This window comes from Triturus cristatus, chromosome 6, assembly GCF_964204655.1.
Source record: "Triturus cristatus chromosome 6, aTriCri1.1, whole genome shotgun sequence".
Taxonomy (NCBI): domain Eukaryota; kingdom Metazoa; phylum Chordata; class Amphibia; order Caudata; family Salamandridae; genus Triturus; species Triturus cristatus.
The window spans coordinates 854,266,226-854,410,404 of record NC_140589.1 but is presented as its reverse complement, the minus strand read 5'-3'; the positions used below and the strand labels follow the sequence as shown (position 1 = coordinate 854,410,404).

General features: G+C 44.1%; 1 protein-coding gene across 1 annotated transcript; it reads left to right on the top strand.

Annotated features, from left to right (window-relative positions):
- The first annotated feature begins 45,849 nt into the window (after window positions 1-45,849).
- Window positions 45,850-143,487, top strand: LOC146817961 (uncharacterized). Its single transcript, XM_085609722.1, has 5 exons — window positions 45,850-45,919; window positions 47,885-48,011; window positions 48,524-50,967; window positions 125,861-126,137; window positions 143,297-143,487. The coding sequence occupies exons 1-5, from the start codon at window positions 45,851-45,853 to the stop codon at window positions 143,485-143,487; spliced, it is 3,108 nt and encodes a 1,035-aa protein (XP_085465848.1). The 5' UTR covers window position 45,850.
- Window positions 143,488-144,179: the final 692 nt, after the last annotated feature.

The following is a 144,179-nucleotide window of genomic DNA, read 5'->3' as shown; positions in this document are numbered from 1 at the left end:
CCAGAGGCACACACCACTCTGTTCAGATAGGATGGGGTAGGCTACCTAGAAAAGCATGGTCCCGTAAAAAACAAAAGTGGGCTAATAGCGCTAAACAGCGCAGGCTTTTAATAAGTAAACTAAAGAAAGCCAGAATATGCGCTACACGGCGGCTTAAAAGACCCCCAGAGCCCTTGCTAAACCAGAATCCCCAAAATGATACAGCAGCAAACTCCCAATCAAGTCAAACTCCTCAAGATGAGGATTCAGAGGCCATGTTTTTAGAGAATTGTTAGAAGCTACAGTCATACTTTAGAGAGATTTAAAGCTACAGAATACTATGAGGAGTTCAGATTTATTAACCTTCACCAGATGAGGTCCTCCGATCATGGGATTTTAGCCATACATCAGGCGGTGCAAACACCCATAGAAAGGTTGTTACGCGATGTGGGTCCTAATGATTTTTTCCAACTACGCTTCCAGGGGCAGGGTTTTGACAGTTATTTGTTCATTAAACGAAGGTCCTGCGGTATGTTTGACGCCGTGGAATTTTTAGAAAACCTCTGAGTCTTTTACAGAGTAAGGTTGAACTAGTCACCTATGGCACATTCAGAGTCATAGCCCTCATTGTACGGGGTGTTTCCAGGCCTTTAAAGAGCGTCCTATACAGCAAGATAATTGGTAAGAAGCAACACTGGCTGATCAACTTTAACAACGGAGCAGCCAACACCTGTCTGGCGGCCAGCACCGTGGGGTTGCTGATGGGGCGCAACACCACCGACGCTGTCATCATGCCTAGAGTGGCTGAAGCCCATGAGGTTCTTGAAATACCTCCAGACCGCATGGTCGGCTTTGGCGACATAGGTCTTTTTGAGAACTATTTCGCCGTTACGGTGAAAGTTCTTTATCACAACGGTTCTTGGAAGAACTTTACAACCGCAGAATGTGTGAAAAACAAGACCGTATATGTCCTTCACCACAAAAATCAATTTTACGGTATCTTGAACCTTAAATGTTTTCTGGGAGTCAAGTACGTGTGCACACATTACGACCACATATACAACACTAAGGCACAACATCCGTGTGAAATGCACTGTAAGATGTGTCAGAGGGATGGTTGTGTCGTAGATGTCCCACGGAAGGTGAGGTGCAACAACTGTAAGAGGTTTTGTCGCTCGCAAGACTGCTTGAGCATACACAATAAAGCTGATAAATGCATCCCTAAAATGGATTGCCGAGAGTGCAGCCGGTATGTGGCGACAGATCACAAATGCAAAGGCATGAAATGCCCAAGGTGTCAGACTCCGTGTAGGGTAGGAATTGTACACCGGTGTTACATGGTTAAAAGCAGACCCCAGACCAAAACCGAAGACTACATAGTGTTTGATATAGAATGCACACAAGAGACGCGGGTACACCAACCTAACTATATTTACGCACACCATCTAACTTCCGATGACAGCTGGGAGTTTGAGGGGCGATCTTGCGTTGGTGATTTCCCTAATACATTCATTCAATCCAAATTCAAAGGGTATACCATGATGGCCCATAACTCAAAAGAATACGACTCATTTTTTATTTTACAAAATATGATTCATAAAAAGGTACAAGTAGAACTCATCACTCAAGGTTCCAAGCAGATATTGTTCATGGCTGGCCAGTTAAAAATAAGGTTCATAGACATCCTGAATTTCCTACCCATGAAAATGAGAAAGCTGCCAAAAGCCTTTGGTTTCCCCAAGTGTAAAGGTTATTTTCCACACTTTTTTAACACCTGGGCGAACTAGTATTATGTGGGGTCCATGCCTCCTCCGGACAGCTACAGGGTTGAATATATGATGCCTGCTGAGAAAGAGAGCTTTCTACAATGGTACTCTGAAAATCGTGAAAAGGAGTTTCATTTTCAAACCGAGTTGAAAGCTTATTTTCAGGCTGATGTAATGATCCTACGACAAGCATGCAACCTCTTCAGAGATGTTGTGGTGTCTATGACAAAGAAAGTCAGGGTCTTGAAACCCAAGACACCTCAAATGACAAAGATGGTTGAATACATAGACCCTTTTCAAAACGTGGCCTCCATGTGTATGTCCATCTACAAACACATGTTTTTAAGACAAAAAGTATCACTCTAGTGCCGCCAGACCTCTATAATGGTAAACAGAAACGTTATTCAACCCCGTCTATGCAATGGTTCATGTACGTCTCTGAGAAGGAAGACATACATATTCAACATGCCTTACAGGGTGGTGAATACCGCATGGGTCCCTATTTCCTGGATGGGTACGCTGTAATTAAGGGAGTGCCGACGGCCTTTGAATACAACAGCTGTTATTAGCACGGCTGCCCTTAGTGTTACAAACCCCATGAGTTTAACAGACTGGTGGGTGCCAAATTTGAGCACTTACACAGACGTACTCCGATGAGGGCCCAGTATGTTGAAACATGTGGCTTTGCTATGAGGGTCCTATGGGAGCATGAGTGGTTAGATATGCTAACAACCGACACAGAGCTCCGCTCTTTCCTTCAGAGGCAGGATTTACCAGAGCCTATAGAACCCTGCGATGCCTTATTTGGAGGTCGTAAAAATGCCATACAACTGTACAGGGCCATTGGTGAGGGAGAGAAAATACACAACTATGATTTCACCAGTCTGTACCCATTTGTGAACAAATGAAGTTATACCCCTTAGGACACCCCACCATCATATATAGAGATTTTAATCCCATATCTGAATACTCTGGGCTAATCAAATGTGAAATCTATCCTCCAAAGCAGCTTTACTTTCCAGTGTTACCATACAGAGTCGATGGTAATCTGACGTTCCCCCTCTGTCGAACATGCACCGTGTTTAAAGAGGTTGGTGGTTGTAGTCACACCGAAGAACAAAGGATGGTCACAGGGACCTGGTGTACCATCGAGGTTCAAGCTGCCTTAGAGAAAGACCATAGACTAGGGAGAGTACACGAGGTGTGGCATTTTAAGAGGACCACGACACATCTGTTTTCACGCTACATTAATTTGTTTCTCAGAGACAAACAGGAGGCCTCAGAATATCCAGAATGGTGTACTAGTCAGGATGCACAGCAGAAATACATCGATGACTACTACGTTCACGAGGGTATACGTTTATGGCCCCATTTGATAGAGGTCAACCCAGCCTGCTGCCAGTTAGCCAAACTCTGCCTCAACTCATTGTGGGGAAAATTCGCACAGCGTACAAACGGATGTATGACGTTACAACGCATACTTTTACAACGCATGCACTTACAACGCAATTTTTACAACGCAACATCCACTACAACGCATTCCATTACATCGCATGACACTACAACGCATTTTTAAAAACTACCTTTACAACGCATTCCATTACAACGCATACTACCTTTACAACGCATACCATTACAACGCATAATGTTACATTGCATTTAAGGTAAGTATTGGATAGTATAGGGGTAACAATTACTATTCTTACTCCAGGGGGTGCAACAGTAGGGTAAGTGTTGGATAGTATAGGGGTAAAAATTACTATTCTTACTCCAGGGGGTGCAACAGTAGGGTAAGTGTTGGATAGTATAGGGGTAAAAATTACTATTCTAACTCCAGGGGGTGCAACAGTAGGGTAAGAGTTGGATAGTATAGGGGTAAAAATTACTATTCTAACTCCAGGGGGTGCAACAGTAGGGTAAGTGTTGGATAGTATAGGGGTAAAAATTACTATTCTAACTCCAGGGGGTGCAACAGTAGGGTAAGTGTTGGATAGTATAGGGGTAAAAATTACTATTCTAACTCCAGGGGGTGCAACAGTAGGGTAAGTGTTGGATAGTATAGGGGTAAAAATTACTATTCTAACTCCAGGGGGTGCAACAGTAGGGTAAGTGTTGGATAGTGTAGGGGTTAAAAATTAATATTCTAACTCCAATGGTATGCATTGTAATGGTATGCATTGTAATGGTATGCGGTGTAATGCCTGCGTTGTAGTGAAATGCGATGTAGTGCCTGCATTGTAATGGTATGCGTTGTAGTGTCATGCGGTGTAAAGGATGTTGCGTTGTAATGCCTGCGTTGTAAGTGTAGTGCGTCATAAAAGTTGCGTTGTAAAGGTTGTTCCCCCGTACAAACATGTCAAATAGGACCTTAAAAACAGATCCTGATGAACTATTTAAGTACCTGTTTGCCCCTTGTTATGAGGTGTCCAGCTGCGAGTTTATCGATGACGAGACCGTGCCTGTGTGTTGGAAATACACAAAAGAATACCCCACAACGTGTAACAACATAAACATCTTCATAGCGTGCTTCACGACCACACACGCCCGTCTAGAGCTTTACGGGGTATGGATAAACTCCAGGACCGCTGCCTGTATCATGATACCGACTCTGTGATTTTTCTGAGTAAACTGGGGGATGAAGATCCTCCTCTTGGGGATTATCTAGGTAATTTGACCAGCGAACTCAATAAGGATGAACATATAATAGAATTTACCACATCCGGACCTAAGACCTACTCCCACAAAACAAACACCAACAAAGTGTGCATGAAGGTCAAAGGTATAACATTAAACGTCAGCAACACCCTAAAAAACAATTTTGACAGTCTGAAGGATCTGGTGCACGAATACTCTGCATCGGACGCCCGTGAAAATGATAAAACCATAGTTGTTAATCAACCATGCATAGTTAGATCCAAAAAGAAGTGGGAAATTACAAACCAGCCCTTACATAAAATCTTACGCGTTGTTTTTGACAAAAGGGTCCTGACTACGGACTATAAAACACTGCTGTACGGTTATTAGACACATTAGAGAGGTCGCCACCGCAATATGGACACCAGATTACAGCATCCGTTCTCTTGCGTGTTAGCAGGGCCCTCAAACTGCGGTAAAAGCTACTTTATAAAAAAGCTCTTAGAAAATGCTGCTGGTGTTTTATCCCAAACCCCTAATAACATTGTATGGGTTTATTCATGCTGGCAAGATCTTTATACCGAACTGTCCCGCAGTTTCCCCAATATCAGATTTATAGAAGGTATACCTGATAATCTCAATGATGATGAGCTGCTGCCCCCGACCCTTGTAAACATGGTAATTGTCGATGTCCTTATGCATGAAGGTGGTGACCATCCTGAGTTAGAGAGAGCTTTTACTCAATATGCACACCATCGCAATCTAAGCATATGCTACATTGTGCAGAACTTGTTTGACAAGGGTAAGAACAGTCGCTCTATAGCTCTCATCGCCTCATACCTTTTTTTATTTTAAAACCCCCGTGACAGAAAACAAATATCCATCATAGCTAAACAGATGTACCCGGGAAACACTCACTTCTTCATGGAGGCCTTTAACAACACTACAGCAAAACCCCACGGCTACATGCTGGTCGACTTTAAAAATAATACTCTAGAAGACTACAGACTGAGGGCTGATATTTTTCCCCATGATCTCCCAGTCGCTTACACCCCAAAGACTAAGTCCGGAGCCTATAAAAAGCCGTCCTGAAGACCTTTAGATACATTTGTAGTCTGGCCCTTATAACCCAGGTGTTGACCATGTCTGACTGCCTACTCCGCATTTTGGCCCTCCTGAAAATGCTGGTTACAGCCAGTCCCCAGCACAGAAAGGCCCTCCTCTGAGCTGCTTCTGACGATTTAGTGGAGGCCATTTCAGAAATAGCCCTAAACACCCTAAAAGGTAATGTCCCTATATCAAAGAGCCAGTTACAGGAGTTGAAGAAGAAGCGATATCTTATCAAGAAGCTCAGTAATAAAATGGCCTCGCTCATTACCAAGAAGAAACTGGTGAAACAGTCTGTGGGTTTTATAGGCTCATTGCTGGGCATAGCTATACCCTTAATTACAAGCCTCCTCTCGGGACGGTGATGGAGCATGCCACAAAGATGTATTTGGTTCCTAGACAACAGTTGGAGCAGCTGGGCTCTTCTGCGGAAAAGGCCTAGGATATACGGCAAAATGAGACTCTACGACTGGATGCTGAAATTAAAGACATTTTGAATCGGACGGATCTAAACCCGTACGACAAAGCTACCCTTTACACCAGCACCCTTAAAAAATTTCTAAGCTACTACAAACAGTGGGATACCGAACAGAATAAGCTAACTCTATATGCCTCAGACTCTGAACAGCCAGCAACGCCAGCGCCTGCTCCGCAACCCCAACAGACGCATCTGGCCCAGGCACTGCCCTTGGATATCTTTGTTGACGACCTCCTAAAAAATATAAGTCAGAGGCACAGGGGGGCAGCGCAAATGTTTGATGAGTAAACTCGCCGCTTCTAAAGACCTAATAGGGTGGAATGAGCAAGGCGAATTTCTCTACAAGGGGCAGCGGGTTGTTGGTTCACACATGTACGATTTAGTCAAAGGTCTCACGTACCCCAAAACCCTAACGCATTAAAATGCTCCTAGAGGTTGGGATCAGTTTCTATGAGCTGCCGCTGAACTCAACATCCCTTCCACACTTGTGGGTAATAACGATCACCACTGTATGCTTGAAAATTTAAAGGTACCCCTCCCTCCATCGCCAGCCACCTCTGACATCCCACGACTATCCCCCTCTTGGAGTACCCCACCTGCACCGGCTATACAGAGAAAAAGGCCACTGTCCAAATCCCATACGTGGGTTAATCCTTAATGTTTCTACAGACTTTTTGAATAACTATGCCTATTACATGTATAATCGTGTCTGATTTTTCTTCATATATTTCTTTAGTAATGGATGTCATTGTAATGCGCAACCTAACTAACTGTTTGTAATAAACACTTTTATAACTTTTCAACCCGTCTCACTCGTCTTTTAAAACATTTAATTATGGTGTATGTGGCAGCATAGAAATACAGTCTGAATGCGTGTTTTAAAAATGCCTTTATTTTAAACGTTCATCATTAAACATACACACGTTACAGGCCCTTACGATTTTGACAAACGTTATGTTCTGTTTTCACAGGTCTGAACGAGGCCCTTGTGTTTTTTTTTACATATTTCACAACTAGACTGTCATTGTTAACAAGGTCACTCGAATATAGATTTAAGAAATTTCTAAACGCCACACCCTTCGTCATTTTACTGATAAAATAAATACAGTGTTCCCCGCATGTGATGGCTAACAAATCCTGGACCCTTTGCTCGGGGAACCCGGCTTTACTATCAAACACTGTAACCTTGTCACTATCTATAAACACGGCCGCCCAGTGTGTTAAACCCTTGTAATGAGGATCTGTGTTAAAGACTGTGGTGCGTGGTCTTTCTGGCGCTATTTCGACTGGTAGCCCATCGCTAGGGAAAACACCTAAAAAATATTTCCTAGTGTATTTATGCCTGCTTAAGAAGTCCCGTATCTGCACAGTGTCCATTTCACAAACGCTTTAAAGATAGTCAAACAAAATCTGTCTGGCGTGGTTGATCTGAATGATGCTGTAAAATACCAAGAATACGACCATGTTCACATTCGCAGGTAGCGGAATACTAAATCATATTTCAGCTTTTAGATTGCCGTTTTTAAGCAGGTTGTAGTGATCGCCATCTTCCATGTCGGGAGTCAGGTCGAATGCGAACAGCATGTATCTGGCCCCATAGCCTTCTGTTGACACGGCTACCCCGCAGTCCCGTAGATATCGAAACCAGCCCCTGATATTCCCTGATGTAGTTGGAGGTGATAAAACTGGGTGTGTAGGGTTTTGCTGGAATCACAGGGCCCTCGTAGACCAGCGCAGGGTAGTTGATGTTGTAGTGCTTAAAATTGAAGGGGTTTGAGGCGTAGGCACCGCTGAAAGCTGTATTGTCCACAATTCCGATGATGATAAGCTTGGGTAGTTGTCCCAGAAATAAAATCTGTTGCTGAGTTAACCGGGTACCGGCCGGGATGCTGAATTCCTTCAGAGCTACTCTTTCCACCGCATACTTGGCTTTTGATATTTGCAAAGCGTCTGCATGAGCTAGGCTGATGCTCGGGGACACTTTCACCCTCTTTCCAAACAGGCTCGCTGACAGTATGTCCAGCTTGTACTGGTCCGCATCCCCGCTGATGAGACAGAATGAGTCCTTGTTGCGAGTGAGCTTGATCTTAAAATCAATTCCGTTAATGAGCAGTTTATCTTGGAAGAAGAGGTCTGAATGTATGCAGCCCAGAAGGTCAAACTGCCGACTGCCCGTTGCAAAACTTGCTCTTTTTACAAAACCCTGATTGTCACCGTCCAGATCATTGTCTTCAAAGTGTCCGTCCAGAGTGATGTCCACCTGATTAAACACTGTTGCTAGGGGTAAGCGATCATCGCCACTTTAGCGTCTGCTGCTGTGTCGGAACCATCCGCCTTTACGATTTTACACATAAGATAGAGTAGAGTGTTGTTGAGATCCAAATACATATCCGTGGAGCCTGATACATAAAGCTCTATAGGGGCCAGAGGACTCAAAGCGGCTAAAGGTGATAACTCCATGAAGAAGCTGTTTTCGATGCTTGTCTGCGTGGGCTATACAGTAAACAATTCTAACTCGGATTTGGCGCACTCGCCCGATGCACAATAAAAAAATTTACTTTAGAGGCGGTTCTCTTCTTCTTCGAAGCTCTCTTCTGTTTTAGGGTTTTTCTTCCTGAGCGCGCTTTGAAGAACTCCTCCCTTTTTTATAGGGGCCGGTGGTCCTCTGCGTCTCGAAGCGCAGCGCTTCCTTTTAACGTTCGCGTGAGGTCTGTTTAGCAAACCAGCGCCTTCTTGCGGCTGTTTGTTCATAAGTCCGTCAACCGCCGAAGTAACAGACCCTACCACATCCTGGGCAATGTTCGTAGCCGCCGCTTTAACATGCGGTTTTACAATTTCATAGCCTCTTCTCAAGAAGGGCTTAGCTCTTCTAAACAGACTGCGAAATACACCTCCTAGACCAGCCCCGTACATAACCAGTGACCCTTGAAAGTACGGAGGGCCATGGTTTCGGTAATAGTCCCTGTACATAGACAGGTTCCCCTATGTAGGGGTGGGTGGAATTTGCGTAGTCGTGCTACGCAAACCTTCGCGAAATGGTAAAAAATCTCTGCAAACAGGCGGAATTGCTTGTTCACAAAGTGTTTTTCCTGCTCACGATCGCTGTTTGCGTGCTCGGGGGGATATATCTGCGAACATGCATTTTGAGAACACAAGCATGAAAAAATTATGCGAAGCCGCAGATCGCAGAATTTTGGGCAAATCAGCGATCTCCACAGAACGCGAAATTACCCAAATTCAGCAAATTCCGTGAGCGGAACGGAGTTTACCGCCCAGGCCTACCCATATGGTTTCACATAGGCTATTAAGCATGATGCCTGCTTAATAGCCTCTGTCGCGTCTCGGTCTTAAATAAAGCTTAACAATAACTTTCCCATATTTAAAGGACACCGGGACGGACTGATCATCGAAGATCATAATTGAAATAGTGTCAAAATGGTTTTTAGAAACTGCAACATTGTCGGGCTTGTTGATTTGAATATTGACCATCGTATTATTTTTGCCCTGTACATGGACTCATCTTAACAGCGGCGAGTAACTATCACCGATCCTCTGGGCCTCTCCAATATCGCTATAGACATAGAGCGTGTAGAACCCAATTTTAATTTCGGGGCATGTGTGATCCTGTTCGATCGGGCTTTTCGCATGCTGTACTGTGCCTAAAACTCTTCTTAATTTTCCGGAGCAGTTAAACGACGTGGTGCGATTAGGGGCTTTAAGAAACATCTTCCTTCTGACATCATCTAGCGCCAGAGCAATATTCGCATATGTTTCGATGCTGGCTATAGATTTGTTGATGGCGTCGACAACACTTGAAACGGTTGGGTAGTAGCCCTATGGTATGCTCTTGTGCATGCTCAGGGGTTCCTGCTCAGGCTTTATGTAAAATTTGGCCTCGCTCTGTGTAAATGTATTCCAGGTTCTAGGGTATTGGATTTCGGTTAGGGCTACCTCCCAATCCCCTTTCAGGTCCACAGGCTTAGCCAATTTCACGGTATAATTAGAAATCTGGTTGTCGGGGAACACGCCCTTAAAAGCGTTGGACGGCAGGGTGATATAAAAGGGTGTTGTCTAAATCTTATCAACATCTTTAGATGATCTTTAGCTCACACACCCTTCAGGGAGCTGGGCAACACCCAACTGTTAAATTTCTCCGGCCAACCCCTCCATTTGACATATGCCTGGCTATTAGCAATTAGCACCTCTATCTTTCCTTTTCAGAATCGTTTCAACCCTATACTCCCTGTGCGGATCATCGAGTATCCTTTGTAACTCTTCCTTGTAAAAGACCCCCGACACCGCTTCCCCATCGTACTCCTTTAACCTGTAAATATACAGCCCTTCTTTAAGCTCCACACTTTCCACTATAAATATTTTGTCGCTAAAAGTCTGTTGGTAGCCCTTCGTAAAGACCCCTTTCAATTTTGAAATCCTTACGTGATCACCTTTTTTATAAATAGGCTTTTTCACCTTTGTAGCGAAATTACACCCGTACACCGTTATCCAAACAGATAAAGAATTACTAGGAGTTACCTCTGGGCGTGCTGTTTTGATGGTCCAGTGATAACTGGCATTATATACAGCTAAAAAAGCCTGAAGAACATCAACGTATCTGTAGGTGTTGTGGGCCATAAAATACCTCCACATCTTAGACTTTAAAGTTCTGTTAAACCACTCTACAACCGCTACTTTTAACCTCCATGTGTGTTACAAAATGTTGAACCCCATGGTGCTTTAATAATTTCTGAAATACCTTGTTTAAGAATTCTTTACCGCCGTCTGTTTGTAGCTTTTGAGGAATTCGACCCTTCTCGAAGATGGCTTTAAAAGCGGCCGTGATTCTAGCCCCACTTTTATCGCATAGTACTTGAACAAGACGTCTATGGCGGTTAATATATAACGTGCGTCACTGTTATGTTTTGCTACATCTTGAAGGCTGATGATATCCGCCTGCCATTGATAATCTATTTGTGCATTAACCATTGTAGGGCGCCTCCTAAATCGTCTTCTGGCGGGTTTATGGAGTGAATACGCCTCCTCTCCTGATAACCAGGTCTTCACCAGGTCTCTGCTTACAGGTTTGTTTTCATCTACAGCCCTTCTATACAGAGCTTCGGCACTTCCCGAGCTGCCAACTCCCCTTGTATCATAATAAAGTTGTTTTAACTGCACCCCCGGCATATTATCATCCGCTACACCACATGCAATTAATGACACATGTTTTGCGTTAGGACATTTTATTAAAAATAAAGAATATTAACAAAACATAAACAGAAGGTACTTTACATTTTCATAGTAAGCGTCGTAAAGACGTATTAACACATAGCCACCTCGCGGTGTAACATTCTACTGGCTGGTTCTAAATACACGCTATCATGTACCGTTAAATAAGACCTTATTTAAAATAGTCTTCGGGGGGCCAAAGACCCTATTTTTCTATTTTTTTATACAGATTACACATACGCCTTTCTACGAGTCTTTCTATCATCTTTCTTTCAAAAGTCGTGCACATCCCCTGCATACATGGTAGATTTAAGCTCGGGTCCTGGGCGTACTGCATCTCATTGAGTGCCGCTGACAAGATCCTCACCACCTCAGCGTGGACATATTTCTTTTCAGTGTACATCCCGTACACCACCCTTATCGGTTTATACACATTGTATGGGTCTAACAAACTGCAAATATATCGTATTGTTCTTGTTCTGTATGATTCGTACAAACATTTGTGCGCCGCCTGCTGAGGATCATTCCTTTGATGTCCGTGACAAAGGCTGTAATAGTCACGCTTGACACCGTTTAGTACCACCGCCGCGGCGAAACCTTTAACACACTGCATGGCTTTGTAGGACACTCCTGGATCATCCTTTTCACTCACGTCGTTCTTAGAGTCGCATACACACTTGTCGCACCCATCACTGTTTTGGCATGTTGAAATTTCCACCTGCTTTGAACACCACAATCAATTGAAAATTAAGTTGCTCCGTTTTGCCGTCCGCCACTCTGCCGCAGGTCTTTTTGGGGTTGCTCTCTAATGTTCAAAAGAAGAAAGATTGACAGGCCGTTAGTTGAAGAAATAAAATACATCATTATGTATCGGCCAGCTCATAAATTTTTTATTAACCTTCGCATTTTCGCCGACCTCTGCGGCTGCTCTGAAATCTTGAGAGTCGCTAATGTCCTGGGATGCCCCATCATCTTCGACGCTTATACCCGGCTTTTGCACAACTACCTTCTCAGGAGCCGTATCCTCCTGAAAGCTCATGTCTTCATAGATGGGTGGGTTTGGACGTGCTACAGCTTCTTCACATTGGTGCATTATGAAGAAGGTGCATGCCGCTGAGGTCGCTCTCTAGGGTCAAAAGAAGAAATATTGACAGTCCCTTAGTTGAAGAAATAAAATACCTCATTAAGTAACTGACTGTTAATAACATGTTTACTAACCTCAGCATTTTCACCGCCCTCTGCGGCGGCTCTGAAATCTTGAGAGTCGCTAATGTCCTGCCATGCCCCATCATCTTCGACGCTTGTACTGGGCTGCTGCACAACTACCTTCTCAGGAGCCGTATTCTCCTGAAAGCCCATGTCTTCGTAGATGGGTGTGTAAGGTGGAACTATCGATTCTTCATCTTCCTCCATGTCCACGAAACTGAGGCCAGCATACACGCTGCCACTACACGAGTCCTCACTCTCGCTGCTGTCGCCCTTAATCGAGGACATCCGGCATATGTAATCCTTGAGACTGAGTTCTTCCATACACTGACAAAGGTGATTGCCAAAACCAGTAATGTTGCAGCCCATATCCTTAGGTGTTTCTTGTTGAGCATTCTCATCCATTACCAGGGGTGTTAAGCTGCGGTAATATCTATTGATAGTGGGCTGGACGGCACCCAACCCGGACCTTTTCATGAGCGGGTTATATCTCTTCATTTTGCTATGGGCACCTTTACGCATTCAGGCATCTGCTTGCTGTACAAGGCTCTTAAGGAGGCCTTATATGTATCCTAAACAGCCCCTAAAAGGGGGTGCACCTCTACACCACAACATGGCCAGCCTCCGTCATAGAGCTCTGATTCGCAGCTGTCTCCAAAAACAGCCCCTCCCTATGACAGGCTGCCCCTTGGGGCAAATGGTCACCTACATCCATCACGAGAGTTTGGGACCTGTCACTTTTAAGGACACATCAAGGGGGCGTGGCAGCTGTCACTTTTAAGGACACCTATGATGAGCAAAGGTATTCTGGCTTTCTACTCCTACACCTAAGGTTTTTGGACACAAGAAATTAATTTATATGGGAGCTGCTTTTGTGTTCCCTGGCAGAAGTCTATTGAAGGGTAAAAAGATTCATAGTTAGCCTTACAGCTATCACATAAAGGTTTCTATTTTTTTCATTTGAATATTACACACCCTATCCTGGGTCTGCATATTAGTAGTTGCTTGTACACAATATACACTCTGCTCAAGGATGCAGAAACTAAAGGCCTCATTTATGTATTTTTGCTGTGGGGCAGCGCAGCAGATATGGGGCATTCCTGTCCTTTTTCCATGCGCCGGCGCACTATGGGCTGCCGTGTGCCGACGCAGACACCTTTGCACCATGGTGCAAGGGCACCTACATTGCAGCCACGGTCACTGTAGGTAAGAGTGGTGGGGCGGTGTGGCCAGGTGAGAAAGGATTTCGAAAGACGACCACGAGAGAAAATTAATTATTTATTTAATTTTCCCTCGTCGTCGTCTCTCAAAATCCCCCCTTACCTGGCCCTACCGCCTCACCGCTATTACCTGCAGCATGTTTTTGTGCACGAAGGGAAATCTTCCTGCACAGAAACAGTCAGAAGAGACTTTTCCTCTTTCTGCATGGGCTACAGAATGCAACACACATAGAAAAAGGATAAAACGAGGAGAAATAAAGATATTACTCCCCGTTGTGCCTCCCTTACGTCACCCCTCAGGAGGCATACGTTTTTGGCGCTGCCTCAGATTTCCGATTTCTCGTAAATCTGGGGCAGTGTTAAAATGCCATGTATGTTGCTGGGAACGCCCCTACCAACACCCATTGCATGCCTCTTTGATGCAGAAAACTGCATTTAGCCAAAAAAGGTGGCTTTGTGCTGCCTCGTAAATATGGAGAAGACTCCTGCGCCACGGAACGTCACAAAAAGTGACATTCCGACGGCGTAAGGGGCCTCATAAATGACGCCCTAAGTTGGATTGAAGTCTCCTCCTACCACACAGAGGCATTTGGAGAGTGAGCACAGCATCTGAGTCATCTGTTAAAAGCCCATAACAGAGTTACCTCCCCGGCAATTTACGGTAGATGGAGAGGGATATGTATGAAAAGTTAAAATGCACATTTTGAGTATTTCGCGCCCCCATTCCTGAAATTAAATAAATTAGATACAATAAACATCAAACCATTCTTTAAGATCCCTTTAAGTGTCTGTAAAAGTAACAATAGGACCTAAATAATTGTAACAGCGACCAAAATATCATCCAAAGAAGAGGGACAGAAAGTGCTACGGAGATGTCCAAGGTAAAATACAGGGAGCATGTTTAAGAACACTTCTGAGGTTGTCAAAGCTGAAGGTTAGGTTTTAGGACCAGTTGAAAAAGGAACATCATCTGTACCTGTCTACAAATAAAACTCAATTCAAACTAAACTGAAATCTTTCGATTCAAGCTTTAGTTCAAATACCCCAAATGTGTTTTACATATCAAAAATGGACTCTAAAACTCTTTCCTCTAAAGATACAGATTATGAATTGGAGGAAGAAGCCGAATTTTGTATTATGGATGCACCACGCTTTAACAGGCACATATCTCACCAAAAATGTTTGAAAATTATTGAATGGCATGTTTAAAATCTCAAACAGTAGACCAATAAACAGTTTTTATCATGCAGTTGATGCATGTATGGACTAAAAATGAAAATGGACTCCAAAAGCCCACCATTTTCTATCACTATTTTCTCTCACAAATATGAAACTGACTATATCATGAGAATAAATTGTGACTGCACTGATCTTACATAGATGACACATTCACAATACGAAATGGAGACTCACTGAATGATGTGAACTAATTTCGCAGATTTTCTAACAACATTTTAAGATTACATTTTAATCCGAATTAAGAAAGACGTATAGAAAAAGAGTGGGATGTTAATGGACCACAACAATGGTTACCAAGAAAAGAGACAACAATTGTCTTGCAATTAAAATAAAAATTAAACAAGATGGGTGTATTTCATAGTGGTACTTTTAATTTTTTTTTGTTTAGTTCAGAAGATACTTTATTTCAGTCAATGAGTATAAGATAAAAAGTCACATTGAATTAATAGACAAACAGTTCAATAAATAGATTCAAAGATAACATTTTCCAAAGGGGTAAAACCATAATAAAAGATATTTCATTTTAGGTGTAAATAAAATGTAATAAAAACTTTCACATTTTAAAATAAAAGTTTGAGGATGATGCTATGGTACTTTCAAATTGATGTCAAACATTATATTCAGGAATTTGAATTCCGCTTCTTTTGCTAGCTTCTCAGCTCACAATTCCCCCCAAATAATTGGAATAGTGGGCATGCGGAAACAGGCCACAGAGAGGGCACTGTATAGTGTCTCTACTTTCTTTAGCCCATTTAGCAACCTGCTATAGGGGGGAATAGAACATGCAGATAGTTTTAAATTGGTGCAGCTTCAGCTTGACTGAAGCTCATAGTGCAGAGGAGATAATAAATGCCTGCACAAGCATTTTAGTGTTTAGCCTCTTGGCTAACTTACTGGTCCATATGTCTGCTAGTTCCGCCATCCTGCTCTCTAAAATCAGTAAAGCAGGCAGAAAGATGTCTAATAGGGATTCTAGTCCTCTCCTCAAATATAATATCCAGTAAGTTATTGATCTCAATAATATGGGGCGGATTCCAAATTAAATAGTTATATCTCTAGCTATTTAAAGAAGTTCTCGGAAGGGAGTGCAAATTCATCTTGTAGATCTGAAAAAGTATGAATCCGGCCAAGTCGAAAAAATTGACCCATAGTCTGTAACCCTCTGTTATGCTACATATTATTTGTAGCATCGTGAAAGATAAAGGATGAAAGAGAATTTCGATGTGCTTGCTTGAAAGAGTGAATATACATGATATTGCATTTTAACAGCATTCGAGTCAAATATTCAGCTCATCAAGGATCACCTTGAACCTCACTTGCTTCAAGTAATTAGGATCATTGCAAGAGAAGAAGCCCCAAGCTTGTCCACCCAAGGCTATTTCATGAAAATTTAACATTCTCTTATCACAATTCTCAGTCACTAGACACCGAATACATTCCCCAAATCCTGCCCAAAAATATTGTTCAAAGTCTGGCAGCACCCATCTGCCCTCATCTTGTCGCAATTTCAAGAGTTCAAAAGGTTTAATGGCACACCTTGCTCTCTGATAGCCCCAAAGAAAGCTGCTGATAGCTAAAGTGAGGTATGTAAAAAAATTACAAACAAGAGCGGGATGCACAAAACAGATACAGAAACTCTGTGAGCACATTCATTGTAATGATGTTATACCTCACGAATAATGATATAGGTAAGCGATGCCACAATTGCATAAGTGAGATATTTCTGGAGAGAAGAATGTCATAATTGAGCTTGAACATTTCAAACATGTTATTTGATATAACAATAAATATGTAGCATAGGTAGTAATCCTTGAATCCGGTATTAACGTTGGGTGATTTAATATGATTTACACTTTGTTTGTGTATAATTTAAGACAGATACCCTTCCGAATTCTAATGCTTCTTGCTCAATATGCGGTATGTCTGAGAGCATCACTAGACTATATAGCAATATCATCTCAATATGCAGCTAAATGGACTCTAGTCCCGTTGATTGATTTCTATGGGTGATAGGGAAAGGTCTCTAAGAAAGTGATTAGAAATGGTTCAAGATATATAATAAATAATAACAGCCACATTAGGTAGCCCTAACAAGCGCTCCACTTAATCATAAAAGCTTAAGATTCCTCCCCACCCTAAGTACAGGGGTATAAGGGTTTTGAAATAGATAATTCAAACAAGTCATATATTTAGTGCTGAATCCCGTTTTAGCCCTAGTGCCCTGTTGAAAGACTTTTTTGTATCGAGAAGTATCATACGATAATTCTCTATAGACTTTTTGCAGCACTGAAAAGAGGAATTGAAGTATTTTTGCGAATAGTGGTGTCTCTGCCTAAAATAGAGTCATGGTGACATGAATTGGCAATTGTATGAATTACCACACCAAGAATAGCACCTAGGATTTTGGCATAGATTTTTAAAGACTGTGATATTGACAGAGGTCTAAGATGCAGGAACTGCCTGTTTTTGATCAATTATTTGGATGCCCTTAAAAGGTTTATAGAATTCTGCACAGATTCCATCCTGGTCCACAGCTTTACCTGAAGAGAGTAATAAGATAGTTGCATTGACTTCCTTAATAAATATATCAGCCCAAGCATATTAATTTGATGTTTGCGGAAAATTGTAATTTCTATTGTTTCAAACTATGGAGCGATGGCATTTGAATCTATAGAATTTTTCCGAATTATAAAGAGAATGATAGAATATAACGAATTGTTGCAAAATCTCCTGAGGCTTGAGAGAAGGTTTGCCCTTTATCATCCTTAATTCACTTGAGTCTATTCCGCTTTTCTTTAGCTTTTATAGGCCAAAATGTTTCCAATGGACTCAACATATTCATAGTCACTCCTCTTGTGCACCATATAGGAAACAGCTACTTTCTCCATTGATGCCCAATTGACTCAGCTATAACACTCACCCATATGTAACAAGTAATCCCTTTCCAATTGGTCTTTTAGTGAATTTGCGGTTGCGTGTGGATTCTGTAATTGAGATAAATCCAAATAAAGCTGTGTTTCCTTATTGAAGAGTTTTTCAGTTTCATTCAACCAAGTATTTAAGCAGGATACCTTTGATATAGACAAGAGAGAGTCCAATATGACAGAAATAGAGGCAGAGGCTGTAATAATCCTTAAAAATGTCTTTAATGCTGCAAGCATTATGCATTTGTGTTCACTATCTACAAGGAGCTGACACTCAAAAGAGCACTGAGGCATATTCAAGCCAGGATGAGAGTGCTTTCTATACAAAATAAGAGAATTGTGCTCTAATACCATCCTAGGGTTTATCTCAATGTCACTGTCATGAAGTGCACAAAGCAGTGCCACAATAAAGTCAATTTAAGACTACTGATTATGGACATGCAAGTAGAAAGTAAAGAGAGGCAATCAAACATTGAGCAGTCAGTGCATACTTATCAATGCTTAGATTGCATTGAAAAATTGTAGGACTTGGCCCTCTACAGTGTCACCCCTAGACTCTTTTCCTTCAGCCCTCTTGTTTTCTGAATTTTGTATTTCTTGGCATTAGGACTTTGAGCATGTTACTGCTGCTAACCAGTGCTAAACTACTTGTCCTATCTCTATAAAACATGGTAAAAGTGGCCTACACCTGAGTGCCACATTTAATTTATTTGCAAGTCCCTAGGATAGTGATACCACAGTTACCCAGTACCTTAAAGAAAATGCTACTAGTAGGCCTGCAAAATTCATTGTACCACATCCTAAAGAAGCATATTAAAACATTTCTCAGTTCTGCCATGGCAGCCTGCAGTTCACTTTTAAACTGCCACTTCCACCCAGTATTCTAAACTTTTTTCAGGCCTAAACATTCATTTTAATACATATGTCACCCCTACGGTAGGCCCTAAACAGCCCAAAAGTCAGGGTGCATTGTATTTAAAAAAAATTGTTCTAAGTTTTACATGTCCTGGTAGTGAAAAACTCCAGAATGCATTTATCACTACTGTAAGTCCTCTCTCTCCCAATGGATAACATTGGGTCACCTTATTGTAGCTAATAATTACTCATTTCTGGTTGGGAGCATGTATTAATCTCATGTTTGGACTCAAATTAATTGAAATGTAAAATCATATTTAATGGTAAAGTCAGATTTTAGATTACAATTATGAAAAGACCACTTTTGGAAAGTTGGCATTTTGCTGCCCAAAAGCTTTTCATGCCTTACAGGAGTTTCCACCTGACTGGGCCTGTTAGTGGCTCCTCCATTAAAAATTTATTTTGGGCCCAGACAGTGAACATTAAGGGGATAAGTGAGGGCAGGATTGCCCACCCAGCCAAGATGGTTGGGAGTGGAGTGGTTCCCTGCTCCAATTACATTTCAAAGTTCTTTTTCCTCCAGCACACACAAAGGAACATGACACTAATCTTTTGTCACCCTAGACTTTTTGGTGTCTTGGTAGGGGGAAGGAATAAGGGAGTAGCATAAAAAATTCCCCCACTTCAAAGGATAGCCACAGGCATTAATATTGGACCTCCTGAGCCACTTTTCGGTACACTCTTGCACTTGCCGAAATTATAGAGGATTGGATGACTTGGGTTCCCGCATGTCATTTTATAGAAAGACACCAGTGCCCAAGATTGGTGATTGATGACCCTGCCCTGACGAAATTGCCTTGAAGTAATGTTGGCAATGAAATATGTCGGCTCAGTAATAAAGTGGTCTGCATAAAAACAGTCGGTTTTAAATTTTGAATAGGTGTAGAAGTGAAGAATAAAGTTGATAATTGTGCTACTTATTTCAATTTTAATCTTCACGGGGTCTTGTTTTTGTGGTAGTTGTGATATATACATCGCAGTGGCATTATAATTTTTTGGCACTAATGTTTGGGACACATCTTTATTTTTCAAGACACAATGGTTTCCAATGATGAGAAAAGTGAGCATAGCTAGTGAGTACGAATCAGCAAGCTCGACTGGTGTTGCGCACGTGAGGTGCCATCGTGTCTTTTCACACATTTTTTGAGAATGGGTAACACATAGATTGGTGTATCCTGTGTTTGATTTACTATTAAAGGTACACCCCTTTATATATAGGGGGTACGTTGGTATTGACTGTCATTTACAAGATATTTTGTTTTAGAAAAATTAGGCAGTAAAGTGGAAGGACACTACCTCTGATAAAAGTGAGGAGTGGTAGGGAAAAGAGTGATGGAATCCCCGCCTCCACTTATATGAATATCCTCAAGAAGAGGAGCCTTGGATGAACAGATCTTTGTATTTATATTATATGTTATATGTTGAGAGGAGGGCGACCTGTTTATTTCTTTCCCTCTATAGCTCCCTATTGATTGAGTACCTCAGGATGATGCCATAGACTTGCTCTGCCCATGTTAAAAAATCTGTCCCTAACATAGGCTAACTACAGTGGTTTCCCGGCACCGTGCAAGCCCAAGATCTACTGTAGCTCGTCCCTATACACAGCCAGTTCTGGGGTTACCTATAATCGATGCCAGAAGATTAGGGGTGCTAGAGCAATTTCATCTGCAATTGGCCCAACCCCCAGATCCAAGTGAAGCGGTGTAAGGGGAGAACTGAGGGGAAGACCAAAAAGCTGCCTATCAAAAGAGTTCTTGGTCTTGATGATGTTTCTCAGAGAACGATCCCCCCAGAGGTCAGCCCCTACATAGCCGAACCTCTTGTTTGCAGTTTATACATTTCCACTATTGGCCCAATAGGTTTAAAAGAAGAGTTCCTAAATAGCTTGGTCAATCCTCCTGTGTTCTGAGCTAACTTCAGACTGGTTTTATTAATTTGGTCCCCCCAGTCCAATTTTTTCAGTTAAGGTGACCCAGAGATATTCAAAAACAGATACCCTCTCCAGTGGTACACCGTACAGGCTGGGCTTGGGACGAGTAGAGCTATTTGGGTTAAAGACCATACATTTTGTCTTTGAACAATTGATCTTGAGACCCCTACTGTCATAGAAGGCCTTGAAATGGTTGAGGATCCTCTGTATACCCATCGGGGACTTTGAGAGCAACAGAGTATCACTGGCAAACATAATTGCTGGTACTTTCCTGCAGGATAGCTTAGGTGCATCATTATCCTTCCCCGCATTCGATGCATCTACAAGTGCATTTATAAATAGGCAAAAAAAGGTGGGTGCGAGCACACAGCCCTGTCTTACCCCTCTGTCTATAGCTATAGGTGAGGTGAGTTCACCACGTTTGCCGAACCTGATTTGGGCATAGTTGCCTTTGTGCAAACGCCTAAGCTTATGACAAAGATAAAATGGCAACCCCAGCTCACTAAGAACAGCCAACAGTTTGTCTCTTGATACTATATTTTAAATCCACGAAGATCAAATAGAGATTGCCACCCTCTATAGTCACCGTTTTCCAGTATATGAGTTGAAGCCTAAATATTTGGTCAATGGTGGATGTATTTTCCCTGAAGCCAGCTTGTAGAGGACTCAATATTTTAAATTCGTCCATCCAATTTTTAAGACGGACCAACAATACCCTGGCAAAGATTTACTGACTAACATTGATTAGGCTCATGGGCCTGTAGCTAGAAGGGAAAACCAGTGAACCCTTTTTATGGACTGGCAGAATTTCCACGCCAACCCAGGGTGCTGGTATAGCCATTCCCTGTAACATGGCTTTAACAGGATCCGCAGATATGGGGCCCAGATTGTTGGCTCAGTACGAAAGAGGTCCCCTGGGATCTTGTCAAGGCCTGGTGCTTTGGAAGGGGCAATTTTGCTTATGGCTCTAGTTATCTCTGTAAGAGTTATCTCCGTGGCCTCAAAACAAGTATTCTGCATTGGAGCGATATCTTTAGCAGTATTATTACCCTCTTCCTTAAACCTTAGGTACAGGACCTCAAAATGTTCAATCCATTTATCGGCTGCAATGTTTGGTTCAATAACCTGCTTCCCTTCCCTTCTGCCTGTATTAACTATACACAAAAAAGCCTTCATGTCATGAGCAGATAGGGCCTGCTTCAGCTCCCATGCCTTTTTGGCTTCCGTTATACAAGCTCAATATACAGCGCCCTTTTTTCACTAATTAGGGGTCTATCTTTGGATTTAATTGCCTCAATCAAGGATAACTTGGCCCTCCGGCAACTATCCTGAAACCAGGGAGGTTTAGCCTTGTTGAAACCAATAGGATGTGATGGAGGAAAACAAATACCAGCTAAAGTAGATGGTAACAGCTCGTGGGTCTCTGCGACTTGCACAAGGGAGGTGATAAAACCATCACTAGAAATGGACCGTTCCGCTGCCACCAAGCATGGGATGACTGAGTCATAAAGGGAAGCCATCATGGCACATGATTGCTGACGGGCTGATCACCGGACCTTTCTTCTGTCATTTGTCAGGACTAATCTATCATCTGGTGGTGTGTTAAAACCTGAAACATCTTCACTAATCGGTAGTTCAATCTCCATAATCAAAGCATTATGATCACTATCATGGCGGCTGAAGACAACAAAGTCCACCACCCGTTGCCACATCCTGATGTCGACAAAGATGTAGTCTATAACGGAGAAGTGTCTTGGGCGATTAAAAGTATGTTTCCCTGGCTTATCCGAATTGGTTCGGCCATTACAATTGCCCTTAGAGAGTGATTCAAGTTAAAGCATTTAATCTGGAGCACCAACAGTGTCCAGGCCCTAGTTGGCAGGATAGTTAACTTTGGAACAGCCCAGTGTAGATCTTCTTCACTGGGAATTTCTCCATTAAGATCATTCAGGGGCTAAAACTGGCAATTAAAATCTCCACCGATATTCGTCCAATGGTTATTGGGGATAGTAGATATGGAAGCGGCTAGTTGGTCAATTGTCGGTGATTCAAGGCTGTTGCTAGCAGGCCTGAAGTAGACATTGACCAGCGCAATTCTAACCTTAGATGTTAATGTGAGGAGAATGCGCTGGAAGTCATTAGAAAAAAAACTCCAGCTGTTTAACTAAACAGCCCGAATGGGATCCGACCCATATACAAAGACCGCCCGAGGGCCTGACCTTGCCACTGGTGTTTGCGGCTATACTAAAAGATGCAAAGTACACCTGCTGTGCCTCCTCCCAATCCCAGGTTCCCTGGAACACACTGATGTCGCATTGGTCCACAAAGACCCCCCAGTCAGGGTTTTCCAGTATATTTCTAAGGCCCGCAACATTCCAGGATAAAACCCTTAACTTTGTTGGGTCTGTGTGATTAACATACATGGGTAACCTAGGATTGGCTGTGAGAGGCCTAGTTTCACTTGATTGGTTGCTTGGTCTAATGTTCAGGGTTATGTTAGGGACCTTGATGCTATCAGCTATGAGCACTGGAGGGGTGGATTCTGGTGAGGGTGTAAGGGCTTTGGCCCTTGGCATGGTTTGTGACAAACCTAGAGTTGGGCTTAAAAAAGTGTAATTAAATGACTGCCCCACCACAGTTGGGCCTGCACAACTTGCCTACCTGGTAGGGTTATAACAGGGGACTCCTTTAAGCCACCTACCCCTAGCCCAGTCTTGATGCTTGGATGGTATAATACCCTATTTAAAATGACCCTCTTCTTATTTTCCTCCTGGCAATTGGTTGCCTGTTCAGGGTACTGTATTATTGTGAGCTAATCAACCTCTTCTAGAACCCCAAATTTGTTTGCTATGTAATAGGGGTCTGGGGAGTTGGTACCACTGTCTTGTATACTGGGGGTTCTGCTTTTACAACCCCTGTCCATGACTAGTGTGCAAGCTAGTTGCTGGTGCTTGGTGTGAAATATAGAAGTACCCTCGCGGTAGAGACCTAATTCCCTCACCTTGACTATAATAGCTTGAACATAAAAGGCTTTGGACAATCATTGGGTTTTTTAAATTAATCACTATGCAGTGCCCTTGCACATCTTTTGGTCTGTTTCCCACCCACCTGACCCTACAAGTCATAAGAATCTCTCCAGCGTTCGCATAGGAAAGTCCACCTTGCCAACCAAAACATACACTTATTCTTCAATTCAGAATACGTTTCCCACTGTCCTTGTTTGAGCTAAGGTACATCTACTAAAATAATAACATACAGAGATGACACTGGGGGTAGGTTGATGGACGGCAAGTAGCTACTCTCTTCCCTAGCCCCATTTCTGGGCTCCGTGCTGTCCCGCTCCCCTCTGTGCCGGGACCGGGCTGGTTTGCATAATTTTGCTTGGTTTCCGAATTGAGATGAACCCTGTCTCTGCTCCTGGACTCACATATAGCACTATTGGGGTCAGAGGTAGGAATTAGATTTTGGGCATGTGTGGGTTCTGACCTAGTTCCTGGTGCTTGGGCGGGTGCTTTGGCGTCACCATCAACCTGGCAGCTAATTTGTGTTTCTTTCCCTTTGACTGACCTTCGCACCAAGGATTTAAATGATTATGCCAGTTTATCTACCCGTATAGCTAGAAATTAAGCTCTTCCTTTACAATAGATCTAAATTGAACCTGTAGATCCATAAACAAGTTATTTACCCATAAAGGATAATACAGAGACACTTGTGAATTGTCTTTAATGCCCATGTTCATATCCAGGTTCCCTCCAATGTCGGGTGTCCCATCATTGAGCTTCTTTCTTTTTGCCCCGGTTCTACTTGGTTGTTTAAGTTTCCCTGTTTTGGCAGGTGCAGAATCAGTGGCCCCTTTACGTGGGTGGGCTATTGGTGATTCTCTCACCTTTACATTGTCATCGGACTGTGAGGCTTGAGGAATAATTTCTAGGGCAGGGATGGTTTGAGGTGAGACAAAACCAGGCACAGGGAAATGGAGGTCGTGGGTTAAAGACAGCTGTCTCTCAGTAAGTTAGATCTCTGTAACCACAACACCAATTGCCCTCTGTAACATCGTATTGGTTGAGGTCGGAGGCACTGAGGAAGCAAGCTGCTGGGGCAAGGTTGGCTGTTTAGGGAGACAATTCAGTTTCCACATTGTTGCAGGTATCAAAGGTAAAACAATAGCCTGAAGATTAGAGCATTACTAAATTGCGAGCAAAGTGCCCTCAACAATGCCTCCTCAAAGGTTAGGGCCCAACAGAAGCCTGATAGCTTATTGTTCCTCTTTACTTATTACATCAGATAATAACACAGTGCAAAAATGCTGTACCTTATGTATCCTGCTCCAGGCCCCATATTTTTTTTTTGTGGTTACAATTGGAGCTCTTTCACTCATTTTTGGGTACTCATGGTGGCAGAATCCTCCTTGTTTAATCTTTTTCCAGCATGCCCCATCTCTGGACTGTGAGGAGCAGCCAACTAATGTTCTTCCTCGATGGCAATAGGCTGAGATGATTTTCTCTAGAAGAGATCGAATGTGCTGGTGTGGGATAAGTTTAGAGAGAGGTTGAAAGCATGTGAAAAACTTAAGAGAATGCTACCAAAAATTGACCTAGAAGGTTGAATCATGATTTTTGATTGGGGTTTGAAAAATACAACCATAAATATAACCTTAGTCCAACAATTCGCATTGCTCAAGTTTTATATTGGATGGCAACTAAATGTATGTGTTGGAATGTCAGAGGACTTTGTAGCCCTGCTAAAAGACGATTTTATATAAGGATCATGCACTTTTTAAGCAACTTGATTGCAGATTGATGGTAGTAACTATGCAGCAAGTCTCTATTAGAGTGGTAGCCTTACTCACTGTTAAATCAAAGCCTTTTACTCTATTAATTTTTCAACCCAACAAAAAAAGAGAGAAAAAGGCAGAAAAGTGCGAATTATGGAGGAAGAAAAAAAAGAAAACACTGTTAAAGAGAGAAAGAACAAATGTAAAAGACCTCCAGGAGAGACAGAGACAGTAAACATAGATTAGTTGAAAAATAGGCATCAGGTGGCGTATGCTTTTCTTTTTTCAGAATGTATAGTTGTAGAGGAAGGTCAATGATCGGTGGCATACTTATTGCGGCATATTCACAAGGATGTATTGCTGAGGTAATGGCACTTTATCGCAGCCAACGTAGCGATAAACGTATCGCCCTAATCACAAGCTGGTAATCACATCCCACAGCACCAGTTTACCTGCAATAGCAGCCGCAAAAAACATCGCCACAGATGACCCCCGCAACTATCGCTAATGAGATGCAGAGTAGGCGTTCCCGTGTCAAAAGCCGCGACAACACCACTCCACAACATTCTCAATGACCAGCCAGATCTGCGATAAGAACACAAAACAGGCGATAAGGCGTGTTAGCACCAGGAAACTAACACAGGCCCTGACCTGGTGCAAAGTCGGATGACAGCCTGCACCACAAAAGGGAGCCCAGCCCAGAGCCACACCTGAAGACAACAGATGCACCCAGGCAACTGAACATGCAGCCCAGAGGGCCAAAAGGGCAACAACACCCGACGCCACCCCCCAGGATCCCCCTCCCCAGCACCCACGACCAAAGACATGCCACATCAGCTACACCTAAACATGTACCAAATAATCCGCATAATGTCGCACAATCACAACTGGTGACATGCATGTGTTGTCACAAAAATGAGCATCACACATCCACTATCGAAGAAACAAATGAAACTTTATTAAAATGAACACTGAACTGAAATGAAGATAAATGGCGGCTCCCCTGGAGACAATCCGTAGGTCACAGCCTGCAAGATAAAAATAATGTTGAGTAGGTGTGTCCTGCGTACATCAAAGGACAGAGAGAGAGCAAAGGAGAAAGAGAGGAAGAGAGGGAGAGAGAGAGAGAGAGAGAGAGGAAGAGAGAGAGAGAGAGATAAGAAGACAGGGGGAGATAGAGATAAGAAGAGGGGGGAGAGAGAAGAAGAGAGGGGGAGAGAGTGCCACCCCTGCGCACCCAGGCGACACTGCTCACCTGCTGCCACTGGTGTGTCTCCACCCACTTGCTGGTATGTATTGCAGATCACCAGGTCACACATCCGAGACAGACCCGTCTCATCTGAAACAGAGTCCAGATACATGATTGGCACAGAACACACAATTGCACAAGACAACATCGCCTGCCCGCCCATGCACACCCAGGCAGAGGCACCCCAGCCCTTCCCGCCGCCCATCGGAGCATGTCACCCATGCACACCCAGGCAGAGACACCCCAGCCCCTCCCGTCGCCCATCGGAGCATGCCCGCCCATGCACACCCAGGCCTCACTGCTCACCTTCTGCCACCAGCGTGCAGACAAGAGGCCCCACCACAAGCTGCTGCAAGCCACAAGCCCGGGGCCCGCGGACATGGCATCCTCCACATCATGCAGCCCCGCTCCGCAGTCAGCGCCACGTGGTGGTAGGCCTGTGATGGCCGCAAGGCCTCGGTTGCCACAAACCCTGTGCCCAACAACTCATTGATGGGCCCTTTATGATTGAGAACCGTGGAGCGTCCGTCATCCAGTCACCACCGGCAGAGGGGAATGTGACGTCGTCGGCCCCTTATGTTGGCGGAGTCACATGGCCTGTGACGCCTGTGCCGGATGGGTGTGGTGTGTGTGCAAACCTACCCTCAGGGAGTAGCTGTGACATGCTGACAACTAGACCAGAGACCTGCACACCACCTGCGAGTACGCCTGCGATGGGTAGCAATGAGGGCCCCCCCCTCAGAGCATAAGCGGAGTGGTCTGGCCTGCCGTACGCGTGGCCAGCGCTGGGCTTGCAACAATGACTCATGGGCTCTGGGTGTGGTTCAGTCCATGTCCGGACATGGAAGAGACTGATGCGTGTGTTCCTGTTGCAGTGTCTACGGCACCCTGAACACAATAGGCAATGTAGCACCCTCTGGCTGGCATCCCACAGGATGAGTATCATTGACGCAAGGGAAATCACTGTCCCTTCATTCATCCACACATTCATACATGAATGATGTAAGACATAACTCAGCAGTGCGTTACTGGATGTTTATTGCACATCCAGAGGAGTATTACAGCTGGAGCAGTACAGGGCCTTGCCAAGCACACCACACAATATGTGCCCATGGAGGGCCAGACACAGTCCATCCGAGGATGACAAGTACTGTGGGAGAGGAAGGATACAGTCCGCAGTCTGCTCGCCATGTCATTGGTCATCGAACAGGATATGGCAGTCCATGTCGCTGTCCAAGGTGAGTGGATCGGAGTGTATCGGGGTCAGTGGAAGGTCATGGTGGCGGAAATGAATGCTAGTGCCTCCTCCTGATCACAAACCCATCCACGTCCTCATCCCTGGTTGTGTGCTCTGCCCCACCTGTGGGTGTTGCAGTACCGGCTGAGGCACTGTGTGCCACTGACACATCAGGTGCCGGAGTGGATACGTCTGCCACACTGTGAGACAATGGCACACCAGGGGGCGGAGATGTGGATGGTGTGGGGGCAGCAGCCTTCATCATCGCCATGCCTTGTGGCAGCAATGCCATGATGAGGATCTGCAGGGCATGGTAAATCCCAGCTACATTTCGCTGGTGTGCAGCGGTGGCTGCCATCCTTTCTGCCTCCATCCGCACCATGTCCTCCATGAGCTTCCACATGTATGCCAGCTCACGGCTGGTATCGCTGGAGCCCCTCTGAGTGGACAGGTGTTCTTCTCTCTGCGTCATGACTCCAGCAATGTCAGTCAGGGCTCGTTGGAGACCATGGAGCGGGCCTTGATACACAAGGATGGTGTCCAGTTTGGTATACAGGAGGTCAAACCCCACCTGCACCTGCTCAGCCGTCTCCCTCTGGCCCTCAAGCACACTGCATTGGAAGATCGTGTGTAGTTCCTGGGGGTCTTGGGAGACTGCCAGAGCTATGGGTGCCTCCTGCTCTGTGGTTTGGGTGGTGGGTGGGGTCTCCTCGATGTAGCTGGGCAGCCCTGATCCTGGAGGTGAGTCACGGATGATGTCAATGATGTCTAGGAGGGCTTGTGCGTCGATGCTGGGGTTGTCCTCCTCATCATCAGTGAAGAGTGGCTGGGACTGCTCTGCATGGGGTGTTCACGGTGGCCCTGCAATGTGAAGGGGAGATGGTGTATTGCAATGTGTCCACATGTACGTAGCCACATGGTACATGTGGACATTCAGACAGCATCGCATTGTACATTGTGACAGTCTATGGATCTGGGCGATGACCCAGAGTCATTGAGGGTGTGCACTGTGCTCTGCTTGATTGTGCATGTGTGCCATTGTGGCCATCTCCACCCATCCCCCCAGTACCTGGTGGTCACTCACCTTGTTGTGGTTGTGTTGTGTCCTGTCGAGCAGTGTCTGTTCCCCCGACTCCGGCCACAGTATCCACACTGATGACTGTCGACACCAGCTCCTCCATGTCATGCAGCACAAGCTGTGGCGCTGGCCCCCACCTCCAGTCTGCATTGCTGCCTTCTGGTTGGCTGCGACCCTCACCAAAATGGAAGCTCTTCATTTAGTGTGATTTCAGTATTTACAGTGGTATTCATTTACTATTAAAATGTCGTATTCTTTTAGTATGCATGAAGACTAAGTAGTATGCCCACAAGCCGAAATATGCAAATGAGGGAATACTAGTTCTACTCAACTACCCTTCAAATACATGATGAACACTTCAATTGATTGCTAAAAGAAGACTAGTAGTATTCTAGAAGAATAGTATTTGAAGCTTAGTAGTATTCCGTTAGGGTTTATTTGCAGCTCTTCTGCTATTCCAAGAGCAAAATGAAGACTAGTCGCATTGATAGTGACCACTGTTTGAAGACTAGTGGTATTCTTTGTGAGCAATATCTGAAGACTATTGGTATTCTTTGTGAGCAGTATCTGAATACTAACGGCAATGATTGTGAAGACTCAAGTAAGACTAGCAGAATTTAAAGTGAATGTTAATTGAAGACTAGTTACATTCACTCCGATTATTTTATAGTAATGTGATTGATTTGATAGCTTGCACAGGGCTCTTAACGATGCCTTATGGGCCTTTCAAACTAAATTTTATTTGTTACATGTTTTGAGTCAATGATTATAAGTGGACTACAAACTCATCAGTTATACAATCAGCAAACATTTTATGATGTGTATGGAACATTTGTTTGTTTTCATATTATCCAAAAGAACAATTGTACAAAATTGAATTAGTCGCCAGATAAAAGCTTAACTGTTCTAACGCCTGTGTTTATTTTCCCCCATACTCTATTAATGGTATAATTTAGAAAAACAATTTGCTAAACACATTGTACAAGGCTTTTATGCCATTAACTTATGCTCTGAAGGAGATGCAGGTGACCTGTGAGATGACTTTTTATTGACAGAAGAAACTTGCAGATTGGTTGAACTTAATTTAACAATTATAAACCACATTATTAGTAAAAATGTCTACATCAGATGTTTGAATGGAGTTATAGTCTACCAAATTATCAGAACAGATTTTTAAAAAGTGACAAATATAACCGGTCCATCTCTTGGCATTTTCACTTTTAGATATATTGCTATGAATTAAAGTTTATAAGCACATCAGTGGTAAAAGTGTCTCCATCACATTTGAATAAAGTTATTGTCTATCAAATTATCAGTCTAGATTTAGAGAAACGTGACAAATATTACCAAAGCTTATAAAGTTTGATGTGGTGAAAATTTCCGTCTTGCATTAGTGCACTTGTTGTTAAAGATACGCTGGTCACTATTTGGGACTTTCCAGTGGTGCTCCTTGCAAAGCGCCCAAACAAATTCTGTAGAATAAATATAAAAGTGGATACATTAAAAATATACATTAATAGGTGGGAACAGTCAGGTCAATTGATTTCTGTCATGAGCATATCCTTCAGTCAGTTTCCTAACAGTCCTATTTACCACCTGCAACCCACTGACTCAAAATACTACCTTTGATTTCCCCTCAATCCCCCTCAGTGGTGGTGGTTCTTGTAGAGTACACACAGGACTTTGCTATTGGCAAGTATCCTTTAAACACTTTCAATGGATAAAAAAGAAGGAATACACTAAGGTTAACTAGTTCAATATATATATACACAATACATCCAAACATACCTCTGCAAGCAGAAACTTTCTCTTCATTCAAGCCTCTATCCTTCGAATGCTTTCTTTGACCAGTTCCTTTGCTGTTTGCCAATTCCTGATCGTTGAATACCATATATATGACGCGATTTAGCACAAATGCTCCAGGATCACTTGAAGTTGGTGCTCTTGCAATTAAATTATAAAGTTGGCCAGCATCTACCAAGATATCGTTGTATCGAAGAGGATTTTTGGGGTCCTTAATGAGTTGTATAAGTCGCCCTTGCCTGTATTCTAAAAATGCACTCCCCATCTCTGAAGCGGAGGTCGTTTCTTCCTGCATTGAAAGAATGGAGATGGATATTAGAGATACAAACACATGAAATTAGCCTTCATATGAAATTAACATTAACATGAGTCTTCTCAGTAGAGTGCAACAACTCTTGTTTAATGCCCCAAGTAACATTTCAAAAAACTCTCGTAAGAGCGAAAGAGAGAGCGCGCGAAAGAGAGATAGAGAACGCGAGAGAGAGAGCGCGCGCGCGAAAGAGAGAGAGAGCGCGAAAGAGAGCGCGAAAGAGAGAGAGAGCGCGCGAAAGAGAGAGTGAGCGCGAAAGAGAGAGAGAGAGCGCGAAAGAGAGTGAGCGCGAAAGAGAGAGAGAGAGCGCTAAAGAGAGTGAGCGCGAAAGAGAGTGAGCGCGAAAGAGAGAGCGCGAAAGAGAGAGAGAGAGCGAAAGAGAGAGAGAGCGAAAGAGAGAGAGAGCGAAAGAGAGAGAGAGCGAAAGAGAGAGAGAGCGCGAGAGAGAGAGAGAGCGCGAGAGAGAGAGAGAGAGCACGAAAGAGAGAGAGCGCGAAAGGGAGAGCGCGAGAGGGAGAGCGCGAAAGAGGGAGAGCGCGAGAGAGAGAGCGCGAGAGAGAGCGCGAAAGAGAGAGAGCGCGAAAGAGAGAGAGCGCGAAAGAGAGAGAGCGCGAAAGAGAGCGAGCGCGAAAGAGAGCGAGCGCGAAAGAGGGCCAGATGTACGACCCTATTTTGCATGCGCAAACTGGTTTGTGACCCGTTTGCACATGCAAAATGTAATAGGACAGTGTAACAATCCCAATTTAGCGAGTCGCATTTGTTTTGTGACTCGCTAAATAGGAATTGCGAGTTGCTATTAGAAAGAGACGTTCCAAGGGCGTCCCTTCCTAATAGCGAGTCAAAGGCCTATGTAAGAATGTTTTGCAACCACAATATGCGTTGATAACAGTTTGAGCATCATCCGAGCGCTGGTGCCACACCCATAGGAATCTCAACACTACCTCCCATTAAAAAAAATGTTAAAAAAAAGTTTCATTTTTTTATAATGCATCCCGGGCTGCATTTTTTTTTTTTTTAAACTACTTCATTTAAAAGCAGTCTCAGAAATGGAGGTTTGCGGAGCCCAGCAGGCCACCATAGCTGGGAGATCCAGTCATTCCCAATGGTGTCGCAAATTGCGAGTGCCTCTTGAATATTGATGAGGCATGCAATTTGCAAACCCATTGGGAATCACAAACAGTGTCTCCGACACTGTTATATATAGTATTTAGTGACTCGCAAAGTGCGACTCGCAATTGCGCGCAACTTGCGAGTCGCTAAATGCTATGGTCGTACATCTGTCCCTTAGAGAGGTAAAGATAGAGAGATATGCAACACCACCATGTACATATTAATGTTATGAAACTGATATCAAGTTTTTTGTATGGGTGAATATGAACTTATACATATATCAGGGGTGATAGAATGGCAATATAGGAACAATTTACACTGAGTTTCAGGTGACATCATACACCATGGGCTGAGTGGTTTAAAAATAGCTATAGTGTTTTTAGTCTGTTGCTGCTCCATGGTATTCTGATCTTCAATGGAGTGAACATGCCAATATAAAATAAAAATACTACACAGTTTGCTTCTGCATATAAATCTGCATAAGCTATCCAGGAGGATAAAAAATGTGGTAATGGGTGGTGGAATGAAATGGGGGTAAAATGTTATAAGTGCGCAGGGACAACAAAGTGGAGAATTCACTGCACGTGACTTTAAAAAATTGGCGTATATAATTTTAAATTCACAACAGCAACTGGAAGCATACAATACAAATAACTGAACAATTATCAAAGAACAAACTTACATTAGTTTCTGAAAAGATATTCAGGAGACCTCTAATAGCCTTTGTCACCACTGGGAGATCTTTTAGGTCAATCCCAAGTGCTGCAAAAAAGCAAATATATGTACATTTAAATGTATATTGGTTTTATTTCATGAATCATTTGATAGTTTAAGTTGGCATATACAAAAGAAGACTTTAAACTTACCAGCTATCACATTAGCACGATTTATATGTGTTTGCACATTTGTTCTATTGGTTTCTCTGTGATTTTTTTTATTGTACACGTTAGGTCTTGCCTCACTGTGGTCAGACAGTTCATTATCGTTGTCAAAATCATCTTCATTAGATTGACAATTGCCGAGATTCTCCCATATCTGATCTTCTTCACCATTGGCTATGTTAATGGATTTATTGATGGTTGCAATTAGCGATTCTTGCATTTGCTGTGGCCTGTATTCAGAATGTATTTGTTGTGCCAGCACAGAGGATTGAAGTTGGTTCTCTGGATGCACAGATGATTGATAGGATGTATTACTTTGTGATGGTTGGAGTGGATGTGAATTAACTTGGGACCAATCTTTTTGGCTATGAATCGTGGGTTCTGATCCACTATATTGTGTTGTTTCGTCATGGACTCTTGGCACATATCTTGAAGGGGAGACAGATGTCATAGCTTCTGAGGCATTCAATAAATAATTGTTGTGCGACGGTATTGTAGGCGACGACATGGTGCAATGTAATTCTGTCTGATTTAATTCTGCACATTGATTATCAATATTGAGTGAGTCCCTCGCAGAACCATGTATACTTCCTGACTGATGGACGGTTTGTTGAATGAAAGAAAGACTGTTAGACGCTAGAGCAGAAGTAGTTGTATCTTTGTGTTTCCCAACTCCCTGTCTACTGTAATCCGGTCTTTCTATAGTTGACTTTTGTAGGCCTGGGTTGCTCAAAACTTGATGTTGTTTGGGTTTTCCATTAGCGGTCAAATGGTTGAATGAAAGCGTATGGCCTGCTCGTGGAACAGAAGTAAAGCTATTGCACTCTGCTAGTTGCCTATGATTCAGATTTGTTGTTACAGGGCTACAGTGTAGTGTTCCTGAAGGTGCAGTGCTGGTTGATGGGGCAATAGTTTGCCCAGTGTTAATGCTTTCTGAGATAGAATTTCTAGTCTGGTTTGGAGTTTTTGGTGGCGGATCAGTGTAGTTCGTTGTCACAGAAGTATGTAAAACATCACTCTGTTGTAATTGAAAGTTATATCCAGAAAATTGCTCACACATTCTTTGCATTGTTGGATCTACACATTTTGAATTCGTTTTTTTGGTTGTATTTTTCTTTAATAATGTCACAACAACATTTTTCTTTTTAATGCCATCCTTCTGTTGCTGCTTAATGCTTCTGGCGAATTGCTGCTTTTTCATTTTGGTTGCAGGTTTTGAATTTTCGATTTCGCATTTATCCATCTTTGATTTATTCATTTGTAAAGCATTGAAATCATTTTTGCGTTTCTGACTTCCTACAACTGGCATATTTTCTTTAAGCTCTTTTAATGGACTGGCAGCTCGATCTTTTTTCTTAGAAGACAGTTTTTTTGTCTCAATGTTACCCATCTCTTTTAATGGACTAGCAGCTCGATCTTTTTTCTTTGAAGACAGTTTTTTGTCTCAATGTTACCCATATGTACCAATTCCTTGTCCAAATCCTGTGCTAAAGTCATACTGTTTTTTTTAATAAACACATCCATAGTCTTTTTTACAGCTGCACATTGTTTTTTGACTGTAACATAAAAAAAAAGAATTCATTTTCAAAATGTTCCTATTTGCAAACGACTTGCGATACAGTACTTATTTGTATGACCTATTGTGTAAATTTACTTGTCACTGAAACTGGTGAGATTAGAGTACCCAGTGTAAAATGAACAATTACTATGGACCCTCAATTAGTCAGTTGCTGCTCCATGGTATTCTGATCTTCAATGGAGTGAACATGCCAATGTACATGACAGATCCTCTCTACCTTATTGCAAGTGCATCACATCCCAATGCATTTGTAATAAGGTGGATGGGTAATTCATAATGTTTGGGATGGAGTACTCATCCACCAATGTGTAAATCAGGTCACATATTTGTAAGGTATTGCATTACATTATGTATTTAATTTGTAGTCATTTTCTATGGAGCTGTGGGCAGGCATGTAACACCTCAGAAAGAGGTTTTTGGACATAGGTGTAGGGTTGTGAGAACTGGCTACAGTAGTAGCCGCCAATGGGCTTACGAGAGATTGTGATCAGAGTAGAATATATGCCACTAGTATTTTGGGAGTCGGTGGAATAAGCCAAGGGAATAGAAATATAGGGATCGAAAGTGCAGCATGGAGGCCTGCATGATGGGACATGAGGAGAAAAGACTTCATTTGATGTACCTTTAATAGCAGATCTTCAATGCAAAGGAAAAGGTGATTTACCATAAGATGAGATGACTGTTTTAAACAACGTAGAGCCAAAGTGGAAAAGGGAGCATTGCATATGTGAAATTTATTCTCACTTGATACCGAAAAGAAAGGTACTGGATATCATCAGGGGCAGACTGGTGTTTCAATGTACAGATTGTGTAAAGGCCGAACCAGATAGCATTCTATGGCCATAACTGGTTCAGCAGTAACTGAGCCTAGGTATTAGTATTGATATGCATTTCAGCAATATTCAAAAGCAAACTTAACTGACAGGGGGACCGTGAAACATACATATTGAAGACACTTACGTTCACTGTAGAAGACTAGGATCCCTTTATAAATCATTTTCTTCTTGGTAGGTGTTCCTTCATCATCTAGGTCAAATGTTTCAAAGGCACTGTGACAGCGGGCTCCTAATAAAAGTTCTGAAGTCTTCTCCGTTGCATTAAATGTGACTTCCGCATGACTTTGCAGCACAACTGATCGGTCTACATAGTAAAATATACAGCAATAGCAGTCCTTATTCGATTTCCTCGTCATGTGCGCCATGGCTTCCAAATGTTCTGAATTAAAATAAAAAATCTAAGCTGCCTTATTCTTTTTAATCCCTGTAAATGAAAGAGTAAATATTTAACTGTGATGTAACCTGCAGTGAATGGGACAGTTTGTGCATGGTGCTTTCAACTCACTGTACCATCAAAATAATCCTCAGCTACTGACAAATGGAACCGGACACTTAGGCAGAATGGAGCTTCAGTGTACACCATGAAATTCTTGCACACATTGACAAGCCCATTCCACACTCAACAATGTAGTCCCCATTGCACAACAGACACCCACACTGACAGACACTCAAGCATATCACCAGACATACATAATCATACATCCACAAACACTATGATACTCCCAAATGCCATCACACACCTAAAACACCCAAACACATGCCATCAGGCATCAAATCACATTCACATACTCTAAACTATCTAGCCCCTTATCAAAACAGCTTCTCTTGCCTTCAGAAAGATATGATATCTCACCCAGTTTGATACTCCTATGTCATCTCAGAAACTCATGCTCCATATTAGACAGCAATATACACACCCTCACGCTGAAAATCTAAAAACATGCAGCAACTTATCAGGAATGCATCTACCCTGTTATTAACCCTCGAAAATTATCCATGCAGACATAGCTCAAACACCACACTCACAAAGCGGACACTGATAGACTAGGGTGGCGAAGTGAGCTAAAGAATGATGACGGATTCAACACAGATCTATGACTGGCGGTGAGTGTCTGAAAAGTTGCAGCACTCAGTCCATCATCTCCTCGTGGTTGCTTTGTTCACCCTAAGTTGGCAGGGTATGCCCAGACAAGGTCCCTTGCCACTGGATTCGAGCTAGCCTGGTTGATGAGGGGTGTTACCCCCAAAACCAGAGGGCGGGAATAACCCAAGGATTGGATCAGTGGGCAGAGCCAGAGGTGTGGGCAGAATGTGCAAACATCCAAATTTTTAGTATTAGTTTGGCATTTCACTGCCCAGTTTCATCAAACAATGGATACACATGATTATTTAAGGTTATAATGAGTTATTGACATTAAAACACATTCACAAAGTGGGATATGCTTCTAATCACAGAATGTCCTAAATACGATAAAATGTGGAAGCACAAGCCATTTGTCACCGAGCCATGGAGTTTGTCATCAGCAGTTCTCCCGTTTTCCACAACGGCAGTTCAAACATGAATGGCAAAATATCCTAGTTTGCAAAATGTTTTCTATATAATTATGCCTCTGCCATATTTGCCTCCTAATGGAAGATCTGCTGCATGATCTGACCATTTCAACTACTAAATGGTTTATAGCTCAAACGCATCAAAAGTTAAATAAAAATGTGACTTGTTTTGCTGCGGAGTGGATGGCTTAGTGCAAAGGTTGACTGATCACCTTTCTCACTGTTGCATTTGTATGTTACACTGATACTAATGAGGCAAAATCTTTCCAAAGACTGTTAGCATGTGTACACATGTCAAAATAATAAAATATCAGAAAACATACAGCATTACGCTGCAGTCTTTTTTTTAATGCATAATTTAGTCAACACAGCGGCATAATTTTGTCCTCCTTTGCTGCATATATAATTTCAGTGGCCCCACAGCAAGCAGCACATGTTAAAGGTGCTTGTGAATGAAGCAGAGAGATTGTGAAGTTTGCGAACTTAGTTTGGTGTGCGTGCAAATTCTGCATTGCCAATCCCTGGTGAGTTGCAGCTACTACTTCTGAAACAAGGCCAATGGAGGTACCTATGGGTGAGGCAGACTGGCCTCAAGGGCAGGGCCAGCCTTAGCACTGGCGGTACCCTGTGCATTAATGTTTGTTATTGCCCCCCAATGACCACCTCTGCCATGGATTCCCTCACTACCACCGTTTAACAGTGCCCCTCAAGTCTGCATAACCACACTCTCTCAGACGCATTTAATTTGATTTACAGCGCCACTCATACCAGTGTAGGGTGTCAGAGCACTTAACATCACACACATTACTAAGAGACAATCAATATGTGTGTAAATCACCGTATAGAAAATGTTACATAAGACTAAGGACTACAAGGTGTAGGAGTCACATGACAACCATACTAGTAGGCCGTATAGTTTAATAGTGATTGGTCTGGAGAAACATAAAAACAGATTTTAAAACGTAATACCAAGGTTTAGGGTTCTCTTTAATAATCAGAATTGATTTCTGACCAAAAGAACACTTTTTGCAACATTAGGATAATCAAAGACTGGAGGAAAAACATAACGCTCTAATTTATACCTTGCTGTTTGTATGCAGCTCGTAGATGAGAGTTAATAGCGCACTGTTCTATGTTAGGATTTTAACTTATAAACTGCAAGCAACAAAAGGATCTCTCTGACAAAAGCATTAGCCCACTGACCTATTTACATTATGTGCACTTTGTGATCTGCATTGTACATGTTCTTTGCAGTAGGGTCATTAACCCTTTGAGCTACCTTTCCATGAATCAAAACTCACACTGCCTTCAACTACAACCCAATTGCTGCCGGCTATAGGATGAGGCTCAATGTAAATGACGCATTAGCCTAGAGCAATATGCAGCCTACCAAAAAAAAGTAACATCATCATGGAAAAAGCAAACGCTCATAGGGAATGCAAAATTTAGCAAACCATGTGAAATGTAAGCAGGAACAACATGGTTACCTTAACGCTTTACACTCACCATTCAGGAATCAGTGAGTGCTGTCACCTGCAATCCGATCAGTGATCTCCATTCCCACCAGTGAGCCCTGCTTGGGCGTGCAGCCAGAACGCACGTGCACTGCCTTTAGTGACCATTAAGACCACGGTTAGCGTGAGTTGTAGCAGGAATACTAATGAGACTTTTACTCCTGGTAGTACCTAAATGACCACCATGAAGGTAGGGGTTTTACAGCAGTTTGTGACTCAAGAAAACAAGACGTGCAGAGCAGAACACTCCATTGTGTTGGATGGAATATACAAGCTATTTCTTTGGGTTTCTTCTCATTTTGTTGACACAGCCTTGCACCTGTGACTCTGCTTCTGTTGATTTAGAGCACCCGACTCTCGAAATGTGTGGAAATGATCTAATTTACATGCCTTGAGATGAGATTTCTTGAAATTGTTTAGTATATTATTTTTTGTTCAGCTACATATGCCTATTTCTTTCAGTGGTCGTTATGGTGTTCCTCTGCTACTTGATTGGCCTCGATTGCAATCGATAACAAGTTTAATTAGTTACGCAATACATTCAAGAAGGACACAGTGACTTTTGCCTATTAACGCTACCACGTCTGTCCAGTTCATGTTTGTTTAAATTGGCGCAGGAATAATTTGCCGATCACATTATAAAATCGTTAGAAAGCGATAGACCTCTCCAGTTGCGTAGCTGATTGTAAGTCAGTCTGAGAGACACTGGGGGAAGCTCTGCTTGCCTTGGACGTAAGGCATAAATAATACATCCTTGCAGATATTTAAATGAAAATACTCTGTGTGTTGGGAAATCATTGGTGCATCTTAACCTGATCCGAAAATCTGCTGTGCAAATGTGTATCAACTTCAAGCATTTTGCTTTAGCTCTTGAGGGAGAGATACTGGGGCATATTAACAAGCCAGGCGATAAAATTATCGCCGCTTTAGCGGCAGAAAACTGCCGCTAAAACTGCGATAATGGACTTGATAATATGCTCTATGGACTTCCAATTGAAACCCATGTTAGATGTGAAGGACGACTAACATGGGTTTCAATTGGAATTCCATAGAGCATATTATCAAGCCCATTATTGCCGTTTTAGCGGCAGTTTTCTGCCGCTAAAGCGGCGATAATTTTATCGCCTGGCTTGTTAATATGCCCCACTGTTTACTAGCATGATGTTTTCGAGGATATAGTACAGTGAGCCTATGTGTGTTGTTAACCCACAACTGTGTGTTAACACAGTGCTCCATTACGCCTCAGCGGAGATTTCTCACAGATCACAGCCCCCTGCTCAATCTACTCAAAAATGTGACCTAGGCTGCTTCTTCTCGTAATCTGATGACAGCTGTGAGCAAAAACCAAAGAAAATGAGGTTTCAAGTGGGAGTGGGGCGCGTGCAACAGCTGAGTAATGGGAGAAGGGAGGCCCAAATATTAAAGCCATAGCGCCCAATCAGAACACGCGCGTGCGCGATGCAGCCTTTTTCGCCTGCCCTGCTGCTCTTAGCCCGGAGTGACAGGCCCAGCTGAGGGGGCTGCTCCTGCTCCGGCCTCGTAAGTGGCTTCTGGCAGATGTTTTAATCTGCCTTTTGAAGAACGACTTCTGGGCAGCTGTGCTGCTGCATACATCTGTTTCTGTTTGGACAGATGGAGGCATGCACTTCCAACTGCAGGACTCTGCCTCACACTGGGGATTGTTTAACCAGCAGCTCAAGTGCTTACATTAGTGTACCGCAGCAGAAAGAGGTGGCAGAGCACATGGTAGGATTTAAGCTCGATATAACCGGACGGATAATTCACAACGTGATTTGCTGAACTTTTTTTTTGCAGTTTTATGTAGCACGGATTCGACCCGAAAATATTGGAGCGCTAAACATGGACACCAGTTACATTACACAAGGTCATAACTCCTTTGTTTTTTAGGCATGGAAGATTAAATAATTTTCCTAGAAGCGGAGGATATGCCTGAAAAGTTAAGGACATGAGGGCCCTGACCCATTTCAATATCCATTGCTTATATCCTTACAAAACGTAAGCAGCAGGTAAAAAGACCACATCCCTGCACACAGAGCGCAGTACACATTTTGTTCAATCCACACTTTGCAGTACCTCCAGGATTGATGCACTATTGTTGCAAGCCCAGGGAAAACAAAGCAAACAAAAAAAGCGCTTCTCTGGCAAACTCTGAAAAAGTGGTGCTATTGGGTTTGTGTGTGAATAAAATCAATCTGGCCAGTTTGCTGCCACCCTGTTACTTTATTTAGTTATTTGGCATATTTTTAACCTTTTAATCCAGATGCTGCACTTTGGAATTTAAATACGACATTTCCAGCAAAAGTGTTTTTCTTTTTTGGATCCATTTCACAGGGGAGCAAATAATCTCGAAGTCAGGGTTTTCATTAAAGAATTCTGCCCACTTCGACCACTTTACAGCCTCGGCTTTCTGCCACCACCCTTATCAGCTGGGCCCAATATGCGCGCGTGGCAGGGGATGTCAGAAAGCCGAGGTTGTAACCAAAACCAGGCCAATTCTCAATTTGGTCATTTTAGATATGTTTGCGCTGGGAGAAGAAACGTGACGGAAAACTACTTAAAACCAGAACATCGCACGGGCCCGATTGAGGCTTACCTTTCCGGTGTACACACATTTTTAAAACGAGCCAACACAGTGGGCCGCGCGCCATATTAACTACTGTGGAAGTTGAATACCCAGCAACTCGAAATCGGGGGTTTCAAAAATGTATGTAATAAATAACCCAAACGCGCCACCCGCTTTAAGCCCCACCGTGACTGCGACAACTTACTTGCACAAGCTACGATGCAGTCACGACGAAGAGATCGCCCCCGCAGCTTTTGAAGATAGCGCCGCAGGGGCTGGCCAATTTAATTGCCAGCGGCTGTCATTGGTAGCGCGATTCGCCCGCTACTTGATTGACGGCCCGGGGACCCAGTGCACTGCAGCTACGTGCGCAGCAGGTGTGCTTGCAGTGCACACACATGCTGCAAGTCCATATACCCAATCATGCGCAGCCATTCTCCGCGCGCTCAACAGGATTGGAGGATACTGCCAGAGCCTGCTTATATCCACCGTGTGAGCTGATCTGGTGAGTACGTGAATTAACTTTGGGAGATCTATATTCTATTCGGAAAGTGTATGAAAACTTAAGACTGTGTTAATGGTGTCGTAGCAGGAATACTCATGAGACTTTTACTCCTGGTAGTACCTAAATGACCACCATGAAGGTAGGGGTTTTACAGCAGTTTGTGACTCAAGAAAACAAGACGTGCAGAGCAGAACACTCCATTGTGTTGGATGAAATATACAAGCTCTTTCTCTGGGTTTCTCTTCTCATTTTGTTGACACAGCCTTGCACCTGTGACTCTGCTTCTGTTGATTTAGAGCACCCGACTCTCGAAATGTGTGGGAATGATCTAATTTACATGCCTTGAGATGAGATTTCTTGAAATTGTTTAGTATATTATTTTTTGTTCAGCTACATATGCCTATTTCTTTCAGTGGTCGTTATGGTGTTCCGCTGCTACTTGATTGGCCTCGATTGCAATCGATAACAATTTTAATTAGTTACGCAATACATTCAAGAAGGATACAGTGACTTTTGCCTTTTAACGCTACCACGTCTGTCCAGTTCATGTTTGTTTAAATTGGCGCAGGAATAATTTGCCGATCACATTATAAAATCGTTAGAAAGCGATACACCTCTCCAGTTGCGTAGCTGATTGTAAGTCAGTCTGAGAGACACTGGGGGAAGCTCTGCTTGCCTTGGACGTAAGGCATAAATAATACATCCTTGCAGATATTTAAATGAAAATACTCTGTGTGTTGGGAAATCATTGGTGCATCTTAACGCTGATCCGAAAATCTGCTGTGCAAATGTGTATCAACTTCAAGCATTTTGCTTTAGCTCTTGAGGGAGAGATACTGTTTACTAGCATGATGTTTTCGAGGATATAGTACAGTGAGCCTATGTGTGTTGTTAACCCACAACTGTGTGTTAATAAAGTGCTCCATTACGCCTCAGCGGAGATTTCTCACAGATCACATCCCCCTGCTCAATCTACTCAAAAATGTGACCTAGGCTGCTTCTTCTCGTAATCTGATGACAGCTGTGAGCAGAAACCAAAGAAAATGAGGTTTAAAGTGGGAGTGGGGCGCGTGCAACAGCTGAGTAATGGGAGAAGGGAGGCCCAAATATTAAAGTCATAGCGCCCAATCAGAACACGCGCGTGCGCGATGCAGCCTTTTTCGCCCGCCCTGCTGCTCTTAGCCCGGAGTGACAGGCCCAGCTGAGGGGGCTGCTCCTGCTCCGGCCTCGTAAGTGGCTTCTGGCAGATGTTTTAATCTGCCTTTTGAAAAAGCATTTGCAATGCAATAGGTCTCGCATTTATAGGAGTTTGAGCTATTGGCATTGTAAATGACAATGCTTTTTATTTAAGTTTGGTTTTTTTAAAACATAAATAAAAGGCACTGTCATTTATAATGCCAATAGCTCAAAGTCGTATAACTGCGAGACCTATTGCATTGCAAATGCTTGTTTAACTAGGTTATTGTAACACCCGCTTTTTACAGGGCCAAAAAGCCGCGGAACCGTATAACATGGCTGTGTTATCACTCTATTGTTATATATGTCTAATTTAAGGCGATAGATGCTTTATTTAGGTAAATGTTAGTATAATCTAAACATTGCATGTATCCACTTATGAAAGCTAATCACGTGTAGTAAAGACCATGTGTCACTGTGCAGCACTTTACAAAAATAAAAAATACAATATTCCATCTGCAAGTGAAAAGCCGACACATTTTCCTTTAGATGTACTTTTCGATAGCAGGCAAACGGTGTTTTCTTTTTGAAGTCTTTTACCACAGACTAAGAAAAGCATCTTACGTTCCCTAATATAAATAGTGTCTGGTAATTCCCTCATAAACAGGGCTGTAAAATATTTCAGAAAGGAAAGAATAAAAAAATGTATTGTTTGTTCTTCGAGAACTCAAACCAGAGACCTGCCTTATCAGAGCGGAGAGAGTTATATGGTACTAGGCCTAAGCGAGAGATAACAGGCAAGTGGGGGAGGGTGGGGGGGGAGCGGGGCTTCGGTTTAAGCAAAGAGACACGGAGGTGCAGAGACGGCTGCACGGGAAGGCCTGCCCCTGGAGCGTGCTGGTGCCGGTGAGGCCTTCAAGCCTCAGTATGGGCCCCTGGGGCCCACACCTGAGCACACCATTCATGCCTTCTGCACGAGTTGGGCCCCGAAGAAGGTTTGGTTGCGTTATAAGGGGCTTCTGCGGAAATATTGTACTGTAACTGGATTTATATAGCGCTTATTGCCTCTGACGAGGCGCTGAAGCGCTTTGAGGCGTGTAACTCCGATTACTACTGCAATATAGAATTTATAAAGCGCTTCGTGCCACTAATGCGACTACGAAGAGCGCCACAGGCCTGGTAGGCATGAAGAGCCACCCTCCCCCGTGTAATGCCAGCTGCTGCAACAGGGGGAGGGACGGACTCTGAGGAGAGAGAGCAGAGGAGGAAAGAGCAAGAGAGAACCAGTCTGCCAAGTAGGTGCGAACTTTAAAGTGAAAGTAATCATTTCGCGGGCGCTTTGATGTTCGCAGTCGCCGCGCGGCTCACTGAGAACATCAAAGCGCCCGCGAAATGTACACGCAGGCTGCCAACTGGTGCGCGCGCCCGGCGCACATGCACTGTAGTTGGGGGCCTGAAAAGCACTCGTTTGCACTTCCAAATCCCCGTTTTCTATAGCTCTCGCCAGAGCAGCGCTAAAGCGCTGGCTCAGGCGAGACCTAAAAATGACTTCTGGGCAGCTGTGCTGCTGCATACATCTGTTTCTGTTTGGACAGATGGAGGCATGCACTTCCAACTGCAGGACTCTGCCTCACACTGGGGATTGTTTAACCAGCAGCTCAAGTGCTTACATTAGTGTACCGCAGCAGAAAGAGGTGGCAGAGCACATGGTAGGATTTAAGCTCGATATAACCGGACGGATAATTCACAACGTGATTTGCTGAACTTTTTTTTGCAGTTTTATGTAGCACGGATTTGACCCGAAAATATTGGAGCGCTAAACATGGACACCAGTTACATTACACAAGGTCATAACTCCTTTGTTTTTTAGGCATGGAAGATTAAATAATTTTCCTAGAAGCGGAGGATATGCCTGAAAAGTTAAGGACATGAGGGCCCTGACCCATTTCAATATCCATTGCTTATATCCTTACAAAACGTAAGCAGCAGGTAAAAAGACCACATCCCTGCACACAGAGCGCAGTACACATTTTGTTCAATCCACACTTTGCAGTACCTCCAGGATTGATGCACTATTGTTGCAAGCCCAGGGAAAACAAAGCAAACAAAAAAAGCGCTTCTCTGGCAAACTCTGAAAAAGTGGTGCTATTGTGTTTGTGTGTGAATAAAATCAATCTGGCCAGTTTGCTGCCACCCTGTTACTTTATTTAGTTATTTGGCATATTTTTAACCTTTTAATCCAGATGCTGCACTTTGGAATTTAAATACGACATTTCCAGCAAAAATGTTTCTCTTATTTGGATCCATTTCACAGGGGAGCAAATAATCTCGAAGTCAGGGTTTTCAGTATTGAGAAGAGAAAGGTTTCTATTCTCGTCTAGTGGCAGGATAGTAAATGGCCATAATTGTCTTTTTACCCCAAAGGGTGGTGTATATCGAGGGTCTGCATCCAGAGACCTATGTGATGGGAGATAGACACATCATTTTGTACTTTGGTAGACAGTACAAGCAAGGGTCAAGGGCTAAGCACTGTCTGTGCGCTTGCGTCATATCATGCAAACAGTCCTATCATAAATGGAACCACCGAGTACTTCAATTGAAATGGCAGCATGCTGCTGTGTGTGGTTTTCTCCTGGGGGCAAAGAAGGAGATTCTTTCGTTGATGTGTTGGGGTCCGGTGTTGTGGAGGGCGCTTTGTAGGCGTGTGTGAGCAGCTTGAAGGTCACTCTCCTTTTGACGGGGAGCCAGTAGAGGTGCTGGGTAATGTGGTCTTGTTGTGGGATGCTGAGGACGAGTCTGGCTGCAGCGTTCTGGACAGTCTTGTGAAGTAGAGATTTGTTGATTTCGGCATAGAGAGCGTTCCTGTAGTCCAGCCTGTTGGTGATGAGTGCATGTGTGACGGTCTTCCTGGATTCAGGGTGGATCCATTTGTCTTGCAGAGTATGCAGAGGGTGTATGTAAATAAGTACACATATACATAGAGGTTTTTATTTTAGCACAAAATTGTTCATGGCTCAAGATTCTTTTTATATCGTAGGAGTAATGGCAGAAGCAGGAGCAAAAAAAAGACTTTCTAAAAAACGAGGTCCATACCACAAACATTTAATATTGGTAAGTGATTTAGAATGTTTGAATGGGTGTAGGTGTGCCTTTGAATAGTAGAATGACATTGCAGGAATTGTATGAGTGATCATAATATTGGATTTTTCTGGCTACATTTCGGATTCTGGGAGGGGCTACATCAATTCTACTATTTGGATTACTGTTTAGCACTCTAACGAATTTTAACACTACCTTTTTAACTGTGTATATTTTATGAAGTCATTGAATTTTATTGCTTGTTTTATTGATGTTTTTATGGCATTTGATTGCCAAAATAAAGTTTTTAGGAATGAATGAATAGTAAAACTCAGTCCAGCATTGGTGAAACATGCAGAGGACATAGAGTAATCCCACAGACAGATTTGTGTATTGTTGCATTCCTAGAAGCTGGGTGAGACGCAAACTGGAGAGGGAAGAGTTAGGCTTCACCTGTACACTTCCAAGGGTGCTCTTTGATTTAGTGCCAGGTCACCATAACGGGACCTGGGCACATCTTAGGAAGGAGATGAGACTGATAAGAGAATCATAAAAAAACAGGGCTCTCTAGCCCAACCTTTTGAAGCACATATATCATAGTGCCTGACACCCAGGTATGAACGCTAGTCACTCCCTTTGGCCTGTGAGAGACTCAGCGCCTGCTGAGTGTGGCTGCTTGGTGTGCACCATATTCACTTGGACTTGGCTGCAGCAGTCGGGATCCCCTGCAGATGGGGCGCACTCAGGAACTTCAGATGCTTCACCCTTCACCCTACCTGGATGGGAGCTCTAAACATTCAATAAAAATTAGAACATTGGAATGTTGGGCGCTCCACAATAAATTCTCTGGTTCTATTTTTTTAAAATAAATCTTTTTATTGTAACAGCGCAGAATTACGTCTTTACATCATCAATATTACAAACACGCTTAAGCAGTACCACCCCTCCCCCCCAGAGTGTTGCCAAAGGGCCTTGCAGGGCCGCTGTCCTCCTTATCTCCTGGTATGCTGTTCCCGTCAGATAATTTCTGCTTGATTCATGGCAAGGGTTGTGTCAACCACCGGAGGCAGGGACTCCCCGATATATATTCCATTTATCCCAAAAATTTCCCCCACTGTTTTGGGCAATATGTTTTGGCCACTTCATATTTGTTCTCTAGCCGTTCAAATGACATCATCTCTCTACCCGTGTGGAGGTCTCACAACCTGGAAATCCCGATTAGGTCCCACTGAGTGAAGTCTTTTCTGATGCCTGAGGCCCCCAATTGCTTTGAACCCCAAAGTGGTTGTGTCTTTGGTGAGCTTGTTTTTCCACCCTAGTTTAGAGAGAGTCACATGCCGTTGCCGGACCATCACCTCTGTGGGACCCTCGAGTGTGAGTTTTCGTGGATCAGTGTAAAGTGCGTGGAGATACCCTCTCAGCTGCAGCACCAGCCTCTCCATCTGGTCCGCTGGTAATGTTAACGGTTGATCAACCCATTGATTAACGTTTGCTAATTGCGCTGCCCTATAATACGTCTGGATGTGTGGCAATGCGATCCCTCCATCATACCAACCACGGGTCAGCTTACTGAGTCCAATCCTCGGTGGGCCACCGTCCCACAGCAGGGAATGCACCTCACTGTTTATTGAGTTGAATTATGAGTCTTGAACTTGGAAAGGCGTATTATGCAATACATATACAAATCTCGGCAGGGCCATCATTTTATGTATGTCTCTTTTTAAATAAGACCATTATCCACAGTATTCTAAAAGCCTATAAACCTTTTTCGACGATTTGTACTGTGTGTCAAGAGCCATCTCCCTTATTATAGAACTCTGGTTAGTATAACCCCCAGCAACAGCCTATATTATATTGAAGCACTATTAAGGATAATCTAAATGTACAAAAAATAGGATAAATATATCTATTAGTCCTGATCTTGTTAGACTTATTAATTTTGACCTCCAGCACAGTTTGGAAGATATACTTTTATAAGCGTGTTTCTTTATTTTATAGGAATCAATGGAAACAACAAAAATGATAACACCAATTTTAGGTATCCTAGATAAAAATATCATACGTTCCAATGCAATTGGTGATAAACCAGGTGTACAGGATGAATGTAGTCAATCAGAAAAGACAGGTAAAAACATTTTTAATGACATTGTATAGTTTATTGTTAATTGTGCGTGTTCCAGTGTAATTGCTCTCAATGAGAATACATTGACCTGCCATGCTCTCTATGCTCCTTTACAAATTATGCTACTACAGAAAGCTTGTACACATAGGCATCTACGAAAACCTTTCTCCTCAGGGTACGATGTTAAAGAAAGTGGTTTTGAGACAAATGATTTGCACCATAACAGCTCCCTCTTTGCAACCAATGCTTTTTCACCAAACAGACATTGCCCTTCACGTCAAGTGTGAGGGGTTAAATGATTACAAATCTAAAGGAAAGATCAAGGTAGAACTATATTATCACATCCCACCCTGTTACCTCATCAGACAACTTTATTCTGTGCTAACTGACATCCCCATGGATGGGGTGTTAATAAGTGAATGGATTTTCTGTACTGCACAATACTTCATTTAGGGAATGTTAATAAACTTATTTCTAATAGGCTTCAATGCATGTTTTCTTTTTTTTATGCACAGATCCTAAAGAGTTAGAAACTGAAGTAGTCTCATCCTTTACTATGGAATATAATTTACGTACTCCAACATATGATTTTGATGAAGAGGCTTATGAGGAATTACACACATCTGGGCATCAGAATGAATATGCAGATGAAAGAGAAAATAATTTTGATCTAGAAGTCAATGAAATCGGTTTTGAAGCACAAGACTTTACAGAGAATGTTGTAAACAATATAACTATTGTAAATGAGGGCGAGATTAATAATTCTAAAACTCATGAAATCCAAGAAGACAATTTTTTATTTAAAGGTTCACGACACACTGTGCAAGCTGTCCTACTGCTTATCATTTGCTTTGCGGTTAGATTTAGAATTTCTGATGAGGCATTAGGGGCACTACTGGACTTAATCTGCTGCATTTTACCAGTGCCTAATAAAATGATTAACTCGTTATTCAAACTTAAGATGTTTATAAAAAAATACATCACTATTCCTAAGATAAGAAACTACTGTTCCTCTTGCTATGAAAGCATCAGCGATAATGAAAAGATATGCACTAACACCCATTGTCTAAAGGATCTTACAGAGCCTGGTGCTGTTGCATTTTTTGTCCAACATTCCATAATTGAACAGCTAAATACTATGTTTAAGAGGAGAGATTTTACGGAGGAAGTGAGAACCCACAGATATGAACACTACAAACAGAATGGAAACTCTGTAATAGGTGATGTTTATGATGGAATTGGATATAAAAACCTGTTTGATGAGGGGATATTAAGTAATGAAAACAATATCTCTTTTGTTCTGAACACAGATGGAGTGAACATTTTTAAAAGTAGTAAACTAAGTATGTGGCCTGTGTATTTGATGATTAATGAGCTCTCCATAACAAAACGCAAAGCAAAAGAAAACATGCTTGTCTATGGAATTTGGATTGGGCAAAGAAAGCCATATATGTGGACATACCTACATCCTTTAACTGAGGAATTGAGTCAGTTGGAAAATGGAGTTATGTTTACAGATCATACAGGCTCTGTTTTTGTATGTCGTGCTGCACTACTTTCATGTACTTGTGATCTACCAGCTCGTTGTTTGGTTACCAACAGTAAGCAGTTCAATGGGAAATTTAGCTGTTGGTCCTGTTTACAGCCAGGCATGACTTCAAGATCTGGAATGGGGCATTGTCATGTTTTTCCTTACAATGATGATGATCCTAAAGGACCACCACGAACAACAGAAAATCTGAAGAATGATATAAATGAAACATTAGCTAAAATACAACAGGGTGAACATGAATATTCAGTTCGTGGTGTGAAAGGCCCTTTCCGGTTTCTGTTCCTTTCCCTTTTCCCATGTATTAAGGGATTTCGTTTAGATTATATGCATGGGGTCTGCGCTGGTGTAATGAAACTAATGCTCACATTATGGTTCGGGAAGCAATATGAGAAGTCATGCTTTTCAGCACACTCTTACAGAGAACTTGTTAGCAAGAGATTACAGGCGATCAAGCCTCCACTTAACATATCAAGACCTCCTCGTAGCCTTGAAGATGTCCATTTATGGAAATCCTCTGAATACAGAAACTTCTTGCTCTTCTGGGGAATTCCAGTACTAGCTGATGTATTACCCAATCAGTTATTTATACATTTTTGCCTCTTCTCAAAAGGAATATATTTACTAGATAAAGAAAGTCTAACATTTTCAGAAATCGACCGAGCAGAGACTTGCTTGCTCACCTTTGTCAAATTTTTTGGAGACCTGTATGATCAGAGGTTCATGACTATGAATATTCATCAGTTAGTGCATCTTTCAGACTGTGTACGTCACAATGGCCCACTCTTTTCAAATAACTGTTTTCATTTTGAAGACCTAAATGGCTACATAGTGTCCCACATCTCTGGAACACAAAATGTAGAAATGCAAATCCTAAATACTGTGACATTAATTCAGATGATACCATTACTAAAAGCAACCTATAATATTGATAGCGAGATAGAAAATGCAGTCAATAGACTTATGGATCCATCGATACGTGTGGAGAGAATGGAGATAATTGATGGGTGCTTTCAAATGGGGAAAGTGACTATAAAAGATTTAACAAATGATGAGTTCCTGGCAGCGCAAAAAAGAGTATCTGTATACTTCGAAAGGAAAGTAGCATCATATGATAAAATTAGTTTAAGGAAGGGTTATTGCTATGTGTATGCAGCAAACTACAACAAACTAGTCAGACGGGACCAAAGTACAATAAAATATTTAGATAATTCACAAATGCAGTTTGGAAAAGTGTTGAAATTTATCCAGGTCACAGACATAAATAGAAAAACTCACAACTTGGCACTATTAAATCCGATGCCTTGTATAAACACATATTCCAGTGACTGCAATGTCCATCAAGTTAATCCAAGTTGGAACCAGATAATTGCAGTGTATATTTCGGAAATACTAGGAAGTTGCTGCTTTGTTTGTACCACAAAATTGTCATTTGTATGCGAATTTCCAAATCACTATGAGAGAGATTAGTGGATGCTGTTGTATTAGCAGTACCACAACATGATATAGGAGCCACTTTCTCTTAAGTAGTGGATTGAACTACATTGTCTGTTATGTAACACAGTTTGTGGTCACCTGGATTCTCTCTATTGTTTAATGGAAAGTTATGTACTTGATTCTAAGATTGACCTTGTGATACGTATCCCTACCAAAATCTACTTGCCTAGATGTTTAAAAGGTCTATACCATACATTTCGGCAGGTTTGAAAACTGATCTGGGGGTACTCCACCCTGTAATTACTAGGAAATGTTATATTCACATCACTTTTAACTGCAACCCGGCCTCTCCCCCACTGTAAACAAGTAATTACCAGGGCACCCGTAAGGCTATGTGTTTACTTTTACAAAATGTTTTTATAAGTACATTTTAAGTACATTTTAAATACATTTTAAATGTTGTGTAAAAGCTAGATTTTGACACATCTATCCATAGGAAATTCACACTGTTGTGCACTATTATCAATAAGAAAATAAAATTTCTGCTAACCATTTAGTTTAAAGAGTTTTCATTGACAAATTAAGGTGGGCTATGCGTCTCAGTCATATGTGGAGATTGTTCATTGTGTTACTGATAAAAACCCATATACTTTTTCTTTATTGTAATCTTTGGACTGTTGAAAATAAACCATAGTCATATGAACAAATGGTCATAAGTGCTGGGATACTTTGACCATTAATTCATACTAATATATTAATGGAGGAAGTTGTAAGATCCTCCGACCTATACATGTGTAACTAAGCATCTGCTAGTGCACCTGTTTATTTGTTAATAATGTGATATATTATTAACCTAGCCATACCGCTCGGTTTCGCTTTACCAGTTTGGACACAAAATGCTTTCGACATCTTTTTAATATTTAATGGTTCACAATTCTGCTACGATTCAGAAGCTTGAGTAGAATGTTAATAGTGGTCCAGTAGTATTCAAATTGTTTGTATTCACTAAATGTTCTGCATTGTAAATGAAGACTATATGATTAGCAAATAAGTATTTGCTTAGTATTCTGTTAGTGTTCAAGAAATATCACTTACATATCAGTAGTCTTCATGCACTAGCCTTCCCAAAAAGAATACTACTGAATACTAAAATAAGCATAAAATAGTCTTCGAATGCTATAAAAAGACAGGTTAACCACTAAATGTAGTATTCGACTTCGGTAAGGGGAGTTACTCCTTGGTCTTTCGCTTGATGTCATTCCATCACCTCTTGACCTCGTCCATTGTCCTCTTGTGCTCTTCGACGGCAGTCACCTTGTCCATGATGTCCCGCCATATTCCATTTTTGGTGCCCAATGACACGTTGGAGGTGACGAACAGTTGTTGATGGTGTTCCATCACCTCTGTGACTATGATCCTGTTCGCCTGCGGACTGAACTTCGTCTTCCCTTTTTCTTGTCCTTGTCCTTCCCTGTCTCTGAGGTCCCGGGCTGGTCGTCCGGGGTGCTTGTGGGGTTGCGCTCGCTCTCTGCGCCTGCTCCGGCTGCATCCATGGTGCTTGGGTGTTGGTCAGTTTGTGTTTGAGGGTGTTTCCTACTTTTATGGTGATTTTTCCCACCTGCCAGGTGTGTGTTGCAGGCCTGGCGCTGCTTAGCGTTGATTTGTTCATCGCGCTTTGGCCTGTCGCAGGTTTTTTTACGTTGGGGTTTGTGTTTTTATCTCGGTTGAGGTGGTTGTATCGCGGGCATTGGCCGCGGTTTTGGCAAACTATCGCATGAGGCCTCCTTGTTGTGAATTCCACGTTGACACGGGGTTATTTTCCTGCGATAGGCTGCGATGTGTGAAGTTGCACCAACATTTGTGGGTGATGTTTATCACACGTTCTTGTGAAGATACACCATTGTGTATTTTAAGCACAATGACATACCTAGAAATATCCTAATGAAGGTATTTTAATGTTAACTCAAAACCAGGAAACAGAATCGATTCCAGTTCACACAGAATGGAAATTTTATCACCATCAAAGCCCTGTTGTAGTAATAAAACATGAAGTGATTCATGCTACTAAAAATATCGTATATTTTATGATGCATTTATATTCTACTTATGGCTGTCAATTTAGGCCTCATGTTTCATGCCTCAGTAAAATGATGCTGTATTACCGCACTTGGAATTACCACTGCAGCAAGCTCCAGGTTTTTAGACATAAACTCCCATTTCCCGCCCGAATTGGAATTACAACGCAACACCGACTCTGCCTGGTATTGTGGCTTTTCACAGTATTTGGGTTTATGAAGGGAATTTACATTACCTTATCTCAAAATCGTTCAGATGAACGAAAAGCTGCAAGATTCTTTTATACATATGGGATGCCAGGTAATAGTAGTTCCCACTGAATTACTTAAAAACATTGAGATGGACATGAATTACGAAGCAATGCACTCACTGCACATACATGAAATAAAGGCTAAAAAGGATACATGTAGAGCAGATTATTCAGACAAAAAACTGCTGTGGCAGCCCATTTGTTACTAATGAAAAATAATGTCAGACCATTTACTTCTAGAGGGTAAGTGCCGCCCAGGGAGTAGATCAAACAGATTTATGTGATTGGAAAAACAGAGAAACACAGCGTGGATTTAGGCAAGGATCCAGATGGGCGATGCATGTCTCATTTATCAGGGTAGATGAATATTGACCCACAATGCTTACAGGCCTACATGTCAGTTTTAAGGAATACAAGAATTTATGATTAATTTCATTCCATTAGAAATCAGGTAGTCCACTGTGTTCGGAGAAGAAAATTGGTCAATGCATGCAGGCCAAGGTGTACATTGTAGTTGTCACCGCTGTAAGACTCAAATCCCCAAGCATGTGAACTTATTAATGAAAGAATGTATATATGCATTTTTTTTCAAAGAAAAAAAACAATGGTGAACCTTTGTTATGCCTAGGAAGACGACGTTCTATACACACGAAACTTGAAATACACAAACATTACAAAATCTAAAGTTCTAGCTATACCATGATTTTATACAATAAGCACAGCCTTGACTTTGATTTAACTTTACTTATTCTTCATTCACAAACCAAACTTACACTACACAAATATTCAAAATTCTAAACTTACACTTTTACCTTTAATTTATCATTTATGCAACAGCTTCAAATTATTATAACTTGCATACTTCTATATACAGAGTATTCAATCGATAGCCACATTACATTAACTATAGCTCGCACCTTGTCCATTAGCTGCTAATACCCTTTTATATTGTATCACTTATAACATTTAAAAAAATATTATTATAATAACAGCTATGACATCACAAATCACATCTTTTGTAAAGTGCATGGCAGAGTGATGAGTTGGAGTTAATGTAGTGTGGCTACAGAGTTGAATGCACTGTGTATGGAGGTGTGTGAGTGGCATAGAATGGAGTGGTGTAGAATGGAGTGCCAGACAGTGCATTAGTGTATAGTGGTTTGTCCTAGAGTTGCCTCACGTATAGTGGAGCAGCATACAGTGAAACATCATACAGTGCAGTGGTGTACACTGAAGTGGCATATCATGGTGTGGCATAGAGTAGAATATTGTAGAGTTTTGAGTCGTAGAGTGGAGTTGTGTACAGTGAAATAGCATTCATTGTAGAGTGAAGGTGCATACAGTGGAGTGTCATAGACTGAAGTGCCATATAATTGATTGGCATAGAGTGGAATAGCTTGCAGTGCGGTGGTGTAGAGTAGAGTGTGGAAGAGTGGAGAGGAGTAGAGTGAAGTGTCGTAAAGTGGATTAGCATTGAGAGGAGTGGCGTATATTTAAGTGACGTCCAGTGGAGTGGTGTAGAATGTCATAGCGAAGAGTGGAGTGGCATAGAGTGGAACAGCATAGAGCAGAGTGTGTTAACAGACATCAGCAACGTGGAACTGTGTGAATGTATGTATATGTAATATGGCAGGAATGTACATTATGAGGGGTAAATGTTAATTTTTGGAAGTAGGTATGAATAGTGTAAGTAGTTTTCAAGCTATAATTGGTAATGAACCAAGGGGCATATTCCCAATGAAGTGATGGAGCGCGGTGTTTGACCTGTTGGCTTAACGCCGCGCTCCGCCACTTCAGAAACGCTGGGCTGCAACGTATTTACAAGAATACTGTGCAGCCCTGTGTTTCACCCTTCGCTGGTGCTAATTGCAGCTGCCTAGCTCCAACGCAGGCACTCTTGCACCATTGTGCATGGGTGCCTGTGTTGCTGGGGAAGATTGTTTATGTGCAGGAAGCTGTCTCTTCCTGCACATAAACAATCACCAATGGCTTTTTGTAACTTCTATGTGTGCTGAAGAATGATGCACACACAGAAGTTGCAACGCGCCATGTTTTTTCAAAGATTGTTTATGTGCAGAAAGGGACACCTTCCTGCACATAAACAATCAATGGCATTTTACTGTTTCCATGTGTGCTGCATTCTGCAGCACACATAGAAATAGCAAAAACGAGGAGAAATCAAGCATTTCTCTTCTTTTCTTTTCGCCAGGGTAAGACCACGTTTTTTTGGTCTCAATTTTGGCGCTGTACCATATTTACGCCACACTTGTAAATATGGGGCAGCGTCAAAATCAATGGGTGTTAGGGTGGACCCCCCCACGTTAACATACATTGCCCTCCCCATACACACTAATTGTGTCTTGAAAGGCAGCCTTATGTACAAGGCAGCATTAGGCCACGTTAAGTGGCTTAATGCTGACTTATAAATAATGTGAAGCCTCCATCGCCACAACAACGTCACTAAAAGTGACATTCTGGTGACAAAAAGGCACTTGTAAAAATGCCCCTTAGTTTGATGAGAAGACAGTATGTGAAAGGCTAATGGCTGTGTTTACCAAACGTAAGAGGCAGTCATTTTGTTTTTAGCATAGTGTGGCTCCATTGTATGATCTGCGTTTCGCTGCGCTCTGGGTTAGGTTCTTAGATGTAAGTAAGTAGTGGGTTTTATTGTTTTTCCCTACCTATTACTACTTTATCAAAGTGGCAATAGATAAAGAAATACATGTAAAATTTTCTATACATTTTTACAGAGTTTAGGGTAACTGCAAGTTTGAATTTATTTTTAAACAGTACAACGATTTGTAGGCATTACTGCGGTACCCAATAGACATTTATGAGCAGAATCAAATATGTCAAAAATAGAGAATACACTGTAATACTCTATATTTGTAAAATATTGTGTAGTAAAGTGTATTTTAAATATTTTATCATATAGATTTTTTTTTATTTAAATATATAGAAACGTAAAATATTTTTCCCTACCTATTACCATTTTACTAAAAGGGAAAAATGTCAAACCTAATACTTACCTATATCAAAAAAGTGTAATACACCCAAATTGAACAGAAAAACGACATAGCTGCCTTTAACTTTTGCAAAGGCAGTCATTAGCCAATCACATAGGGATTTGTCATGCATATGTCCCACTGTGAAATACAGCGAAGTTTTGCCAAAGTTCCATGACAAACAAATATCACTAAGTTAAAATTAATTGTAAATAAAAAAACCTACCCTACTTACATGTAGGACACAAAAGGATCACCTGAGCACCGTAATCTGTAATCCTGCCAAATTTCATGAAAATCCGTTCAGCCATTATCGCACTACATCCAATACCAACGTCAATGGAAAAAGCATTGGGGGAAAAACCATTTTGGAACCACCCTTTTATCTTTGCACCCCTTTGACCAATCACTGCAAAACTTTCTATCCTCTGCCAATGTAGATAAAGCAATAGCTCTGGAAAGTGTTGTGGGGATTCGTCTAACTGAGGCAAAGGTAATAATGAGCAAAAGTTTGAGGAATTCCTATACCTGGGAATCCTAACTCCAACTACAAAGTGGCTAAAATCAATCTGTAATATGTATTCACATACAGTCACTGAATAAAAAGGTTAAAGTAACGTTATAGTTCAGTATACATTTTAGTGAAAACTAGGGAGCCAATTAGGATGTCTGTCGGGAAGCCTCCAACCACAGGTCGGAGGCTTTCCGACCAACATCCTTGGTTTAACCTATGACCACCTTATTAAAAAGAAGCTGGTCAGAGTTTAAACCAGCTTGTCATTCATGGAAAGCCTGTCGGAAAGTCACTTAGGGGGCCCCTTGCATGGCCCACATCACTCAGTGACCTGCGGTTGGGGGCCTGGGTGGCACCTATGGTGTCTCCCTGTAAATCCCTGCACTGCATGGCAGGCACCACACTGTGCCTGCCATGCAGTGCAGGGATTCACAGCAACTGGCATTTCTCTATGGGAGCCTGTGCTGCGTCTGGTTTCCACCTGCAGCACAAGCTCCCATAGAGAAATGGGAGTTTGTGACTGCACCATGTGCGGTCGCATCGATTCGTAATAGGGGGTGGGTAACTACCAACCTATGGTTGGTCGGTTCTCACACTGAGATGGTAGTCCGCTAAACATTGTAATAGGCCCATAATGTTTTAAACAAAAAAAACTGATATTTACTATCATAGCTATCTCAAGTAACTATAACTCGTGCCCTAAAGTAAGTATTACTCATGTCCCTGCCATGCAAACTTTTGTCATCAATTATGTCATGTGAAATGTTGCAGTGATGTTATCAATGATGTTCTCAAAAAATTAATGAGTAATATAATAGATGGGGTAATTAGCTGTGCATGGCGAGGGCATGAGTTATAGTTACTTTATGGCATGAGTTAAAGATACTCGAGATAATTATTACTGGCAAATTTCAATGATTTTTTTTAGATTAAAACGTTGCATACGTTGTCACTGAAATTTCTACCTAACTATACCATAACTTTAACCTTTGCTTTTTCTGTGAATTTCTAGGACTTTTTAAACATATTTTATTATCATACGTAACGGTAATCCCTCGCCGTGCATGGCCGGGCCCTGTGCACAGCTCCCAGCGGGTGTCCAATTCACCCTTCGACTGCTCGTAGAGTAGGATTGGCCAGTCCCTGTGTCCAGCCCCTTGCAAGAAGTCAACCCTATGCCATGCTTCTGGCATGTGCAGCAAGTGGTTAGTCTTGCAGGTCCTGGCTGCACTCAGGTAGACTTACTGACTTTGCCATGGAGTCACAACACCACATATCATGAGGTCCCGGGACCTAATTAGTCTCAGGGAACAGGGGCTCTGTGGCGTTGGCCACAGGAAAAATGGTCAACGGGCCCTATAAGGCTCAGGGAGGACAGCCACATACCAACTCACCTTGGATATTGACCCTGGGTACCCTACACTGCTTTGTAAAACGCAGTGCAAGAAGTGGGGTGGGAGGCTGTGGGGGGGCTGGCTCCCTTCAGGTAGGTGGCCCACATAGCATAGCTGATGGCCGTGAGCAGTGTGGATGGTTGCTTGCTTGGGGTTGGTGGCTGCAGTGCTTGGTGACAGGCCATTCCTTGTGGCAAAGCCCCTTCCACACATGTTCAATGGCCCGGTGCAGTGAGGGGTTGGCTGCATGCAGGGTTTTGGCAAGGCCCTGGGCCAATCGCCCACCCTGCACAGCCTTTGGCTTGATGTATGGTAATAAAATATCACTTTATGCCAAAAAATCTAGAAACTCACTGAAAAAAAAAGGATAAAGTAAAGTTATAGTTTTTTGTTCTTTGTAGACCGACAATTCATCCCTCGGAAACTACTGTCTACCGGTTAGAGCTTCATCGCCCAGGCCCTCCCCCAATCATCCACTCTTCATTGGACAGATTGTTTTTTAGGGTTATTGGAAAGAAGGCACAACTGGACAAGTGCTCAATAAGCTCAAAAACTGAGTTCCAGTATACCCCACCACCGGACAACCTCGAAATATGTGTACAAAGTCAACTATTGGTGCCCGACGTCGCTCACAGCCCTGTGACCTGTCAAGATATATCGTGTAGACCCATTTAGGAACTAGGTATGCCATGTGCATCATGTAGTAATGTGTAAGCTTGAATCTCATGCACAAAGCCACCATACATACCCCTACATGTATTTTTGCCCAATCATTAGGGAAAAGGGTTTCCTCACACTTCCTGCTGCCAGGAGTCTTCAGTTGTAATGGGGTGGACTGCTTGTCCACTCATAGAGCATGGTGTAAGTGTATTATGTATTTACGACCCTCTGCCATTGAGAGCATTGTCAATAACATATGTGTGGAGGCAGGAACCTCCAGGAATGCAGGCCACAACTGTCACACTATCACTGCAATCTGAGCATATTGAAGAAATTGTCAGGAATCCAATTTTAATGTCTCTATGGCGGCTTGTATTATAATAAAATAAACTGCCCGATATAGATCTGAGAGCCTCAGAAAACCCTCCTCCTGCCGCTATCGACATTGTGTGAGTCATTTGTTCACAGGGACGGATAATCCAGAGATCCAACTCTGGGACCTACGGTGTGTGTCCTATCACTCTCCGGATCGTTCTTTCCCACAATAGGCCCATAAGGTGAATCAAATGTGGAAGGGAAGTGGGCAAATTTTGCCCTCTCAACAAAAGTGTCCACAACTCATGGCCCTCAAGCGTACCCTCCAACAGTACTCTCTCCCAGTTTGGGTCTGTATCTAACTGATGAATCACATACTGCAGGTGGGCTGCTAAATATTAAAGTTCTCAATCAGAGGCCTCCATCCCTCCTCTCTCCCATTCTCTTTTCAAGGTATGAAGGCTAATCTTACACTGCTGTCCAGCCCACAGGAGTTCAAACAATAGATGGTAAATCTCTTGGAACACCCAATGGGTAATCTCATACATAGCCCCCTGCATAACATACAAACACTGAGTTAGAGTAACCATTTTTATAAGGGCAATCATCACCATCAAGGAAAATTTTAACAAATACTAAAAAGTGATTGAGGGGCTTAAACATGCGATAACTCATCCAAAATTTAAGTCGAGCATCAGATGTTCCCCGTGATCTGGATCCTAAGACGTTTAACATTGTCCACCCACCATGGTATGCCGTGGGTAGTAGGCACTTCACCAGTTGATCTTTCGCCCATCTCATGGGAAAAATAACTGATTTGGTGTCAGTGGAAACCAGGGAACTCAAAGAATTCCCAAAGGATATTAAGCAATAGAGGGGCTGTTATACCCAGTTGGCACAGTTAAACCATTGCGCCATCTGTGGACAAAGTGACCAAATGTATTGTGGCCTCCACTTGCACACCTATCCATGCATTGTCTGGCAAAGACGGCACACCAGTGGCTCAATCACCAGGGCAAATATTAGGGTGGACAACGGACAGACCTGATGTGCCCTCCAGTATCACCATCGACCATCACTGTCAATCTGTACCCATGTATGCTTAAGGGGACCCCAGGGGCCACCCAAATCAATACACCTTGTGCGTAACCTGAATACGAGGTGGCAAAGACCTGTCAGATCCATCTCTTCTAAAGGTATCTTATACAATCACCCCAAAGGTAGGTCTCCTAAAGAAATGCCACTGAAATGCCATATCATCGTAGATAGGCATAGAACGTATTGTGTTTTACAGGTCCTTGAAGCCCTCGCACTGTCAAAGTCAACAGCTTGTACTTCGTACCCAGACTAGCCATTATCTTGATGTTGGAATATCCAGTTTCTGTGCACCCTAACCTGCTGTGAGTTTCCCTGTCCTGAGTGCCCTACTAGTGTGGAAGCTACAACCCCAAACATAGTAACTTTGGTAAACATAGGTATGCACATAACAAAACCATCATAATGACCCCTCAATGCCTTTAATCACCTCCTCCCCAAACCCATCATTGGGCAGCATCTGTAGCCCTCCGTAGACACAACCATCAGATGAAGAGGACTGCAAATCTCACCCCAAAACCACTCAATTTCCACCCCTCAACTACGTCTTAGGTTAAAGTGTAGAAACAGTCCAGATGACCAGACCTCTGGAGCTGTAAGCTGTGAATGAACTCAACAACCTGTGACCATTCCAACCCTGGACTCTCCCAAAGTGGAGGCATAACATGCACTGAGTTGACTTGTTAAATTAATCTGCAAGAAATTTGTTTGAGTCTTAGTCACCAAGGAACCGTTCCCCATGACACAGCAGACAGGTGCAGGGCAGCCCCAGTGCTCCAAGTTTCTCCCCCGCCCAGTGGCCCTGTATATAAACCCCCCAGGGCTCAGCACTCCCTTGGCCAGCACCATCACTTGGTGTCTCAGGGACCTGACTCAATTGCAAAAATATTGTAAGCTCTCCTAGGGTGATGTTTTTATTGACACAGGAGAGAACTTACTGTTTTTTTTCTTTGTAATTATGCTGCGGGACTGCTACACTGCATGCAGCACCCTGACATCATAAAAAAAAGCTTAAAAAATAATAACCAAAAACAACGCACAGTGCTTTATGGTGTGCTACATGATGGAGTAGCAAATAATAAATGAGCTCTTCCTGCTGCTCATTTATTATTCACTTGGTGTCCCGTAACCCACCCAGTACACTCTTTTAAAATGAAAATATTGGGTTTGGGCCACCGACCTCCCTCTCTGAGCCTCCTTGGGGCCAGGGGACCTCATCTCCTGGGGTCTATTAATCAATTAAGAAGCGTGGCGCACAACACCCCTCCCCGAGTCAACTAGGGTCCCCTGAAACCATTCCTGGTGGGGACCCGGAGCACTCACAAATCACTAGTTCAGGGCCAAAATGGTAGTCCCAAAGCCCCAGTGGTCCCAGCTGATAACCCGGCATGCTGGGGTAGCTGACATTGCTCCTACTATTTTAGTTTGCTCCCTGGGTGGGAGCAATGTATGTTTCCCTGCCTGCAGGAACACAGGCAGGGAAACAGAAGTCTGTTCCCACCCGGCAGGAGCTTTTTCAAGGCTCCTGCAGTGTGAGGGCAGACCCCGATCCTGGGGATGGGGCTCCCCTGGGCCTTTACCGGCTAGGGAAGTGTGGGCCATCTGGCCCCTGCCCTCTTGTAAAACTTTCAACATTGAGTGGTCCTGCATGGCTTCATAAATCTTGAGTAATGTAATGCAGTGCAAATTGCTGTGCTGCATTACTCTGCACCAGGAGGCTTTTCCATGGGTGTTTATGGATGTTCCCATGCAACATCTATGAATCTTGACACATTCCCAGATTTACAAGAACAGCTAAAACTGGGGAAGCAGCAAAAAGATATGCCTCCCCAGTAGAGGCATAACGAGTAGAAACATCTTGATTTCTCCTTGTTTTTTCCTCTTTCTATGTGTGCTGCATTCTGCAGCACACATAGAAAGAGGGAAAAAACCTCTTGGAATTGTTTTGGTACAGGAAGGTGCCATTTCCTGCACAAAACAAATCCTGCATGCAATGCAGGCACCCTTGCACCACGGTCTAAGGGTGCCTGCCTTGGCGCTAGGCAGCCCATTGTGTGTCAGCACAGGGGAAAGGATAGGAGTGCACCATATTGCCTTAAATGTGGAGCATTCCTGCCCTTTCCCATTGATGCGGATGACTTGCTGTGCTACTTTTTCATAAATATGGCCACCTGTGAGCAAGGCGAGGTTTCGCCGACATGCATTGGGTGTTCTTCCTGCACAGTAAATCATGATAATGAAGCATTAAGGAGTGTGCACCTTTCTTGTTTTCAAGGAAGTTTGGTTGTAAAAAATATATATTTGCCATCAAGGTATGCAAATGTGGAGCTAGGAATAGTAAAAATATAATTAATTGTATGTTTTTATTTCTTTATTTTGGTTTTCAAAATTTTGGCTATGATATAGTGGCCACTGGACCTAACATGCTCAAGTTTCTGCACTACAATGGAGATGGTCTGATTTTGCCGGAAACACCTCTTTTCCTGAGTAGTAATGACACTGGATACATAATTAACTTCAGGGATATGGAAATACTCAAGATTGTAGGATTTGGGGTATGTAGTGGAATCAGTGTTCCCATTATTAATTCATATGTATTTTTGCCCAGTATTCCACTCAAAGATTACCATCCAAAATGCCTCCCAGTAAAATACCCCAACTCATTACGATTGTTACCAACGCCATTGGAATTACTGGGCCACTTGAAGGGAGACATTCACAGGTAGGCTTTGTAGAGGTTTCGGGCATTGTCAAGGAATTTGCAGGTGAAGCAAAATACATTGATATTGATTTTGGTTCATACATTAAGCTAGCACTGAAGACTTCCGAAGACTGAGAGGGTTTACTGATAGAATATCAACACCTAAAATATCCCCAAGCCACAATATCGAGTTTTAAATATCGATGTTTAAAATATTGACATCCTTTATTTATAATGGTAAGTACAACAATATTGGAAAAACCATATTGATGTCAAAATATAGTTGTACAAAATATCGTTTTTTATATATATAAAATAAAATAATAAATATTAAAATTAATTAGAATAATTATGTAGATTTAATATATATTTAAAAAAATATAACAAATAAACTCAATTTAAAAAGTAAAACACATATATAATAATTAATATATATCTATATATATATATACATATATATATATTCACTAAAACCATTAATAAACTATTAATTTGAATTTATTTTATACTTTTAAAATTATATACAAATTTTACAAATAAATATATGTATATAAATATACCAATAACATAAAATGTATTACAAAACATTCTATAATACATTAAAACATTAAACTATTGAAAAATCTTTAAACACAAATTTTCAACCCAAGTCAGTGCAACAGTAGGGAAAGTGTTGGATAGCAGCGGGGTAAATAAATACTATTCCACCTCCAGTGAGTGCAACAGTAGAGAAAGTATTGGATAGTGAAGGGGTAAAAATGAGTATTCACACTCCAGTGAGTGGAACAGTAGGGAAAGTGTTGGATAGCAGAGTTGTAAAAATGACTATTCCCACTCCAGTGGGTAGAATAGTAGGGAAAGTGCTGGATAGTGGAGGGATAGAATTTACTATTCCCACTCCAGTCAGTGCAACGGTAGGGAAAGTGTTGGATAGCCAGGGGGTAAAAATTAAGGGTGGGTGGAAAATTCGTAATCGCGTTACGCAAATCTTCGCAAAAAACGCTAAAACTTATCGCGAACACGCGGAAATATCGCGAAGACGCAGAAGTTTTTGTCCTGCCCGTTCGCGATGCTTTTTGCGTGATCGAGTTGGAAATGTGTCGCCAACTTGCCCATGCTGTCGCTAATGGGCGCAGCCATCTTGTTTTCACTTGTCCCACCCGCTCACGATGCTATTTCCTGTTCCGGGTTGCGCAATGCATTCTCGCGCTAGTTCGCGTTAGGTATTTCCTGTTCAGGAACGCGTATTGCATGTTCGCGATGCTTTTTGCGTGCTCGGGGGGAAAATATCTTGCGAACTTGCCCATTCAGTCGCAATGGGCGCGGCCATCTTGTTTTTCACTCTATTCTATGGTTCTGGGGCCTGCTTTTCAATCCTCCCTCTATCTTTTCAATCCTTTGTTTCTGAAAACTTTTTTATGATCTTTTTTATTTACTATCTCTCTATATTTTTTGTTTTTGCCTACTTTTTGTGTGTTTTATAACTACTTTTTCACTCTTTTTCTATTACCTGCTTTTTTCATTTCTTTTTAAATTTTTACCTTTTCTTTTCCGCCCCCCCGTCTACCCCAGAACCATGGCAAAGGGCCATGGGGGCATCGCAGCCTGAGCCGCGACCACCTTCCTTGCGGAAGGCGGCGCCCACAAGGGGTGCAGGCACGGACCTTATTTGGGGAGGTGGAGTTGGCTGCACTGTTTTTTTTTGCGCAGCGCCACCTCCCCTTAACCCTGGCAGCAGGCGGCAGGCCTGGGTCCGGGTACGGGCTCCGGGAGCGTCAGCAGTGGTGGGGAAAGGTGTGCTGGGCAGTGTTTCGCTGCTCGGGTGTCAGGTGCAGCCAGAACCAGCTGATGCACTGGTGGTCTGATATCCTGGACCGGGAGCAGTACCTGCTGGACCTGCTAGGAGTGGAGGTCCCGGGTCTTGGTGAGTAGCTATTTCATTATTACTACTTTGTGTCTGTTCTTCTGCTCTGTGTTATATATTGCGAATATATTTTTTGTCCGACCAGCTAGAAGGCTGCTGCTTACATACATTACAGATAATTTACGTTTAAAAGTCTTCTGTGATTGTTATGACACTGGTGCTCTGCGCTACTAATCTTGTTATTTGCAACTTTGTGTTTGCGCTCGTTTTGCGTGATTATGTAAGAGTTTACTTTAGAAAACTTAAGTTAGGTAATGCTAGAGTGACTCTAATCCTTCCTTTGTCCTGTCACTATGAGATAGGGGTGGATTGATACTTAGGTTTAGTTACATATTATAAGTTTGTAATTTTTTACTGGTCTGCGACACCCCCTCTATTACTTCACACGCTGCTGTGTGCTGCTAGTGCTTACCCCAGTCCTTAGTTGAACCTTTTGTAGTTTGTTCAGTGAGTGCTAATAGGCTTAGCACTAGCAGAACATCTGCATCAGCCAACCAACATTTTAGTGTATGCAAAAATACAGGCATATGTCCTCCATTTATGCATTTTTGAGGACTAAAAGAAGTGGAAATGCTTACTTAGGTGCCGATTCCAATCCTGTAAAACCCGGGTATGAATGGTGGTACGGAGCGTATTCTCCGTACGAGTCGTACCCGGGAAATCCACCTTACAAACCAGCAAGTACGATTCGTACAGAAATACCATTTCTGTACGATTCGTAAAAAACTACGCGCGGCTAAAAAATACCCACAATTCTGATCCGGGACATCGCGTACGTGATGTCCGTACGGAGTCAGGCAGCGTTTTACGGACCAGCAAGTACGATTCGTGCCTACGTCACTCCGCACGGCTCATTTTTTACTGCAGCCAAAAACTCCTGGGAAATTGAGTATGACGCGATTAAGGAGCACCGGTACGCGATGGACAGCCTTGGACCCCATCCTACGTGTCATCCCGGCCCTCCTAGCCTACGACCTGGTGCACCGAACCCGACGCACACGCCGCAGAAGGTGAGAACGACACCAATGGGTCAAGGGGGGGCGAGGGGCATGAAACATACCCCCTACACAAATTAAAACATACAATATGGAGGACATACATTACCTCCAGGGTCTGGTCACTTCGGGGGGCGTGTCCACCAATCCCTGCGTACCGCAACAACGGAAGTGGACGTGTACGCGTACCCGTCACCACTACAATGGTAGGACGGACCGTACCCACGCCCTCAGAGCGTGGGTACGGCCCGTACCACCATTGTAGTGGTGATGTAGGGGTACGCGTGGTAAGGAACGTAACCCCGCTCTGAGGGCGTGGGTACGGTCTGTACCACCATTGTAGTGGTGATGTAGGGGTACGCGTGGTACGGACCGTACCCATGCCCTCAGTGCGTGGGTACGGTCCGTAACACCATTGTAGTGGTGATGTAGGGGTACGTGTGGTACGGACCGTACACATGCTCTGAGGGCGTGGGTATGGTCCGTACCACCATTGTAGTGGTGATGTAGGGGTATGCATGGTACGGATCGTACCCACGCCCTCAGAGCGTGGGTACGGTCCGTACCATGCGTACCCCTACGTCACCACAACAATGGTGGTACGGACCATACCCACGGTCTGAGGGCGTGGGTACGGTCCGTACCACACGTACTGCTACGGCACCACTACAATGGTGGTACGGACTGTACCCGCGGCCTCAGAGCGTGGGTACGGTTTATACCACCATTGTAGTGGTGACGTAGGGGCACGCGTGGTATGGACCGTACCCACCCCATGAATGCGGGGGTACGGACCGCATCACCCGTACCCCTAGGGCACCAGTACATTTGTGATACAAGGCGTACACAAGCCACAAATGTTGGCTTAGGGCCTGGTGCAGCATATAACCAGTATATTGGGGTGTGTGTATGCCCAGGACAGCAGTGTACTGCACCAAGGGTGCGGGTGGGTGGGTGGGTGGCTGCCTAGGATTCCCAGCAGTGGACAAAGACATGTGAGGTGTGGGTGCCTATCACTCCCAACAGTGGACAGAGACATGTGAGGTGTGGGTGCCTATCACTCCCAGCAGTGGACAGAGACATGTGAGGGGTGGGTGCCTATCACTCCCAGCAGTGGACAGAGACATGTGAGGGGTGGGTGACTATCACTCCCAGCAGTGGACAGAGACATGTGAGGGGTGGGTGCCTATCACTCCCAGCAGTGAACAGAGACATGGGGGTGGGTGCCTATCACTCCCAGCAGTGGACAGAGACATGTGAGGGGTGGGTGCCTATCACTCCCAGCAGTGGACAGAGACATGTGAGGGGTGGGTGCCTATCACTCCCAGCAGTGTACAGAGACATGTGAGGGGTGGGTGCCTATCACTACCAGCAGTGGACAAAGACATGTGAGGGGTGGGTGCATAGGAATACCAGCAGTGGACAGAGACATGTAAGTGGTGGGTGCCTATCACTCCCATCAGTGGACAGAGACATGGGGGTGGATGCCTATCACTCCCATCAGTGGACAAAGACATGTGAGGGGTGGGTGCCTATCACTCCCAGCAGTGGACAGAGACATGTGAGGGGTGGGTGCAGAGGAATACCAGCGGTGGACAGAGACATGTGAGGGGTGGGTGCCTATCACTCCCAGCAGTGGACAGAGACATGTGAGGGGTGGGTGCAGAGGAATACCAGCAGTGGACAGAGACATGTGAGGGGTGGGTGCCTATCACTCCCAGCAGTGGACAGAGACATGTGAGGGGTGGGTGCAGAGGAATACCAGCAGTGGACAGAGACATGTGAGGGGTGGGTGCAGAGGAATACCAGCAGTGGATAGAGACATGTGAGGGGTGGGTGCCTATCACTCCCATCAGTGGACAGAGACATGTGAGGGGTGGGTGCAGAGGAATACCAGCAGTGGACAGAGACATGTGAGGTGTGGGTGCCAATCACACCCAGCAGTGGACAGAGACATGGGGGTGGGTGCCTATCACTCCCAGCAGTGGACAGAGACATGTGAGGGGTAGGTGCAGAGGAATACCAGCAGTGGACAGAGACATGGGGGTGCGTACATCATTATCAGATGACCACAACTCCATGGGTGTATGTACGCATCCCTAATTTTCAACTATGTTGATAGTGCCATAACAACAAATCACTGACAGCAGTGTCCCACTCCCATGAGGATGGATGTCTTTCCCCCACTGCATGACACACCACATGTGGGTGTGAGGACAAATGACACATGCATACCCACCCCTGGCGGATGCAGCACAATGCACACACAGAGATCATGCCACAAGACTGTATAGTCATGTCAATGCCCACTAAACTAAGAGAGCCAAAGGGAACACACACTGTCACGCACATCCCAGGACTGATAGGAATGTACAGGTGCTGGGACAGCCACCAAGATGTTGTCTCTCATGGAAGGAATAGGGTGGAGTTCCCACAGATACAATGCCCACAATTGTGAGTCAGGTGCCCAAATACCCTGCAGAACAAGTACCATATGTGTGCTAGGCTGGGATTACACACATGCATAGTGCGGAAAAGGGAGAATATCTCCATGAAGGCATGGCAACATACTCAATACACAAGTACAGTGACTAGCAAGGATGGCACAGACGATGCAGCCAGAGACATTGCTGAGCAGGCATGGCCATAGTTGAAGGGATCCGTCACCAACAAAGGGAATGTATACACAGGTCGACACAACAATTATGCAACTCTCTGCAGGGAAGATGTCAGGTGCCACGGAGGAAGGGACACTCCTTGGTACAATGTATCAAAAAACAAATAACACACACGACCAAAGATCCTTTGCAGAGACCTTGTGATGGCACGCAGATCCCATGGTCCACCTCATGACCATCAGACTTGAACCTTTGCCAGAAACATAACACATTACCACAACCCCAACTCCTGGAGCATCAGCACCAACATCAATACCTGAAATGCAATAGTGTTCAAAGTAAAATGAAAAAGCTTTAATCAGCATCATTTTTTTTTTCAAGAACACTATATACAAAGGCCAATGGCCAGTCCATAATAGAAGTCCTTGGGGGGACACATGGGCACACGTCTCCCATAGATTGCCTGCACATTTGAACCCTCAGGTTCGTCAACTGGGGGGGGGGCATCATGTGGGGAAGGACCAGGAACCGCAGGGACAGGAGGTGTAAGGGTAGGTGTGGTGGGTGCAGGGCCGGACCCCTCCTCCACAGAGGGTGGGGCAGCGCCAAAGGTGGAGGTGAGCTCGGCGCTACACACTTCTGCCAGGGCGTCCAGAGTATCCCCTGCACCGGAAGAAACCACAGACACAAAGGAGGGGGGGTCAGAGGGATGGGGTGCAGCACTACTGGGGGAGGGGGTGGACATGGGGGGGGGACTCAACTCCCCTACCCGGGGAGTGCCTTGCCCGTTTGCAGGCTGGTGACCCAGTGGGGCTGAGGCCCAGCACAGACATGTAGCTCTCCTTGTCTGACTGTGTGGCAGGGGAGCCAAGGGGAGTGCTTTTGGAGGGACTGGGTAGTGAGGCATGCAGACTCAGACTGTGGCTGTGTGTATGTCTGTGTGCCCCAGACCCAGTGGGTGTGCCTTTATCCCCCTGAGTGTGCGTGCCAGGAGGTGTGTGCGTGCCCTTACATGTTGGTGTGCTGCCTGTGTCTGGTGGGGTGCGTGCTTGGGAATGTCTGGGTGTGCATGGGACAGGCATGGGAGTGGGAAGTGTGGATGGGGCTGGAGTAGGGGGGGACGAAGCACTGCAGGAGACTCACTGCTGCCGTCAGTGAAGAGTCTATGGACCTCAGCAACATCCGTTGGTCAGACATCGCTGCTGACATGCCCTCCATGAACAACACCATCTGTGTCAGCAGTGTGGTCTGGCCATGGAGGACATTCAGCATCAATGTCTGGCCAACCTGCAACTGCCGCTGAATGTTCACAGACTCTGCAGTCAGGGCAGCAGGGGTGACAGGGGCAGGGGGTGTGGTGCCTGGCACGAAGGAGACATGGTGGTGCCCTGCACAGACAGAAGGGACCGGAGCAACTGGGAGGGCGGTGATGGGAATGGAGGAGGCGGGGACAGATGTTGTGCTGCTGCCAGATGTTGTAGCAGCCTCCGCCCCCTCGATGAGTTCAGCCTCGGACCCGTCAGCGTCGTAGTTGGTGTCGCCACCAGACAGGTCATCCGCCTGACTCCCCTCGCCCTCCGTGCCACTTGCTCTCGCAGACTCGCCAGCACTGGTGGCACCGGTGCTGGATCCCTCCTCCAGGTCCGTGCAGGTGTCTCCCTCGGTTTCCTCCGATGATGCTGTGGGCAAGGTGAAGATACAGAAAATAATTAGTCACATGTATACACCTGACACATGAGTCCAAACACAATAGGTCATAGTGCATATCAGGCAATGCATCATGAGTAACATCTAGATTACTCCGCACATATGTAAGCCCTGTACTCCCTAGTTGGTTGACCCACCATGCCACTTGGTTGGAAACAAGGAAAAATAGGACACAATAGCCAAAAACTTGATTTAGAAATAAACTGAGAAGCTAGTGTCTGGGAAGAGTTGAGCACCGCAATACTATGAAGGCATGCCACCTCTTGTTTACTGTGAAAGAAACAGTATTGGTGCACCCAAGGCTAAATAACAGACCTCAATGCTGAAGGTGTCCCCAAACTCAGAGACCTGTAAGTACTTTGGAAACCCAAACGAAATACATTGTGATCCCTTGGGAATCACACCACTTTACACAATCTACATGTTTAGAATGTGTGAATGTGCCACTTTGTGAACAGAACACACATGTGCCTGTATAAAAGAAGTCACACAAGGAGGTGCACACAAAACTACATTTACACAGTCATTGTATGAGCTGCCAGCCTTATTCAAAGAAGCCACTGTTAGAAAGAAATGGGGTTTCAGTAAGTACATATACATGGCACCATGGCGGTCTGGATGACTTGACACTCGTAAGTTGGTATCAGCAACAACCAAGGACTTACCCAAATGCCACCACACTGTGGGAACATGGATATGTATAATCTGAAAAACAGTCTTATTCGAACTGTGCCTTTCTTTAAAATGTGCCAGCGTGTCCCCTGAAAGTGTAAAGGTGGTTTCTTGTGCACTTCCTTGGGAGACATCTGTCCTGCAGGCACATTATTGTCCTTCACAACAAAACATCAAAGTCAAGCATTGAAAACATGAAGACATGTTGACAAGTGTAGTGAGTGCCAAGGTACAAGACTTCTTGACTAACAACTTGAATCATGCCACCTGTCACATGGCCATCCGTACCATGATGACACAGTTGGCAACACATCTGACCCACTGCCTGTCATGTGGAGTGGCACACATGTCCAAACACAGGACAATGCATAAGCTAATGGGCCTGCAATTGTGTCAGAATAAGGCACACCTGCACTGAGGAGACACCCTCATGGCAAGCAAGAATGTCCACGCAGATGTCAGCACACAAAGACCAAACTACGTAGCATCTGGACCACACACTGGTGCCAAAAATGGATGAGCAGGAATCATGTATTTAAACTTTTGACACATGCTGCAAAGCACAAACATTGAAGCCTGCACAACATCACTGGGTCACTGCATGTTGAGTGTCTGTCCAGACAATTATCACACACAGGTCAGACCTGGCAAGGAGACATAAGGTTTGGACATGTAGGCCTCGCCCGCACAAACCCCCCATACCTGAGACAATGTGATTGAGACAGATCAAGAAGTGACACCTCTTAATCAGGGTTTACAAAAATGTGCATCAAGAATTCCAAAATGTACTCCACATCACCTCGTGAGGCTGCCAACACATATTTGCGACAAACAACCATCAACAGATAGTTGTAAATAGACACACAGGCACTGCCCAGTGTGAGTATGCACAAGCCAAATGGGGTCACCCTGTCCAGTGGACACATGTAGCACACTTTAGATAAATACAAATGAGGCCAGGGAACAATGCCACAGAGGCCAACCTATGCTGAACACACATAGAATGGGCACAGTGTTGGATGACACACATGATTCCGAGGCAAGGGTGTCTCAGAGGACTGTAGTGGGCACACTGCTCCATGGTCCTGGAATGATCTGACTGTAACATGAGCAACCGTCCCGGCACTATGCATATCTCACACTCATGCACATCATGTCTGAGGCCACAACATCGGTCATGCATGCTGCAAGTCTGTTAATTTGAAACCTCACACTCCTATGTTGAGACGCAGCATCAGTGCCAACAAATATTGACCCCCAAATGACTGAACAGGACAGGGCACAGTCAAGGTACCAACACATGTCACAGACCACCCCCACACATGATGCAGAAAGCAATGTGCACTTGGATTAACTGGCAGCCTAGATGACCATGTACAATAGTGATTACACACAGACCAGGGAACACATGTCAAGGAGGGGAAGGGAGGAAGAACAGCACCGGTTGACTTGGGGGAACAGGATATGCACTGCACATATAAACCCTGACAGTGTATCCAGGCGACTGAGCACTTCCAAAAGCTGGTGACACACAACAAACACACATGTACCTACCCCCTCCTTGCTGCTGTCTCTCCTGTAACCGCCTATCCATGTCAGGGAAGACCACTGCCAGGACACGCCTCATCTGGTGGGTCAGGCGTCGGCGCCCGCCATGGGGGCGTGGAAGTGACTCCCCCAGAAGGACCCGGGCGATCCTCCGGGTCCAGCACCGGATGTCCTGCCACCGTTTTCTGACTTGGGCTAGGTGCCAACTTCGACCCTCCACCGATCTTACGGCCCTGACGGCCCGCTTCCAGATCTCCCCCTTCTCATAGGGAGTTAACTGTGAGGATGGCAAAGTGAGACAACATCACTACACCTGCTCCATGTCAGAGAGACACACATTTGAACATCTTTGATATGTTGAATAGGGCATAGTATGCTGCCAAGGAATAGCATCTTTGTCATAAGGACATTGGCCTCTGTGGAAGCCCCAATGCACTACATGGCATTGAAAGTACACAGGTGGCATGAGGGGTGCGACACACTCCATGATCATGGCACACACTGTGCATCACAACAAGCAACACCAGGCTGATGGACAGCACCTCCAAGCAGTTACATGCCCCAGGCCACTGACGCAACCTCAGCGGAGTACACAGACACACACAGGCACAGATCAATCACATTGCATTGGCAACAGCAGATACAAACCTCACTCTGCACATGTGCCACTTGCCTGTGGGGTGTCACAGGTGTGGGGTGAGCTCAGCAAGTCAGACAATCAGCACGGCTTACTTTTCACATCAGATGGGTAGAGCTGTTGCCTCCTCCATGCAGCTGTGGTGCAACACTTCACATTGACACTCACCCACATGACAAGGAACATTCACACACATCAATGTCCAGAGGGCGTACACATCACTTGGACACTCTCACCACAGCTCCACTCAACTCACGCACATCTGTGGGTACAATCACCTGTCACACCGGGGTGACCACTGAATCACCTCAGGACTATAGACAAAAAATGCCACAAAGGATTAGCCAGGCTGAATGTGTCATGCACTATGCAGTGCATGTCACAGTAAGCACAATGCAAGTGAGGAGTGCACACATGAACTACATCATGCTCTGCATGGGAGACATAAGCCATTCCCCCCCTGGGACCCACTCTAAACAACATTGCATGTCTGTCACACCTGGACACAATGCCAGAAGTCGACAGTTACAAAAAAGGTGCACAGTCAAAGGTAGTGGAGTCAGCACTCACCTGCTCTCCTTGTCTCCCATACAGGCTGGTGTACTGTGGGAGGATGACATCCAGCAATGCCTCATTCTCCTCCTGGGTGAATGGCTTGGCCCTCTCCACAGACCTTGACATGGTGCCAGATGAAGCACAGACAGCAGCAGTGTTGTCAACAGGAAAGTTGTGCAGGCAAGTGCCCTCTCATGGGTTCTGGCTGACTTATATCTGTCTTGCTGAGGGGCATTCATTTGGAGGAGTAAATAGTGATTGGTCAGATTAATTCGCATCTTACGTTTACTCCAATCCCTTTCCACATACACCAGTGACAGCATTTGCATCGTTCGAATTTTGAGCATCATGTCAAGTCAACAACCACTTTGCAACATTGTATTTTGCGGCCAACTGACTTTTCCAGGACACCTGATGGAAACATTTGAACTGAAAACTCTGTATCCATGACAACCAGCATGCATTTAGTGCCTAAAACTTGTCCCTTATGTGTCCCCTATGTAATTTTCAAATCCACACACAGGTACGGTGCGTTTCACACGTACCCCTACGGCACCAGTTGCACAGTGCGTTTGACACGTACGTGTATGCACTGGTAGTACACATACCTGTACGTGTACTACCAGTGCCTACCCGTACGTGTACTACCAGTGCCTACCCGTACGTGTACTACCAGTGCCTACACGTATGTGTACTACCAGTGCCTACACATATGTGTACGCACTGGTAGTACACGTACCCGTACGTGCACTACCAGTGCCTACCCATACGTGTACTACCAGTGCCTACACATACGTGTACTACCAGTGCCTACACGTACATGTACGCACTGGTAGTACACGTACCCGTATGTGTACTACCAGTGCCTACCCGTACGTGTACTACCAGTGCCTACATGTACGTGTACTACCAGTCCCTACACGTACAGGTACGCACTGGTAGTACACGTACGTGTAGGCACTGGTAGTACACGTACGTGTGTACGGTCCGTACCACACGTGCTCCTACGGCACCACTACTATAGTGATACGGACCGTACTTGTACGGTCCGTACCACGCGTACTCCTACGGCCACACAACTCTAGTGATACGGACCGTACACACGCCCTCAGAGCGTGTGTACGGTGCGTTTCAAATGCTTACACTGTTGATAGGATGTGCACACGAAAAGAATGGAGATCTCAGACTCGCACAAGGATGTACATCAAGTCATTGTCATTGCTGTCCTACATGTGCAGGGCCTAGGTGTGTCAGGCGGTGATATTGCACATGTCTCCTCATGTATTTGCACAATTGATGTGTGATGACCTGTGTACACATGTCATGTGTGATGGGGCACTATGTGGCACACTTCCCCTTCACACTTTGCACATGTGTGCATGTAGTACAAACGTGTCAAGCACAGCATCACTGGTATGGCACAGTCACGACCACCCGCAACTGTCCCCTGATGCCAGGGACAGGGACACTAACAACTGACATTTAATGACTAGCGCGCACCGATGTGACTATGTCATGTGTGTGTCATGTGTTCTCATGAGCTTGCTGTTGGTGTTCCATCAACTGCATCTGCTGTTCCTGCATCCAACATGTGTCTGTGTGTAGATGGGCATGGCACACATCTATGCACACCATGCCACATGTGGATTTCCACGTAACGTGTGTCTGTATGCATCGAACATGATATTTTGACATGAGGACAAATCTGCGTCGTCTCAATGTCTGTGTTTTCTGTTTTCACGTGTACCCCTTCATCACAATGTGTGTGATCTGTACATTTGACATTCCATGTGATCTGTGTGTCTAGCTTGCCATCAGCTGTCTGTATGAGATGACATCCTTCAAATGCTGATATGTGGATGTATGTCACTCTTGTGATGTCTCTGGCTGTTCACTGACACTGGCACACAGCTCGTTTCAGGGCATGTCATGTAGACTTGACAATCAATGGGTGTAGCTGGCTTTTCGTAGGAGTATCACCTGGATGGCATACGTGTCCTGGATGTATTGCACAGACCAGACTCTGTATTTAGCAGATGTGTATTAGCAGTTGTTGATGTGCTCAGTTCATTAACATTGATGTAGTTATGTTCTCACTGTTCGTTATTCATTCCAATTTTCTGCAGGGCACCGCCTGTCCCCAGACCAATGCCAGACTTGGGTGCCATGAGGGAACGTGACTGCATACGCCGTTACAGATTCACCCAACAGTTGATTGAGGACTTGACGGCCAAGCTAGCACCATACCTCCAACCACGACACAGGTATCCTACTGCGCTGACCCCCAAGATGAAGGTGATGGCAGCCCTACATTTTTTTGCCACAGGTACGTTTCAATTCATCATAGCTAATGTTGGTGGCATGTCACAGACGATGTTCAGCTGAGTCCTGCATGATGTTTTGGCAGCCATGTTGGAGCACCTGGATGAATTAATCCATTTTCCGACTGCTGAGGAGTTGACAGGTGTCAAGGGTGATTTCTATGCCCTGGGAGGGATGCCCCATGTCATTGGGTCCATTGACACATGTGGCTTTGGTACCACCACAGGCACAGGAGGTCGCCTATCGCAACCGTAAACATTACCACTCTATAAATGCCCTTGTGGTGTGTCTTGCTAACATGCTGATTTCCCATGTCTGTGCACGTTTTCCAGGGTCAGCACACAATGCCTACATCATGAGGCGTAGCAGGGTGCCTCCAATGATGCTGCGGCTGCACAACGAACAAGCATGTCTTGTTGGTGGGTGTACTCTGTCCTGTGTTTTGCGGTATCTTTGTATCTTACAGCATCTCCTGACCCACTTATTTACATGATGTTTCCATGTAGGGGACTCTGGCTATCCCAACATGCCATGGCTGATGACGCCTCTCCGTATCCCAAGATCAGCTGCAGATCACCGTTACAACAATGCACACAGGCAGACCAGGCGAGTGATTGAGAGGACGTCTGGCCTCCTGAAGAGCCGATTCCGGTGCCTTCACAAGACAGGTGGGTCCCTCCCATATGCACCGGCAAAGGTCTGCAAAATCTTCCTCGTGTGCTGCATGCTGCACAACATGGCAGTGGAGAAGGCAGTGCCACTCATCCTGGAGCAGCATGAGCAGGAACATCCACCCGTGGAGGATGAAGGGCTTGGTCACGAGGCAAGTGAGGAGGAGGAGGAGGAGGAGGATATCCGGAGTTAGCTCATATGCAGCTTCTTCTCATAATGGTGAGTCACTGGATCTGAGTGTGCACGCTTGGAGCCTTGTGTGACATGTGTTGCAGTGTGTGAGTCCAGCTGACTGTATGCTAAGTGGCTTAGATGTGTGTTCTGATGTGTCACTCGAGTGATGATGTCATTCCACTCATTTTAGCTGAGACACTAAATTTTCAAATCGCATGGTGACAACATTATTCCAGTAGAGTAAATGACCATGTATGCGGATAAAAATCTTTTAGCTGACTTCTTGTGTGTCTGTCATCCACAGGTTCTTGTGCATGTTGTCTGGTCGTGTCATCGTTGGCCTCCTGCTATTCCTCATGAGTATTGCAACGTGTGCTGAATCAGCGTTCCATGCACGGACATGGGGAAAAGTCATTTTGGGTGAGGATTGCAGCAAGGCATTTGGGGGGTGTTACATGTTTGGAATGTGTGGGGACTGCTCCTGTGCATGTTGGGTTACCATGCATACATGTCGACTCACCATGGGGCACATGACATGTAGCATGACTCCCATGAATTGATAGTCAACCTTCGTGACAGTCATCTGTAATGGTTTGTGGATTCTGATGAAGGCATCAATGTGTGTAAAACTTCCCTCAGAAACATCCGGGATGCTACGGGTGGACATAGTGTGGGACATCCCCATAAGAGGCTCAATGGGGAATTGCAGCCTCTCCGTGTGCAGCAGGGGGTGTTTGGCTCATCCCCTTAACTTGTGTGCCAGGCCGTTTGGATTTACTACATCTGTGTTGTGAAGGTGGTGTCCAGTGTAGGTCCCACATGTTCAGCCAAATGACCTGTGAGTCTGTTCATATTGATGCATTTCCCTTAGTGTGAGCCTGAGTAATAAAGGGGTTCCTCACCCTCCAAGGTGCCTCATCTCTGTCAATGCAGGTCTCTTGCCACTTAGCATGCGGCATCTCTGGCATAGTTGTCAAAGATTGTGCATATGAGTCTATGTGTAGTTTAGCTACATGCATGCAGTTCTTCATGGGTAAGAATCTCGATTGTGCATGAAGTCCATGTTTGTGTATGTATTTGGGCATGTTGGTCCCCACGACGGGCCGTCAACGCCTGCTGAGGGTGTGTCTCCTGTGCGCGGCTCGTCCTTCTGTTTCCTGATCCTGTGTCAGTCATCTTTGGTGATTGTGCATCTATTTTCTCTGGGTGTGCCACGGGTAACCGGACACTCCTTCCTTTACATACGCCTGTTGCAGTTGTCCTTTCTGACATCCTTGTCTTTGTGTGCTACTTTTGGCATAGTTTCCAGGACATGCCGCCTGCTGCTGCGGCCCCAGCAGCAAGGGCACTCAAAGTAGCGGGATTCGGCAACACACACGCCTCAAAGATGCTCCTCCCTGCCTCCCTCCACCCATTCATTTGGCTGTCATCATCTTGTCTGTGCCACTGTTGCGGCCACGCGGTGCCAAAGGCAGGACCGTCAGCACATGCAACATGCACATTGCACGACCCTCATGTCCTTGCATGACCCACATCACACTACAGTCTGATGTTGCAGCCACCCTCCAAGCAATGTCTATCGGAAAATCCACCGCCTGCTCTCAGGCATACCCTAAGTGCACACACGACACCTTTGCATGCTGAGTGTGCAACTCCAACTGCCTACACGGCGCTGCCCCACCTTCCAGGCCCTGTCACACCAACCAGATCATGTCCCTCCTGCTCCACACCGGCTCCGTCCACCAGCAAGGCCATGGGAGTGGGACTCAAGCCTTCAGCATGTAGTATAGTGGCGTCATCTGGCACATGGCCCAGGGATCATCTCTCAGCGTGTCAATCTTCAATGTGTCCAGGACCCCCCTCTCCACCATCACATGCGCACACAACCTCATCATCATGTCGTATGCCATTGACACCCAGGTGCTCCTCACCCTCACCAAAGACGCAGCCATTGCCAGTTCCAACATTCAAGAAGGCATGAGGTCCGTGGATGAATGGCTGAACATCAGCCACCTGAGGCTGGGCTTGTACAGGACTAAGGTAATCATCTGAGGATTGTCCCCTTACAGCTGGCTCTAGTCCTTGTGTCCCACCCGCAGGGGCGCTACACAAGCACCCAGTGGCCACACTCACAAGATGGTGTGCATCATGGATTTGTCACTCACATTTGCCATGCAAATCACCAGCATCTGTACCTCATGCTGCAACACCCTCTGCATGATGCACATGATCCACAGATAGATCCACTCCAAGGAAAGACAGACCATCCCCCAGGTCCACGACACCAGCCGTGTCAACTACTGCCCCGCCCTCTACGGAGCAAGTACATCCAAACTCACGGGAAACTTGTCCACATCCAGGGTGCATCTGCACAACTCAGCTTCAACATCCCGCACCCCATCCACATCAACGTCCACCTGAGATAGCTGCAAGGGATCACTGTGTGCTGCAGGATGACCTTCACACTCCTCACACACACTCAGGAGGCAGTCAACAACCCCAGACCCCAAAATCAACCTTGTACGTCTGTCATCCAAGACCCCGTTGGCCCAACTCTATGCATCCGAACTTGGCCTGGCCACCATTCTTCACATCCACAACACTCCAGCATGAAGGAGATGGTTCTCCCACCTGGATAAACATACCTGGGACGCCCTCTCCGGGAACCTCCACATGAGCCATGACCTCTAGGCCTTCATCATCCTCTTCCTGATTGGTTTGTCCGCACAGTATTTCAAGCCCCCCCTCAGCAGCTTGAGGCCATCACGGGTGAGTATTGGGCTCCCAGGCTGTATCGGATGCTACATTGTGACCCATGTGTGTCCTGTACCGGACTCAGATCCCAGGGTATGGATGGCTGGAGTTAGTTCAACACTCAGGCATAGTTTGACATTTACCCACATGCAGTAGGATACCTGTGTCGTGGTTGTGGACTAATGCAAAATGACTGCAGCATCTAATGACAAATAAATAGTTTTATTCTCGGTGGGGTGCGTGTTTTGTTAGAAAAAATAAGGTGCTCTACCGGGTGCATAGAATCCAAAGTTCACAGGGGGAGATGGGATCCTTGGCATTTGAAGTCATCAGAGTCCAGACCACAGTGTTGGTCATCATTGGTCAGACTGTGACCAGCAAGTCCATGTGGCAAAGAATGTCAGTGAATGATGTGCTGCTGTTGGGCATGAAGGCCACGTGCCAGGCCAGGTGACCTGGGAGATGTGGATGGTCCGCTGCCTCTCACGGTCTTCTCCGTGGACGACCCACCTTCCTCCGGGGACCCTCAGATGCAGGCCTTGACAATGCTTGGGACGCTCCGTTGGACGAATCCTCCTCCTCCTCCTCCCTCCCTGTGGCTGGTGCTGGGCTGCGCCTGGTGTCACAGGGATGGTTGCCCATGTTGTCGGCGATCCGACGGAGCGAATGGCTCATGTCCCTTTGCACCGCCAGGAGCTCAGCCAGTCTTGCCTCCATCCATCCTTGGTGTTGTTGTTGACTGGCGTGTTGCTCGGCCTGCTGATTCTTAATGTCTGTGAGGGTTGCCACTACCTGACTGATGGCCCTGGTGTCACGCCGGTATGCCTCCATGATGTTGCGTACATGTGACATACCGGTCCCTTCAGCTCTCTGGTCAGGTTCTCGCCTCCGCCTGCCTCCACTCCCACCACCCCTGCCCACACGAGCCTGGCCTGCTGTTGTGGGCACATCGGGTCTACAGGACCCCTGAGGGATGGCAGTGTCGGTGTTGGATGCCTCCTCCTGGGTGCCCACCGAACCTTGTCCCTCCAGGTCAGACTGGCTCAGTTGTTCTGTGTGGGCAGGGCTCCTGGGTGTCTCCTGGGATGTGGCAGTAATGGGGGTGGTGGTTGGCACAGATGTACCTGAAGCAGGTGCTGCAGGGGCTTGGACACCAGAGGGGCCAGGTGGGTTGGGGTCATCTGCGGAGTGCTGTGAGTTGTCGCTGCCGGTGGGATCAGGTTCCTCCCGAGCCTGGGACTGTGGTACTTCCCCCCCATTGTTGGGGGGAGATCCATGACGTTGTCCTGTGTGTGAGAGAGAGAGACAGTGTTAATGCTTTTTAAAGCGACATCCATGTTTCATACATATTCTTGTTGCCACAGTTCCTCCAGGTAGTTGTAAGTGCCTAGCATTCACATCAATGTTCACTTGTGGATGGGTATGTTGCAGGGGACTGATTGAAATGTTATCCAGGGTCTTTGACATGTCGCATTTGGCCTTGGATGCTTTTTAGGCTGTGGCTTGATCTTGTTGTGTCACATGTCCATTGTCAGAGTGTGTGACTCCATTGGCTGCCCCGGGGGTGTGTGCTTGTGTAAGGGGTAAGTGATCATCCCTCAGCCCGATGCTGTTCAACATCCACATGGCCCCCCTCACACAAGTGGCCTGCCACCACAACCTCAAAAACATCTCCTACGCCGACGACACCCAGCTCATCCTCTCCCTCACCAAGGACCCTCACACTGCCAAAACAAACATCCACGAGGGTCTAAGGGCCATCGCCGACTGAATGAGGAGTGGCCATCTGAAACTGAACTCAGAGAAGACAGAGGTCCTCATCCTCGGACCCACACCCTCAGCCTGGGACGACTCCTGGTGGCCGATCGCTCTGGGGACAGCACCGACACCCACCAACCACGCACGCAACCTAAGATTGATCCTCGCATCCTCCCTCTCCATGTCCAAGAAGGTCAACACCGTCTCCTCCTCCTGCTACGGCACCCTACGCACGGTCCGCCAGATCTACAGGTGGATCCCGACCGAAACAAGTAGAACAGTGACACAGGCCCTCGTCAGCAGCAATCTGGACTACGGCAACGCACTCTACGCAGGACTCCCATCCAAACACCAACGGCAGCTACAACGCTTCTAAAACGCCTCCGCACGACTGATCGTCAACGCCCTCTGCCACAGCCATATCACCCCCCTCCTGAGTGACCTGCACTGGCTCCACATCGACAAGAGGATCACCTTCAAGCTCCTCACCCACGCACACAAGGCACTCCACAACACCGGACAAGCCTACCTGAACATCAGACTCAGCTTCTACTCCCCCACCCGCCAGCTCCGCTCCGGCAGCCTCGCCCTCGCAGCTGTCCCCCGCATCCAACGTACGACCGCCTGCGGCAGATCCTTCTCCTACCCCGCCACCAAGACCTGGAACACCCTCCCAACTCACCTACGACTGACCCAAGACCTGCTGCCATGTCAGTGAGTGTGAGTTCCTGTCCTAGATATCTGAGCTTGTTGTGTTTGTGTTAGAGTTTGCAGTGGTCACAGGAGGTCCTTGTGCTGCCTACAGCAGGGCCAAGTGTCAGCTACCTTGTCAGTACGTTGCCAGTCCCTGTGCATTGAGCATGGTGCATGGGTATGTACCTGGGCCATATGGGCTGAGGGCAATGGTGTCTGTTTCTGAGTTGTACAATATGTTTTGTGATCCCCACCCTCACAGCATCCCGGACATCCAGTCTTGGGCTTGTGGTTTGTGTAGGCTGGGACATGGCATGGCCTTGCTTTGTGAATGGGGCATACACATGTTAGTGGCATGAGCCTTGTTTTTGAGTGTGGTTGTGTCCGGTAAAGGCTTGGGGGTAGGTGAGTGCATTTGTTGTAGTTGGGGTGTGGATGCCATTACCCCCATGTTATGTAAGTTATTTGTGTACTCACCAGGCTCGGCAACTCCTTCGACTCCGTGTACTCCCACCGGCGGAAGCAAGGCCATCACCTTCTCCTCCTAGGGATGGTAATGTACCGGTCTGCAGTGCAGCCCACCTCCAGTGATGTTACTCTGGGCGTAGTCCTCGTTCATTTTGCACTTGACTGCCTTCCGCAGATTGTACCACCTGGCTTGGCATTCATTCCTGGTGGGCGCAACAGCATTCACCCAATCGACGATCCTCTGCCACAGGCGTGATTTTTCGGCTATGCTGGTCTGTCTGACCAATGTTCCAAAGAGCTGTGGCTCGACTCTGATGACTTCGTTGACAAGGATGTCCAGCTCCTCCCTTGTGAACTTTGGATTCTTGTCTGTGGGCATGGTGTGGGTGTGAATGTGTAGGTGTGTGTGTGAATGTGTAGAGGGGGTATGTGTGAAGGAGGTTGTGTGAAGGTGTGTAAGTTAAGGTGTATGGGTACAGTTGTTTGTGTGTGGTGTCTGTCAGCAGTGGGTCTGTTGCAAAGGCTCATGGTTTGTGAGTGTGGGCCCTTTTTATTGGTCCATTTGTGGGTGTGGCTGGGTTTGAAATTTTGGTGGGTGTGTTATAAGAGGTGGTTGTGAGTTTGGGCCTCTGTTTGCCTGTTTGGATGTGCCAGGTCATTCTTTTAGATGTTTTTTCTACTGTAGACGTGTTTTGTGGTGTTGTGCGAGTCAAATTGACCCTCCTTGTGCTGTTTTACAGTGTCCTGGTTCTGTACGAGTCGTTTTAGCGTATGGAAGGTGCGTACATACGCGATGTTGTTGTCCAGTGCTCACATATGCAATGTTGTTGTACGGTTCGTACATACGTGATGCTGGGGTACGGACTTCAGTTTTACGATTTGTATGTAAAACTGTCCGGGGACATCTCGTAGACTTTTCCCAAAGCGACTCGTATGTATTTTTCACGTACAAATCGTACTTCACCGGTGGGACGGCACTTGTACGATTCGTACGTAAAAAAATACGGATACGAGTCGTACGGAATTTTGTTTTAACGGATCGGAATCGGCACCTTAATGTACAATTGGCACGCCTGAAATAGGTGGGCTCGGTCAGGTGGTACGTACTACTTAGGCTTAGTTAGTATTCTGGAATCAGAATGGAACACTGAATTAGTGTAGATAAATAATAACTAGTCGGTCCGCGAATCCCCAGATACTACTTGCCGACCAGATTAGATATGTCAATTTTATTGCAATTGTTGTTTACACAAATGTTGTTTTGACAGTCTTATAAAAAATATTTTATTTGTTTCACACCAATCATCAATGTTTGTCTCTTACTTTCTTATATCTTTCATGATCACCACCCAGGGGCAAGAAGACGGGGGCAGTTCAAGTCGGACAGGAGGACCAGAACGAGGGCTCTTCTGCTGGCCCCAGTAAGTCTTCCTATTTTTAACATTAATTCTTATTCACTAACTTTTACTGCACCTTATTTTTTTTCCCGTACTATTGTTTCCGTTTCCTAATGCTATTTTTTACCAACAATTACTCTTCGATCTAGACTATCTGTTTCTAGATTCTTGTTATCCCTGTCTCTAACTGCCTCTGCTATGACTCTCTCTACTACTACTATTAGTCTGTCTGTAGCTAAGCATGCCCAGTTGGCCACTCTTTATTTAAAAGGTTTTAAATAAAACTCAGATTCACCAGTAGCTCTAGCCATTGATGAGTCCAGTCCTTTGGGTTGTCATCTTGTACTCCTTCTATTCTTCTTAATCTTTGAGGCTTTATTAATCTTGATGTTTTTCGACAATTCCCACCAACAAAATGTCCAACGAGATTGTACTATTTTGATAGGATAGGACATACTACTACTGTTATAGGGATTTTCCACATACAGAACATTGCACAAGAAAATAGGATGTTGGTGATGGGAGGTTGGACCTTCCTCACACTCACACCTCAATCAGAACAGAACCCACCACAATCCCCTGCCCGACTAGTTATAATAGTGTTTTATTACTATTAGCTCTCCGAACCCCCCCCAAGATACCCAATGAGTAGACAACCCAGAACATAACACTCCCGACCTCTCAGTCATGGAAGCAATGCACAGTTTGCACACCCTTCCTTTCGCTCTCTCACTCGTGTAAGTCCATCCACACCAAATACCACCAAGTCTATGTAAGTTCAGAAATGTTATTTGCATTTTGCAACTGACAAGCTCTGTACGTTGTTCTATAATGCAGCACCAACAGCAAAGTGTATAAGATTAAAACTATAAACATTGTTGCACTTAGTTACACTTACAACAACTACAAGTCCATAGAACGAAGAAAAAAGAAAGTGAAATCATGATCAATAATAAGTGAACAGTGGTGGAAGCACCACCATCCCCTTTGTAGGAATAGGAATATAGTTTATATAAAATTATAAATGAAGATCTGAGCAAACTCTATGGACCCCTCACCTTAGAAGAAGCTAGTACTGGTTACATCATAAGCTCCGCAAAGCTCTGGTTCGTAGAATGCAATCTTCCGTCTGTTAGTATATTGCAAGCATTTCTCAGTCGTGGCAAAAAGTGTAGCATTTTGGATAAGCAATATGGACTAACACCAGAACTCCATAACAAAGTGGCTTGTTTTGATTGACCTTGTACGCAGCGCTTAGACAGTAAAGTACACAATGAAGTAACTTCATGCACAACAAACAACAACAAAATCACTCAGTCAGCGTCCAATGCATGGCATCATTCAGTACCTGTTCCTTCTCATCTTCAGTTAATGGACAGTCTCTCTCGGATCACAAAGGAGGATAGCTATAGTAGTCATCATCAATCATGTTGTACTTATTTTGGAGGGACTTGGAAATATTTTTTCTTTTTTCTTCTATTTTGCATCATCCAATCATCATCTGACTTCTTGAGGGCAATAGATTTAGGGAGATTCAGGAAGATGGAGGAGCAGGATTTTGAGAAGTGTACTGTGATATGCAGCCAGCCGAAACTTGTATATGGCAATAAAACAATTAGAAGATGGTGGTGATGGATTTGTTGTGATTCAAAGTTTCTAACCAAAAAGACAGATACACCAATAAAAGAAAATAAGTGAGGAAGACAGTAAGAACTGGAAGTGCAAGCCCAATTGTCAGGGAAGTATAGCTCATCCTCAAACTCCGGGGGTTCAACCAGAAGTAGGTAATCATCATCTAACACACCTGTTCTGTCATCTGAGCCGCTGTCCTTATCTTCCTCCCTTGATTCATGTATTGTGTAATTCGGTGGTATAAAGTGCTGATTCATTTTGATCATTGTTAACCTCCCCACGTTTTTGGGTGAGAGACTGGTCCTTCTCACTGTTACAATGGAACCAGCAGCACTGAAAACACGTTCTGAAGAGACACTCGCGACAGGGCAAGCCAGATATTTTATCGCCAGCCTGCTGAGCACTGGCCATTGGGCCCTTTTCCTATACCAATACCTCAATGGGTTTTGATCAATGTACACCTCTGTTGGGTCGTCCAGATAGGCCTGGACCATCCGCTCAATGTTCAGGGGTGCAAAACTTTTTTCGGGCTCTTTTCTTGTTGCATCAGCACTGGACTTACCAATGCCTTGCTGTAAATACCAATCCTGTAACGATTTTACTGGGCCTGAAGATACAGTTCTTGCTTTTGTAGATAGTGTTGGTGAGTGTTCTGAGCCAAACGCACTGCCCTCAGGCTCCCAAGTTCAACTTGACGCCGGATGCCCAGCTGCAGTACTTGTTGTGGGTTTATCTAGCGGGCTTTAAATTAGCAGCCGTTCATTTTCCAACTTACTCGCTGACTCAGCTATCCACGTTTTGTACCGGCAACATCCATTTCTGAAAAAGGAATTAATGTCTTTATTGCCCATTTTGTCCGTGGATCCAGAATTGTGGCACAAATGTAATGTTTTAGTGACAAAATCTTATGTTGCACCCTTGCATTGTCAGCTAAGCGATGAGCTAAGCTCTCCACCAACTCATATGCTTCTTTTTTTTCCTCTACATCTTTGTATGCTTCAGACACCTCGTTCTGCTGATGCTTTAGCATTTGCAACAATGGGATAGCTTGGCCCATAGTACAGTTCTCCTTGCTGACTTCACGTGTGAAGACCTCAAAAGGAAGAAGCATCTCTGTCAGGCATTTAACTAGGCACCATTGGTCCATCTGAAGGCTCATCTCATGCCTTTCACAGTAGCATCCCCTCTTCGCATGACATATTCACTGATTGGCCTATACTGCTCAAACAGACGGTCAAGCATGTAATAAGTTGAGTTCCAATGTGTTGCTACCTCCTGGACGAGTGCTTTGACTGGCATTCTATAGTCACGATGATTGATCCTTAGCTGTTTCAGAGCTTTAAAAGAATGGCTGAAATGAGTGCATATTTTTCTGCAGATGGTCAATAAGTTGCTGACTATGGCTTCTTTTTCAGAAAGTCTTGAACAATAATGTCAAAGCAGTGCGCCAAACATGGAACCCTGAAATAGGAACCAAGCTCCATGGCCTTAAGTACATTACTGCCATTATCCGTGGAAACAAAACCAATCTTAAGCCCTCTTGGGCGCAGCCATTCAAAAAAAAGGGAGAAGGTCCAGCGCTAACATTTTAGCCAGCTTTGCATTGTACAACCGTGCCGTTGAGTGGTTGCGTTGGTACTGCCCCTCCAACCTAAGCAACAAGCAAACAACTGGGGTATACCCAATTAACCCTTTATAAACCTGGGTAAGGGACGTAGTTATATACAAACAGAAAATGGTATAAAGGAATTAATACACACAATATTTTTGAGTAGAGCACATTTAATTACTCCCTCTCTAATTATTACTCTAGATAGATTATATCAAAACATTTTTACACTCTACATAGATAATGGCATCTAATCAAGAAGAAAACAACACTACATGTATACACAAAAAATGTACATACACCGTAACATAACATAAATCACCACATACAAAGAGACATCAATATATAATACACTAACCACAAAGCAAAAGTAATTTCCACTAGTGTCCTCCTTACAACTCTGGAAGGACCACTAAGAGGTAGTCCAGATAGTACACTGAAAGTCTTTTAGTTAATATAAACCATCCCACTGTACTGTCGTGCAATGTCAAATCATCACTTTATTTCAGCGACTCCTCCTTTTGAAAATGTCTACGCAATCACGTTTTAGCCTTACTCCTTCTTCGGCCTCCTCAGGACAGGGTTAACACATTACTGTACACACACTACAAAAAAATAATAATAATCATAAAATAATGATATTACTTCAACCCTCCATAGCGCCAGAGAAAGGTGGTAGGGAGTGGTGGCTGCCCAAAGTATATTATAATCACCAGTGTATCTATGCGACTTCTACTACCAATCCCCAAAGTCGGGTGCACAATATATATGCGAAATCCAGTGTATAACAAGTGCACAATAAAGCAAACAAGTCTAAAAAGATAAAAAGAACGAAAGAAAGGGAACCTAACCAATCCACCAAGTGCTATACAGCATTAATCACCATATCCCCAAATGATCCACTCAATGGAAACATGCGTACACAGCAGGGCACTATATACTCACGCCTTATAGAGGGGTCCCGCTGCCGCAATATCAATAGAGGCGGCTAAATCCTAGTTAACGAGGTGCTGTGGAGGAAAATGCACCTAAATAAATATAATAACAGGAACCCTTCTTGTAAAATCGAATATCGGGGTATGGGGGCTCAAAGGTGTCTCATAATTCAAAAGAGCTTACCTCCTTAGCCCGAATAAAGGACCTCCCTCACTCAAGCGCGCCAATATCACTGTTATATTTTCTTTCTTCCACTCGGTCTGGCTTCAATTCGACCTAAATGAAGCGGACATATACCAATAATTTAACTGTCTCGCCCCATCTATACGCGGCGAAAAAATGCACGTAGTGCTCCCGCATTAAGTTTGAGCACACTTACTTCACTAATCTTGGGTCCTGTTGTTTATCCGGCACTCCAAAATACGCCAACCATCGCTATAGATACGTTGGCGGTTCACTCCTTTCTATACATAAATTCTCTACCCGGCACACCTCGAGCCATCATAGAGGCATAGAGGTAAAAATAGGACTGGGAAACCTCTGTATTGTAGATAAAGAAAAAGCGGCGGCCATATTAACAGGGCGATTCTACCCTGGTCTAAGCAGTGCGGATCTTCCTTAATCAAGGACTATTAAGGTGAAGAGGGAGCGAATCACTACATACATTATAAAGATTAATATGAAAAGGGGAAATTTGTGAAAAAATTATATCATATAAAGGAGAAATGAATTATATAAAAAAATGATTATACACCATTATCAATACGGGGGAGGAGAACCCCCAGAAGCCCCAAAACCACATGGCAACCGCCAGTATCCCCATCCATCCCAAGCCAAACACATAGAGGACTGAGCAATTCAACCACACATCAATTCAACAATCTATACATAATATACAAAATTACATTCCCTATGAGGACAATACGACCACTCATAATAGAGAAACGTCAATGTTATGCTTGCCATGCTTTTCCATGACATCACTGTTCACAAATCCAAAATCGAACGTCTCCCCTCCCCTTGTAGCTTACTTATCAAAATGTCAAAATGCTGAGATATTCAGATCAAGGCCCAGATTTCATTGTGGTCATTCAATCCCTGTGTGGATGTGTGGTACCGTTCTATCATGCGCGCCTCTAGGCGGTTCAATGTTACTTTGCGATGTTATTTTATTAGGGGCTTTCACTACTGCTAGCACAGTCCAATAAAGTTCATTCTCGCTATGATTCATTTCGATGAAATGTTGGAGCCCCTACGGTCCCACAGCGTATGTAGGATTTGTGCTGCAAAATCCTCATCTTGATGGCTTGAGTGGTCTGCCCAAGGTATGTTTTTCCACAAGGGCATGCGACTGAGTACACTACATTTTTAGTGTTACAGTTAGAAAAACTCAACTGCAAGTGTACCACTTTATTTATTTCCACGGACTTAGAGTCTTTAGTTTGCGGGCATACCCCACATCCATTGCACCTATAGTGCCCAATGAGCGCTGGTAATCCCATCATTCCTTGCAGATCAACTGGTTCTGATGACGGGCGAGTGGCTTTAACCAAATATTTTCTCAAGTTCTTTCCTCTGCGGAAAGCGAACAATGGCTTGGGGATATTCAAATGTTCTACTAGCCTGAGGTTTCTTAAAATTATCTGTTTACCTTATTTGCCTTAGGATTAAACGTCAATACACAAACCAATTGTTCTGTTTCTTGTTTAATTTTTGGAGTAAGAAGCAATTCCCTGGGGGTGTACCATGCTCTCTTTAAGGCTCCCCTGACCAGTTTCCTCGGATATCCTCTTGTAGTGAGTTTTTTTTTGCAAAATCTTAGCATTCCTGAAATAATCATTTTTGTCAGTACAATTACGCCGTACTCTCAGAAACTGCCCATAGGGCAAATTGTCCCTGAGGTTACGCGGGTGTCCAGACGTGTATTCCAATAGTGTGTTCCGGTCGGTGGGCTTGGTGTATAAGTCCACCTCCAATTTGCCTTCCTTGTCCACAATCCATACATCTAAGAAATTAATACGCTTATTACTTAATGCCATCGTAAATTTTAAATCTGGTGTCCGGGCGTTAAGCCACAAATGAAATTGTGCCAATTGATCCTGTGACCCCTTCCATATCATGAACACATCGTCGATGAAACGGACCCACCCAAGGGTATGCTCCCTGAAGGGGAATGCCTCGTGGAAGATGTATCTCGTTTCGAACTGATCCATTACTAAATTGGCAATTTCAGGCGCAAAGCAGCAACCCATCCCTACTCCTTTAATCTGTAGAAATAAATCTGTTTTAAAAGTGAAGAAATTATTTTTCAAACAAATCTGGGCTAGGGAGAGTAAAAAATCTGTTGGCACATAATGTGGTCTTGGTCTCTGATCGAATACTAAGTTCATGACCATCAAGGCTTCATCCTGAGGTATGTTAGGATATAGACTCTCAATGTCGAAGGAAACCAGCATCTGCTGGGTTCCATCAAACATTGAGAGTTCTATCTTAGAGATAAGATCCATTGTATCTTTGATATAAGCTTTTGTTAAAGGTACAAATGGTTTAAAAAATACATCAATATATTTGGCCAGTGGCTCCAAAATGGACCCACAAGATGCAATAATCGGTCTCCCAGGAGGTTGGGTAGTGTTTTTTTGTATTTTAGGAAGTACGTATATATTAGGTACCTTCTGTTCAGTAAAATTCAAATATTCATGTTCTTTCTTACAGAGGTATCCTAATTCCATCGCATCAGCAGTAAAATGTAATATCTGGGCTTTTAATCTGGCTGTAGGGTTCTCTGTAATGGGGCGATAATGGTCCCTATTACTCAATTGCCACATCATTTTTGCATCATACTTTTCAGTATCCCATAAAACTATCCCCCCTCCCTTGTCGGCTGGTTTAATAACCGTAAGGGGGTTACGGGAAAGTTCCTTTAAGGCCAACTGTTTTGAAAATTTTGATTTAAATACAATTTGTTGAGTGGTAAGTTGATCTACTTCACGTAGAATTTGATCTTCAAAAATCAGGACTTCCTCTGGCATGGCCATACGTTGGGGGCAAAAAGTGGATTTTTTCTTAAGACCGCTGATGTTAATCTCATTGGTGTCGTTGTATTTAGAGAAAAAGACCTTAAGTCCGATTTTCCTTAAAAATTGTAAAACTTCAGTTTTAGTGTCAACTGGATCCTGCAATACCGTAGGGACAAAGGATAAGCCTTTTTGAAGTATTTTTATGTCCATATCTGTTAAAGGATGTTTAGACAAATTATAAATCGGCATTGTAGCCATCACAATATGATTATCATCCGTACTTCCTGGCTCGACCTCCTGTATACTCTGTGCCGTGTCCTGAAAAATCCCTGTTCTTGGTTCTGTTGCATCGGCGCTCGCCATCCTCCTCTGAACCTCCGCCCCCTGTTCCCACCTCTGTCTCAAAAAAGGAGGGGGCTGCGCTCTCGGGTGCTGATAGTATGGTTGGTATGGCGGGTATGGTTGAAAAAAAGGTGGAATTCCTTGATCCCAGTCTGAAGAGGAGGAATCAGAAAAGGTCACAAATTTAGTATGGGACCTTCCTCTATATTGCAAATTTAGACTGCTTGGATTGTTGTTCTTAAAAAAATCTTCTTTCAAATACGGGTAAACCCACTCCAATTTGAAGTTTTTGATATCTTTCACCACCTTAGATGTCTTCAAGTTCACTGTATGTATTTTAAAGTCTGCTAAGGTTTTATCTATGGTTTCTAACAAAGACTTTGCATCTGATATAGAGGTGTCCCCCCCCAATTTCTTCTTCTAACTTCTTAATTTCTTTTAATTCCTCCTCACTTATTCTGAGCGCGGTCTGGATTGATAATACAATCCAATCACGAGAAAACTTTGGTTATTAAACCAGCCCTGATTCTTCATGCCCAACTACAATGGGTTGAGTTTTACTTTGTTCTAAGCGAAGTAGGTGAGCCTCCCACACGATAGTGTGTTGTATTTTGAGATTACCTGTTTGGCCTCCGGTACTATAGTTTGTACCAAGCTTACCCCGCCTAACAGCATGTCGACAAATTGAGCATATAGCAATGTTCTCCTCCTTACTGCTAACCGAAAAGAAGTCCCAAACTGGGAGGAACACTTTCTGGTGCTGCTGGATGTGCCACTTTCAATACCAGATGAACTGGAGGGTGTGCTTGGAATGTGACTCTGAGCAGCTACAATGCGACTTCTACCACTACCTACTGAAGTGGTGGTTGAGCTGGATGTAGGTCCCTGCCTTTCCTTTGCAAATGAAAATATGGAAGCAGGAGGTCGTGGTGGTGTTACCTGTGTTGGTGGTATCCGTGCTACATCCCGTGCAGCCATTTTGGATAGGGTTAAAATGTTGGTCTCCATATCCTTTGGGTCAGGAGTGATGTCCATGATGATTGGCTCATCACCATCATCATCCCCCTCTTGTCTTGTACATCTACCTCCATAACTCTAAGGATTTCTGGAACCTTCCTTTTCACTAGCCTTGTCTTGTGGCGTGCATCACTCTCAGACTGAGCTGGTGGCTTCCAAGTGGCATCAAGATTATCAGAAGCGGGGCTTGAAGAAGAAGATGATGGAATAACCCTCCTTTTCCTTGCTGGGGGTGTGGAAGACAATGGATCTTCTGAAACAGTGGCTTGCCCCTCTTTGTCTGCAGGAAGCTCGATTTCCTGAAATGCCCCTACTTCAGGAGGGACAACTACTATTGTGAGCTGTTGTTGTGGCTGTTCTTGCGGCCGTTCTTGTGGCTGTTGCTGTTCTTGCGGCTGCGCCTGCTGCTGCTGTTCTTGCGGCTGCACCTGCTGCTGCTGTATTGTTCCTGCTGCTGCAGACTTATCTGCTGAGTTTCCGCATGCGTTGATTGTATACTACTTTGCGATACTGACATTTCAACATCGCTGCTCGTTAGTAGACTGGCTACCTCTGGGACACTCATGGGCATGGGCCTAGGTTGGTGGGGTTGCCTGCTGGTGCAGATGTGCTGCTCCCAGCTTGGTTCCCGCCAGACAACGATGCTGCAGGCGAGTGTTTTTTGGTCCCAAAAAACACATTTGCCGGCACACCAGTCGTGGTTAGTGCCTCTTGCTTTTTCTGTTCTTTCTTCTCACTGGCAACTTTCTTAGTACTGGAGGACCTGGTACCTTTCTGTGGGCCCATTTTCTTCAGAGGTCAGACAGGACGCAGGTGCACAAGTTGCAGAGATGTCTGTGGTCACAGTTGGACGTGATGTGGTGCGCAGCAGGACTTCTGTCTGGCAGTACAACGAATGATGTTGATAGTTACCTCCTCCTGTGTCTTTTTGTGCACCTAAAAGCAAATAAGCCAGGAGAAGAACATCAGTGAAATGTTGCATTTGTTGTTGTGGTTCAATTACTACTAGTACAAACAAAAAAATAGAAGATATAGTGTAGCCATTTGTGAGACTTTGGCAACAAGGGCTATGTTATACTACTTACTGTGTACAGTATACACACACTACACTCTCAGGAAGGATAGGAAAGAATAAGAACAACCACAAAAATACAAATGTAATGGAAGGGAGCTGCTGCTAGCCAATAGGAAAACCATGCAGGCCCATATTAACTCCCACCAGAAAAGGCTACAAGCCACATGGACACTCACAAGCAACAAGCCGGAGACCTGGAAAACAATGAACTGCTAAAAGGCCTACAAAAGAAGCCAGGCAAAAGATGCATGCTAAACCACACTGCTGTGCCTTTTGAATGCAATAAAATGCAAAAACGAAAATCCACAGGGCAAAACAAGGTCTGCAGGGTACACACCAACACACCAGGCACACACAACAAAGGCATTTCTTTAACACCCCCCCAAAAACAGAAATAACCCCCAAAAATACATTTTCCAAATCAATCCAATGCCATCCATGCCCTAAATGAGGTTTAAATTCAACAGAACACACAGATAAACACTAGTTTAATGCACTTGTAGCTACCTGCTCTGAGCCTACTGGATGAAGGCAGGCCCGTGGGCAGACAAGGCCACACAAGCTTGCAGGTCTAGGCTTCGAAATGGCCACCAGCCACATGGCCAGGCCCACCCAACTGCAAGAAACAGAAGACAGACAATGCAGGCCTGTTGCAAATAACACACTGCCTGCTTCCAAATTGGTTGCCAGCCTGATGGCCAGGCCCACAACAAGAAGCCTAGGCCACAAAGGAATACCATGCAGGCCTATATATGGCAAAAGCAGCACACTAATAACTCCCACCAGAAAAGGCCCACAGCCACATGGACACTCGCAAATCACAAGCAACAAGCTGGAGGCCTGGCAAACAATCAACTGCCAAAAGGCCTATAAAGAAGCCAGGCAAAGGTGCATGCTAAACCACACTGCTGTGCCTTTTGAATGCAATAAAACAAAAACGAAAATCCACTGGGCAAAACAAGGTCTGCAGGGTGCACACCAACACACCAGGCACACTCAACAAAGGCATTTCTTTAACACCCCCCAAAAACACATTTTCCAACTCATTCCAATGCCATCCACACCCTAAATGAGGTTTAAATTCAACAGAGCACACAGATAAACACTTGTTTCGTGCACTTGTGGCTACCTGCTCGGAGCCTACTGGATGAAGGCAGGCCCGTGGGCAGACAAGGCCACACAAGCTTGCAGGCCTAGGCTTCAAAATGGCCGACAGCCACATGGCCAGGCCCACCCAACTACAAGAAACAGAAGACAGACAATGCAGGCCTGTTGCAAAAATCACACTGCCTGCCTTCAAAATGGCCACCAGCCTCATGGCCAGGCCCACAACAAAAAGCCTAGGCCACAAAGGAATACCATGCAGGCCTATATATAGCAAAAGCAGCACGCTAATAACTCCCACCAGAAAAGGCCCACAGCCACATAGACACTCGCAAATCACAAGCAACAAGATGGAGGCCTGGCAAACAATGAACTGCCAAAAGGCCTACATAGAATCCTGGCAAAGATGCATGCTAATCCACACTGCTGTGCCTTTTGAATGCAATAAAATGCAAAAACGAAAATCCACAGGGCAAAACAAGGTCTGCAGGGTACACACCCACACACCAGGCACACACAACAAAGGCATTTCTTTAACACCCCCCCAAAAACAGAAATAACCCCCAAAAATACATTTTCCAAATCAATCCAATGCCATCCATGCCCTAAATGAGGTTTAAATTCAACAGAACACACAGATAAACACTAGTTTAATGCACTTGTAGCTACCTGCTCTGAGCCTACTGGATGAAGGCAGGCCCGTGGGCAGACAAGGCCACACAAGCTTGCAGGTCTAGGCTTCGAAATGGCCACCAGCCACATGGCCAGGCCCACCCAACTGCAAGAAACAGAAGACAGACAATGCAGGCCTGTTGCAAAAAACACACTGCCTGCTTCCAAAATGGTTGCCAGCCTCATGGCCAGGCCCACAACAAGAAGCCTAGGCCACAAAGGAATACCATGCAGGCCTATATATGGCAAAAGCAGCACACTAATAACTCCCACCAGAAAAGGCCCACAGCCACATGGACACTCGCAAATCACAAGCAACAAGCTGGAGGCCTGGCAAACAATCAACTGCCAAAAGGCCTATAAAGAAGCCAGATAAAGGTGCATGCTAAACCACACTGCTGTGCCTTTTGAATGCAATAAAACAAAAACGAAAATCCACTGGGCAAAACAAGGTCTGCAGGGTGCACACCAACACACCAGGCACACTCAACAAAGGCATTTCTTTAACACCCCCCAAAAACACATTTTCCAACTCATTCCAATGCCACCCACGCCCTAAATGAGGTTTAAATTCAACAGAGCACACAGATAAACACTTGTTTCGTGCACTTGTGGCTACCTGCTTGGAGCCTACTGGATGAAGGCAGGCCCGTGGGCAGACAAGGCCACACAAGCTTGCAGGCCTAGGCTTCAAAATGGCCGACAGCCACATGGCCAGGCCCACCCAACTACAAGAAACAGAAGACAGACAATGCAGGCCTGTTGCAAAAATCACACTGCCTGCCTTCAAAATGGCCACCAGCCTCATGGCCAGGCCCACAACAAAAAGCCTAGGCCACAAAGGAATACCATGCAGGCCAATATATAGCAAAAGCAGCACACTAATAACTCCCACCAGAAAAGGCCCACAGCCACATGGACACTCGCAAATCACAAGCAACAAGCTGGAGGCCTGGCAAACAATGAACTGCCAAAAGGCCTACATAGAAGCCTGGCAAAGATGCATGCTAAACCACACTGCTGTGCCTTTTGAATGCAATAAAACAAAAACGAAAATCCACAGGGCAAAACAAGGTCTGCAGGGTGAACACCAACACAACAGGCACACTCAACAAAGGCATTTCTTTAACACACCCCCAAGAACAGAAATACCCCCAAAAAACACATTTTCCAACTCAATCCAATGCCATCCATGCCCTAAATGAGGTTTATATTCAACAGAACACACAGATAAACACTTGTTTAATGCACTTGTGGCTACCTGCTCTGAGCCTACTGGATGAAGGCAGGCCCGTGGGCAGACAATGCCACACAAGCTTGCAGGCCTAGGCTTCAAAATGGCCCACAGCCACATGGCCAGGCCCACCCAACTACAAGAAACAGAAGACAGACAATGCAGGCCTGTTGCAAAAATCACACTGCCTGCCTTCAAAATGGCCGCCAGCCTCATGGCCAGGCCCACAACAAGAAGCCTAGGCCACAAAGGAATACTATGCAGGCCTATATATGGCAAAAGCAGCACACTAATAACTCCCACCAGAAAAGGCCCACAGCCACATGGACACTCGCAAATCACAAGCAACAAGCTGGAGGCCTGGCAAACAATCAACTGCCAAAAGGCTTATAAAGAAGTCAGGCAAAAGATGCATGCTAAACCACACTGCTGTGCCTTTTGAATGCAATAAAACAAAAACGAAAATCCACTGGGCAAAACAAGGTCTGCAGGGTACACACCCACACACCAGGCACACACAACAAAGGCATTTCTTTAACACCCCCCCAAAAACAGAAATAACCCCCAAAAATACATTTTCCAAATCAATCCAATGCCATCCATGCCCTAAATGAGGTTTAAATTCAACAGAACACACAGATAAACACTAGTTTAATGCACTTGTAGCTACCTGCTCTGAGCCTACTGGATGAAGGCAGGCCCGTGGGCAGACAAGGCCACACAAGCTTGCAGGTCTAGGCTTCGAAATGGCCACCAGCCACATGGCCAGGCCCACCCAACTGCAAGAAACAGAAGACAGACAATGCAGGCCTGTTGCAAAAAACACACTGCCTGCTTCCAAAATGGTTGCCAGCCTCATGGCCAGGCCCACAACAAGAAGCCTAGGCCACAAAGGAATACCATGCAGGCCTATATATGGCAAAAGCAGCACACTAATAACTCCCACCAGAAAAGGCCCACAGCCACATGGACACTCGCAAATCACAAGCAACAAGCTGGAGGCCTGGCAAACAATCAACTGCCAAAAGGCCTATAAAGAAGCCAGATAAAGGTGCATGCTAAACCACACTGCTGTGCCTTTTGAATGCAATAAAACAAAAACGAAAATCCACTGGGCAAAACAAGGTCTGCAGGGTGCACACCAACACACCAGGCACACTCAACAAAGGCATTTCTTTAACACCCCCCAAAAACACATTTTCCAACTCATTCCAATGCCACCCACGCCCTAAATGAGGTTTAAATTCAACAGAGCACACAGATAAACACTTGTTTCGTGCACTTGTGGCTACCTGCTTGGAGCCTACTGGATGAAGGCAGGCCCGTGGGCAGACAAGGCCACACAAGCTTGCAGGCCTAGGCTTCAAAATGGCCGACAGCCACATGGCCAGGCCCACCCAACTACAAGAAACAGAAGACAGACAATGCAGGCCTGTTGCAAAAATCACACTGCCTGCCTTCAAAATGGCCACCAGCCTCATGGCCAGGCCCACAACAAAAAGCCTAGGCCACAAAGGAATACCATGCAGGCCAATATATAGCAAAAGCAGCACACTAATAACTCCCACCAGAAAAGGCCCACAGCCACATGGACACTCGCAAATCACAAGCAACAAGCTGGAGGCCTGGCAAACAATGAACTGCCAAAAGGCCTACATAGAAGCCTGGCAAAGATGCATGCTAAACCACACTGCTGTGCCTTTTGAATGCAATAAAACAAAAACGAAAATCCACAGGGCAAAACAAGGTCTGCAGGGTGAACACCAACACAACAGGCACACTCAACAAAGGCATTTCTTTAACACACCCCCAAGAACAGAAATACCCCCAAAAAACACATTTTCCAACTCAATCCAATGCCATCCATGCCCTAAATGAGGTTTATATTCAACAGAACACACAGATAAACACTTGTTTAATGCACTTGTGGCTACCTGCTCTGAGCCTACTGGATGAAGGCAGGCCCGTGGGCAGACAATGCCACACAAGCTTGCAGGCCTAGGCTTCAAAATGGCCCACAGCCACATGGCCAGGCCCACCCAACTACAAGAAACAGAAGACAGACAATGCAGGCCTGTTGCAAAAATCACACTGCCTGCCTTCAAAATGGCCGCCAGCCTCATGGCCAGGCCCACAACAAGAAGCCTAGGCCACAAAGGAATACTATGCAGGCCTATATATGGCAAAAGCAGCACACTAATAACTCCCACCAGAAAAGGCCCACAGCCACATGGACACTCGCAAATCACAAGCAACAAGCTGGAGGCCTGGCAAACAATCAACTGCCAAAAGGCTTATAAAGAAGTCAGGCAAAAGATGCATGCTAAACCACACTGCTGTGCCTTTTGAATGCAATAAAATGCAAAAACGAAAATCCACTGGGCAAAACAAGGTCTGCAGGGTGCACACCAACACACCAGGCACACACAACAAAGGCATTTCTTTAACACACCCCCAAAAACAGAAATACCCCCCAAAAAAACACATTTTCCAACTCAATCCAATGCCATCCATGCCCTAAATGATGTTTGAAAAACATTCAACACACACCAAAGGAACAGTTGCTTCATCATGCACCCACTCATGACTAGCTCTGGGCCTACTGGCTACCCCCAACAATTTAAACAAAAGAATGATAAGTACAAAAATTATAGTTGCGGCAACTGCAATGCCCCCAATCAAACAGACACAACACCAACTTACTTGTAAAATATCAAATTCAATAGTCCTCAAATCCAGTGATAATGATGCAGCAGACACAAAGAGTGATCCTTCCAGCTGAAATCCAAAGGCAGAATGAACAGGAGATGAACAACGCACAGGGAGGAGCCTGATGGACAGGGACAGGAAGTTGGAGACTCTGTGGCACTTCCTCCCTCTCCCCCCCATAAGGTTTTTTTTTTTAAAAAGGACTCCTTGCTCAAAAAAGGACAGCCACATTTCAATCAGAGGAGTTTTTTCCATCCAAATTATCATTTCGAGAAGGTTTTATGCAGCTAGAGTTAATATTCTTCTCCATATCGAAAATTTGGCATGTTCGTGATCGCGACCTTCACCACATTTCCGCCGGATGTCGATGGCGCGTCCAAAATGACGAGTTCGCGATCTCATGGTCTTTGTCGCGGTAGAGATTGACGTGTTTGCGATCTCACGCTCTCTCTCGTGGTGGAAAATGACGTGTTCGTGATCGCAGACTCTCGCGGTGTCTGATGGCGAGGAGAATGACGTGATCGTGAACTCTCATGGGATAGCATGACTGGCTATCAACATCTCGTGGCTCACGCGAACGGATTGGAAAACTCGTTGGGGAACACAGAGATCCCGGTAAGGCGATCGCGCTTGCGAGAACGCATTTTCAAAGCGCGAACATGAAAAAAATCTTCGCAAATAGCGTCAATTTTTGCATTTTTGCGCTCTCCGCGGAATGCGAAAATGTCAAAATATCGCAATTCCGCGAGCGGAACGGAATTTGACGCCCACCCTTAGTAAAAATTACTATTTCCACTCCAGTGAGTACAACAATAGGGAAAGTGTTGGATAGTGGAGGGGTAAAAATGACTATTCCCATTCCAATGAGTACAACGGTAGGGAAAGTGTTGGATAGCGAAGAGGTGAACATTACTTTTCCCACTCCAGTCAATGTAACAGAAGGGAAAGTGTTGGCTTGCGGAGGGGTAAAAATTAGTATTCCCACTCCAGTCAGTTCAAAATTTTAACAGAACAAAATATCAACAACAAAGAAATATTTAAAAAACTAAATAAATAAAATATATATATGTTAAAAATTTAAATACAAATATATTTAATATTAAAAATCAAAAAACATATTATTATGTTAAATTCCAATGACAAATACCTACAGATATTATATCAAACATAATAAAAAATAAGTTCTAAACAAATAAATATTTCAGGGAGGAATTATTTGAAACAAAACATTAATTATTCCATAAATTTAGTTTATTTACTTCCTACCCTATAACACCGCCCAATTTTAAAATAAAATGTATTTCCTTAATTAACATAATTAATAATCAAGCAAATAAATATTATTAATTAAAAAACAAATACAAACACATACAAATTCATTAACATCCCACCCTTTACCGCTATAACCCACAGCTAAAATGAAACTGTAAATAAATTAATTACACAATTAAAATGTATTTTCAATAAAAAAACGTATAGTATTTAACAACAATTTATAAATGAAGTAAAATTCCTTTACGCCCCACCCTTTACCCATTAAAAACCAAAACAATAACACAAAAGAAAAACAATTACCTTGATCAAGTATCAATTAATTGATATTAATGATCAACTAATTATTAAAGAATAAAACATAAATTACTTACCGACCTTTACCCCTACAAACCCCACAACCCACACCTAAAATTAATTACACAAATTCCATATTTAATTTACACATAATCAATTAATATTATTTAACAACAAATTACTTATTAACTAAAAGTAATTTACTTGCCATCCTTGACCCCTCTAAACCCCACAACCCACACCTAAAATTAATTACACTGTTTACATATTTAACTGTCAGTTAATTACTTAATATGAATTAACAACTAACTATTAATTAATTACAAATACATTTATTCTCACCCTTTAACCCTATAAACGCCACAACCTGCACCTAAATTTAATTACCCAATTTTCATATTTTGTTTCCAATCAATTAATTAATATTAATTAACAACTAATTAATATTTAATTAAAAATAAATAACTTCCCACCCTTTACTCCTATAAACCCTTCAACTCGCACCTAAAAAAATAAATTAGCACTATAAAATTTCAATTAAGTAAATATTAATAAATAAAAAATGATTAATTTATTATAATTAAATTACTTCCCACCCTATTCCCCTATAAACCCACAACCCACTAGGGAACTAAAAAACACAAAATTTAATAAAAATAAAATTGATAACTACTAAAAAATGTAACACATATATCAAAAAACATAAACAATACTTGTACAAAAAACATACATCACACACATGTAAAATATATACTAACATACATGTCACTAATTTAAAAATCAATATTTTAAACAACTATATTTTTGCGAAAGATATTAATGACTGTTATATTTGCAAAAACGATATTCGTTACCTTAAAATCAATATTGACCGCAATATTCTTGCTGTCGATATTTCTGTGTCACAATATTTACAACTCGATATTTGTGTAAGTCATCATTTCCAACTCAATATTTTGGCTGTATACCGATTGAGAGTATCTCTTTTTGAAAGGCGTGCAAAGGAATGGAATTAAGCAGTAACCGTTTTCACATTTCATTTTATTTTCTAGCTGGTTTGAAACCAAGAATGGTATTTACTGCACATACGAATTTGGGTGAAGAGTGCCAAACTCTTGCATGTGCGATTAAGAAGGTTTGATTCTTGATCTTTGGAAAATTGAAGCAATCATTATAATTTGCTTTTGCTGTTTCTCCATTGGTATGTATTTATGGGTATCATAGAGATCACCATGTGAAGCTAACCCAATATAGCATTGATAAAACATCCTAAATTTGTGGGATGAAACTGCCATGCAGTGAAAAGATTTTAAAAACTGCCTTATTCTTATTTTCAACCTCATTAGAGAGGCATCCAATATCATCCCACCCGTTTTTACCCACGTTGTAGACTGGCGAAACAAGAGAGCTGTCCAATCCACAAAATCATATCCTTGGCCAAATTGCCACATAACTTGAAACAGATATGGCCACTACAAGCTGTCGAAGGCCTTCTCAATATCTATTGCCAACACAGCAGCAGAGGCCTTGTGGTATGTATCAGCATCTAAGATACTAAGAAGCCGCCATACATTGTGGGCTGGTATCTGGGTCGGTATAAACCCCGCTTGATCCGTATGTATCAGTTGGACCATATATGGGAGCAGACGGGTCGCCAATATCTGGCTTAAAATCTTATAATCCATAGTCAACATTGACAACGGACGATAGGTCGTCCTGTCATGAAGAAGATTCCCCGGCTTTAATAGTGGTATAATTACCGCCTCACGAGTGGTAGCAGGTAAAAGGCGCGCCCTTCTTGCGGTGTTATACAATGTTACCATCCTAGGGGCCAAGAGATAGACATATGTACTATAGAACTCCACAGGCAGGCTGTCCACCCCGGGGGTCTTTCTCCGGGCCATATGCTTGATCGCTCTGCGGACCTCCCCTATGGTGATGTCCTGACCCAACAACTCAGCCCGCTCCCTATCCAATGCTGGAAGATCTGCCACCTCCAAGAAGCCCTGAATGGCCTTCTCACTAGGCGCCACCTTGCTCTGGTATAAATCAGTATAGTAGGCAAAGAACTGATCATTTATCCCCCGCTGCATGTAATGGACTTCCCCCATCAGAACCATGAATCTCCAAGATGATCGCTCCCCTTCGCACTGGGTTGGCTAACCGTGCCAACAACACCCCAGACTTATTGCGCATGAGCACGCGCAATATATTTTTTATAATCAAAGCAGCGCAGCCTTTCAACCTGCACGACAACCTCCTCCCTCGCTTCCACTATATCCTGATGTCGATCTGGATGTTCAGGCCTCTCTCTCTCCACTTCCCGCAGCCTCTGATCCACCCTCTCTAAATCTTGCAATAATGCTCTACATACTCCCATCTTATGCACAATGCAATGCCCTCTTATCACACTCTTAAAAGCATCCCATTCCACCCCTAATGACGAGGCGGTACCAGTGTTTTCTTGAAAATAATTAGCAATGCCAGTCCCCACCACCTCTCAAAATGCCTGATCTTCCAATAACTCTGGGCTTAAGAGCCATGTTGGGATTTTGGAGCCCCGGTAACAAGTTTATGCGCAAGAGCAAGGGGTTATGGTCTGACAGCATTCTGGTGAGATATCGGCCCTCGGGATCTTTTAGTTGATGTGTGGGTTGAAAAGGGACTCCCGCCCAGACCAATATCAGTACGCCCCGCGCAAAGGCAGAATCAGTTGTGCAAAAAACCTGCCCTCTCCACTGTAGTGTAGTTCCTATATCCCTGATAGGTTCTGCGCATTGGAATTCACTATAGATTTGACATAGGACTAAGGTCAGTATGTCTCTATCGAGTAAATTAAACTAAATTACTTGTGTGTGCCAGCTAACTCAGAGGTCACTAGAAACTTCTTGAATATACAAGAAGGGATTAGTCTCTGACAACCGCATAAACATGACAACTTTGTTTCCCTTTAGAATGTGAACAGTCTCAGAATCGTGGAAACAATAGATAACAGTTTCACTCAGTCAATCGTGCATGCTTCGTTTCTACAGAGTTGCACAGAGATGGGCGTTTCAATGAAAGGGTTTATTGACTAGTCTTATTTCTCATGCAAGAGATATGAATTGCTACAATCGTAAGACAGACTGTGAAGTACAATATGTAAAAGGTAAGCAGTAAGATAAAATAATACTGCAATAGCATGGTTTGTATCTATGACATATATTTATCAAAATACATACATAAATAACATAAGCTAAAATGTGATACTCATCTGATGCTTCTAAATCGTTCTACCACAGTGTACCTAACCTAAGTGCGTACGAGGTTTGAAGTATGTGCCATTTCTAAAGTATAGCTAGCTATATCTTAGTTTAGCCAAGAGTTGCCAAAAGTTTCTCTAAGTTCTAGTCAGCTCCATACCTTAGAATGAGAGAGGTTGGAATCTCTTTTATGGACTCGATAGTCTAACCCCCCGCAAGGGAAGTCAGAGAGCACTGGAGCTGGAATCTCTGCAAGGAGGATGGCAGCGTCACTCAATCTCCTTCAGAACTTGCCTTGGTGAACCGCGTAGTCTGGGTTGGATCGAATCCACCGGGAACCGCAATTTGCCAGGGCAAGTGCTGGTATATTTATACCTTGAAGGTGTCTAGGAATGCCAGTTTTGATGTAAAAGTCGGGCAGAGGAACATCATGAATGAACCCTAAGGAATAGATGTTCATGCATACTTAATGAGTTCTTGGAGAAATCAATATTCAAGCTGAGGGAAATTCCTAAAGGCTTATGGGTCTGGTTTTCCAAGAATTCATTGTGACATGGATGTACGGATGTAGGTGGCCATGCCTGTATTTGGTTTGTACGGACAACGTCTAAATAAGGGCCGGATTTCTATGTCCAAATAAGGGCAATGTGAATTGTAACTATATAAGGGCATAAATCGGGAAACCTATATATGGAATCTAAATCTGCACACAACACCCACTCCAGTTTCGTATGAACGACATTACTAAGTCCTAAACGTTCTAAACATATCTTAAAACAGAGTATTGCATGGGTTTGCTAAAATATGCTAAAAACATATCAAAAACATATGTTCTAAAAATATATTACAAAACCATTGCTATGTATAAAGTGTTGTACATATTAAAGGCAATGTTCCATTCTAAGCATAGGATCACATTGGAATGCTAAATGAATTAACCAAATTATATACATGTGATGAAATGGCTCGTAAATACAGAAGAAAAAAGGTGGCGAAACCATTTCACAAGTTAATTTGTTATTCATGACAAGGTGGCATACTGTCCCTGGAAGTGTTATCAAAGAATTCTGTTCTCTATGAATAGTTCAACTATAAGCAGATTACTGTGCCAAAAAATGAAAAATACAATTTTCTGACGGGGAAGAGAAGAATAAATATAATCATAGAAAAAGTTCCAAAGTTACGTTTGAAAAAGAATGAGGGCCAAATTCAGAGTCTCTCCGGAACAATGTGTGCTTGAATCAAAAGTCAGTGTGTGGGGATGGAGAAAACATAAAACTTTCTAATCCTGCAGACAACAAGTCGTCTACAGTTGTGGGTGAGAGTTGGAATACCTCATGTAGAAGATCAACAGCACATAGATGCAAACTATCGCCTTTAGCATGGGAAGCATCAGCAATGTCCGGATTGGATGGTACCTGCGCGCCTGGTGTTTCCTCTCGTACCTCAGCAGTAGCATGTTGCGTCTGTGAGATCTCAATGAATGCCACCATCAGGATTGGTAGCCGCTGGGGACAACACATAGCATGGGCCGTTATCGGGTCCAGCAGAGTATCGATATCCGTAGGCTTGACTGATGGGAGTGCCAGACAAATGTCCAGCACGCATTCTTCATCGCATAGCAGGCAGCGTAGAACAGGTAAGATGCAATCTTGCCAGATTGGTCTGAATGACAGAAACCAAGTGGTGTTTAATTCTCGTAGACGAGGTAAACCCAGAATATGGACGATGCGCTCACGACACTTCATCTCCAATAGAGTTCTTTCCATGGTGAACTGGGTGTCGCTGGTGATTTGGCTTGCCATATCGTAGCAGTAGGAGCAAAAATAGTATCCCTGCAACAAGTACTAAAAGGAGCGGCAGTCCGATCAAACACAGAGTGCACGAAGTTTGGAAAAATTCCGAGGACTGCTTGAAAAGTTGCTAACAGTCCTGCACACACGTTCTTAAATACATACCGCTCGTATCAGACATGTCCAAGATACGACCTAACATTTCTGAGAAATGCACAGGGCAGTTTGTATACAAAAGGGTATATATCTCCGCAGAAGTCCTTGCGACTTGGAGATCATAGGTTTCTTTGGCAGAGGTCAAAGGCACAGTTTTTTGTAAAAGAATGGCTTTCATTCTGCTTAGTGTTTCAACTTGTATAGAAAAGATATTCAGTGAAGGCCATAAACGCGACTCCCTGAATATGTCTATTTGAGGAAACAAGACCTGCATACAACAAGTGACCCTGGATGTAACCGTTACTAGATATGGGATACCTGGCAGCATGCCACAGCAGCTGTGATTATTCAACATAATGTAACTACCATTTGAAAGTTGACAAAAGATTGGATTAATCACTGCTGCAGGTGAACCGTGCAGGTGGCAGGATAGGTTTGTAGTGGAACCGTCACAGGCCCCGTGTAAGTTAATACCCTGACAAAGGAGAGAACTGCTTAGTGCGTTTTCACATTTTTCACCACTAATAAACACTTCACATCCCTCACTCCAACATCTATGTGTGTAAGGTAAATCCCAGGATGTCTTTCATATTTGCCTGCTGGAATATTTTTTAGGCAATACTGAAAATGGAAAGTTGTAACAGGCAGAGTAATCTTACCATGTATGATCCACTCAGTAGCTGTTTTTTTCGGCCACTGTGAATGGTAATTTCTCCAGTTTTTCAATGCTCAGCACCGTATAGTCTGCTCCCCTTTGTGCCATTTTGATCTGTCTATCAGTGAGATTGAATTCTGTAAACAGTGATGTAGTATTGATTAAACGCCAAGGCACATAGCCAGAACACAGGTTTTGAAGTGTCCAGCCTAATAGCATGATAGAACGTAGCTGTGACTGACCATGTTGCAACATGACCAAGTCTTATTCCATGATGTCTACGACAGAGGATACAATGCTGTCCAAAGAATATATCCTGGATAACAGAGTCGTTAACCCATTGTCTACTACAGAGAGAGATTTCTCTAAATTAATACGATCAATTTCTCATATTCATTCTGCAGTCTCTGCTTGGGTGACCTTCCATGCTTCATTATAAGCAGCGTAGATAGCGGCATATATGAAACGTTTTTGACGCGGTTTTCTTGGTCCTAGCAAGAATTCCCTAAGGTCTGCGCCTTCTTGAAGTAAAGTTAAGTGTTGTTTTACATCCTCTAGTGTAGCTTTCTGTAGCCAATCAAGGCAAAGTTTCCCTACACTGTAAGTTGTTACTACCCCCGATGCTGTCTTTGGACATAACGTGGGTCTGGCCTATGAAAGGTAAAACCTTGTGTTTTGTTCAGGAATCAATCTTGACAGTTGTTTGTGTCTAAGGGCCGGAGCAACAATTTTTTCCATTCAGGATCTGATTTGTTATTTTTCAAAATAGTATGTACATCAACCTCCCCCTGTGTAGTGCTTTCACTTGTAGGTGCAGGTATAGACGGAGTGTTCATGTCCTTTATCTTGGCTTTTCCAAGGCATGATGTTAGTTGGACAGTCTCGTTCAAAAACATAATTTGCTCAGGGATGATACAGGCTCTAAACAAAGCTTCTATTCCCTGTACTTGCCAATCTTTAGTACCCCAGACAGTTTTCGTCTCAATGTTGTCTTTCCAAAAGTCGTAACCCTGTCTAGACAGTTGGGCAATAAAGGCTGTAGCATAAATCTGTTTGGTATTCGCTAACATAGTTTTCATTCCTGTCTTATTGACATTCTTAAAGTAAAATATCTCTGCATTTGAGATATTAAACCCTGAAAAATATGGAAATGTCATTGCAAATGTTTTCGAGCTACCCTTTGGTGGCATAGGACAATGTTCCCATTGGTTATACATTAATACATTTCTAGGTGTTGCAGATTTATGCAAGAAATGATGACCATAGTGGTCATAACAATACGGTTGTTCAAAGTCTGATGAACCTTGTAAATAATTATTATTAGTGAATGCAGTTGACATCTCTAGATCAGACATCATATTATTAATAGTCTCGAAGTCCCAATCATCAGAAAAGGTATTGGAGGTAAAAAAGTCACTTAATGAAATTCTAAATAAATGTGGAATCTTCAAAAGCTCCAACGGGCCAAAAATGTCATATTCGGTTTTGTCCCAAACTACACCATCAGGTATAGGAATCGCTGTGATGTTCACTGCTGACAAGTCTCTTGCTTCACGATGGGCTGATTTGTGTGGCTGGAGAAGTAAGTTCACTCTTTTACTTGTGTCCATTTGAATATATCTTCCATTAATCAGCATACCCAGAGTTATTACCAGAGCTAACCAAAGTAGAATGAAGAATATTCCCAAAACAATCCATAGTTCAATCCATGGTGAAACCAGATAAGTCTTTTTCAGTACATAAAAAAAGTCTGTTGCTTGTTCTTTGAAAGTTCTTTGTGCTGGCGTTGTTTCAGGCTCGCTGGGATCCTCAGAAAACGTATCAAAGTTCATGAAATATCCAGAAGCAGTTCTGTCAATGGTTGGAATTGCATCCGTATTTGATGAAATTGCTGGAAACAGTTGATCACTTGTTACTTCGTTGTAAACAGGTGTATCTGGATGGACTGTTATCTGGGTCTCAAGAGGTACAAGGTCCATAGCATTGTTGCTTAGTCCTCTATTTCGTTCTGTCAAATCTTCAAAGGTGATGAGTCTCTCAGTTTGAACCTCTTGGATTGTAGCTGCAGGAGTGTGTCTGTTACATTGGCGGAAGCCACTTGGCCTACTGTTCAGTATCGGCCACATAATGTGGTTAGATCAGGTCGATGGACACAAATCTTTTCTCCTTTTTACCAGCAAGGGGCGGCAAAAGTACTGTTCTTGATACGTGGATTGCTAAGACAGGTACCGGTTATCTGTAAGAAGGACCAAATTCCTTCTTGTCTGCGATCTTTTCTCTGACTAGATCACCAAGCTTTGGGATCCAGACAGGCCTTGCTGGGACGGCCGGATTTTTCTTAGTGGTGATTGGCTTCAGGACCACGTTGCTTTGTTGCGTTCTAAGTTCATTTAAGTCCTGTACAACAGCCAAACGATCTTTGAAATCAAATTGTTTGTTTTCCACCACTGTGCCTTTCATATCTAAGTCCGGAACCAACATTCTAGTCCCAAACAGGACCTCATATGGAGTGACACCCCCTAGAGAACTTCTTGGCAAGTTGTTTATTACGTGCTGGACACCATATAAATGTTTGACCCACCCATCACCCGAATCTAATACCCTAGCTGTTATAGACTGCATTATGTCCCATTTTTTTCTTTCCACAACAGAATTTCCCTCAGGATGGAATGGAGAAGAATACCGCAATGCTACGCCCAGACTGACATGGCTTCTTTGTAAGCCCTAGAGCTAAACGCAGGACCCTGGTCAGAATGTAGTGTGCCTATTGCGTATGTGCCGATAAAGACTTGCAAATCTTTTATAACAGTTCAAGCGTCAGCCGAGCGCTGAGGCCACATCCATAGGAACCTAGAGCACGAATCCACTGCGACCCTGATATATTTATAGTTCCCATCCCTTTGTAAGGAACCGCAGTGGTCCAGGTAAACACAAGCTGAAATTAACAGGGGCGTCTGCGCAGGAAGTTTCACAGTAGAGACTTTCATCTTTTGGCATATCTCACAATCAAAACATAATTTCTAGTCTGTTTCCTAATGCCGTGCCACCAGTACCTTTGTTTTAATAATGCTACTATGGCGGAAACACCTGCATGGGCAGGGGCGAGCCCTTCATGTGCTGCTAGGATTAGCCCTTGTCTATATTACCTGTTTGGAATTACTCTATCCCCCACTCCAGGGATTTGAGCAAACGGAACATTGTTCGCATCAATTATATATGAGTATTTGAGTGGAAACTTTTTAGGTAATGCCACACCACTGCCTTTGCTTGATGCATTGACAGCCAGCATTATTTCACTGTCTATTTTCATTTTTGAACGAGTGATTGCAGCTATGGAAGCCGTTTGCTCAGCCCCTTCGCGGCTTCATCAGCCAATGACTTCCCTTCAACGTGAACGCCATCACGTTGGTGACTCAGCGTATGTATCACGTGAGTGTTTTGTAGTCCGTTTCGCAACTGAACTACTTGTTCCCAAAGCAATTTGTGCTTAATTGTGCCACCTTTTGCATCTTTGAAACCATTTTGAATCGAATTCTGTAAATATTCATCGTAAGATTGAACACAGTAAAAAGAATCGCACACTATTAGTGTGGGGAATTCGCTATCCATGTTTTCAAGTGCCATCTTGAATGCATGTAGTTCAGCTCGCTGAGCTGTACAATCTCCTAGAGATTGGGTTTTTGTGACCATTGGTCTGAATTTGCCATCTCGCATGCGACCTTTAACGATAGCACACGCTGCACTGTAATCTGTTTACTCCCCGTAGCGGGTTGTGCAGATCCGTCAGAATAAATTATAAATTTGTACTGGTCAAGAGGGAGAATTTCAGTAGGCAGAGGGCATTCGTGTTCATATTGCAGGAATGCTTGTGTTTTTAAATATGGATCAAAAACGTATTCAACATCAGTTGCAGCAAGAGAATTAACCCATTGTATCCATCTCGGATGTAAAGCTTTTGCATTTGGAATGCAAGCCTTTGTAACTGCCTCTAGGGCTAGTACAGGAGTCACTACCATAATGTGTTTCCCCTGTGCTAGGGCTCTTTCTTTTGCTACAGCGGTTTGAACTGCTGTCAGAATTTTTTCTGTAGAAGTGAATTTCATTTCTGCTTGTGTAAGTGGGATTTGTATGCAAGTGGTACTTTTTCACCCTCAATAAAAGTTAAGTAGGTGAATCCGCATTGACCCGGAATTATTCGGATCACTAAGTTGCGTACGTTTACGCGTGTTTGCAAGTATTTCGTTGCTAACATGTCTGTTTGGAGTGAACGCAAAATTTCTGTGTGTTTTTGTGTCCAATGTGGGATTTTAAAATCAGGTTTGATTAATTCGTAGAGAGGTTTAACCGTTTCTGCGTAATTTAAAATGTAAGGTCTTCCAAAATTCAGGAAACCTAGAATCAACTGTAAATATTTCAGCGTTTTTGGCCACTGGAGCAGCGCACACTTTTCTAAAAAGTTGGCTGCCAGGCTTTTGCCTTCACTTGAAAGTTCATATCCTAGAAAAAGGACTTTGAGATGGCCAATTCTGGACTTTTTAAAGTTGAATTTGTAACCCTCAGGGGCGAAGTCCAATATTATGGTGCTCACCCTGTTCAAGTGGCTATCCAGGTCATCGTCTGTCAGATATATATCATCGACATATGACAATGCCTCATCATCATAAGTTTGTAGTACCTCTATTGCCCTTGCTGAGAATAACCCCGGGCTGTTTTTGAATCCCTTGGGCAGTCGACAAAATTGACGCTGGGTCCCCATTATTGAGAAAGCGGTCAAATATCTGCTTTCTGGTGCAATATTTTGACAAAAGAAATCATTTGAAATGTCTAATGTGGTTTTATATTTTTTATGCCCTATGTTATTCATTAATGCTGTACTGTGTGCATTTTGCACTGCAAATGTTTTGCAACAAGAATTTAAGTGTCTCTAATCCAAAACTAGACGATATGTGTTGTCTGGTTTGGAGACAGGAAACAAAGGATTGTTCATTGATGAGGTGCATGTTTCAATCACCCCCTGATATTCAAGCTGATCTAAGATCTCCCTGACCTGTTTTTTAGCTTCTCGCTTAAGTGAATACTGCCTTTGTGCAGTCGGTCGATTTTTTAACTGGATTTTGTGGTGAGGTGAGTCCTAATCCCATCCTACATGATTTTTATACAGTGCTGGTGCTTGGGCTACTGCCCATTTCCTGGCTAATGTATATTTTAAATGAACTGGAATATGGTTGGAGAACACAGGCATAATGATGTCCTCGCCATGTGGGCACTCCCTGACAAATTCTGGTGGCCAGTCCTGTTCTGCTAGATGTATATCATAACCCTTTGAAAGATGCTCCCAAAAGAGTGCTTTCACTTTTCTTGGTATGTCTCCCTCCATCTGGAGTGTTATTTCATATAACCTATGTGGAGAACTAAGCCTGGTGTCTACAGTCTCAACTTGTATGTCTTCATTCAAGTCCACTGTCTCCAGAAGTCCCTTCAGGTTCTGGCGAGCTATTGTAACTTCTGCTACCTTTTTCTTGGAAAATTTAGGTTTTGCTTTATTTTTCTGAACGTGTTCATCGTCTTTGGACTTCACGCGTTCTTCCTTGTTTTCTGACCGTCCTCTTCTTTCGGATGTCTATGACGATATCTGAAAGGTACGAGAGGAACGTGTATCACTATCTTGATATCTGTTAGGTTTTCTCAAACTATCCCTATTCCTGAGGTTGTACCTCTTTTCAGAGGGCTCCTTCTGTGGAGGAGACCTGCCTTGGCAATGAGAACGCTTCTCTTTGGAATTCTGTTTGCTATTTTCCCACTTCAGTTGTAATTTTACTGGTTTCCCTCCCAGACTGTCTCTGCCTAATTCCTCATAGGATTTTTCAATTATTCTGGCTAGTTCTTGTGGTTGTTCTGTTACATCAAATTCCCTTCATTTCTGGTGGATTGCCACTGATGCTGCTTCTCCTTTAATATTAGATAATATTATTGTTGAGACCTGGTCAAAATTTTTCAGTAACTTCATACCTAAATTCAGAGCAGGTTCTGCCCCATATTGGTTTTGAATCTGTTTCAGGACATCAGGTATTACCGCCATTGATGGAACGCCATGTGTTTTTGTGTAGATAGCAGCAAAGACTGTGCCCCAAGAGGTGCAGTCTTCCAGATGTGGTGTGATCCCCATTGGTAAACAGATTGTTAGAATTCTGTGTTTCTCATAAGGGCTGGTATTGGGGAATACCGCTTCATTTTGAGTAATTTTTTGAGCTATCCAGAAGGGAATTTGTTCACGTTTTGTGGGCATTTTACCCATGACTGCGTGTAAAATCTGTGGAGTGATTTTTAGTGTATTCCCCTGATGAGGGGCCGGATTTTGAATGGGTAATTCTGGTTGGACTGTGAAAGTTCGCATGACATATTGAACCAATTGTCTATAAATTTTGATTAGCTCCTTGAGTTGAGTTAGTAGATCCACATCTGACATTTCTTCAATGTCAGGATGAGGTTACAATCGGCCATGTTGCTCATGGTCTACCTAGTGGACCGAGCCTCGTAATGTGATTGTAATGTTTTAGGGCGCCTTTAAACCAGAGCTCATGCTCCTGGTATGTGAGTGGAATTTCAATATCCTCTAAAGGAATATATTCCTCAGGTGGTTCATCTTCTTTGTAGAAGTGAAACAAGCGTGTTACTGGATTTGATTCTGGGAATACTATCCATGAATAGAATACTTCTGTCTGGTGAGATTCATGTGACTCTGTCACAAAAACTGCTCTACCACCTCTTGGTGTCAGACCATGTTTTATAAGTTTTAGAGTGATGGCTCTCCTTAAATTTGGTGGGATGTGTATAACACCTGCTTCGTTTTCATTAAAACCTGCAACATCAGCCGCAGCTGTACCGTTTTCAACGACAACATCACCGTGGTCGGACATTGTTTAATGAAAAATGCAGAGCAAGTTTCAAGGGAACAAAGATAAGGTGCACAAAATTTTGGAACACTGTATCCTTCAACGGTGAACAAAACCAAACAGCTAATACATAGGACTTTCGTCCTACTCAGCTATGGCGGATATTATCCCTACCCACTCCAGACGTCTTATGGAACTTTATGAGTAGAGGGTCTCTGAGAAAAGCACGACTGAGTTACTTCAGTATCTAGCGTTAAATTAGTGCATTACCAAACAATTGGGCGCCATGTAGTGTAGTTCCTATAGCCCTGATAGGCTCTGCGCATTGGAATACACTATAGATTTGACATAGGACTAAGGTCAGTATGTCTCTATCGAGTATATTAAACTTAATTACTAGTGTGTGCCAGCTAACTCAGAGGTCACTTGAAACTTCTCGAATATACAAGAAGGGATTAGTCTCTGACAACCACATAAACATGACAACTTTGTTTCCATTTAGAATGGGAACAGTCTCAGAATCGTGCAAACAATAGATAACAGTTTCACTCAGTCAATCGTGCATGCTTTGTTTCTACAGAGTTGCACAGAAATAGAGAGACGGGTGTTTCAATAAAAGGGTTTATTGAACAGTCTTATTTCTCATGCAAAAGATATGAATTGCTACAATCGTAAGACAGATTGCGAAGTACAATATGTACGAGGTTAGCAGTAAGATAAAATAATACTGCAATAGCATGGTTTGTAGCTATGACATATATTCATCTAAATATATACATAAATAACATGAGCTAAAATGTGATACTCATCTGATGCTTCTAAATTGTTCTACCCCAGTGTACCTAACCTAAGTGCAGTACGAGGTTTGAAGTAGGTGCATTTCTACAGTATAGCTAGCTATATTTTAGTTTAGCCAATAGTTGCCAAAAGTTTCTCTAAGTTCTAGTCAGCTCCATACCTTAGAATGAGAGAGGTTGGAATCTCTTTTCTGGACTCAATAGTCTAACCCCCCGGCAAGGGAAGTCAGAGAGCACTGGAGCTGGATTCTCTGCAAGGAGGATGGCAGCGTCAGGTCAGTGCATCAGGCTCAAACTCGATCTCCTTCCGAATTTGCCGTGGCGAACTGCGTAGTCTGGGTTGGATTCAATCCTCCGGGAACTGCAATTTGCCAGGACAAGTGCTGGTATATTTATACCTTGAAGATGTCTAGGAATGCCAGTATTGACGTAAAAGTCGGGCAGAGGAACATCATGCATGAACCCCGGCATACTTAATGAGTTCTGGTAGAAATCAATATTCAAGCTGAGGGAAATTCCTAAAGGCTTAAGGGTCTGGTTTTCCAAGAATTCGTTGTGACGTGGATGGACGGATGTAGGTGGCCATGCCTGTATTTGGTTTGTATGGACAATGTCTAAATAAGGGCCGGATTTCTATGTCCAAATAAGGACAATGTGAATCGTACCTATATAAGGGCATAAATCGGGAAACCTATATACGGAATCTAAATCTACACACAAAACCATCTGCGCTGCAATGCTGCGTCCTCTTTTTGTGCTATGTGAGTTTCCTAAAGGGAAGCCAGTTGGACTCCTCTATGCACTAAGTGCGCATGTATCTTATGCCTTCGTAACATGGTATGCATACCCCTAACGTTCCAAGATATACATTTTAGGTCAGTTATCGAACCCATGACATTGTTCCCCTCTGATCATGAACAGCTCGCTCAAGAAAGTTATGCCAATACCCCCTAAACATTCCCTTAAAACAGAAAGAACAACCCCAACTCTCCCACCCCAGGACAGGCACTAAGAAACTAGCCCCCACCCAAACTACTCTGAACCTAACTTCCTGGCTACAGAGGAACAACGGGGAAGAGTGGCTGCAACCCGGTGGTTGCGTTCAACAAGTATATATAGAATCAACCATGCTCGTGCCTCATTTAGTTATCTCTGCCCCAGCCCTGGGAGGTATCTCACCACTAGAATTAAGTAAACTCCACTCCCACCGTGGCCAAAGATCATTATAACAACAATAAAGTAAACTGCACAGTGCAAGAGGGCACAAAGGCAGGTACCTTCTCAAGTGCACCTGTAAAGGAAATTGGGTTAAGCAAGCATGAATTAAAATCATCAAGCAATTTTGTCAGCTGTGTGGGGCATGACATGCGGCAAGAGGTCAGCCTGGGACCAGGGTTCAATTCCCGGCTCTGCTGGGTCTTGAGTCCATAAATGTCCATGGACTCGATAATTCTCACTCCAGTGCATACTCGATTCATGGGTTCACACTCTGCGACTCTGGGCAATAGCTTGCTTAATCTCCACATGGGCCCCTCGCGGCGGGATGCCTGGCTTTCACCTTGCGGATGCCCTGCCGGGTTATCTCACAGGGGAATACCAGGACGGGTTCCCTAAGCAAGCGCTTAGAGACCGCTTGGTGATTTGCGCTATATAAATTCCTGCACATTTACATTCACATTTATAACTGTACACTACTAGTTCGGGACCCATCTGAGTCCATGCGCTCAGGAGTCATGTCTGTCTCCGTGCCAGCTTCCGATGACTTCTTACAGTCCTGGAGTAGCTCCGACACCGCTCACAGCGCCTCAGTCCACTCCCTCTCCGTCTGGGAAGAGCTGGGTGTCTTCAGAGTGGCAGGGCGCTGCTGTGACCTGCGGAGGCGCTGAGGCAGCCGCCCCGGAGGAGCGCGAGCCCCAGGCTCCCCAGCTGGCCCCCGTCCTGTTTTGTAAGTTTCGAGCCAGTCCCATGCCTCCGTCGGGTCATCGCAAAAATATGTTGTGCCATCGACGATAATCAGAAGTTAGGCTGGAAACATCAAGGAATATTGAAGACCCTCATCCCTCAGGGCTCTCTTGATGGCCAGGAAAGACGCACAGTGTCGATGGACTTCCAGCGTATAGTCCAGGAAAATTGAAACCTTTCTGTTACCCACCGTGTAGGGCCCAGAGGTGCGTGCTGTCTGCAGGAGGAGGTCTCTGTCCTTATAATGGAGGAGTCTAGCCACTACTGGGCGTGGTGGTCTGCCCGGCACCGGCAGTCAGGCCGGGCCTCGATTAGCCCTTTCCAGTGTGAAGAACCGGGTCAGCACCTCCGGCGCCACCATGTCGTGGAGCCAGTCCTCCAGGTACTGGACCATAGTGGCCCCTTCCACTCCTTCCGGCAGAACGAGGACACGGATGTTGTTCCTCCACCCCTCAGCATCCTCTGCCCTTTTCTCCAAGACTAATAACCTATGGGAGATGTCTCCCACCTGTTCAGCGAGGGATTTCTGTGCCGGTTCCAGAGTTGCCAGGGATGTTTTGACCTGCTCCACTCTATCCGTCAACTTGGTATGCTCGGCATGCCGAAGCCCCAACCCCACCGCCACAGCAGCAATGTCCCTATGTAAGACCTCCCTCTGGTCAGTAATAGCTAGCAGTATTTGAGCCAACTGCTGCTGCACTCCTGTTTCAACAGGCACTTCGGGAGAAGCCGGTCGCCGCTCCTCCTACCCTAAATCCTCCTGATCCAGCGGGGCCAGCACCTGTTTCCCCTTAGGCTTCCCCATTGTGCAAATTAGGGCGAGGACGCCCCCTCCAGTCCAGGCCACCCGCCGCACTCAGCACCATGTCACCTCGCCCCAGGCACTATATTAATGCCATGCAATAGTTCACCTGCACTCTGTGTAGCCTGCATTGCCCGGGCTTCGAGGACTATCAGGATAATCTCCTCTCCACAGCGCCAACAGCGATCCCAGCTCACAGGTTGCCCCCAGCAAGAGAGAAGGCGGTCGCCCCTTCAGTAGTGTAGAGCCTCCGGGAGCACCAGGTCGCCCCGCACCTCCTCTGTGTGGTCAAGTTCTGGCCCCCAGCAGGTCCGTCCCAAGAGACTCAGGGCTCGCATATGCACCCCAAACAGCCCTATCAGGCAGCCCACGGGAGAGGTGAGCGGGAGGTCACCATCGGACTCAGCGTCCACCTCCCCCCAACGCACGTGATAAAGCACTCACCTGCAGGCGCAAACGGTGATCAAGGGTCCGGCCCTGGGTCCTCCCGCATGGTGGCTAGTCCGACACGAACCACGCAAAAGATCACCGCCGTGCGGTGCAATTAGCCTGCATCACATGGCCTTACTCCGCTAGAGCTCCTCTATCGATCCCACCAGGGACCCGTCGTGGCCATCAGTGCCGCAGGGTCCTCATCAGCTCAAGAGGGCTCCACCTCTCCCGAGTCCCCCGGGCCAGCGCAAAAGTAATCTCAGTGGCCTGACTAGTTCTCCGATAGAAACGTGCCAGGCTCGGGGCACTGCCGCCGCATCACTGCCCATTCAATGGTGATCCAGAGTGTGTCCTCCTCCGATCAATGCAGGCTCCAACCTCCCGCTCTCTGTCAATTGGGCTGCAGGGCTCCTTACTTAGGATCGTTTAGTAGTGTGGCGGGCCTCTGGAGCTCCGGTTCTGCACTCGGCACCATTTTTGAGTGCCTCAGCCAAAATCTTCTCGAGGCTGCCGCTGCAGTTTAGCACCCTGATTCTGCCAGGCAGGGGCTTCGATCTACTCCCCACGACTTCGCTCCGCAGCGGGAGGGTCCGTGAGGCGCCCCCAAGGCCAGGGCCATTATTAGAGCTGATAAATCAATGGGCAGGCGTGGAGCTCCGAGCTCACGCTTCCGCCGCCATCAGCCTACAATTCACGCCCCCTCATGATTGTAAATATTGTTGATCTTTTCTGGGATCAAAATCAATAAAAACAAATACTCACACCCCCTCCAGGGAGCTCCAGTGCCATGGGGCTTTAAACTATCCAGTGTGCATTGGGCTAAGAAATGGCTCCAAGGAGCCATGGGCCAAATCTAGCACATCGTACTGTTCTTCACTGGTTCAAAGAGTTTTGTTTGCAGTTGATTGAACCATGAAGAGGAGCAAGGAGAGAGTTGAGGATAGTCGTCACTTTAGTGTGAAGAGCAGGCCAGGTGTTGCAGGCTGTTGGCACTGTAGTGAAAAGAGTTGGTCGCGTGAAGCAGACTTTTGGTCTAGAGCTTCACATTGGCGATCACCGCGAGTGTCATTGCTCTCATGTAAAGTGCAGATCCTGCATTGCCGGTTGTCCCTTTAGTCGCTTTAGCGCAAAGAGCAGGTCTTACCAAAGCTTTGTGTTGTCAGTCATTACAGGTGGCAGAGACTCTGAACAAAGGAGTCCATTAGCGGTTGTGAATAACTGCTGGGTTTTCACCTTTTCTTGAGGAGGAGTACACTTTTATGCCAGCCAAGGGTCCTGAACCTGGGAAGGCACCTCCTGGGATCCGGGACTCACTCAGGCAGGTTCAGTTGCAGGTCCAGGCAGGTCCAGTGCAGCAGGTCAGCTGGGCAGCTGCAGGGGGGGCTCTTGAGCTTGTTGATTTCCTGTAGCTCACACAGGAGAGAGGCCAGCGAACTGACCCTTGAAATCACTCAGGATAAGATAGACTAGGATGAAGGTAAGCCTTTCCAGTCTTTCTTCTCAGAGAGCAAGGCAGTCCTCCAGCAGCAGGGCAGTCCTTCTGTAACATCCACAGGTCTAGGAGTGTTCTAAAGAGAGTGGCTCTGGAGAGCCAATATTTATACCTAGTGCCAGTCTTTGTGTGGGGGGGGGTCCATGTTCTAACCCTATATCTGGTCTTAGAATGTTCTGCCCCTGCCCTTTTCAAGGCTCCAAACTCTCTGTAATGACAAAAGAATGAGCAGTCCTGGTGCCAGCCTCCTTTGTGTGTGCAGGAGTATGGGGTACAGACTCTTCCTGTCATTCTGTCAGCCTGGTCCATCCTATCCACACCTAAGCCCCTTTGTGCAACTGTCTGAAAGCAATGCGGAAACCCCAACAGCAGGGCCATTCACAGACATTTTTCCCAGGACACTGGCAAAAGGCACTGATAGTTAGGGCTAGAAAATACCAACTTTCTAAAAATTGCATTTTCATAATTGTGACTTAAAATCCAACTTTACCATTAAAGTGAATTTTAAATTACAATTCATTTGACTGTAAACAACATATCTCTATCTGCACCCAGTTCAAATAAGCAATTAATAAATGTTAAAAAAACAACCCAGTGTTAGACAATGAAAGAGATAGGCAAAAACAGCTTCAGGAGTTTTTTACTGCCAAGACATGTAAAACCTTAGTACACATATCCTAATTTATGTATAGAATGCACCCTCCTCTATGAGCCTTTAGGCCCTACTTTAGGGCTCAGTTACAAGTAGTAAAACGGAAGGTTTAGGCTTGGCAAAAGGGTTATTTTGTCAGGTCGTAATGGCAGTTCAAAGCTACACTACATGCTGCAGTGGCACACCTGGGTCATGTTTTAAAAGACTACCTTAGTGGAGGGCGCAATGAGTGCTGCAGGCCTTCTAGGGCCGACTAGTAGCATTACATTTACAGGCCAGGGGTACAGATAGGACCATATACTAGGGAATTACAAATAAACTAAACATGCCAAAAAGGTGTAGTCCAATTTTACCTTATTTGAAGGAGTGATCCCAAGCACTTAAGCACTGGTTAGCAGTGTTGTTGAAATGAGCAAAGTCCTGATGGCAACAAAAACGGATTCAGCAAACACAGGCGTGAAGTCAAACATGTGTGGGGGGAGGGAATATCACGCCAAGGATGTCAGGCCTAATGGTCATTAGTTAAAATATTACCTCACACAGTTTGGAGGTGTAGATTTATGCTGTATTGAGCAGAAACCCTGAATAGGGGCATTTCTAATGGGCTTTATTTATGAGAGCTTGGCAGCTGCAAAACAAATATTTTCTAGCACATGGGAGAGCGGTCATGGCATGGTCACTTCAGGGATTATGTGTTACTGCTGAGCTATTTAACAAAATGTATTAACACAATAATAATGTTATCAAAAAAATACTAAATGTATTGCGCTGTCAAGACGGTGTTGTAAAGGCTGTTTCCCCTTTTAATGCTGCCACCACAGTTATTTTTAGTGGTGAAGACACTAAAAAAGTATTGGACTGCTCACGTTTGTAAAAACAATGTATGATTGTCAGGCTAAAAAGGCAAACATACTACGGGCCTCATTTATGAAAAGTGACGCATCACTGCGTGAAAACAGTGATGCGTCACTTTTCACTTCGCCCTCCCTGCGACTCCAATGATGCGTCATATTTACAGTATGACGCATCATGTCGCAAGGAGTCACAGATACGTCAGTATTTCTGACGTATCTGTAGGCGCAAAAGTGACGCATTGCTGGAGTGTGTCACAAAAGTGACGCAACTCCAGCAATGTGTCCTTTCACATGGGGCAAGCCCCATGTGAAAGGGCCTGCGTCAGTCTTACGCCTGCTGTGAGGCAGGCGTAAGATATTGACGCATTTGCACCCTAGAAGTGGCGCAGTGAAATCTCGTAGATTTCACTGCGTCACTTCTACGATGCTTACTAACGTGGGAACGCCCATCCTGCATACATTATACCAGACGCAGGTATAATGTAGCGCAGGGGTTTACAAAGTGACGCATCTAGGTAGATGTGTCACTTTGTAAATAATGGCGCATCATGGCGCATGTTTTACGCCACTGGTGCGTCACAAAAAGTGACGCACTGGTGGCGCAAAAGTGACGCAGGGTCTCATAAATGAGCCCCTCCAAGTTTACACAGTGGATATTGCTGTTACTCATTTCTAAAGTGTGCGATTTTGGGATTTATTTTACACTGTTACAGCATAAGGGTACCCAAGCTCAAAAGTAATTACATTGCTTTGATCTGTTTTTGTTCCTTTTGGTGTAATTTATCAAAAGTTTCTCCAATTGTAGTTTTTTAAATGGTTAAGCAACCTTTTTTTATCAGAGCTGGTACCAAGGGCGAAATGTGAAATAGGCGCTGACGGCATGCAGAGGAGGAGTTTATGCGGTTTCCAGCTGCTAAGAGTTTCCACGTCTAGCTGGTCGACACCGCATAAGCTGTTCCTTTGCATGCCCCCAAAAGCCTATTTCCCATTTCCTCCTTGGCACCAGCTCCGATAGAAATGTAATGGATTGCTTCTCCAACAGTGCACTGTTTCAGGTAACAAATGCATGATATCTACTTATTCAATACATGGGCAGCCAACCAGTTAGTGTGGCATTAATGATTTTACAGGAACCTAACTAAATGCATCTATCACTCTGTCGCGCGCCGTAAGAGAAGGCATCAATCACAGGCTATGAAGGGAGAAACCAAAGCTTCCCTTCACAGGTGGAGTTGTGGCCTGTAAAGAAAATCAATACAATTGGAGTAGAAGGCTGGATTTATGTCGACTCGATAAAAGAGATTGATAAACAGAGACTATAAGAAAGAGACAGGCAGAGAAGGAGTGAGCAAGAAGTGACTGTCTTCACCTTGTGTGAGGGTTTTCACAACATTACTCTCTTTTGCGCTTGAAATAAAGTGACCTCGTTCCGTTTTTGTGATTAACAATGACGACCGTCATGTATACATCGAGGTTTCAATTGAGTACCCTGGCATCCACCTGAATACGGTCACAAAAATAGTTGGTATTGAAGGCACATTTTTATTTGCAGTTTTATGGAGTGCGAAAGTGGCTCAAGGGCATTAGAGTGCTTTGCATGAGCACTTGTTTACATTACCTATTTCTTTTCATTTGTTTTTCGCAGGGGCAGATCACACAGATAAAGCAATTTGCCCAGCATTAGGGTATGTTGCGTTAAAGCCGAGACTCGAACCTAGGGCTATTTGTACAAAAGCATATCTGCGGGTCCGTTTCCAAACACAAACATGCTTTTTCATATGTACAAAGCACAAATTGTGTTTATGTAACATGTTACCCAATCGCAGTTTGTGTTGAGTGATTCTTATTTGGAAGGGGCAGGTGTAGGTTGTTCCTTACAAATACCGAATTGCAGTGCTTTGTATGAATCTTTTGACCGAATTTTAGTGGGGCGCATTAAAATGATGTAACGATTGCCACCACTGAGCGTTACGCCATCCTTTAGTGAAATACCCCCGCCATATTATGATGGCGGTGGGTATCGTGGCGGACGCAAAGTCCGTCTGCCGCTTTTCCGCTGGGCCAGTAATATGGTGACGGTGCCTAGCAGACACCGCCAGCCATATTATGATGTGGGTTGTTAAAAAGGCCTTTCCATGAAGGATGGGGGGCATTGGCTTTGGGGGCCCATTGCGGGCCCCTGGGAAGTTGGGGGGTACACTTGTGGGGTTCCCATGCTACTCCCCTGCAGTTCCCTGCACCAAATGGCAGGCACCGCGTGGTGCCTGCAAGGTGGTGCAGGGAAATGTTGTGCATGCCCTTTTACCATTGCATACCGTGCTGCAGCCAGCAGCACCGTCTGCAATGGTAAAAGGCCAGGATGCACCCCCCCCCAGTATGGGGGGCGCATTCCTAATTGGGCCGGAGGGACCGCCGCATGTCTGGCGATCGGTCCCACTGATGGAGCAAGGACTCGTAGAAAAGAGACTTGCTGGGAAGCAATCCTCTCATTTAACTTCTAACCTTGTATTGACTATGTATTGTGTAGATTAATACGCACCACATTTTACATATAAGATAGAGAAGCTTATACGTATCTCACTAATAAATAACTCGAGCTAAATTCTAAAATGGCCGCTACCAGGAGATCTTTATTGCGCATGCGTCAACTGCATCTACGTAGTATGACGAACTGTTGCTTAGAGGGAATTTCTTGCGCCTGCGCAGACGCTATTAAAATGGCTGCTTGAAAGCTCACATGCTTAGCATCTGCTTTACTGAAACTACCCTAACCTATTTTTCTAATGCTAACGTGGGGAAAGCAATAATGATTAAAGGGGTGTAGAGTAGATTTAGGTGGTATACAGTAAAACCATTTTATTTTTAAATTAATATTTGCATTTTTGATTTTCTTATTAGTATTTGGGCCTCTCATACGAATCTGAAGTGTGTAACCCACCTGATCTCTGCACATGCATGGTGTGACTGAGCCGGAAGAAGTGATGTGACTCTTGAACACAGTCCAAGGACGCAGGGGATACATACCCTGCGAACCAGCCCCGAAGTCCTCCGAAATGAATAGGAACACATGAAAATGATACTTTTGTGTCTAATAAAGATGGGAATATGGGTGGGAATAAAGATTTATGAATAAAAATCAAGGGGTGGGATCTTTGAACAATGGACTGCAAGACTAAACTGAAAAATAAGCATGGTGTGATGATCATACCCCCTTGTCTGTCCAATCAGAGTTAGTAATTTTGCGATATTGAAACATTAATAGGTGGTACCTGAATACCAAAGAGTATAATTGAGGTAGTTTTAAGTTAATTAGTCAGACGGAGATTTGTGGAATGATGAAGAGCTCGGGATGCTGTCGGAGTGATGAAGAATCGGATGCAGAACAATCTATCCTAAAATTAATTTCGAAGAAGATCGCGGAAGAACCTCGAGGAGGAAGAGAGTGTCAGAGAGGGATGATTCGCGAGCGTCAGTGTTAGAGAGGTCATCTATCCTATCCTGAATCCTGTCCTGAAGCCTTTGTCACCTGATCTTTCCCGGGGCACCGTTCCCAGCTCCTTGGCCAGGGGGCAGGTTTTCACACCATTTTAGGTAAATATATTGTCATGAACATGCAGTTGTGCTTTTCTCTCTATCCTCTCCTTTCTGAGCAACGTCATTGCTAAGTATGATATATCTGTTTAATTGATTGATAATTGAATCTTCTTTCCTGTGAGTGACGGAGACTGTACTGTACTCTGAAAGTGGTTCACATGAAATTAAGTTAGATAAAGCCTTTAAAATGTTTTCTGAGTCTGTGGTCATTTCATTGGAAGAAAAATTCATGTCATTTCACCATCAACTAGTTCAACTAATGGTCCATTGACCAGAGGAAAGAGCTTTTTGATCAGTGAATGATTAGTTAGGAATGATAGGTAACTAATCTTGAAGCAAGAAACAACACAAACTTTGACTCCAGCGGTTTTACTGGCCTGTGTGTATGTATGTGTGTTTATGGGCCCAGGTGAGTATATGGTATTGGAGGATCTGTTGCTGGTTCACCGCTGGATCACCATCACCATTATGATGGCGGGCGGACTGATGTCCGCCCACCATCATAATGAGCCCCTTAGTTCACAAAACATTCTTTTTTTTTTACCAACACTTCAAAGGTGGTGGTAACCATTCATAAATGGGAAGGGGTCTCTGCAGGACTTCTTCCCTTTAAGAATGTTGAAACAAATATTTTTAAGAGTAGGCAGTGATCCAAAAAATGAAACATAATTTATTTTATTGGAAACTTATTTCATTTTATTTTTTGAAAAGAATCCCATTTTCCTTCAATGAAAACGGGCTGCCTTTGAAATAAAAAATGCTAGCAATCACAGACATGGTGGTCTGAAGAACCCCCAACAAGCCACCATCCCTGTGATGGCTGCAGTTCCTAATGGGTCTCAAACTGCGACCTATAGTATTAATATTCATGAGGGAGGTTGATTTGCGACCCACTAGGAATTGCCATTTCAGACTTGTACATTTTTATACATTAGGATGTGAGATTTTCAAATTGCGATTCGGTAAAAACCCTATATTTTGTACATATTCCCCCTAGTTCTCCTGTTTGTTAGGCCACATATTCTTGACCAAAACCAAAGTATAAAGCTGAAGATTCACCATATCCAGAACTAATCTTCATGAACCCATACTCTGGCCATCATTAAGAGTTTCTCATAAATAACAAATTTGGCAGCAACTGGGAAGTAGAGGATGAACTGAAAATGTGAAGTTTTGTGGAAAAACGGGCTTTCACATTTTTCCTGCCACGCATTTCACCAATATATAGCACCAGATGTATGAAAGACCACAACAGCAATTCCTAAATAGCGATTTTTACCAAATCTATATTCAGAAATCGCAAACCGCAATGTAGAAAAAAATCGCTAATAATTAGCGATTCCCTAAAAGTCGCTATCCTGAATACCGATTCGCAAATACTGATTCTGTATTTGCGAAATCGCTATCTTTAAAAATTGCAAATTAGCGAATCTGCTATCCAGGTGCATTCTGATGACATCACATACAGGAAGTGACCCCTACCATGCTTTTTCTGAGTGCCTGAGGCTGTGGTAGAGGCAGGGAGCAGGAGCACACACCTAGGAACTCCACAGGAGTGCTCAGGCAGACACCAACTGACAGGAGAAGGGAAAGGAGCCTGCAGAAAGGAGAAGGAAGCACACATTTAGTGAAAAGGAGTTGGAGGTCCTCATTGAGGAAGTGGTGAAGACTCATGAGCTCCTATTTGGCAAGAAATCACTGCATGTACCTGAATTGCAGAAGAGGAAGATCTGGCTGGAGATACAAGCCAAGATCAATGCCATTGGGGCTCCACAGTGCTCCATCGATGACCCGAAGAAGCACTGGTATGACTTTCGCTCCAGGGCGAAGGAGAGGGTAGCAGACAGGCTGAAGCAAGCCAAGAAGACAGGTGGAGGACCATCATCAGAGCCTGCAACAACACCCCTGGAGGAATTGGTGGAGTCCAAACTCCAGACTGAGAGCATAAGTGGCATAGGAGAAGTGGACAGCTCAGCCCGAGACAACACCAGAGAAGGTAAGATGCATGCACAGTTTGTCCTGAACCCTCACCCTCCCCAATCCCCAATAACACTTGAGCAAGTTAGAATTCCACTCCAGTCCACATTTTGATAACAACCAGCAATGCATCATGGGAAATGTTGTCCCTAAAATCATATAGCAAAGCAGTGACATAGGTGAACACAATCGCAGGGGACTCATACCAGTCAATAACCAAGCAGAGAACTGTTAGTGTGAATATCAAATCATGTAAATTTAATGTAATACAAATGCTTCAAGGAAAGACAGTAAATGGACATCTTGTATCCACAGGTGAATTGCGCCACAGGCAGAAGACAGGAAGACACATGAGGCACCTGGGCAACAACATGCAGTAGAGGAAGAGTCGCAGACAGCCACAGATGCCACACCAACAGCAAGAACTAGGAGTTACACTGTGGAAACACTACAGGAGATGGAGGGGGGAGTGAAGGAGACACCGGAAGGTCCACAGGCCATGCCTGAAGAGCCGACACAGTCTCCAAACCTACAGTCACCCATGCAGCGTAGCCACACCAATGGTCTCCGACGCAGACCAAGGCCACAACGTCTTTCTGAGCAGGGTGAGGAATTGAGTGTCTTTGCAGGTCTTGAAGGTACCATGGTCAAGGTACAGTGGCTGCAAATGAAAACAATGAAGTTAATGCAATGGCAGCTGGTTTCCCTGAATAAGAACATGAGGGACATCAAGGAGGGCATTAATGAACTAAACACCACTGTTGCTAAGGGTCATAGGGCCGATGCAGAGTGCATGAAGGGCATGACTGTGGCAGAACAGCAGTTATGCACCAACATGCAGAGTGAACGTGGCGCAAGGTGCCATGAAAAATAGCGCATGGATGGATACACGAAGGCGGTCAACCGCCTATGCAATGCTACAGCTGTCTTGAGCAGACACACAGTTGCCATGCAGGTGGAAATGGCCCACTGCAGCCAGGATGTTGCAAGGGGGTTGGTGCAGGTCACCAGTGCTGTTGAACTGCTTCATACACCAACAAGGCTGCCACAGGGGCTGGGGTTGATGGAGACAGAGAGGAGGTCACCAGCTGCAGCACCATTACTCCACCTGTCGCTTAGCCCAGATGGCAGAGTGCAAGGCCAGGGCCAGCAGCAGAACAGTTGTCAAGGGAGCGAAGTATGAACACTGACCGTAGCGGTGCTGGGCGTGGGCGCAGGAAAAAAGTCCATGCTGTGGCAGACATTTGCTACTGGGTGAGGTAACCCATGTGGGACAGTGGAAGGGGTTGTCAATTTGCATGCAGTGTTGACATGCCATGATGTGTAACTCAAGGCTCACAGAGGTCAGTATTGTGAGGCGGTGTGCATACATATTGCCTGATGTAAGGACAATAAAACACCGTTATTCAAAAATCAGTATCAGTTTTGTGTCATCACTCAGTTAGAAATAGTTGTGTGTGATCTCATCACGTCTGTGTCTCCCATCTGCGGCTCCTACACCACCTGCTGCTCTGTGATGTGGCCGTGGGCATTCCTCATCCTCTGAGTCTGAATCCGTGATTTCCACTGAGGTTCCTTTCTTTGTGGCCAGGTTGTGTAGCATGGCACAGGTAGCAATGATTTTGCAGCATATCTTGGGGCAATACTACCGTGCACCTCCACTTTTGTGGAGGCAGCGGAACCTGCTCTTCAGCACTCCAAATGTCCACTCCACCACATTCCACGTAGACTTATCGGCAGCATTATATCTCCTCTCACTTGGGGTAGATGGGTTGATAAATGGGGTGAGTATGAAGGAACGCACTGCATATGCGCTGTCACCTAAATGGTACAGGATGAAACATCAATCACAGGCAACTACAGATACAACCAAGGTATACATCAGAGTGTGTCACATGCATTTACCTAGCAGGTATTCTTCTTCAAATTCTCCCCCAGTCAGACGTGTATAGATTCCACTATGCCTGAAGATGTAGGAGTCATGCGTACTTCCTGGAAATGTTGCTACTATATCAGTTATGATGTGTGACGCATCACAAATGACCTGGACGTTGATGGAATGATAGGATTTTCTGTACCAATATACGTACTCAGTAGCAGAGGGGGAACAGATTGCAATATGTGTCCCATCAATGCACCCAATGACATGTGGGAATTGAGCCATCTGATAGAAATCCATTTTGGTCTTATGCAGTTCCTGTTGCGTGGTGGGAAACCGGATGTAATGGTGCATTGTTTGAAGCATGGCATCCAGGAAGATGTTGAGGAAGCGTAACAGGCAACTTGGTGAGACTACTCCGGCTACAGCTATCATCCCCTGGCAACTACCTGACGCAAGTATGTGCAGGGAACACAGGACCTGCACATGTGGTGGAATTGCGTGGGCCCTGCGTGTCAGATGCCCCAAGACTGGATGCAGGTCACCTATCAGGTCTAGGATGGTAGTGGAGTCAAGCCTGTACCTCTCATGTATTTTGCCTTCTGTCAGTTGGAACAGGGTAATGCGCATTCTGTATATGCGTTCCTTTCGCCCCCTCATCCTCTGTGCTGCTGCTTGCATCCGCATTCTCCTTACTATGACATACAGGGCTGCCATTGTGTGAAAAAAGATGCATTCTGGGGCTGTTTATATGCAGTGCACCTGGTTACCACCTGCTTTGAGTTGGTGGTAATTTGCACCTCGCAAATAGCGATTTTCTGTGAAATTGTTATTTACGATTTTTCATACATTTCTTTGCGATTTCCTATTTGCGATTTCACAATTTGCGAGTCTCAATTTGGGACTCGGTAGGTCAGATTCGCAAAATAAGTATTCACAAATTGACTTGTCTCGTTTTTTATGAATCCTTATTTTGCGATTGGATTTTTCCTTCTCTACGTTGCACAGGGCTATTTTGCGGTCACAAACGCTGATATTCTGTGAATTTCAGAGTTTGCAATCGCTATTTCGCTTGCTACATCTGGCCCATAGTTAGGTAAAAGTCCTCAGAAAAAGGGAATAATGCACAGAAACCGGTGCAAAAAACACAGTTTTCATAGCTATTTGCATTTCGAGGGTCAAATCTCATGATGGTGCAATACTACCCCTGTAGTTTCTGTATCCTGCGGTATTTGTAATTCTTCAATATAGAATTACTATAATCTTAATAAGCCTAGTATTAGGGGGCGAGAATATGAAGTGACCAGGTAAAAGAAGGCTAGCGCCAAGATGCCTCAGGGCATTCACGTGCTTTATAAGCCACTTTATTTATTCATTCATTCATCGCACAAGGAAATAGTTCAACAGATAGGCTTAAGACATGATTACACAGTACAGTCAAGGGAGCAAAACTGTGGCAGTTCGATTCCTAAATACATAGCACATTATTTGCAGCAGCAGGGAATCCTGGTACACCTATACATTCTCTCTACCAAGAGAAAAATCCAAAATTCGCAAGACTACTAAACATTTGCCCTAAGTTGATAATTTAACTCTGATCAGAAAGCATGCAGCTCATTGGCTAAATGAAATCCATACTTAATCTATAAAATGAATAAACAAACTAAATTGCTATAGGACTAAAACTGGAGAGAGTACAATGGATCATAGCAGGAGCAAGGATATCGATCATGTAACATAGAAATGGCACCATATCCTTGCAGCTCAATGAAATTACAGGAACACATAACACTTAAATTCGCACATGGAGAAACAAAGCAACTGTAAGCAGCATTCCATAGTGCATAAAATCACTCCAGGAAATAAATATATAATATACAGAGGTGGGTGTCACCATGTAGGCATGATTCAGATGCACTTTCCATTAAAAAGTAATGTTTGATTATCCTATACTTTTTGATCCCATGGATAGATTTTCACGAAATGTGGTAAGCCATTTATTTTGACAGATAAAGGGCAGCATGCTAATTTTAGTGTAGATCCATACAGAGGGTAAAAGCTAAGGGGTCATGATAACTAAGGGCTTTGTTATGAATGATGGCGGTCAGACTTACGTCCGACAGCCATCATATTGGAGACGGGACCGCCCAACTTGCTGTCGGCAGTCCCACCAATGATATTACAATGCGACCGCCTTCAAGGCAGTTGCAAAGTGTATAGTCTGTATTGCGGCGTGTGCTGTGGGCTGCAGCACATGCTGCAGTGAAAAAAATAGACTTACAGCATATCCCTGCACTATGTGGCAGGAACCATATAGTTCAGGTATATGTAGGGGGTACAATAGGTGCCCCCCAAAATCCATAATTGAGAGCCAAGGGGGAAGGGGTGCCTGCTACAGGCCCCCAATGTCTCTTTCCACCAGCCTTTTCATGGCAGGTAAACCGCTATGAAAGGGCCAGCGGGGAGGGACATCATAATCCATACGGTGGGGCCTGGCAGGCCCCACCCCCAATCATAGGGATTGGATTTGCCTCCGAGGGTCTGATGGGCTCCTTGAGCCAATTGGTTCCATGGCGGTCAGTCTCTCCCACCGCCACCCATCCGCCCACCATCCTAATGTAGTGGGTGGAAAACATTATTACGATGGTGGTGGGACTGCCACTGATGGTTTGTCGGTGTCAGTCTCACCTTCATCGTAATCAGGCCCAAAGTGTTTTCCCATTTTAGCTTCCAGAGGAAATTATTCTTTTGTCTAAAGCCCAAATAATCTGATGGGATTTACATCAAACTTGGCATAAAAGTAGGATTTTACTCAGAAAGTATGCTTTTGATAGTTTGATCTAATACTGTTCAGTGGTTTTTGAGCTATTAGTAACCCGGAAAAGGTGCCAGGTAGGCTTGCAAGGGTAACCAAACCTTGTATATCTTGTCGGTAGAAAAGCCAGTTCTTGATTTGTGTATAACTTTGGTACAGTTTGACCAATAAGAAAGCCATTTGGCAGAAGCTTAGTATGTTGAAATTATTTGTGGTATTTTCACATTTATGCACATGAATCAGGAGGCAATTAAAAATGTAGGTGAAAATAATTATTCATCTGCTAGTAGGTTTGGCACAGTGTGATGATTCTGCACAAAATGTGGCTATTGCTTAAAAGGATTGGCTTTCTATGGGTATGCAAAGTTGTGTGCCATTTATTCAGAGGGGACTAATTTAGAAGGGAAGTCAATACCATTTTCATTTGTTTACAAGTTTGACCTGTTTGACAAATGTACATCAAATGAGAAAGGCGGTTTGTTAGTTAACCCAGTACAAAAGACATATATTGCAGATGTGCTGTATGAATAGCAGTACTAGGAACATGAATGTGTGCCTAAATCTTGTGCCTCCCTAACACTGGCGTAATGAGGAGAAATATTTTAATTTCTCCTTGTTTTTTAAATCTTTGTATGTGTGGTGCATTCTGCAGCACACATACAAATAGGAAATTGCCTTTCAGCATAGTTTTTGTACAGGAAGGGAATCTTTCATGCATAAAAACTCGAATGGTCGCTACTTGCAATATAAAATGGTGGAGTAGCATGGGGGTGTATAATATAAAATAAATAAAAAAGACTTACCTGCCGCTGACACTGCCAGCCGCCTCGGTGCTCCTCTGCCACACAACACATGCTCCTAATATTCCGCACCCAATCCAGATGCTTCTCTCATGCTAATACCAAGCATGAGGGAAGCACCAGGATTGGCCTGAGAAGGCTGGTTTGATGCTCGCTCAAGCACAGGGAGCCTGTGCCTAATCTTCTCCCAGCTGTGCAACACAGCTGAGTTGGAGAAATACAAGTGCTCATGTCAGTTTGGCCATCCTAAACCAACTAGCCAAATCAACATGGGTTAGTGCCCACCACTTCTTCTCCCTGTCACTGCATTGCCCCGCTCCACACCTACTGGCATTGGCTCAGTCAGCCAGTGAAAAACAAAATTAAAATAAAATTGCTTTATTATCATTTTATTTTATCCAATGGCTCAGAGCAGGTGAGCGATGCTCATCCGCCATCATGGAGGAGCCGCCACTGAAAAAGTCCACTGACCACAACACAGACATACTTGTGCTATGGTGCAAGGGTGTTCTCATTGGCACATGGGATCATAAAGTGTGTCGGTGCAGGGAGAGAGCAGAACAGCATCACTTCTTTCGAGCTATGGCCCTGTTCTGTGCCCTTTCATTCACACAACCAGTGCAGCAACTTCCCCTTCTGCGCTGCATTGTGTGATTTATTTGTAAATCTGGGACCCAGCAAGTAACCACAATACATATTTCAGGAGTAAGAGCTATTGACTTGGGTGGCGTGCAGAACAAATGTTCTTATGTTTGTATCCCACCAGGAGAGTGAACTCAGTTTGTAATTAGGGTGTTTAAATTGACAGTATATATAAATATGGCAGAAAAGAAATTCCTATGTATACATTTGTTTTTTAATAGAACACAGAAGCTCTTTCTGTGATTTGTTTTTGCGTTCACAAAGCCCAAGTAGTGCCCCTCCTTTTTCCACTCTCTCTTTTGATGATGTGGGTAAAGCAGGGGTGAAATAATCTCTTTATTTATTTGACATGAACTGGGGACATGGTAGTGCGCACAAGTCACTGTTAACTCACTCCGGATTACTAGTCATACATAATAGCACTGTCTGGATTATTGGTTGAGATTTATTGATGGTAGGGCTTTGTTTATTCAACTACACCATTTTTTTAATTCACTTCCACTTTAACTTGCTCACTCGAAGTCATTGACACTCTTTCAAAGGTCTCTGAACAAATATGATTTAAAGTAGTACAATGCTTAACCAAGAGTGAGGATATAAAAACTAAAACAAGTCAGTCAGTCAGCCAAGTGCTTATCACAGAGTATGGTAGTTGTGGTGTTGCAACTGCCTAGATGTGATATTACCTGTCTTGCTTTGGCTACTCAAAGGTTTATGTTGAATTTGATGCTCAATATGGATTGTATACCAAGATGCTGTCATAATGACAACAAACAGCATTGCTCTCAGATGTATCACGTTGTATACATAAATGGGAAATGAGCTGCAGTAAAAACATTATGGCATGGTTTTATATTAATTTGCAATAGATTTCAGCCACCCTTTCTCTGACAGAAACCATTCAGGGTAATTTTGTGATAAATGTGCTATAGACTCTACTTGGGTGACAGTCTAAAGCAATCGGTCCCGGCTGTGGTTACTGAGGATGTTTGCCACTGTTGGGGTCTATCAAACTGTTTCTCTGCAAACTGGAACAAGTACAGTTATTTCTGCACTTGACTCTCAGGGTAGCAAGGGTGAGCAGCCACAGGATTCTCAGGGTGGCAGTATGAAAGTGAAGTGCTTGGAACTCAACAGTCAACCAACAGACACAATAAAGTATTGTTAAGTCTGGTTCTATTCTTTTAAACAAAAGAGAGCACTTTAATCACACAATATTACTAAATACTAGGCATTCCAAAGGTGGATCAGATACAGAGTTGTATACCCTCACAGCGTCTAATAAAATGCACATAACCTTTTGGTGTCCAGTACACCTCACAATCTCTCTCTTGCGTTTGACTGAGGCATTGGTATTAGTACAGGTATAGGCTTAGCACAGGTGAAGATCACGAGTGATTGCCACTTATGTTAGTTCAATTGTTTTTGGCCCAAACAAGTTCATGCAAGCAATGGTTAGCATCATTGGCAACAGTGTTTCTCTACTTATACTCAGGGACAGTCTCCCATATTGTTTTGAGTTATCTGATCAGTGACGCTGGTAATTCCCAGGTGCAAACCAGTGTAATCAGCGTCTTCAACTCTTGAACTTTGGCATTGGGATGGGAAACCATGAATGGTGGACTAGCCCCCACCACATTATTGGGTGATGAGCAACACACTTGGCGGGTTTGTCAGCAAGTGCAGCTTTTGGGTCAACATAGGTGGGCATTCAGCTTTGGAAGTTGTAGTCCTTGAGTCTAGTGCAAGTGGATACTCATTCTCATCTGTTGCAACCTTGGAGGCTAATGAAGACAGGCTTTCATCTTTTAGTCTTTGGCAGTTCCTCCTGTCAGGTGGACACTCTGGGAACTTTGGATGGTAGTTGCAGCACTAGGCCCTGAGGATTGATGACAGGAATGCCAAGTCGCATAGTGGCAGTTTGGTCAAACATTTTTTATGCAGCCTATGGTGGGAGCAGAAACAACCCACAGAGGGACTCTGTGTATGTCGGATCATCACTATCTATGAACCCACACAGCAGTCAGCTACTTCTCGGTACCCCACACCTCAAACAGCATGCAGACTTCTCCTCCTACCCATTCTCTCCTTTTGCAGTGCCATGCATTCTCCTACCCTCTGTAAGAAGACAGTCAGGCTTTTAGGCATATAAGCAAACCTTCAGCTTCTCCAGCAAGTTGCAAACATCAGGCAATGTCCCTTCACCTCAGGTAGACTCATTCGCATGCCGATCCCAGTCCTAGGCACACAGCAATTCCTCAAAGATAGGGAGAACTCCTTTCCTTGGTCATGAAGAACTTGGACTGGAACAAAGTATGGTGGTTTAGATCTAACGTTTATGCACATTTTCAGAACAGGGGATGTGATTTCACTCTATCATGCTTCAAAACAATGTTGTACTTTTTAAAAAGTGATTGTTCTCACAGCAGATAGTAATAGGGCAGGCTTGAACTGACGCATCCATAATATGAACACAATGACTTGTGAATTCTTTGCAACTGGGTGTCATCGCCTTTCTGAAGCAGTAGTCAGACTCAGACAAAAGGGCAGGTCTTCACCTTATATAACAAAAACTACAGTGCCATGCCTCACTTCTACTATCTACAACATGTCAGACCCAGAAAGACCTAATAAGCAGGCAGACTAACAACAATCTCATGTAATTTCTAAAGGTAGCCCTATCTCCATCCTCCTCATTTCAACATATGTGTCTCCACCTTCCACCCACAGGAATGCAGGCAATACACTTCAATTGTCTGAGGAAGCTATCCTAACCCTCCATCTTGTGCCATGATACATAAGGGGCATCCAAAATGGAATCCACTGGCACCAGTACTAAGACAAGAAGTAGAGCCCTACTCCTATATATGTGCTTCACATGCACTGAACATACACACACACTCTTGACACAGAATGTCAGCACAAGTTTGTGGGTTTCACAAATCAGAAGAATACATGAGAGAGGCTTCCGATGACAGAGAAAAAGGTCTGCTTTCACTAAAAAATTCACAAAACATGGTATGCTGCTACCTCCTCTTAATGTATTATACCCAGGGCAAGAACAGTAGACAATTCCCTATTGAAGGTGAACATAGTGTGCATCTTCTGAACACTGGACAGATCCTGGAACTCTCATTGTCAGTGAGAGGCCTAGGCCTCTGAATTGACTTTAGGCCAAACTAGCAATCAGGATAGCAGATTCACATACAGTCGGCTACTAAGGATACAGGTCAACACCCTTTTACCTTGAAGGAGACATTCCCATATCACAATGTAGTAATATAGAATTTCTTAGCGGACTAGTACTGGTAAAAATTGCAGCAGTACTTCACTGTACAGCTCTAAATGAGCCAGGATGTATGTACTTTCTGTCACCTGAACACATTTGGCCATTGAATTGAAAAGTATGTTATATGTCATTTGAGCAAGAAAGGTTGTTATTGAACAGTATTTGTTGTAGAAAAGTTGCAGATAAAAACCCACTTAAATACATTTCCATTTTTTAAAACAGTAAAATAGTCGATTCTTTTTTTCTGCTGAGTGCAAATATTTCACAAGCATTCCTGAAACCTCCTCTAAAGAATAGGTTAAAAGTGATTCTTTGAATCCAAGAATCTTGGGCTATCTCCTAATGTATCTCTGCATCAGACACTGGTGTGCACATTTCCATAACGATGAGTATGCAACACTCTTTCCCTGTTAAAGTTGTTATGTGTGAGGAGTGACTTTTATTCAGGATTCAATCACACTCTCATTTCCCCATAGATTCATATCCGTGATACATGAACAGACATGCCACACATTCATATTCGCCTACCTCGCTTGTCAGTCTTGCCCTCTACTTCCACATAGGAAGGACAGAACATGATTGCATGCCTTTTAAGGTGACACATGACCTTAATACATCAGCACTTAACACTGCAGTGGTAGAAATATTCCTATTAACAGCCCTAAACTAAGGGCCCACATACTGATGTCGAGTCACCTATTAATTATGCCTTACCATCTTTTGAGGGATGAGTTATGGTTGTGTAGCTAACCAGGACCATATTTTAGTGTTTTTCAGTTAACAGTCGTACCATCACTACTTATTCACTATTTGTGTTCAGCAGTTATTTTTTAAACATAAAACACAACATCAGTAATAACACACACACGCAAATAAATAATCAAACACTAATTAACAATGGCAGGTCCAAAGTGAAGTGATGTGTGGCATTATCAGTACTGCCAGCAACAACGCCATTTATAAACACATCTGTTACATGAAGTCATAAGCATTGCAAAGACTGTAAGCAACAGGAGTTGGTCCCGGCACCTGCCTTGCAGACAGGTTCTGTGCTCAAGCTTCCATACAGCCAACCCCCAGCCACTGGGATTTGTCTTGAGCTACACGCAGCAAGCGGCCATGGCCCTTGCAGGTAAGAGCGATGTGGCCGGGTGGGGGGAGATTTCGAGGGACAATGCAGAGGGAAAATTAAATAAATAATTAATTTTCCCTCATCCTCTGCTGTTGAAATCCCCCCCACCCCCAGGGCCCCCGCCTCCTCACCCGGCCCCACCGCTCTTACCTGCACAGGCCACAGTTGGCAGCCAGGGCTGAATGCAGAGACAGGTGAAGTGCAGGCCCTACCCCAGCCATCATGAGGGCAGCTTAAGGCCAGGAGCAGCAGGATTTGCTTGCAAGTCATCAACTGCAACCATGATCCGGGCACAACGCAGTGTGCGCCCAACACCCACTGCAAAGGGCCTTCAGCCATACACAGCAAAGTTTGGAGGTAGGTCTGTACTCAATCTCCCATGCAGTTAACCCATTGCTGCACGTCACCTTTGGTCATCACACCATGGTTTGGCAGAAGAGACTAGTCTGTAATTAGCGTCTACACCCAAGCATCTGTATGATCAACCCGTGCAGCTGTTTGTCTGGCCGTGCCCCCAACCTCCTCTGTAGCCAACCCCTGCTGCCTAAGCAGTTACCAAGTTACGCCCTTATGGCATCTCGTTCGTGCAGATCTGTCCAACAGTATCAGATTTATTAGTAAATCAAAGATTTATGACCCCCCCATTTAACTTCCCCCTTTGCAGAATCCACACCAGGGTTGGATTGAAAATCCAAAGTAGCCCTGAAAATTTTGACGGACCACCCCCCCTGCTGCATTAACTGGGGGCTGATATAGCAGCACTGCTGCAAAACTGGCCCCCGGTAACAAAAATAGCCCCTACCGCTGAAAATTCGCCCCCACCCTTCCAGACTCCTGAGAAAAAGCCTGATGCCAGATACGGCAGGTCCGGCCCTGATCCACTTGAAGCTTGGGATCTCTGCACTGGGCTTAACATGAAAACTGCCTGATAAATTCCATGCAAATTCATCAGAGACAAGCCTACTAACAAATTGCATTTTCCTTTTGAACCCCTTTACACTTTGACTAATCTTACGACATCCATATGAAATTGGGAGTAGCAACAGTAGGGTAACTATGCTGAATGTAGACCGAATTTTGTACTGATCTTTGAAATGGTACCAACATTATCAGCAAATTATTATTTCTTGATCCCTTTTTTACTGGTACCATCCAAAACGGCTTTGCAAGAAACTTGATAAACCAAGAACATTTCATGCAGATGTCGTGTACAATGCTAAAGTTGTAAGTAAATAAAAAAAAACATTTCACTCTAGCTATCTAACAATCCAACACTTTTTACTACTTCAAATACAGCAAAACGACTTAATGGACGTACTCATACCATAAAAACAGTCTCATTCAGATTAAAGGTCTATTTTTTGCTAGGTTTGGTGTAAGTCTGTTGAGCAGTTTTACTGTAGCAAATTGTAAACATTGCTATGTGAGCAAGATCGAAATACACTTCATACCCGCCCCCCTTAATTAACCCACTTTCTCAAGTCCCCCCTGAGATAGGCAGGTACAAAACGTGACATATCGAAAAGAGATGAACTAAATTATATGCAGATTTGTTAGACTGTACCAAAGTTATAAACAAATTAATTAAGGACTCTTTTACATGGAAGATTCTTCTGAAGCATGTTTACACTGTTGCTACTGCAAACTGCACCTGCTCTCTACACACATTTGCCATGTCCGCCAAAACTGTCAATCGTGTGTTGTAACATGCCATCAATTCAAGGTTCAGTCTTTTGATGTTGTACTGAGGAAAATTATTGTTAATAGCCTTCAAAGGCACTATCTTTAAAGTTTGTTCCAATTGGTATTTCTACATTTTCACAATTATGTTGAAAGACTTAGCGCAAAAGGTAGTTGTTTATTGATTGTGCAGGTTGTGGCCATGGTATCACTACTAGGGGTGGGCGAAGTTCGCAATGTAAAAAAAAAAACTCCACCTAACTCCGCACAAGCGGGCAGAATTGTGCTTGACCATCCATTTTCGCTGATTGGTGTGAATAGAGCTCTCCGTGTAGTATGCGCAAGCAAACTGCACCATGCACACGCTGCCATTTTGTTTTTCCTATTTTGTGCATGGTGTTGGACCTACTTCTGAATCCTAACTATAGCTTTGCCATCCTTACTTTGTTTGAGTTTGTTTCCCCTGTTTTACATTTGTTTCCTTGATGTGTGTATTTGTGGTCATGTTATGTAATTATTTTCTGTGACTTTTAATACTTTTCCCACAACTGCCCCACAATACCTAATTTCTCCCTCTCTAGTCTATTCCTTCTCTTCCTCCTGTCTTTCTGTTATTCGTATTCACCTAGTGCCATGCCAGAGTGTGGGAGAGGTGGGATCCAGTGCAGCGAACCACACACCCTGTGGGCACCGGCGCTGCCCGGGGGTGCAGCCTTGCACCATTTTCAGCAAGGAGGAGGTGGCTGCATTCCTTGTTTTGTTCAGCACCACCTCCGCTCCATGCTAGCAGCAGACCTAGAAGTGTCTAAGCATGGCTGCTGTAGTGGATGGTGCGCCTTTGCATTTGCCAATGTACTGGGGTCCGGCGTTCCGAGCAGAATCTGATGCACCTCTAGGCTAACATCCTGGACTGGGAGAGGGAACTGCTTAACCTGCTGGGCTTCCAGGTTGTGAGGCCTGGTGAGTACTAGTAATTAAATGTTGCTAATTTTTTGTGTCCTATCCTATAATGCTATCTTTTTTCCAAATAGCATGCTGCACACACTCAAAGGTAAGTTAAGTTCATGTAACACTACAAGTATTATGTGATCCAATTTGGGTCAGCTAAGTGCTGGGTGATACCTAGTTCTGCCTGTTGCTGTAGGTGCTATCTTTGGCTGATTATGTTAGCAGTTATGCTAACTCCTCTGTCCTCCTATCACTAACATTTTGGTACTATGGTAGTAGTAGTGATATATTATCGGTGAGTGAATGGTCTCTGTGTCTTTCTTTTTATGTTGCTTGTACAGTTTAAAGCAATCTTTCATTGATGCAGCATGCACAATCCGCATGTATGCATTGGAAAGGGAAACTGACAGAGTTGGGACATTAAAGGGGGTTACATTTGTAAAGCAAATATCAAGTATTTCCAAATGCAGTTTAAGAAATTCACAGTAGGGCTTAGGTAAGGTTTTTAAAATTAGGAATAGGTAAACTGGAAAATTTAGGCATTCTTTTTTAGAAAGTATAATTTCAATATGTTACTATGTTTGCCTGTGCATGTGAACATATTTTCTAGGAGATAAACTGTATCACTAATCTATTCCTATTATCTTCTTTATTTCTTCTGCACCCAAGGGCAAGAAGAGGTCATTAGAGGGTCGGGCCGAAAGGGTGCCACCACCAGTACCTCTGCAGGTGAAAGGTCCACCGCCAGTACCACAGCAGATGGCTTTGCTGGCCTCAGTAAGGTCATGTTAATATTATTGATTTCTCTTTTATCTCTCCCCATTAGATACATTTTGTCTAATTTCTGTTATAAAGTCACTTTCTTTTTAAAATGCTCATCGTTTTACTCAATGTTTATTCTTGTTAGTTATCCCTCCGTGCATTAACCTTTTTTCTATATTTCTTGTTTGGCTAGCTGACTTCCTCCTGTGTCTCTACTAATCTGTAGCTTCAGGTTACTTCTGCTTGGTTATGCTGTCCCTCTCCCCTAAATTTCTACCCAGTGTACTTGTACTCTAAGACTAAGACTCTAGACTACGTAGTCTACTGTGAAAATTGCAGAGTTTGCAGACCTTAGCAAGCTCTTCTACGCTAGTTCTCTGAGATGGCTTTCTATTTCTTGCTCAGGCTCAAATGACGAGAGAGTTGCCATTGTTATGGTAACCCCCAATGCTGTTCTGTATGTATTATTCAGAATCCCAGCAGTTTTGATGACAGTGCAGCATGGCAGAAGTGTAGTATGAGGTTGTTTCCATTGCATTTGCCAAACAAAACCATACAGGGTATATGTACAAGGAAATGACGAAGCACTGAGCTGAGGCAAATTTTGCTGCGCAATGCTCTGCCATTTACAAAATGCAGGGATGCGCCGGATTTACAACAATAAGGCACACCCCTATGTGTTTGCTAGCACTTGCGTCAAATTAGCTGCCTAGAGCCAACACAAATACCCTTCCGCCATAGTGAAAGGGTGCCCGCGTTGCAGGGAATGATTGTTTATGTGCAGGAAGCTGTCCATTCTTGCACATAAACAACCAATAATGGCAATTTGCTACGTCTATGTGTGCTGCATTCTGCAGCTCACATAGAAGTAGTGAATCGTCATTATTTGATTATTGCTTATGTGCAGGAAGGAAACCTTCCTGCACATAAACAATCATTAATGGCATTTTTCTTTTTCTACGTGTGCTGCACAAAGCAGCACACATACAAAAAGCAAAAACGAGGTGAAATAAAAGCATATCTCCTTGTTGCACCATTCTAATGCCTACAATTGCTGCCTCAGATTTACAACGCCTTGTAAATCTGGGGCAGCCTCAAAAAGAAATGGGTTTTGTAGTGGAATGCCCTCAGCAACACTTAATACACGCCCCTTTCACGCAGATACCTGCGTGAAAGGGTACCATATTTACAAAGCGGTGTTAAGCGCAGACACAAAAAGTGGCTTAATGCCCCTTTGTAAATATGGTGCAGGGCATTGTGCCACAGGAACATCAAAAATGTGACATTCTGGTGGCATAACACCCTGGTTAATATGCCCCTATGTCCTTTATTGACTAATGTATTCTACCCCTTGTACTTTAAATGACTCACAGCCATCATATCTCTGCCCTACCATTTCAGTTGGCTTCACTACTGCCTTTTCTAGCATTTTCAACCAGTAAATGCCCTAGGTGATATTTAAGATGGGAGAGAAGATACTGTAAACTGAACTGTAGTCGTGTATTGCTGTTGGATTGTGTTTAAAACAACAAAAAGTGGAGACATATATGGCATCCAAAATGTGTAATGTTTTTCCTAGCCACACATACCACCAGTGACAGAGCCAGCAGCACCAGTGCACCAGCAGCAGCTGAAGGGGGAGTCTCTGCAGTGGCAGGGATGTGCAATGGTAATTCACATTGCTTGGTTATTGGCAATTACTAGTATAACCACTGTATTTGTTAAGTGAGGCAGATCCCACCCACAATTCACCCATGACCTTCCTGCCCATGGCACTTTGCAAGTCGCGACCCATGGGCATGAACCCTCCAAACTGCAGCATGATTCAATTCAGCACTGCAGTGTTGGATGTGCAATGTGCGTCTGCTTCTGTTAATGTAGCAATTACAAAGCTTTCAATGGATTGCAAACCGAAACAGTGTCTTTCTCTTCCCGCTCAGTGCCCACTCAGTCACTCACCTCCTACTACTGTATTCCTTTATTCGTTCCCGTGCTCCTCTGTCCCAGCCTAAAAAAAGCATTGGAAAAGTATATTTATGGCATGTGCCACATGTTAAGGGACAAGTTGTTCATATGGCTCCATGAATTTGACATTAATCTTATTTCAGTTTCAACTACAGTGAATGACTAAGTATAAGGTACATCATCAGTAACCCCCCCCCCCCACTATATGAGAGCAAAATCTCTACCACACCTACCCGGCCTTTTCCATGTACCTTACCTTGCTCCAGCACACTTATGGCCTGATTTTAAGAGTTTGGTAAAGGGAGTTACTCTGTCACAAACTTAATAGATATGCCGTCCGCCGTATTACAAATCGTAATACGGCGGAATGTATAACTGTAACGTTTGTGACAGAGTAACCCCTCTGTCAAACATTAGTCTAAATCTGTTCCCAACTCAAGTTTCCTTCCATTAGGGTGAGGCCAGGAAGTAAAGAGGGATTAAGTGTCTGTGAGATTGTGTTTTGCAAATGGAATACTCCATGACGAACATGGCATGGACCCAACAAAATGTACATATCCGTTTCTCTACCCTGTAGACTGCACTGCATTGTTTTTCCCACCATCTACTTATGGCACATAGGATATCGTTTATCTGCATGTTATACATGATGTAGGTAACATATTATTAATCATGTGCCTCTTTGGCGTCAGGGTAGGATTGAAAGACATTTGGAGAAGAGCAGGGCCATTGGAATCAAAGATGCATTTTTGTCCATTGCAGCTGCCCCAGCTGCAGACTGCAGAGAGTAGCACATGTTTACCCAATGCGCTAGCTAGCATTCTTCTAGTTATTGATCACAATTCTAGAACACGTGTACTCTATAGTGGATGATACCTCACTTGTTAAACAGGGGTATTTTTTCCCGACACAAAGTGTCTTTGTGTTTTACTTGTTTTAGGAAATCCCTAACAAGCTAAAAATCACTCTGCTTTTTTAATCTTATCCTTTCAGCCAGTCAGTAGTTTGATGTAAGCCAAGTGTTGTTAAAATCATGTCTCTGTGACTGACATTCCAAATCACATCCAAAATTCTAATGGCCCTAGGGGGCCACCAAATGTACTTATACTGTGCCACTATATATATATATATATATATATATATATATATATATATATATATATATATATATATATATATATATATATATATAAGAAACAAGTGTTTGCACAGAACACTTTTTAGAATTTGTCTGTTTTATTTATTTCTCTTTCTTGATATAACTAGTCCTGCTGGTCCACCACCACCACAAGACCCGGCAAGAGATTGCAGACCAGTGGCAGATACTGGAGGCCTCCAGGCAGCACTACCAGTGGCTGGTGGACGACGAGGACCCAGCACATGCTACTGCTCCTGGGCCCAGTTCCACCTGCCAAGCCCATGCGCCTCCAAGCCAAACCATGATCACTGGCAGCTGAGAGCGCTCTGCTACCCTCTTTCAGCACGGCTCCGCAATCGCCGCATGCTGCATGAGCTGGCACACTTGGACCATTGAATGGTACATCTCAAGGCCCACATCCAACATCTAGAGACCCTATCGGAGAAGGCCCTCTTCTAGCTCTTTTTTTTAATATTTTTTGTTTTGGTGGAAGGGAGTTTTGGGTGGAGAGGATGGGAATTTGGGCAGGGCATTTGTGGGCAATTTGGTCACGATTTATTTTTATTTTGGACATTCATTGGGGATGAGGAAAGAATGTGGGAGAGGGTTTGCCTTGTTGTGGGTGGACAGGGTGTGTTTTTATTATATATATGTTAGCAAAGGGGAAATCTTTTATCATTCGTCTTATGTCTGAAGTATTTTTGTGTCTTTTGCTTCAACTTTGTACTGAAGGCATTTCGTAAAGCGTGACTTTACTGTTTTTTAAAGTGTATGCCAGTTAGGAGGGTATACTGCTATTCCCTAGCTTGCCTAAAGAAACATAGATAAACAATTAAGTTATCTCATATACATCACAAGTTAATTACATACTGAGTAAAGTAGTTCACTTCACCACATAGTTCCCTCATCTGAATAGATGAAGTGATGGCTTGCGACTACTCCCTCAGACAATCTTCCAACACCTGGAGGGTTTCCCAAGGTGCCTTGCTTATGGTATTGGTAGTTTGCTAA

Bases quoted from the DNA above. Each gene is read 5' to 3' on its own strand.
- LOC146817961 (XM_085609722.1), top strand. From the start codon at position 45,851: ATGGCAGAAGCAGGAGCAAAAAAAAGACTTTCTAAAAAACGAGGTCCA. The intron at 48,012-48,523 runs GTAAAAACATTT...TTTTATGCACAG, and splicing joins TAGTCAATCAGAAAAGACAG to ATCCTAAAGAGTTAGAAACT. The intron at 126,138-143,296 runs GTAAGATGCATG...TGATATAACTAG, and splicing joins CCGAGACAACACCAGAGAAG to TCCTGCTGGTCCACCACCAC.